This window comes from Lipophrys pholis, assembly GCF_963383615.2.
Source record: "Lipophrys pholis genome assembly, chromosome: 3".
In the NCBI taxonomy this organism is placed as follows: domain Eukaryota; kingdom Metazoa; phylum Chordata; class Actinopteri; order Blenniiformes; family Blenniidae; genus Lipophrys; species Lipophrys pholis.
In genome coordinates this window covers 6,588,929-6,733,107 of record NC_137627.1, presented here as the reverse complement: position 1 = coordinate 6,733,107, position 144,179 = coordinate 6,588,929, and the positions used below count along the sequence as shown (strand labels likewise).

The 144,179-nt window shown below is 42.2% G+C and overlaps 7 protein-coding genes across 8 annotated transcripts in view; 2 read left to right on the top strand and 5 right to left on the bottom strand.

Moving 5' to 3' along the window:
* itm2ca (integral membrane protein 2Ca) overlaps nt 1-5,879 on the bottom strand; it is a 7,448-nt gene extending 1,569 nt beyond the window's left edge. Inside the window, exons 1-4 of the mRNA XM_080460472.1 lie at nt 5,430-5,879; nt 3,703-3,846; nt 3,410-3,598; nt 686-796 (exon numbers count right to left, since the gene is read on the bottom strand). Of these exons, the coding sequence (XP_080316598.1) occupies nt 686-796; nt 3,410-3,598; nt 3,703-3,846; nt 5,430-5,522 (537 nt within the window). The 5' untranslated portion in view covers nt 5,523-5,879. The remainder of the gene's footprint in view (nt 1-685; nt 797-3,409; nt 3,599-3,702; nt 3,847-5,429) is intronic.
* A 2,990-nt stretch (nt 5,880-8,869) lies between these two features.
* cab39 (calcium binding protein 39) lies at nt 8,870-18,706 on the bottom strand. The gene is made up of 9 exons (XM_080459976.1): nt 18,497-18,706; nt 16,198-16,353; nt 14,271-14,435; nt 13,684-13,802; nt 12,194-12,362; nt 11,353-11,412; nt 10,725-10,790; nt 10,278-10,421; nt 8,870-9,713 (listed from the first exon to the last, which is right to left on the bottom strand). The coding sequence occupies exons 2-9, from the start codon at nt 16,309-16,311 to the stop codon at nt 9,525-9,527; spliced, it is 1,026 nt and encodes a 341-aa protein (XP_080316102.1). The 5' UTR covers nt 16,312-16,353; nt 18,497-18,706; the 3' UTR covers nt 8,870-9,524.
* A 2,857-nt stretch (nt 18,707-21,563) lies between these two features.
* Nucleotides 21,564-23,309, top strand: her8.2 (hairy-related 8.2). The gene is made up of 4 exons (XM_080459914.1): nt 21,564-21,768; nt 21,881-21,976; nt 22,063-22,141; nt 22,574-23,309. The coding sequence occupies exons 1-4, from the start codon at nt 21,706-21,708 to the stop codon at nt 22,921-22,923; spliced, it is 588 nt and encodes a 195-aa protein (XP_080316040.1). The 5' UTR covers nt 21,564-21,705; the 3' UTR covers nt 22,924-23,309.
* Nucleotides 23,310-27,594: 4,285 nt separating this feature from the next.
* LOC308107728 (transcription cofactor HES-6-like) lies at nt 27,595-30,841 on the top strand. Its single transcript, XM_080460216.1, has 4 exons — nt 27,595-28,018; nt 28,259-28,345; nt 28,436-28,517; nt 29,522-30,841. The coding sequence occupies exons 1-4, from the start codon at nt 27,932-27,934 to the stop codon at nt 29,974-29,976; spliced, it is 711 nt and encodes a 236-aa protein (XP_080316342.1). The 5' UTR covers nt 27,595-27,931; the 3' UTR covers nt 29,977-30,841.
* Nucleotides 30,842-35,718: 4,877 nt separating this feature from the next.
* On the bottom strand, nt 35,719-50,439 carry per2 (period circadian clock 2). The gene is made up of 22 exons (XM_080459113.1): nt 50,298-50,439; nt 46,307-46,874; nt 44,848-44,940; nt 44,479-44,633; nt 44,266-44,387; nt 43,861-44,062; nt 43,059-43,110; nt 42,156-42,298; nt 41,923-42,001; nt 41,729-41,835; nt 41,468-41,621; nt 41,251-41,359; nt 40,887-41,160; nt 40,408-40,564; nt 40,172-40,308; nt 39,861-40,067; nt 39,503-39,748; nt 38,344-39,407; nt 37,998-38,211; nt 37,621-37,852; nt 37,375-37,525; nt 35,719-36,934 (listed from the first exon to the last, which is right to left on the bottom strand). The coding sequence occupies exons 2-22, from the start codon at nt 46,759-46,761 to the stop codon at nt 36,776-36,778; spliced, it is 4,512 nt and encodes a 1,503-aa protein (XP_080315239.1). The 5' UTR covers nt 46,762-46,874; nt 50,298-50,439; the 3' UTR covers nt 35,719-36,775.
* Nucleotides 50,440-57,853: 7,414 nt separating this feature from the next.
* On the bottom strand, nt 57,854-120,557 carry pik3cb (phosphatidylinositol-4,5-bisphosphate 3-kinase, catalytic subunit beta). 2 transcript variants are annotated; one of them, XM_080459776.1, is made up of 24 exons: nt 120,376-120,557; nt 104,519-104,589; nt 84,858-85,053; nt 81,586-81,814; nt 79,752-79,975; nt 75,963-76,142; nt 74,455-74,622; nt 71,940-72,029; nt 71,469-71,723; nt 70,571-70,667; nt 70,315-70,445; nt 69,899-69,946; nt 68,999-69,187; nt 68,486-68,607; nt 68,119-68,262; nt 67,891-67,990; nt 66,924-67,120; nt 66,728-66,837; nt 66,553-66,631; nt 64,402-64,569; nt 64,190-64,313; nt 63,949-64,094; nt 60,657-60,789; nt 57,854-60,033 (listed from the first exon to the last, which is right to left on the bottom strand). In XM_080459776.1, exons 3-24 carry the CDS (start codon nt 85,014-85,016, stop codon nt 59,896-59,898), a joined length of 3,231 nt encoding a protein of 1,076 aa, XP_080315902.1. In that variant the 5' UTR covers nt 85,017-85,053; nt 104,519-104,589; nt 120,376-120,557; the 3' UTR covers nt 57,854-59,895. The 2 variants fall into 2 exon arrangements, with proteins under 2 accessions (XP_080315902.1, XP_080315903.1); XM_080459777.1 differs by having other exon boundaries at nt 59,902-60,008.
* A 12,161-nt stretch (nt 120,558-132,718) lies between these two features.
* On the bottom strand, nt 132,719-134,652 carry foxl2a (forkhead box L2a). The gene has a single exon (XM_080459235.1). The coding sequence runs from the start codon at nt 134,449-134,451 to the stop codon at nt 133,531-133,533; it is 921 nt and encodes a 306-aa protein (XP_080315361.1). The 5' UTR covers nt 134,452-134,652; the 3' UTR covers nt 132,719-133,530.
* Between the last annotated feature and the right edge of the window lie 9,527 nt (nt 134,653-144,179).

Below are 144,179 nucleotides of genomic sequence, written 5' to 3'. Positions count from 1 at the left end.
TGATTTAAATACTAGTAAAGACAGAAATGCAACGTTTGAAATGCACACAGCAAATTCTGTGCATAAAGGACATGAACTCCTCTTTTAGACATTTACAGAGAACTTTCGCCATTTGGTCGGCTGTTTAATCTATAAACCTCAGCATCGGCGGGTTTCTTATATTGTAGATCTGAAGAAAATAAATGGAGGCTGACGGAACTCAATACACAGACTAGTGGAGAAAAGTGTGATTACAAGTCCGGTCAGGTCGGGGCTCGATTACTTTAAAGGCCCTGTTTACACGACAACGTTTTCAAGTGAAAACGGCAAACTTTTGTTGCGTTCTGGGTGTCTGTTTACACGACAACGATGCTCAGAGCCATTGAAAACGCAACTTTTTTGACAACGGCTCCAACTCCGTCTCCGTGGAAATGGAGGGGAAAAGGCAACTGAAAGGCTGCTATATTTCCGTTTAATCGCGCATCATTTTCAAAACGTTGTCGTGTAAACGTGATTATTTTCTGAAAAAAAAAACAAAAAAAAAAAACAGGCATTTTCACTTTTTCTCTAAACAGAGTCTCAATGTCGGTTTTTCTACACAGCTGCCTTAGAGAATCACTTGTATCGTGTGTTTTTCTTGTTAACTTTTGAAGGACCCTTCGTAAAATGGTGCTCGTGAATGTGGCCGAGTCAAGAGTCTCGTTACCTTGACATTGATTAGAAGCTCCCAAAGGTTCCGCGGCGGCATCACAATGGTGGTGTTCAGCTCAATAACGTAGCACTTGTCCAAGGCGATGTCATGGTAGGCCGTCAGTCCCTGGAAAATAAGGCAATTTATCAATTTCCAGCTCTACTTGACGGCAACAATTCCTGGTAATTATATACAAATTAAGTTGCTGTTAAAATTGGTGTGCTGCCATCAAAAATTGCCCAAAATTTAGACAGACTTTCATGTTATAAGAGGCAGAAAAACACTAATCAGGCCTAAATCTTAATATCTCGGATATAAAATGAAATGTTTCACCAACACTGCTGTAATCACAAAAAAGTTATATTAACATACTGACACTATGAGTTTGAGTAGCCTTTACATTTGCTTACACCGAGTTATACCGAGTGTGGCAGCAAGCCGACCTCATTGTTCAAGCTGTGGGCAGGATATTTCCCCATCAGTGGGGGAAATCATACTTCTGTAGGGTGCAGCTCAAATTTTCAATGAGAACACTGAAATACTTCTGCACCACCTCTTGACATACATTTATTTTATTTTTTTTTTAAATCTGCCTGACTTTTGAGACCAATCATAACTCGTATCATATCAGTGGGATGGCATTTCAGCCGAGGAATCAAGAATGTTTCTTCACCTTCTCGATTCAGTGTCTGAACATCCCTGCAACAACAACAACAAAAAACCATCTCTCTCTTCTTGGATTGACAACGAGGAGACACTAAACAGCCTGAGGCTCGACCTCACGTCAAGTCCATTAACCTTCAACGGTGCGTCACTTGAGTGGCGTAGGAAGGTGACATGGATTCAATTGGTTGGGGAGACGTTTTTGACCATGATGCAAATCGCTCAGGAAGCCACAGGGCAAGTGATCCAGAAACAAAAGAGGAGCACAGATGCTTGCCCAGGAGCAGGCGGACAGGGTTGCATGCACATACAGAAGTCTGGTGGGAGGAACTTGGATACGGGACAAATGTTTCTTTTTGGCGAGTGTCGGCTTTGCTTCTTTAAAATAAGCACAGAATTCAGGAAATAAACAACTTTTACATCACATCAGAACGATTTCTTCAAGTGATTCATGAGGCTACTCATTATATTGGGGTTTCTCTTGCAGCATTCCTTGAAATCTATTGTCAGGCAAGCTCTAATAAATAATTTAACTCTGTAAATCCTCTACGTGCCAAAAGCTTTCTCTCCAAATGACATCTTTATACCGACACTGCTTGATGAACAAACACAATATTGAGAAGGTGATATGGAAGCTGCAGGAAAGAAAAAGACAAATTTCCACAATTGCAAATGTGTCCCCCAACACATAAGCTCTGCATTCAGTATAGTTTGCACATTTTAGGTATCAACTCCCACATTCCCTGTCCCAGCAGTGAAAACTACACATAATGTGTTTTCCAGAACATCCGTCTCGTCTCTTGCGATGGGAAAACAAGCAAATGTTGCACAACAGTGCATTCTGAGGATGTGTGGACATCAAGTTTCTGCTGATTAGGCGGAAGACTGAAGAATTTCGAAACCACAAGTTACGATTTCAGTAAACGAAGGAAGTTACGAAGGCTAGTGAAAATGCTTCGAGAAAAGAAAAATATAAACTCATCCCTCCCTTATGTGATCACTTCAGTGGGTTTGCACTTATCACGCCAGTCTGAACAAGTGATGTGTCCTCGTCCATTCTTGTTTCAGAGGTTTTTAACTGCTCCCAAACTGCTGATGGAAGTGAGCAGTTGGTTTCATAGCAGACGTATGATGACACATTTCAGACTCAGGTGTGTTAAGAGTAGAGAGAGACGTCTAAACTACGACGACTCCAGGATTAGAATTTGACACACTGCCCTCGAGAATATCCATGACCCCCACAGCGCTGCACCGACCTTCAAATAAACCAGACCAGGTCATGTGGCATTGCTCGGCATCGGTCCAAGGTTTGTTAGTCAGCGGGTTGTTGTTTTGTTTTTTTAATATTGACAACTGACCAGTAAACAAGTAGATCAATCCATTATTCACTCTGAGAATTACACCTCAGGCTGCAGGGTGTTATGGAGTTGTGACTGGCCCCATTTATCATCGCCGACACTGGGATGAGCCAATCACGGCCAAGATCCTCCTCTTCCTCCCTCTGAGGCCAGACAGGAACAAAAGATTTTTGTGTCTTAATATTCAAACCCTGTGAGACATTGAGATCACTTCACAAGCTTTACATGTTACATCAGTATGAGTCCTTTTTTTCGTGTATTAACCTCGACCTTCAGCTCAGCAGTCAAAGAGTGAACTGAGGGCAACTTGGAGGACTCAAGAGTTCAGTTCATGAAAAGCCGGCGCGCAGTGCGACACATTACTACAAACAGTCTTGTTGTCGTTTCCACAGCGAGTAGACATTTTTTCCCCCACTGTTTCAGAGAATGGACACACAGCCCTTCCATAGTATTGTCTGTGCGTATGAAGATACGCTGCCTTGTAAATGAAATGAGTCACAGTGGTTTTGTTTCATTCCCACAAAGAGCTCGGGTAAGAACAGCTTCAACTGAATCGCTGACACTGTTGTGATCTGCAAGAACATGACAACACCTTTTGTTTTTTTCCAGAAGAAGTGACCTTATAGTTTGTGAATTCCTAAACAGTGGTAACTAGTTGCCATCCGTGAAGAATAAACTGTGTGGCGTCTCCGCTCTTTAAGCACGAGCGCACACTCACTCTATGGAAGTCGTGGATGATGTCAGCGGGGTCGCTGCCGCCGAAGTGAGGCACGGGGACGGAGATCTTCTCGTAGTTGTCGGCCAAGTAGATGCCGACATTTTCCTCCAGCTCCTGACGCCCCCGCAGAGGCGCGTACACAGAGTCTTCGTAGAGCACCCTGCAGTGGAACAGGTTCTCCTCTGGGATCTGCACGCAAACATTATACTGACGTCAGGGGGCGAGTTTTTACAGGACTTGATCCAAACGGCAAACTTGGAAAATAACAACATTGCAGCATAGTGAGGTCTCACGTGAGGTATGAAGTAGTAGCGGTATACATAGATGGAAGCCAGGACCAGGCCGGCCATGAAGACCACCAGACCAAATGTCAGGCAGCACAGGCCATTAAGGGGAGACTTCTTTGGCCGCAAGGGCAGGACGAGCTCGTCCTCATCCTGGAACAAACGATACGAGAACAATTAAGGGAGACATTGACAAGCACTTATAGTAAATCTCATTACAGAATGTCCTCTGACAAGCTGAAAAGCATCTGAATTAACTGTTAAAATAGAAAAAAAAAAAAAAGAGAAGCATTTGGAGCAGGAATCAGACGTGCTGAGCCCGGCCAGAGGAAGGGATGAAGGCGAGCCTGGTAATAAAAACTCAGCTGAGATGGTGAGTAATCTTCCCAGACGCCTCCAGTCTCGCAGCCCATCTGTCGGTGCCAAACCTGCGTTGGCAGGGTGGCGCTACACACTGATAGTAGCCCCCTCATCCGGTGCTTCTATTTACAACAATAATGAGTAACGGTGAGAGAGCGGCTCAGCGCTCGCCGGAGGCATAACGAAAAGGTGAAATAATAATTTATCCTGCGCAACAAAACAAAAGCAGCTCCGGAGAGAAACAGACAACAAAAGGCTGCTATTCTCAGCCAGAGCTTTGACAGGAAGAAACAATGACTGCATGCATAGAGAAACAACTTCAAAGACATTATGATGAGAATCCATGTAGGAGCAAGTGTTTTTGGAAAAGAAAAAAAAAGAGTTTGGAAGCTTTGTTTCCACGCTGCTTGGCGGACACATTCAGACGGATACCAGGACAGTGCGTACGAGCAGAGTTTCATGTGTCACACACTGTTCTTTGAGGGGGCATCTTGGAGACGGAGGGTAGACGAGGACAAGGAGAGAACAGTGTATGTGCGAACAGACACATTTCTGTGACTTCTTTGTGTTCTCCGGTCCCACTAAGGCTCTTTCACGCCAGCTGAGAGCGTGCCACATCATGAGGCCCCTCTCCTAAATACATTTGCATAGGCAAATTTCAGCAGCTGCGGCTTTGCACTCCTGCAATCCTCACTTTGCATGCATGCTCCTCTCCCCTCCATCTATATTCCATGAGGGGATCACCGGGGCTGAAGCATGTATCTTTGATGAGGGGCGATCGGTTGCTGTCACAGCAAAGTTCAGGACTGCACCGCTCTGCTTCTTTCTGATAAATTATCTTGCATGCACTGCAAACCACAGCAACCCATCTGCCATTTTGTCAGCTGAAGCTCCGCATTTTGTGCTTTTTTTTTTTTTTTTTTTAAAGCTGGGAACGGTGTCTGATGCAGGGGAGGGAAGAGGGGTCAATTTGAACCAGCACAACAATGAAAAAAGAAAAACCCACTACCATCAATAGACACAAATACAAGAATCAGATTATAGATTAAATTGCATTATTTTTCTTAATCAAATGATCCACACTGTAGTCCTGAACAAAGACAGGTCATGCATTTACAGTGATAACCTGCACTGCGCGCACTGGCGCAGAGGAAACAGCGCAGCAGTGACATGTTTTGTTTCCGACCAAATGGCGATGGATCCTATCAAACCCCCCCCTCCCCTCCCTCCCTCCCCCCCGCTGAGGCTGCAGGTGCATGCAGGTGCAGCATGAATGCATGCATGCGTCACGTTACACATAAATGCATCTTTCTTTTTTCTCTTTCTTCTTTTTCTTAATCAACCATCTGAATGAGAATGACGCGCTTCCAACCCACCAGCGGATGCGGGATGAGGATCTCGGTCTTGTCGCCATCGCCCTCCTTCTCCACTTTCTGTCCCGCCACAGACTGGAAGCTGATCTTCACCATGGCCTCGCTGCAGAATCTTCCTCCTCCTCCGTGCTCTGAGTTTAAAGGTAGCTGCCCACCTCTCTCTCCAAACGAGTCCTCCTCGACTGGTCGACGGGCCGCCTTCTGATCTCTCTGCTGGGCTGCTTCTGTTTTCGTCCTTACCCACCGGAAGTGTGCCGCTGTCGCTGCTGCTGGCTTTTTCTTTTTTCTCTCTCTCTCTCTCTCTCTCTCTCTCTTCCAGATCAGCTTTTATAAAAGGGCCAGTCCGCTCAATTCTCTGCAGTGAAGTTCCAGATCTCTAATAAAGCATATACACTAATCAAAGACTGCAAAATTTCACTTTTGTGTGTCTGCCTCTTGTCACGAGTTGTCATTATTGCGTCACGTGATCTGATTAACCTGTCACCTGATCTAATCTCCTCCATGAGGTGCCTCTCCCATCCACTTTGTATCTATGGGAAATTTTGCGGCTATTTATTTTTTTTTCGGGTGAGCCGAATTTTTAACAAAAGTCAAAGCACACTATTAAAGAATTTCCTGCACGTTTTGATTTGCTTTTTATGTATGTGCTCCCAACAGTGCCTGGACTAGTCACATGCCCAAAACAAAAATAATAAAAATCTGAGGTTTGCATTTCCAGAAGAAAATGTAACTGTGAATGCTGAAGCTGAATAAAGCTGAACTGTAATGCTGATGGAAGTGATGAGGAATCTCCATGAGGTGCCTTTCCCATCCTCTTTTATGGGACATTTTTCTTCATATTTTTGTGTAATTTTTTTCAGTTTAAACGGTTAAAGATAAAGCACACAGCATAACATTCGTCTCATGAACAAGCTGCACGTTTTGATATTTGAACGGTTCAAATCAGTTAAAGATTACAGGAGAAATAGCACCAGATGGAAGAAGTCAGAATAATAATAAGAAAGATTCGCTTCACTAAAGTGTGACCATTCACACAATGACGCAACCCAAAAACAATTCAAACGTGCGTCTTCCAGAATGAAGAAGCTGGAGCAAAAGAAGAGATGTTGTGGATCTATCTGGGTGGAGCACATCACACCTAAGATCCAGTCTCCGCTCTGGCTGCCCGTGTGTCAAAAGATCCATTTCAAAATCTTTCTTCTTGTCAGATTTACTAGAATTTAAAACGCTCCTGAAGTCCATCAGAAAGGTTTCATAGAAGCTTTTAGTTCAAACACTCCTCACCTGTGGAACACCAGACACTCCCTAAATCAGGACTTAAAATATTTGCTCAGGCTTTCCATTGATAATACATTTAAAATATTTGATTACATCTATCTTAAACAGTCTAACTTTATATATTTAACTTTTTATGCCCTTAACGGTTTTCAAGTATTTTATATTCTTAATCCAAGATTCTTATCACGTTGTTTTCACATATTTCCTTGCAAAGCACTGAGAATTGCCTTTTGTCTGAATAGTGCTATGTAAAAAAAGTTCTTTACCTTTTCAAGCCAATAATCACTGATGATTAGAAATGATTTATTTGTATAACACAGGACATGCTGCAGATAACCACAGGTCCCCCGGTCTGTGTGGAGTTTGCATGTTTCCTAGGCCAGCAGGTGGTTGGGGTGGGGGGGTGGGGGGGGGTGTTATTGTCACACCTCTGTATATAAACCCGACCATTACTGTCAAGGACTATTAAACACATATTTCCAATCCAGTGCTTGTAAATTAAAATGTTTGTATTTTTCACGATTAAATGAAGATTGACAAATATTCCAGAGGGGCAGTAGTTTACCACTTTCTGTCTGATGTGGTGACCTCTCATGAACTTTTCCTTCACACAACATGAGCTGGGATCTCATCCCCGTTGTTCAAACGGGTAAGAAAGAAAAGAAGGAATTTCAACAGAGATAAGATAACGATGCACCTTTCAACTTTGTTTTCACAATAAGAGGTTATTTACCTGAGCAAATCTTACTTCTGTGTACCGAGATGATGTCCGATTGATAATCAAGCATCGACACATTTGACAAGTGAGTTTAGTGCAAAGGAAGAAAATCAAAACACCCTTTTTTTTTTTTATTCCAAATGTGTTTTTTTTTTTTTTCCTTATTTCCATTGTAGGGCCCAGGCCTTTGACACTTCTGAAAGCACCCACACGCTCTATGCTGAAGCTGGAGTCAACAAAAAAAAAAAAAGTCAGCCTACAGCCATATAGCCAAGAGCTCAGCTGGACATTTGCCATGTTGTTAAATACGACTGAAAACGGAAACAATTCCAGTACAACATCTTCAGTACAGCATCATGCACGGCCAGCAGAGCAACATGCTTGTTCAATGGAGGATCGGTGGGATTTAGTTCGGATCACATTTACCCGTTTTTGTGCATTGCGAGTGTGTCACGCAAGAAACTCTGCCGTTTCCAATTGGGAGGACAAACGCCCAATGTACTCTGCTACCCACAATGCTTTGCACTCCTCATTGTACTGGAATTATAAACCCTGTGAGAGGAATCAGAGGAGACGAGGGTAAGTAAGGTGGACAGAAGGATGTGATGTGACGAGTTCACCCCTGAAGCACACTCCCTGTGGGGGTTCGCACAGCACTCCGAGATCACTCCCCAAATACCCATGCGTGTGTGTGTCTGTGGGGGAGGGGGGGGGGGGCGACTCACAACCCTTGATTCCGTTAGGTAATGCTAATTGCCCGGCACCTTGCAAAAAGTGCCCAAACACGTGGACTTTAATGTTGCGCAACCAGAGCCAACAACACCATGACATTCCTCTGCTGTACAAATTGTTAATATCCTATAGGTTAGCTAAACTTGAGCTGGCTCTTTAAGTTATGTACAAAGAGAAAAACCCCACCAGCAAACCATTCCAGCAGGAAAATGAAATGGAAAACAAAAAAAAAAGTCATTTGAGTAGTTCGTCTTTTCCTTCCCAATGATTTAGAAAGTAATGTGATTAAAATTAACCTAAAATGTGAAGTTTAAGGTAATATATATATAATATATATTCATGTCGAGGTTAAACAAAAATCTACAAAGCAAAAAAAAAAAAAAAAGGTATATGTACACTTTCACCCTGTCGGAGAAAACAAAAATGACCCAATGACGATGTATTTCCAAATTTCCACCTTGTATCCCTCCTCCTAATCCTCCTCTTCCTCCTCCCTCCCCCACCCGGGAGGTAAACGAGAGCTCAGCTTCGGTAAAAAATAAAAACACTGCTGCTCGGCTGGATGAAGGCATGGAAGCTGTAATGCGGCAGGATTTTCTACCACTTTGAACTCGGGCGCTCGGTGGGATCGGGACTGGGAGGGGAGGGGCGGGGCTGGGGGACATCAGGGCGGCGGGGCTGGGGGACATCAGGGCGGCGGGGCCATTTTCCTTTTATAATATTTTAATTTTAGCGCTGCCACAGATCTGTCACATTTCAAGGCATGCAACGATCACACCAGTGTTCAACTTGCTCGTACCATTTTCATTGCAAGGATGTCGCGCACACTCCTGCAGCGCACGTGTGTGTGTGTGTGTGTGTGTGTGTGTGTGTGTGTGTGTGTGTGTGTGTGTGTGTGTGTGTGTGTGTGTGTGTGTGTATAAACTGATCCAGTATTGTTCGATGGGGCATGTATAATCTTGTCTACTCTAGTCGCTTGTTGTGTGTAAACGTGTGTGTGCGTGTGCCTTATTTTAAATTCAGACATCTCCTGTCACCATGTTGGGTTGGACTGTTGGGTCAATATATTAAACCTTAAATGTCTCAATGTGCAAGGAAGCAGCAGCAACTATTTTTTTCTCTCTCTCATTTTCTTCTGAAGGAAAGAAAAAAAAAAAAAAAAGACTGAAGAAAAGAAAATGAAACCCAAATGTTCTGAGGAGCAGAGGCGCTGGCGACTTCCCAAGGAGCTGTAAAGTGGGCGAGTTGTTTTGTTTGGTTTCCCGGAGTTTTTGTCCAGAAAGCAGAACAGCGGCTGCTGCCGGGTCCGTTTCCAGGAAGCGGTCCACACGTGGTCCTGGTGGCTCCTCCCTGCACCTCGCCGCTGGTCCTCAGGCCTCCTGGGGTGTGGGCCTCTTGAGGTCCCTGATCTGTTTGACCAGGTAAGTCTTTTCGTCGTTGAATTGTTCGTCCTCCGTTCTGTCGTTCTGGAACCTGCTGAGAAACTCGATGAGTTTGGTCTGGTTCTTCAGCAGGATGTCCAGGATGGGCTGCTTCTTGTTGGGGTTGGCCACAAACACCTGGGAGAAGGAGAGGATGGGTTTAACGTGATAAAAAAACCAGATACATCTGTAATGTGCCTCTCTCTCCTGTAGTTTGTGCTCTTTTAATTCTCCACTCAGTTCACTCGTTTAATTCAGGCATTGATTCATTCATTCATATAAAGCAGATATGTATTTGGAGAAAAACTAAAACAACAGAAACAATCCTAAATCATGATTCAGAACAGCCCTTTAACCTGATAATTAATGAATATGACAAGAACCCCGGGAATGTTCCGTCAATATGTTCAATAAAGACAAATAATATATCTAGTTGGTATTTGTTCAAGCACATTATTCGTTTTTGTGGATCACATCACACTTTATTACCGATTAATAAAGAACACTAAGGAATTCAAAATGTTTTGATACTTTCTCTTGCACGGCATAAAACTAAGACTACTTCACTGGTCAAAACGTGTGACAAACTTGATCCCAACATTAATCAATATCTAAAGCAGGATAATTATTCTGACATGAATTCTTTGCTACATCATATAAACATGGTCGCACCTCTACCAAGGACCGGCGCTTTGGTTTTACCTTAAAAACGTGGAAAGCCTCAAACTGGATGTTGCGGCTTTTGTCCCGTAGCAAGTTCATCATTAGCTTGAGATTCTCCGGCTTGCTGATGTAATTCGTCATTATCGTGAAGTTGTGCCGGTCCAGGAGCAACTCCCCCAACAACTACACAGAGAGACAGAACGGTTCATCTTCAATGACACAAAGACTTTCCTTTAACCCTAAAAACCTCTTGTCCGTACTACAGCTTTACCATTACAAACTGAACAGTCAAGCCCATAGCGCAGAGGAAAAAAAGCCTTGGATCTCAGTAATTCCTACTTCTACCACTAGATGGCAGTCACAGCACAGTTCTCGAGAGAAAGTGAGTCACAGAAACCCAACACTCATGACAAGACAGACCCCATCTTTAAATAGCTCTGTGAATAGGGTTGCACTACCACATGACCCCTGTTTACTCTTGCTTACCTTCAGCGACTGCCTTTTAGTCACGTAGTTTTCAGAGTGGAGTAACTTCTCATATTCACTAAAGAACTGAAGCAAACGGCAGAAAGAAAGAGAGATGGGTAGAGAGAGGATGGGGAAAACAGGAAAGGGATGGGGGGGCGTCAGGGCGAGAGAGAGAGAGAGAGAGAGACAGTCATCTAAATGAGCCATGTAGTGGTTTTTCACAGTTAAACGTCAATCGTGTGTGAAAACATGACGACAGGAAAATTAGGGATTTTCTGCTCGCTAATTGACGACTACTTTGTATCCTCCGCTTGCAAATTATGTCCCAAATGGTTTGTTTGATGTGTTCACAAAAGGACAGCCAAGGAGCTGAAAAGGCCAGATTGACAGAGAGAATCCTGTTGTAGCCCAAAAATATATAAATAAATACAGAATGTGTTCTAATAATCAAGGCTGGTCCAGTCACAGCTGCAGGCCCAATAACTATTATTTATTTCCATGTATTTATTCCACTGATGAGTATTCCCAAACAAGAAAATATATATATATATTCATAAGGGTGAAATAATCGAGCCACTCTATAGAGCTATCACTGCGTTGAACAAAACATCTTTGATGAAACCTTTTCCTTGTTAATCACACTTACTTTTTCGTAATGCTGCTCCAGAAACTCTGCGCTCAGTAGTTTGTGTCTCGTGAGGAGATCCTGCAAACACACAAAGTGCGTTCAGCTCAGTGGTCACTTTGAACCAGCACTGGCACAAATCATTTTTGCAGATGCATGAAATGAATGAAAGAAAAACCAAAAACCATAAACTTCATGAAAGAAAGAGATGCATCCTCAGCTGTAGTGTGAATGGCAGGGATAAAGCTTTTCAAATGGATTAGGAAAACCGCTGCAGTTACAAAAGCAAGACTGCATCATCATTAATGAAAATGCTGCCTTTAGCAGACGGTTTAATGTCTTTAACATCTGATATTACAGACATTGAACAGTCGCACTGGCCGAACTGTGGCTATTAGCACAGCCGTCACAGCCTGAATGCTAAAACTGAGAATTCTACTGCCGACTTGCGAGGAGACGGACATTTAATACTTTTCCCAGCCAGTCATGTGCATCCTTAGTCTATTATTGGGGGAAAAAAGCAGCTAAATCTGTTAAACTATCAGTTGGATAGCATAGCTTCTCATTCATCTTTCTTCTTTTGCAGATACAAAAAGCTCCACATCCATTGTCCCCGAGTATCTCTCTGTGTATGTGTTGATTAGACCTGCTTCCATCATATAAGCTCCTTCAGAGTGGGTACAATGTTTAAAAAAAAAAAAAAGGCTCTGATGTAAGGAAGCCAACATATCATTGATATCAGTTAGTTTTGGATTTCTCTTGGACACATGTCCAGCCTGTGTTGTGCCTTGGTTAGATGAGATGAGAGGTTCACTGCACAGACGCAGGCTGGATTCATGCAGGTAAACATTAGACGACTTACTTTGAAAGTGGCAAATGCATCTGAGGCAATGTCGAATGTGGACATCTCCACGTATCTGAAGAAGTCGTAAAACTGTTCGGACCCCAGCGTGATCTTGGCCAGCGGCTCGTGCCTGATGCACTCCCTCAGCATGATGCCGCAGTTCAGTGCAATCTCTGGAGACTCGTACCTGCGGGAAAAAAAAACGCGTGAAGAGAAACTGGCACTCATGCTGGACACTTAAAAACTATTTTATTGTTGTTTGAGAAGCACTGTCTCCTGAAACTGAGTGAGCTGCCAAGTGTCCTGCACGGCTTAAAGTATCACGAGCTGCTGGGAAGGTTTTCAAACTAAATGGAAAAAACTCTGTTTGGGTTGGATCACGGTTTTCATGAAAGGATCAACACTTGCCTTCATTGTGTATGTAATTAGATTTAAATCCAGAATCTTTTGAATGTTTACATTGGAAACAAAGGCAAGAAAGCCTTTTGATCCTTGTCTGTCTGCTTCACAAATATTAAAGGTTTTGAAGCTGCTTTCCCCAAACGTTTTCACTGCAACCCAGCGAGCCAATTTACTCTATATTAACTCTATAATGGAATAATTTCGAACCTTGTAGAACAGCTGAGACGCATGAGATGACGAATCAATAGCACGCCGTAGCAACAGTTGTAGTTAGGTCACTGATAAAAGTAAGCAATCAAATATGCAATAAAAAGGAAGCACGCCACAATGAAGATAATCTGAAGAGATCACAGGGGCTGTGGCAGGATACAGATGTCTTGATCGAGGATAAAAACTACTTAATTTGAAGTCTAACTTTTAATTAACCTCAGTGCCAACATAACAAAAACTGGAAATGCTTAAATCAAATATTAATAAGTGTAGTGAAAAGGTTGAGCAGGGTAATTGTGTTTACACCACAGATGACACAGGTCAAAATCCACAGCACACTGCACAAGACAAGTCCCATTAGTTCAATTACATTGGGCGTATTTGCATGACGTGTAGGTTTCCTTGGATAACAGTCATACAAGAGACAGTTAAACGCTGTCTATTAAGTTTTATTAGACTAACTGAAAAGTATCAGTTAATCTACTGCATGTTTATCCAAGCCTAGATGGACCCACACAAGGAGTGAATGTGACAACGTTACAGTGAATCTGGAGCAATGGAATTCTGGAAAAACCGGAGAATCACTAAGAAGTTTTTTTTTTTTTTTTAAATTGATCCTTCCCACCGTCCCCATCAACAATCCCAGACACCAGTGGCTACTGCGGTTCAACATGCCATTCTTCCAACTGCATCACTTTGCCATGTGTTTATAATCTGCATTGGACTGCCTACTTTGCTTTGCGTTTCATAAGCAACAAGTCGAGAAACAGCTACACGCAGTTCCTTCATGTTTCTTGGAACGTCGACGGATCATTTCGACACCGATGTAAACAACTGCTCTTCATACTTGTGATAACAATCATGAGGGTAATAGAGTCCCAGGTGTGTGCCCTTACCCTTTGAGCAACATGAAGAGGATATTCTGCTGGGTGCAAAGGTACTCTACAGTGGGTGTCCGTGTGCCAATCTGACGCCTCAGGATGTTGTTGAAGATCTGAGCAACATCTTTTTTGCCCTGGTGGGAAGAAAAATAACACATATTCAACCTATTTATTGTATGTCAATAAAACAGGATGTAATTTCATGTGGCTTCATCTGACGACGTGTATAAACACTAGTCTATGAGAATCTTTCGTATTTGCCAGCTCCATGAGACAGAAATCTTCAGTGTGATTATTTAACAATAAATACTTTTGGTGTACGAACTACCAAAGCACACATTCAACGAACAAAAAAAAACTGACAGGTGTATCTTGGTATTTATAATTCACTCTCAGCCTCTCCAGATGAATGTGGATGGAGGATGAGTGAGTGTAAAAAGAGGACAAGCTGGATCACACAGCATCATGAGTCACACTTTGAAGGGGTGAGTCAGGGACTCCTGCAGCAGCCGTTGCCACACAGCACAAGGCTGACGGAGGGCCTGGAAACATACGTTAGCCCACACGTCATCTCAACCATCGTCACAGACACGAGCTCCCACCTCGAAGTCGATGAGCTGCAGGTCTGCTATCAGGGTGCTGAGTAGACCGCTGTTGTAGAGCTCCTGGGCGAGCTGTGCCACCGCTTCCGTCTGAGGCTCTTTTTCATTTGTCCCGTACAGGATCTCCTTCATGGCCACCAGGCTCTTTGACACCTCTTCTGTGGCCTGGAAAACGAAAACCCAGATAGATTAGAGAACAGACATCACAGGAAGTTTCTTCTTCTTCTTCTTACACTTTTAAACGCTCCTGGACTTCAACACAGAGGTAAAGCATCAGGACGAAATGTTCATTTTAATAAATAACAAACAAGACTAACAGTATAAACACAATATGTAGGCATACTCTCTCATAAAGAACATATTCCATCCCAGAACCAATAGACAGCTGGTGCTGTTACACTTTAAATTACCACATTGTGGGACCAATATAGGCTTAACGTATCACAGTTTCCTCCACAAGGATGGCCGCTGGGTTTAAATAGACCCCCTGCTAGGCCTAAGCTTGGAAGATTTTTTATTTTAAGTCATTGTAATCAGAATGCATGGACAAGGCCTTACAATAGCAGTTAAATGTCGGCTCTACAGAAACTGGTACAACAAAGCCTTGGGGCACTGTATTTTCTAAAAAAAAAAAAGAAAAAAAGAAAAAGAAAAAAAAGCAGCAGCCTCTGGTCCAGGTCCTGTCAGACAAAGATAAAGTCGTTGAAGATGCCAAGAGTCTCTGCAATGCAGCAACTATAAACAGAACAAAAAAAAGTAGTAGGCTTGTAACAGGCAAGAATCAGTTGAATGTGGAATATTGCAAAATGTGCCAAAAAACAAGGTTTTTCAACATCAGTGCTGGTGTAATTCCAAAAGAGAACTTCTTTCCTCAGGGTCTCCATTTATTGTGGCAACGGTAGCATTTTTAGCAAAACAGCCATTGGCACCAGAATGTTAAAAGTATCCAGAGGCTGAGACTGAAGTTAACCATTTAAATGAACTATATTTGGTCACTTCAGTATTTCTAATGTTTTTTTCCCCCAAAAATCAAACAACTGTAAATTAATTACAAAAATATTGATATACCAAACTCTCTTTGCTTGTGCACCTCATGGATACAGTCCGGTTAAAAGCATGAAGCAGATATAAAGAATAGTGTTTGAACATTGCCATCGTGTGCAAGATTCAAATTTCAAACAAAAGCGCAATGTTTCTAGGAAGTCATATTTAGGGCAGTTTTATGCAACTAATACAGTCTATGGTGAAAGCTGTAATCCCTGTATTAAAAAAAAAAAAGAGCAGCCGAATAGACGACAAATCATACAGTAGGACACTGGTACTCAAACTGTTACAGAAATCCAGTGAGAACTGGATCCAATTTTTCAAGATTTCGAAGTTAGAATTGAGAAACCGTTGCAGACCACAAGGTGGCGTAGTGGTTAGCATAGTGCCTCATAGTGGGAATGTTGTGGGTTTGAATCCAAGACCAAAACCTTTCTGTGTGTGATTTACACGTTAAGAGTATACTTTATGTAGACTGGGATTAAAATCTGCAACATCCAAGTATTTTCATGAATGCTCTACAAATATTCAAGCTTGAAAAATAGATGAAACTTAAATCTGAGGTCCACAATAGAGTAAATAATCACAGCTCCATTTGAAGAAGAACATCACAACAACTTTGACTGAGGTGGGGAAAAAAGGACATTTTCTATATATATGCATAACATTTTCTCTGAAATGGACAAAACTTTAAATTGTTTATTATTTGAATAACAATGCCAGAAATTATAGTCTTGGACTAAAAGTCAAAATAAAGCTATAAATCTGAGGAATACATCAGTGCAGAAATATCCCTGGCCAACAAGCTAGACAACATTTCTGAAGCCAAACTCTGGTTTGGGCAATGGATCCCACAACTCAGAGGGACACGGGTGCTTCTCACCTTCTCTGCTTTTTTGTCGGAGATGTCATGCTTCTCGAGCACCGTCATGCTGTCCTTCAGGTTCTTGACGATGTCCGCCGGCGACTTGTGGGACTTGCCAAAAGGGAAAGGCATGGCGGAGAGTTACCACGAGTGACCAGGTAGCGGACTGTCCACCTGTGGAAAGGAATTTTTTATACCAAGGTTAATTTTTCATCTCGAGTGCCTTTCGTACGGACATCTGGAGGAAAGCTTGAAGACAGCTGCACTCTGTGTCCTAATACAAAGCACCATCGGCTCCACCTGCGTAACTTCCACAGCAGCAGGGCAGCTGGTACCGATGCCAAACTCTGAGTTAAGCCACTACAGACCTAAGTGCTGGTATTTGCTATGGCATTAGATTCGGAGAACGTTAAAAATGCTAACAAACCTGACGACCGTTTATAGGTTTCGATCATTTTCAAGCATCATATCTAGTTCTTACCTTTAAAGCTTCATTAAGCAGTGATTCAGAGAGGATCGACTGGTCATTTTAAGTAAATGATTGACTTGTTATAGTCACTATGACGTATGCCAGCTCAATATGTGACATTGCCCCAGACCTTTGTATAGTCCACTCCCAGTATAGTGACTAAGATAATGGAGATGACACACAGTCACGCTGATCAGTGCACTTCAGCAGGTACAGGTTAGAAAACACATACTTGCACTAACAAAACCCCGAATCCAGGACGAATTGGGCTTGAAGTGATGCAACTGATTGACGAGGGAAGCATATCTGACTGTTGCTTCAAGAAAAAGGTAACTTAACAAGAGCTCTTATCTACACAACAGCCTGACCCACCCAGCCGCCTCGCATACACCATGGAGCTAAAGCCAAAGTCTCCTCAACACAAATGAGCAAAACACAGCAGTTCACATCAAATCTCAGCTGTGTTTTTGGTTAAAATAGTGGTTCTCGCAATCATTACTAACATCTCAGGGGTCTCAAACCACCAACCTGTTGTCCTGAGAGATCCTCCACAATCTGGGCTCACACACTTCCTCTTATGTCTTGGCATGGAGTCCACGTGTTGAAAGGAACGCGGGAGCCAGTGAATAGTGTGGTGCAGTCTCCTTTTCATATATATGATGTGTGTGACGTGTGACAGCAGCAATAAAACTAAGCAACGAGTTTCACTGGTGACCGGAGCACGTCAAGTTCGCCTCTTCCCCATTAACCTGGACACGCCTCACCTCGGCCAGGTGGCCAAATCCGTCTTTCGCACAGGCGCTAATGCTCGTTAATGGAGCCAGCAGACGGCAGAACCGCCTGGGCACACCTGACCAGCTTCACCGGCCGTGACGCACGCAGGGCGGACACGCATATGGCGGGTTTAACAACCAAATGACCAGGTGTTGTGTACCGGAGGACACGTCACACCATCAGATCCGCCGCTGACCGGGCCTGAGTTTGGCCCAATCTAACACAACAAGGAAAGCAGTTAGTGCGGGCTTCTCATTTAAAATGAAGAAAGACACTCAAGGAGCAGAAAACAAGCTGACGTGACTCCATTAGACGTGACCTCCAGTCCGCACAGCAGATGTGCTGCTACCAGCTGACAAGCCAGCAGCTCGCGAGCACAGCTACAACAAACTCCCTCATGAAGCTAGTGACATCAAACTTACAGCCTGTAAATACGTGTTTAACTCTTCTTTAAGATTAAAAAAACCAAACAGCAGACCCCAAACCCATGGCCCAGTCAGTCTACCAACGTGAGCCTGACAGCGAGCACCGCCCATCTGTGTAGCCCATGCCTGGTTTGTGATTGTGTGTGAGCTTGCCAACTTTGTGCAAGGCTAACAAAATGGACACTTAATGGGTGATACAGATGCTAAAATAAAAAACCAACAATGCACCACAGAGCTGGGGCCATGTGGGATTCAGCTTAGTGAAGTATCCAGCTAACTTTATCCGTGAGGAAGCTCGCGTGGCCTATAATGTTTCAATCGCTGTCCAACCTAACAACACTGCTGCTTCCTTGTTCAACGTGTGAGTGTGTTTGTGTTGTCGACAAACATGAGGCCCAGGCCGGCCCTAACGCGGACAAAAATACCCCGGGCTGCTTCAGGAGCGACAACTACGTCTGAGAGAAGCGCTACATTGACCGAAATCAGTTTAAATACGTGATATGAGGCACGTTAGTTAGCCAACTTAGCTCGCAGTTAGCCGGGCCTCCTTCAGCCCATGCCCGTGTTTAGCAGCGGCAGCTAGGTCGAGCTAAACCCGTCCAGCTGCCCGCAAATATCAATCCGCGGCGTCTCGGTCGCATCACTGTACCTTGAGAACGGCGTTTTTCCTCCCGCTCCTCCCGACGTGTCAGACTCGAAGAGGCGAAGCCAGATGCTCCTCGGAACAAGCGCGGCTTTGTTTTCCTCGCCCGTCGCCTCCCCTTGTTACTGTTGTTAATTGTGCGGCCCCGTTTCCTCCCAGTGCTTTCTCTCCGAGCCCGACTGGTAACGCCAGCGGCGGAGCTCCAGTCACTGCGGCGGCGTCTGGCGCCCCGCGCGGCCACCTGCTGTCATAGCAAGAGCAAGCTGAGCTCCAGTCACTGCAGCGGCGTCTGGCGCCCCGCGCGGCTGCATGCTGTCATCGCAGCAGCGGCGGTGGCGTCTCAGCGAATACGTCATTGACCGCCAGAGGGCGCGCCCACCTCACGGACCCTAGAGATGAACGCACAGTTCATAGTTTATTGGATTTTTATTAGAAATAACGTTCAATAACATCAATAATTTCACTGTAATGTAGTATAGATAAATGAAACTCTGTCCTGTGCTATGGTAAGAGAACGTACACTCAAAACATCACTTTCAACTCATGGTAAATGAAAACACCTCTTTTGCATTTGTTTATTGCTGTGTGACACAAGTGACTCTGAAACCTTTCTCCTGTGTTCCATATTGTTCTGTTTCTGAACATGACCTTCCAAATGCCTTATGAGCTTTGTGATACTAAATACTAAGGTCAGTTAGTGATTCTAAACTGCCAATACGTGGGAAATTTTGACTGATAATCGTCCATTGCATATGTGGATTTTGTGTGAGCGTGAGTGTGTAATTGCATATTTTTTCCCCTCAAGATTCATCAGAGAACAGATACATCTGGGTGCGTGAAATGATGAACTGGACCAGTGCACAGCTGTACTCAGGAAAGCACCACACTGACCTTGCCAGTATAAGGAATGAGTCGCAAAACAATGATATTGCAAGCATAGTAGATGGAAACGCGAGGATCAGGTACCACAGGTTGTCATGGACGTGGTCGGATGGTCAGTCCAGGCACATTAATTCATTCAACAACTGGGGTACGGCCAAGCCGGCCAAAGTCTTTGGTCATTGCGCCACTACAACCAACGTCAAAATGGACTGAAAGGCCTTGCAACAACAAATATTATTTTATCTGCAGTGGTGAGTAATAAGATAATATTGGGAACTGAAATCTCATACAAAATGCTTTTGTGTCTATCACTCTAAGAAAATGTCTCTTACTTTAGAAACAATGAAGCATATGAGGATTAAAGTGGTCCTGACCAAATCGGACTCCTCTGAACCTGGAAGACCTACAGGATGCCCTCCTGCAGCAGGTACAATTGTTTTGTGTTGCAGAATTCCTTGAACATTAATAATTGAATGACTTTTTGTAACAAAAAGCAGGATTCTTTGTTCATTTCTGTCAGAATACAGACTTTTTAGTACCAGATAGCCTACTGCACAGTCTATCTTGAGCTCCTGAGTCTGCATGATCAGACTCACCCCAACTACCACAAAATCGGATGTTCATTCCCAAATGTAATGTAAACGCAGCCCATCTTCTGATTGGCTTGCTGTGCTTGCTAGGTTAAAGGAATGATGCAAACGCCAACCGTTTCACACTGAACTTTGTGCTATAATGTTCCTTTTTAGTTCAATGAGACAATGAAGGAGAACCAAATCAGTGAGCAAGTCAGACTGAAGTGGATCGAGCAGCCTGATGGTAAAATATTCCAAAAGGCAGAGGAACAAGAAAATAAGGAAAAACAAAGAGTCTTCGATTGTCATTGGTTCTCGATGACGTCACTTATTGTGTATAGTTGCATCTGTACTGTAAAACTTGAAATTATTACTCAAACCTAATATTAATTTGTACAGAACTGGACTTATCATGTCCTTATATTCACTTTAAGGATATTTAATTGTGTTGTTTTCATTGTTTTACATGATGTAGAATGTGGTGATGCTGGTGTGGTTGATACAAAACTAACAGCCCCTTTGGAAGCTTCTAGGCGTGAATGTGAATGTGAGTGTGGTTCTCTGTCTCTGTGTGTTTGGATGGATGGATGGATGGACGGACGGACGGACGGACGGACGGATGGATTAGAGAGAGACAGCAATTGTAACTTTTGGCTCCTAGACTTTATTGGTATCACCAAACACCTAGAAATGACCTGGATCCGCCCCCGAGACACCAGCCATCTACTGGTCACCTGCCACAGCCTCCCCCTCTTCCTCCTCCTCCTCCTCCTCCTCCTCAGCAGGACTGTCCACTCTCTCCGAGGGTTATTACTCTCTTCATGCTGATTAGGTCTGGATGAATGGCGGCCTTTGTTCGGCCCCGTTTCCCACGACCCGGCATTCGCCTGGCAGTCGCGTGGCTCAGAAACACGGGCCCCCACTTTTAAGGGACCCAAAGGTGGAGGATGGTGTGTGTGTGTGTGTGTGTGTGTGTGGGGGGGTGTTCTGGTCAATCTGACATCTGCTCACCAACAGTTAACAGCAGATGTCGGACATTGGAATACGCAGTGTGATCAAAGAAGACACAGCGTAATTTGGAGAGGGAAAGCTGTGATGGATCAGAAAGGACTTACAGATGTCACCATTTGAAAGAGCTTTGGCTCACACAAATATGAAGTGCAGAATAGCAGGTGATAATAATAATGATAATGAAATAAACATGAGCTGGTGTTATTCTCATGTGATTTGTCCAGTCATTGTGTCTCCCTGTGCGCTTTGAGGAAATAGATTTGGCCTTTTTGCAGGTAGTGTAGTGTTGCTCTTGTGAAGAATGGGCGAGGGGCTCCCCGGAGTAAAGCACGGTAATTGCACACTCTTGTTCATCCCTGGGAGAAGAGGAAACTGCAGGATTTTTTGTTTTGTTTTGTTTTGTTTTGTTTTTTTGTCGTTGGGTGGGTGGAGGGAGGGTAGTGCATGGTTTCATGCTGGACATCTGTCGCTTGTGAGCAACAAAAAAAAAAAAATTCCTCTTTCTAGGCCGGGTCTCTGTGTTATTGAATGGAGCCAGTGACCTGTCAGTCTTGACTGATGGGAGCCCCGTGTGTGGGAAAATCCCGCAGCCAAAGAGACGCAGCATTCACATGCTAATTGCGCCCTATAAATAAGAGGGTCGCGCCGCGCCGAGGACCCTAGAGACGCGCTGAGATTCACAAGAGAAGAGACTGGACAGCGCAAACCAAAGGAGGAAATTTAAAAAAAACAAAAACAAAAAAAACAACCATGACTGCTTCATCCATGGCGCACAACCTGGAAAAACACCACAGTGCCAAGGAGGAGAGAAAGGTATTTTCCCATTTGGAAACAGATAACTCACTGTGGAAAACACGTGTTATCTCCTGCGCCTCGTTTCGGTGTGTTTTATTCCAACCCGAGCGTTTCTTCCGTTAATCCACAGCTCAGAAAGCCGCTGATTGAGAGGAAGAGACGAGAGAGGATAAACAATTGTTTGGATCAGCTGAAAGAAACTGTGATCGGAGCATTCAGACTTGATGTGAGTATATCATTGCGCATATTTCACCTCATCTGCAATGGAAAAGAAAGACGGAGGTAACTCAAAGGCTGCTTGTTTCTCCACAGCAATCCAAGCTGGAGAAGGCAGATATCCTGGAGATGACGGTGAAACATCTGCAGAACATACAAAACAATAAACTCAACGGTAAGAGATGTGTGGACGTGTCTGTTTGTGTGTGGAGTTAATACCTTTCGTGGTTTTCTTTCATTGTGTTTACTCGATGGGACATTGTTCCAAATAAGCACACGTTGCATTAAGTTTGTTCGAAACCCACTGATTATGTTAGTAGTCGGCAGCAGAGGGCAGCAGCCTCTGCTTTATGAAGTTCATAAAGGTGTTAAATAATCATGTCTCACGGGAATGAAGGTGTATAATAGTTGTGTCAGTGTTCCATCTATATATTAAATGGAAAAGAAAGGATTTAGAGTGACATTTCGTGGGATCCTATCGAGTTTACTGGCAGAAGACAATCAATAATATTAACCAAAGATTAAATGCTGATTGTGTTTTCGCCACTGGGGGTCGCTGTGCCATAGGTGTAACTTTTTTTTTTTTTTTTTCCCTCGTCCTACTCAGATCCTACATTGAACTTGGAGGCCCAGCAGAGATACAGCACAGGATACATCCAGTGCATGCACGAGGTGCACAACATGCTCCTCACCTGTGACTGGATGGACAAAACTCTGGGCTCTCGTCTCCTCAACCACCTCCTGAAGTCCCTGCCCAGGTCCAAAGAGGAGCGCCCCGGCTCCCAACCCTCGACACCCAGGCGTGATGCCCCGGGAACACCCCTGAGAGGAGGACACCCCCTGGGGATGAGGCAGGTCCAGAGAGAAGGGCCCGCCTGCCATGCCCCCGAGCGTCAGGAAAGGCCCACCCTCCACAACTCCCACCTGGGGATGCTGGAGATGTGGAGGCCGTGGTGAACTAGAGGATTTGTTATCTCGATTTTGTTAGACCATCCTCTGTTATGTATCTTATAGATATGGTGTTCAGAAGACAAACATGTGGGACGGTTTTGTTCCAATCATTATTATTATTATTGTAGTTGTGCTATAATGATTCTATACAGACCTTTTCTCAGTACTTCCCTTCAGAAGTCGACTTCTCGTAGCCTGCATTATAGAAGGCTCCTATTAATCTTTCATGTATTTATTGTATTAACAACTTTATTTATTTGATATTATAAGGCATGACTTTGCTTCTTAGACCACTTGCTTGGCCTTGCATAGATTTCTATGTCTTTTCTTTTGCTGTATGATTAACCGAAGCATTAATAATAAAGAAAAACCCTATTAAACACTTGAACTTCATGTTTGATTGCAGCAGTGTACACTGCCTTTAACCATGTTGGCTGGGAACTGCTCCAACAACCCTGAGAAAGATTGAGTGTAGAACATAGATTAAAAGCGTTCATATGCAGTTCAGGGATGTGAAACATTCAAGAGCAAAAGGGCCATTTTAGATAATAATAAAAATAAATAATAAATTTCATCTGGAGCCAAAAAATAAAAAAAACATATACACAGTTGTACATAACATGTTGCTATGGATACAAAAACTGTTTCTTGGGTTTGCTTATATGAAGTTTAAAACTAGATATTTTAGGTCATTTAATTTGCAATGCATTTTAGGTTTTTGGTCTTTTCAAATAATTTCTAGCAATTTTAATTAATTTAATTCTTAATTTAACTCTCTTCTCTTTTTTGGATACTTTTTATGCGATATGAGTCATTTTGACAATGAGTCTAGTGTGAAAATAAACAGGAAATAAACCTACAACCACGTCATTCACTCTCACCTTATTTGCATTAATGTTTCCATTTCAATCATGAAAACATAAGGTCACGGGCCAATAAGTATTTAGTGCAGCTTGGTTTTAGTGGAATTTAATAATGACAGAGTCCAGATGGAAGTTGAAAATGCTTCAAAGACGCAAACAGCTTTGCTATAACAACTTAACCAATTAAACAATTACATAAGTATAATGTTAAACCTCTTAAAAAAAAGTTATCTTGATGTGGCTCAGGCGTTAGAGAGGGTTGTTCTCTTATCTTAGCTTCAGTTCAATTCCCGGCTTTGCTGTGTGTCAAAGTGTCTTTGGGGCAAAGGAAATGAACCCAAACTTGCTCCTAATGGTATGTGAACACTACAAACGTCAACCTTTGATTTAAGCTCAAATGGGGTCACAATGATTTACACTTTAAATTGCCTTAAGAGTGCAAAAACCAGAGGAGTGGCGAATTCTTAGCAATGTTATTGTCAAGAATTAATTGTCAATAACATTGACAATGTTATTCTCCCCAACTTTCAATATCAGGTCTCTATTTTCAGTCAAAAAACAAATAACAACTCAAAAGCATTTCGGAGAATGAGCCAGGTAAGTGAAACAGATGGAAAATTGAGACATCTCAGTTCTATTTTAGAAGAAACATAAGGTTCTTTCTACACCAAACACAATCTTCTTCTAAGGAAGCGCGCTGGAGTAATATATTAACACATTCTTTCTGTGTGTCTCTGTGGCGTTGAGCCAGGGTACACAATACATTACATTTTCCTCAACAGAAAGTACACTTGCCTTCTGGAACCTGTTCAGGTAAAAAGTTGTTTTTGTTAATACCTGAATTAAATTCCACAATACCAACGGTGAGCATAGTTTACACCCCAAAAAAAGTCCACACATATTATTAGCTTTGATTACCGTAACTTTTTTTCATGTTAAAGTTGTTTACTCAGAGTTATTTGTTATTTATCACTGTTCTCATCCATTATGTTTCAGCATCACTGCATGTGTTACATCATTATGAGAAACGGGATGAGTAGTAGTAAGGGATTAAGTTACAGCTTACAACTTGTTTATGTGCACTGCTGGGTTTGACATACAATCAAGGACTTAATTGGGTTTGATCAAGACAAACAATACACGAAAATAGAATAAATGCATTTGTCCAATAATACACTATTAAACTTTTTTTTTTTGTCCATACAGCCATCTTCAATAATGTTTAGTCCAACATCTGGAGCCCATCACAGCTCTACACTAGAGTGAAGTGAGGATATAATCATTAATCCATCTGAGTAAAAAAACACAAAGAAACTGATAACCACACACTCACATTCTACCTACAGACTGTTTGGAGTAACTAATTAACCAGGATAATAGGACAGCTTCATTATATACCTACAGTGTATCTAAAGTAGTTGCATCGGTGTACCAAAGTGACTGATAGACATACAATCATGAACTCAGTCATGAACTCGATTCATGAGCTAAATGTGACAGAGTGGGAGATCAAAACAATGTAATCCAGACTTTTCAGATCTACGATCAATTTAAACTACAGCTTATACTTGCAAAGGTAATTGGTTACCTGAAACTATCTTTGTTTTCAAGGGAAGAGACAAGAACAATTTCAAGGTTAACCTTTATGAGCTCTCTGCAAAAATGTCCCCCTTTTATTTTAAACTGACACTCTGATAGATCCATCCAAACATCCATACTTCTTCTGTAGTCACTGTAACCTGAACAGGGTGTGTGAAATATAGCTACAAGTGTGATAGCCACAAGTCATTCCAGTTGACATGACATTGGCTACTCTCCGGAGAGGTTACCAGTCCTCCAGCATAGACTTACACAAATAGACAGACCATGATCCAAAAATAACAAGTTCCCATTGTTAACACAAATTCAGTCATAATAAAAGGATCACTTGGATGTCAGGTATGGAGTTTTGGGAGAAGTGCTGGGGGCATTTTACGGCCTCAAGGTCACACTGGTCAAACGCACCAAACGGAAGGATGGCACAGAGCTGATCAAAGTGGCTGTTGTAGTGCCTTTATAAATATGTATCGCATCACTGGGTTTGGAGAAGCGGGACGTGCATATGGCCCATTCTTCGGCTATTTTTGCCGTTATGATCAGCCGCCACATGGAGCCAGGCGGCGGGTCTGGGGAGAGAGAGGACAGAGAGAGGGGGACGCCTGCCTGGTGCCTCCGCAGAGCTCACCAACAAAAGCCGAGCCGAGACAGCTGCTCCCTCCACAGTCCGCACCATTAAAGCCATGGAGCAGGGATTGGGGGGGGGGGGGGTACGCTAGTGGCGAGGTGCCAAAAACCCTCCACTTCAAAGGTCTGAGGCGCTTCCTTCATTTGGGGCACTAGACTTTAGTGGTGCTTTTTGTGGAAATGCTGCGCAATTGTGGAAATGGCGTGCGTAAAAAGAAGGAAACCTTAAAAGCGTTTACCTGCGAGGTTGCAGAGATGCATGCACGATCCTCTTCCCAACAAGCAGGGCTGCTGTATTGTATGGAGGTGATTTACATGATAATGCCATCTACAAAACACGTATACTAACCAGGGCAGAGGGTTGTGGGCTCTTAATAGGTTAAAACAAATAGACATTGTCTGCAAGGGACTGAACCAGCTCATACGAAAGTTCCAAATTTTACACCACGAGCACACACACGCGCACACGCACACGCACGCACGCACACACACACACACACACACACACACACACACACACACACACACACACACACACACACACACACACACACACACACTGGCGCACAGCCGCATAATGTACACTGCAGAACAGCCAACGTGAGAATGCACTTGCACACAAATCAGAAGTCACCAAACAACGGGGGAGAACAAACGAGGCGCAGGGCAACACCTGTCGCTTTCTTTGGAGAAGGGCCCTTAATTCCCCCGGCTGATTCAGTTTGGGCCGAGGGGCCGCCGGCAGCAGCTGCCAACTGAAGGCATCGCCTTACATCCGCCAAACACAGGGGTAAATCTGCAGAGGCTGGGGCAAGACGGCCGACAGGAAAAGCGGGCAGGTCGGGCAAAACAAAAACACTCCACTAAGTGTTGTTGTTTGTAGGGGTATGATTTAGAGATGCGCTAAAAACGCAAAACTGTGCCAAAACGTGCTTGAAGAGAGTCAATTGCTGTAAACTGAGTGAGACCTGAGTGAAATGCTTGTAAGGTAATACATAAATCCACTATTTGCTATTGGCAATTGTTTCATAAGAACCAAAAATTACGTTTCAGTTGAGTATAAGGCTGTCAAATATGTGGCACCAACCTTGATTTTTAAGGTTGTTACAGTAGCTGGAGAAGAGCAGTGCAGCTTACCATTCACAAAGTAGCATTAAGTCATACTTACTTACTTACTTACTTACTTACTTACTTAGGGTGTGATTTTCATGTTGACGACTGCAAAATGCAACAATCAGAAGCTTAAATGAAGACTGCTGTAAAATATCTAAACATGTTTGGGTTTTCTGAAATTTCGGATATTTTCAAATTGTGCAAATGCATTGAAATAAATGGAAAATTTGAAGCTTTCCAGAAATGTGTATGTTAATCATCCTGTCCATTCATATCATATTGGTCTGTATGTGGCCCGTGGTTTACGGTCTACATTCAGATGAATTAAAAAATAAATAAAAAATAAAAAATAAAAAATACATCCTGATGCATCATCAGAAAGTAGAGGGGAAGAAACGATGCGGTCGGGCCCCCAACACAAGAAATAGTGAGATTAAAGCCCATCCAGCTCCTCAGGGCGCAGACCTGGGCAGGCTGCAGACAAAGGGAGCCAGTTCTCATTGGCTGCGGCCGTGTGCGCTCTGTTGTCCCGCAGCAGGAGCAGCACAGCCCCCATTCACATGCTAATAAGCCCCTATAAATACTAACAACAGCCACTCAGCGCCTGCAGCACGTCTCAGTAGGATTGCACAATAAACAGAGGGCGTCTGGCCTCGCCTGGGAGTTCGTCGATTTTTTTTTCTGTGTGTGTGTGCGTGAGTGTGTGTGTCATCATCTGCCTGTAACCGGTTTCGATCGCCAGCTGCCCCTCACGGACGATTCGGAGGGCGAAAGCAGCAGCGGGAGAAGCCAAAGAAGCAGGCGATCCGACCACCATGTCCCCCTCGGCTCGGTCAAGCAACGCCGGACTCGGCGTGGAGGAAGACGAGTCCTGCTTCGGGATCCAGAAGGGAGACAGAAAGGTACCCGCCGTGGGGGTGATGGTGGTGGCGGTGGCACTTTGAGAGCACACTTGGCAGTGACGCACTTGTCATTGGGGCGCAGTTTAAGGCCTGGGATGCTTTAGGCTCGTCTTACTTTTATTTCAATCGGAATAAGCGGCACTGGTTGTCATTTACGCACGGAGCGCGCACTTCCACGTGGACAAGACGTCCTTTCTTGGTGTCACAGTTTTAAGTTTATAATTTTCTGTGTCTTCACAGATACGAAAACCTCTTGTGGAGAAGAAGAGGCGAGCTCGTATCAATGAGAGTTTGCAGGATCTGCGGTCTTTGCTGGCGGATACGGACGTGAGTACGCAGCGCAGCGCAGACTGCGGCTCAGCTGACACCGAGATGTTCAGGGGTCTCTGATCGAGCTCTCCTCCCCTGTCCCCACAGTTTCACTCCAAGATGGAGAACGCAGAAGTGTTGGAGATGACGGTGAAGAAGGTGGAGGACGTATTGAAGAACCGAAACCAAGGTCTGACGATATTTCTTTTTAACCCTTTCAGCTTTTAACACACTGGCACTGCATGCAAGTGAAGGTGACGTGAGAAATGGGCAGACTGCATCTAACTCCATTAAAATGAAGTGACCTCGAGTGTTTCTAGAGAAACATTCAGCATTAAAATACCAATTAGCTGCCAATCATTATTGAAATTTCAAGATCAAAGTCAGATTTCCACATTATAGTCACACACAAGTAAGAGCAGCACAAGGTGATGTTGTCAGAACAAACTGATCTCAAGGTGACATCCAGCTTCCTAATAGCCCAATGTACACTTCAGCTTTTGACTACCTCAGCTTCGACTTCTTAGAATCAGGTTTAAATGTACTCTGGACGAGAAACTTGGTTATCCGAGGAAGAAGAGTTTTCTTTATTAGTTGATTAGTCCAAGTAACCTTAAGCTTGTTGTTTGAATAAGTGGTTGTTTGCAACTGCAAACACCTGAAGTTCCAACAACTTATAATGTCTTGTTGCTATTTCTCCAACTTCCTAATCACACTTAAAAGCATAATCAGCTGTGTGTAGATTTTCCAGCTTTGCTAAAGTTTTGTGGAACTGAAACATTTTTGATTAACACAGGAAACTTAAATATGTATTAAGGGTGCAGTTATGTTATATCCACAAACAAGCACTTGAAGGTTAAGGACCAACCTAATATGATAACTTGCTTGAAAGTATAATCAGTAAAACACCCTCCTACAAAAGGAGAAAAGGTTTACTTATGTGGGTACTTTTGGGTTGTTATCATACAGTATGTCCTACTTAATATGGTGATTGTGTGACTAATGACGAGATGTATTAAAAAAAAATGGGTAAAACTTAATTTCTGTGGTTTGATTGTTTTAGAGACATGGATGTAACATATTGTGCAGATATTGGCTCAAAAGGGTTAAAGTTCCTCAGGTCTTATCATTATTTTGTACACCTTGCAGTGATGCAGTAGAACACGTTCACTGTGTTTGTTTCTCCTCCCACAGAGACGGACACACTCAACCGAGAAGCCAGCGAGAGGTTTGCAGCCGGCTACATCCAGTGCATGCACGAGGTCCACATGTTTGTCTCCAGCTGTCCTGGGATTGACGCCACGGTGGCAGCCGAGCTCCTTAACCACCTGCTGGAGAGCATGCCCCTCAACGAGGACCACCTCCAGGACGTGCTGATGGAGCTCATGACAGACTCTCCTGGCGGCAACGGTGGCGTGTGGCACGGGGACGGCGAGACGCTGTGCTCCTCTCTGGCTTCCCCCGGAGGGAGGAGCATGTCCTCGGCCCTCTCTCCGGCCCCCTCCACCACATCCAGTGAGGACCTATGCTCCGACCTGGACGAGACCGACAGCGAGCACAACCAGAGCTCCACAGAGGGCATGGAGGACAGGGAGGCCCTGGGCACGCCCACCATGACCTACTCTCGGTCCATGTGGAGACCGTGGTAGGGGTGTGACGGGGCTTGGATAGGATACAGCTGGAATACGTTGAAGGAGGGCCTGTGCAGGCTCTTTTCATGATGTTACATGGAGCCTCTTTACTGAAAGAAAAAATCAAATACACCATTTGTGGTTGTAGCATTTCTGCACTCATTTACCCCAGTTTCGACCTCATGCACGGATCTTCCTCTGGAACCATGAACTCATCTCATTGATCTCCAATTAGCAAACCTGTTGCACAAGAGACAGAGGAACCACTTTTAACACCAAGAGCAGTTGGATCTCCAATCCGCAAGTGGACTACGATCATGTGGAACTGAATCGCTCCTTGGCATTCTGGGAAATGCTGGGAAAACTATTACAAGACATTGCAAGTTAAAGAATCAATATCTGTTGAGAAAACACTCTTGATGTGTTTTGAATAGCACAAAAAATCTTCCTAAGTGTGTTACAGGGTTGAGTTCCCCCTTTGTCTCATTAGAGGACCCCCCCCCCCCCCCCCCCCCCCCTTCATGGGTCCCTCCAGAAAGTACTTTCCTGAAGTGAGGCTTGGTTCTTAGTCCCCTTGTCTGACCTTTGACATCCGGAGAAAAAAACAACCTTACCTCGAAACCCACTTATAATAACAGACACAAAAGAAAACCATTCTGTGTATATGGGATTTGTATGAGGACGAAAAAAGCTCTTTTTTTTAGAAACAGAGAAGTTTGGCGATACCCCTGATTAATATAAATATTTTTATTGTATTTCACAAATTCCTGTAGGTGATATGGACAAGTAGCCCTCTTATGAATGTCAACTTTATGCTGTAATAATGTTTAGCAATGTTTTCTTGGTAAATTGTATGATTTTGTTAATAAAATATGTTATTGACATAATTTGTCCAGTCTGACTATGTGTAGGTGGAAATCAGGTAAATTAGGTAAATAAGAACACGTCAATCATTACCACTGCGGGGACAAATTAGTTGAAGTAGGTCTTTTTGCATGTTTTTCAGTTTTTCCCCACTCACCCTTTCATCTTTGGATGTCATTTGATGTCAAAGCCTCCTGTTCGACTTTAAAATTGTGTATTCATAACAAGTTGACAGGATGTCCTCCTGGGACGTTGTTTTCAGCCGGTCAGCACCCTCCCTGGATCAGGTCCGCAGTCCTTTGGCGCAAAACGAGGACGCACATGAAAGAGTCGCACCTCCGCCAAAGTGTCTCCGCCGTCACCTCGCGCGCAATGAGCGCGTTAACACATGGCTGCGAGATCCTGTCTGGATCAGCCAAGCAGCCCAGTGAGACGTCTCTCTCCTCACATTGCGCTTTACCTGGACCCCTCCCCCCCACCCCACCCCCTCCTGTATCGGCGCAAACAAAGCTGAATATGTAATATGTGGTGTAATTCACGTGTTGATCGTGTCGCTCTTTGTCATTTGATCCTCATGCAAGAGGGGAGAAAGGGGGTGGGGGCTAGTGTGAAGCTGGAAGTAAAGCGCATTGTGATGCAGACAGACGAGAGAGAGGGGAAGAAAATGACAGGGAGGCGTGAACGTTAGAAGAAATGAAAGGGATACAGTGGGTTCGGATGTAAAAAGACCAACCATCACATGCACGCATAAACGCACATGAAGGCGGGACAGGCTGCTGTGCGTCATGGCGTCTGTCTCTCTGGATCGGACAGCAGTGGAACACGAGAAGTTGAAGTTGAGTCAGTATGCACTATTGAGTTGGTTATTATCCTGGTTGAAACTACTACTCGACATGCTCTTAACCATCATAACCAGGGCACATGTGGTGACCAGTCAGCTGTGGGGTTTTAAGGAGAGAACTTCTAGTTACAAGCTCACCTCCATAGTCTCCAGACCAGTACTTCCCAGGTGTATTAGTAAGAAAATATTGTCATTTGTTATAGTCTAAGCTTTTGTGACCACTGAAGAGGAACTCTGTCCTGATGTCACTGAACTGAATCATTTCTGAATCATTAATCCTGAAGGAAGACATCCTGTTATCCAGTTATCCCACTGTGTTTCAGTATCTGTGATCCAATGGAGGTTAAACCGACTGTCATAAAGCACAATCATCCCAATGATAGAGCATCTTCCTCTAACTGCCTGGTGCATCCTATTAGATGTATATACGTTAATGCTCTGTACACTAAGACAGGCAGGAATATATAAAAAATAATTTAAAGAATTGGAATAAGTTTTTCTTCTTCCTGATTAAGCAGTAACTATTTGCTGTAATCAGTTACTGTGGCAGGTGTTACTTTCTCAAGTTGTGTTTGTAAGCGAGTTACTTCATGAACGCAGTATTATAAATCATTTACTGGCGTTGACTTATCAACAAAAGCTGAAGTGGCAGATAATCCAATTAACTCCAGAGTCCTCCTGTAAGCAGAGGTGGCATACGTATTCAAGTAGAAGTCTACCTACAGATACTTTGTTTTTTAAAACTTACTATTGTAAAAATAGAAAGAGTGGGCAAAGATTTTACGTCATACGATTGCCCAGACTCTTATCCACATAAGACACGCATTAGTTACAGCTGACAGTTAAACTGTGGTTGGAACATCAATATGAGGGCATGAAGAGTGAGAAGAGTTACGCTCAGTGTAATAACTAAGGTCTCCTGGCAGCCGGAACCTACAGCAGCTTTTCTAGGAAATGGTTCAAGGTGACCTTAGACTCAGACAAGACTTTATTTGTCATTTAGATTTGCATTAAAAAGGACATTTCGGTGCAATGGCTCAGAGTGCAATGCACGAACACTGGCAGAAACAGTATGTGGGAAGAATAGAATAATGTACATACAAAAACCTTTGCGTGAAAGACGTATACAAAAATAAATATATTGTACAGTCAATTTCAGAAAATGTTTTGATGCGATAATATGGGACTGGCAGATGCTACCAGAGATATGTATGTGAAGATACATTTATATTTCAGAATTTACTGAAAGATAATTAAAATCAATCAATACTCAAGGCAAAATTATATTTTTTGTCTGAAGTTAGAATGTCTGAATAGTTTAAAAAAGGTGGCATTATGGTATTTATACTATCAAAACCAGTTTATTATGTGCTGCTCACTGAAATACTTATAATAATCACAATGTTATCTTCGTGATTGAGCTGCATCTACACAATTAAAAAGCGCTTTCACCTAATATTATGACAAATTAGATACTTTCATTTGGGAAAAAAGTACGTGATTTAGCCAGAATTGTATGCAAAGATCAGAGACTGTTTTGTGGGAAGAGTTTCCTCTATCGAACCCCCACATCTCACCAACATCGGTTAACTGATTAACGACAGACGAAGAGCCGCTGACGTCACCAGAGTGTGAATAAAAAAGAAAAGAAGAATCAGTCGGGAGAACTTCTGGCAGCAAACGCATCAGCTGTGCATTCGTAACCACGCGTATGAATTCTGAGGTCAGAGGTCGGAGGAGTGCAACAGTTGGTGCGAGATAGATTCAACGGCAGAGCACAGCATATGGTGCTGAAACAGATCCCCCCCGGGGGGGGGACTCTGACATCCTTGGACGCTTCTCAACTGTCTTTGACTGTGAGAGAACAATCAGCTCCTATTGAGCAGCAGCAGCACCGCTCCCTGCACAAACCCCAGGATCCCCAATCTGATTAACTCCTCACAAGAAAACATACTGTGGAAGGACAAATCTGATGGGATGTAATTGTTGATTTGTCCGAGCAGGTTTTACATCAGCTCACAAAAATATTCCTGTCATTTCTAGCTGCTTTTCAAAAGACAGCAGCTTTCTGGTAACGGTGTTCCCCTTGAAAGAAGTCATTGATTTCCTCCAAACGGGAAGGCTAAATTACACTGGATGGATCCCATTTGCTTATATGTGATAGTAAAGTACAGAAGTCTGCAACCCATGCAACCACAGTGGCTCCGACTGTGTTTTTCTCCGCCAGGATTGAACAAAATTGTAATATTCACCATTTCGAAGGACATTTTGCACATTAAGGTGCTGATGAGCCTGACGAGTGACATTAACTGCGTCCATGTGCATGTTTTAGCATTCAGCCAAGTTTAGTGAATTCATTAAAAAAAAAAAAAAATGCAGAGTCAGACCGGTTAAATTTTCTCAGTTTTATTACAACATAATTTTCATGTTTTCAAAAGTGCACAGTACTGTGCTGGTTGGACACGCCACAGATTCATACAGTGGCCATGAGACAAGTTTCCATAACCATACACAACATCATGTACCATTACCAAGTGTGTATGTGTGTGTGTGTGTATATATACATTTACAGATCAGCATTCACAGCGGTTTCAAATGATTAACCGACATTCTGGCTATGTCACTGGCTGGTACATAAGGTGAGTGTTGAAGGCTTGTTGGAGATAAAAGACCGAGATAAACTGTAGTTGTTGTGGGTGGTGACGGGCGCCTGTACTCTCTTTGCACTCGACCGCTCACAGAGAGGGAATGGCAGGCTGGAGGAGTCCATAAAGCTCCGCCGGTCCCATGCAGAGACTCTCCGCGCTCACAGGAATCCCTTAAGTGTGTGACCGCTCTGTCCATTGCATTTTGCCCACATACATACATACACAGACAAGCTCCGATCTGCTTACAGTAACATCACCTGGGACTGGGTTATTCAGAGGTAGGGTTCGTCCCCAATGACTCTCGAAAGCTTTAACCTTAGTCAAATGAATAAAATAAAACACACATACAAGAAAAATAAAATAAAAAAAGACAAGTTGACAATTAAAAAATAAAGAAAAAGAAAATAAACTAAGTCTGTGAGATGCTCTTGGTCCAGTCGATGTTACATTCACAAAGCCAGCCACAGCAGTTTCTCTGCTTTAGCACCGGAGTGGTTCCCAGGTCTCTTCTCGTTTGTCTCAACTACACGGAGTCAGTGTGAATCACAGTTTCCTTATTTAATACTTCATGAACGGGAGCTCGATAGGCTGCTGATGCCTCTCTGACCATCTTCTGAGAGCGTCCTCCATCTGTCACAGGGAGCTGCTCAGAACAGGAACATGAGATGCCCCCTATTGTTTGCTACACTTGTTTGTTTAGTTTTTTTTTTCCTATTGGCGCAGCAGACACAAGCAGCTGATGCTCAGTATTGACCTCAGTGTCACACACTGCTCTGACCAACAGCTTTCACAATACATGTTGCTTTACACGCACCTGCACAGATTGAGGGTTTGGAGTCCACTCACATCGGATATACATATATTTTCAATAGACAACAAAAGAATCTTCAGAAACAGTGCAAGTGTCGACACTGTAGCTTTGCATAATGTGGAAATCACTGAAAGAGCACATTTCTTTTTTAAGGAGCGATACATGTTGGAATACTGCATTTTAGAAAAAAGAAAAATAAGAGCTTCTGCATGTTTTGTGGGCTTATTCTTCCAAAAAAAATAAATCCTGTATCACTCAATGATACAAACTGTAGGTGAAAAACAAACTCTAAAAATGACGATTTTAAGTTTCAAGTTGACTTGTGGTTTGGAAAAGCCTCTCGACCTCGTTTCAAAAAACATCTAAATCTAATTTCTGATGCTATTAAGATTGTTTCAGGTTACAAAAATACATATATCTCAACAGCAGCCAGCTTCTTCATCTGCAAGGACTTGCAGTTCTTCAGCTCCACTTTCTTATTGACTTTAAAGGTGCACTATGAAAGATCGACGTAACACCACGGTTGTGTGTTTGGTGGCAGTGTTGAATCGCTGTAGAGTCACAGTCTGCCTTAGCTTTACCAAAACTTTCAGCTGTTGTTTTCGCTCGTTTCACTAGACTCTTTTTTTTTTTTTTTTTGTAACATTGTGTTTCTCATTGTGAAAGAAAGAAATATATATCATAGTGCACCTTAAAAAGTCCCACGGCATGATGTCATCGGTTATATATTAAATTCGAACTGAACAAATTTGGCTTTAGCTTTTTTCAGAAAATAAATCTACTTCAGATACGCTATACAGGAGGAAATAAATAAGACATACAAATGATCAACTTTCACCAGATTGTCGCTTTTGAAGAAAGTTAAGAGTCGTCCTTCGTGTCGCTCTTTTGGCTGGCGAGTCAACTACGACCACCGCAGCTGTGCGCCTGGCTGTATTCGATTAAAAAAAACACAAAACTAACTTAGAAAATGAGCTCCTTCCCCTTTTTGACCTGGCTTACATGATCCAATGAGCACCATAGCTTTTACTACATAACAAGAGGATATAGCCATGGTCGTGGGATTTGTAGGCATTGAATGGGACCGCGAAGTAATTCAAGAAAGCAAGAGTGTTGGACACGCTGGGCTGCTTCTCAATGACATGACATAATAGATCCATGATAGCTTTCTTGAAGGAAAATTACATTTTCATATAAATCAAGTATTCATAAGCATGGCTATGACTGTGTAAGTGCTCCACCTCTGGTAAAGGTGGAACATATTTAAATAAAATGATCTGAGCCAAGTTGTTCCAAAGACAGTGAATCACAGAGTGTGTTTTCATGTGTGTGGCCATTATGGACAGTATGTAGGTCATGCAAACACAACCCCCATAAAGAACTACTGCCCCCTGTAGGGGTGTAATATAAAATGCACTCCAGTGGCAGTCCCACATTCAACACGCGCACACACACAGTTACAAACACAGCAGCAGGAAATGTTCTCACGACGCAGAATACACCTGCGCTCAGCATGTGTGTGTGTGTTTGTTTTGTCAGAAGGGCCAGGCACGCAGCTTTTTGTCTCACATCCATAATGCATGTGAAGCCTCCTGATAGTCCTCAGCTGGTAAATGTCGTCCCCTGCTGGCCGCCTGTGAGTGTGCATTCAGTTCAGGAGCCATTAGAGTCTGGTTGAGGCTGTGGTTCCTCTGATTGGCTCTGAGCACCCTGTCTTTCCTGACTGGGCTCCTCCACCAGCTCGCCCATCTCCATGTCGGGATGGACATCCTCCATGGGCGCCACCGCTACATCCTCGCAGTACACACACTCCTGAAAACACACACACATGCTATTCATGAACAGTTCTCAGGCCTCATTTTAGTTCTGGCATCATAACATGACAAGAATGTGATAACAAGTCCCAACTTAACATGTTATCTTACATAGCAACAGATTAAATGGCTCCACAAGGGAATAATCCACAAGCGTGATTAATATTTTTCCGCCATCTTAGTTTTTTAAAATCTCAACTCGATATTAAAATCATTGCATTTAGTCTAAAAATCATTTCTGGTATTATCATTCCAATAACTTTGTACCTCATAATTTTGCTCCTACTGACTGATAAACACATATAAACTGTCATTGTAAATACTTATAAGCAAGTTTTATAACTTGTTTGTGCTTCTGCAGATAGATTTTTTTTCAGTACATTACTTTCTCATTGTCTATCGTGAGAGACACAGTATGAATATATGCTGGCTCCTCACCTTGACATTGATAGCTGTAGGTAGACCTCCTCTCCTCATCCAGGGGTGTTCCTCTATAAGCTCTCTTCGCTGGTCTGAAGTGAAGTGAGGTTGGCCTTTCTGCATCTGCCTAAGCCTCTCCTTGTCTTCTCGCAGCACCCGCTGAATGTCCCTATTGGTGAGCAAACAAGACAATTACAGGTTAACGACAAAGCACCGTAGGAAAAGTATTACAATCCCTGTAAAATTATGTAGCAGGAGACTCACCTGGACGGCATTTGATATGTCATCATGACCTTGTCGTCAGCGTTGGCCATCAGCAGCCAGAGGGGCTCTTGTAGGACATACTTGATGACGTGCTCTCCCTCCCCTTGAGTGGACACCTTGTCTTTCGACTTGCCACTTTCAGACTCTCCTTTGCTTCTCATCTTGGCTTTGGTCTTGGGGTCATGTTCCAGAGAGTCAACGCTGCCAAAATATTTGCTGGTGTTGCTGCTCCCTGTACACAGATTGAGGGACAAAAAAAGAGTCAAACTCAGCTATAAAACTTTCGAATATCAAGGGAAATGATCTTTTCTTTTAATCTAGCAGCTGTTAGAGGGGTGTATATGTTTTAGGACATGACTTCTGTGTTTTTTACTGACCTGTTCTGCTGCCGGAGGCTCCACTGGCTGAGGTGCCGCAGCCGTTACATCCTGACCCAGACCCTAGGCCTGATCCTGATCCGGACCCCATAGAGCCTGAAGTAGCCGATCCAGTGCCAGAGTGGGAGTCTTCCTGCTCCTGCAGGAGTATATCCAGCAGATCGCAGGATGAGGAGTTAGCGTCACTGAGAGCCCCATCTTCTGGAGAGTCCACCTGTAACATAAGACAGAACACTATTTAAAGACAGAACCACACATTTCATGCATGTACTGCAATAATGTTGGACAGCTGGGGTATGTACGACCAAAATCCTGAGGCTACATTACAGGTTGAATCTTCTCTCACCTCTTGATGATCAGTTATGGCAGTCTTCTCCCCTACACATCCCAACATTGCAGCCGAGAAGCTTCCCTGACCTCCAGCGGAGTGCGCCATGCTGTCCTGACGTTCCAACGACCGCTGCGCCTCCTCCATGCTCAACAGGTTGAGCTGCAGTGGCGAGCTGCAGCGTGACTCGAACAGCGGCGGCGACGTAGCGGGATCCCGTGCCCCTGACGCCGGGGTGGTGGATCGTGACGCAGCGCCCTCTCGGGGCTCCACGCCTGTGGCTTTAGGGACATCAGTGGCCAGGCTGTAGGGGAAGGGCTGAGGTGGGAATGGGGACTGCGCCACAAACTGAGTCTGCACCGGAAAAGAAGGCTGGGCAGTGAAGGGCTGCTGAGTCGTGTAGGCAGTCTGTGGTGCCTGGAAAGGCTGCTGGGTGGTGAACGGGGGCGGAGCCGTTTGAAATGGCTGCTGAGGGGTAAAGGCAGTCTGCACAGGGAATGGCTGCTGGCTGGTGAAGGGAGCTTGCGCTTGAATTGCGTAGGTTGCCTGAGTGGGCTGAAACTGCTGCTGGGCCGTGTATGCGGCTTGAGCCGGGGCCTGCTCTGGGAAAAACGTTGGTCTCTGTGCAGGTGCAAGCTGCCCTATCTGGCCTAACTGTCCTATTTGAGGGAAGAGGTAATTAGGCAGCACCAGAGCCACGACAGGTGTAACAATAGGTGGAGGAAATGGAGTAGCAGTGGGCGGTGCTTGGCTGCTCTGCCCCTCTCCAAAGCCTGTGGAGAGAGAGGGGTCGGGACGTGAGGCCTGAGCTGGAGCTGCCGTCGTGGGGGGGTAAAGCGGGTATCCAGGCACCATGGGGTAGGAAACGTTGAATGCTGACTGGGATGCTTCAGACGGGGACCAGGAGGTCTGGTTGAGACCCTGGAGGGGAGGTCGTGGTTTGCGGTTGGACACAGCGCTGTCCGATGAGTCCGGATGCTTCATCCGTGGCTTCTTGGATTTCCGGTTGCGGTTGCCCTTCCTCCCCGTTGTCTCTGGCCGTGCGGTGCAGTGCTTGAGAGCACCTCGATGTTCAGACGTTTCTGAAAGAATACATGGAAAATCATATTGTTGGTTTACTGGAGTTTATCTAAATGAACAGGCCAGAGCGGTTTCAAAAATTGTAAACCTTGTGTACCTTCAGAAATGATCAGACCCCGCTGCCTGTGCAGATATGTGGAGCAGTCCTTCTGGAAGGATCTGGCATTGTGCTGCTCTCTGCAGCGGTTCAGGAATGCCTGCTCTTCTTTCTGGGTGTGAGCTGCCAGCACCTGCTTGGTCAATCCCAGCCTCTTGTAGGCCTCCTTCTCTTGACTCGGGGGAGAAACCATGCTAACAGGCAGGGCAGGCGGTGCAGGGCTCTCTGCAACATCCTCGATTATCTCTGTAGAATAGAGTATGCCAAACATCAGTCACACAGAACTCGGTATGCACCAGTTTGGTAATAATATATACAATATTGTCATCTTTGCATTGTGTGGGAAATGTAAACTCACCAGATTCTGGTTGAGGCTTCTTGTCTCCTACATGGACGATGGTGCTGCTGTAGCTGCACTGGGAGGTGATGGACACGACGCTCTCGGCCTTGCTGGGCAGAGTGAGGGGGGCCAGGGGGCCACCCACCACAGCAGCAGCTCCAGATGAGGGCTTCTTTGGCGCCTTCATGTTTGAAAGGCCTGGCTGAGAGTCAAGCATCAAAGCATCTGAAGGAAGAGAGAGGGTTTCTCCTGTTAGCTTTAAAGTTAGTTAAATTATCAACTGAGTTCTCATTTCTCTTAATTACGTCTGATGTATGAAGTCTACATGCCTGGATTTGTATCCTGAGGCACTTGCATTCCATCTTCTGAGCACTTCTTGTCATCATCTGAGTTGGAGGAGGTGGTATTTGAGGAGAATTTGTACTTCCTTTTTGCTTTGATGGGGATATTACAACTCTCCAGATACCTGAGAAACAAAAATTTGTTAAATCGTTGAATGTACATGATACATATCATTTGAATACCGGTTAGGAGAACTACAAACCATCTAAAGATGAGCTCTTACCTGATGACACTGTCCAGGCAGCTGATCTGCTGGTAGGAGCAAAGAGTGTGGTCTTTGCAGGGGAACTCGTCCATGCTGGCTGCAGTACTCTCTCTGGCCTGCAGGGCGGGTACATAGTCCCTTGCTCTCGTCGCTGAACACCTTTGAGAAACCGATGCTGGAGGGGTGGGAGAGGAAAGAGTAATTGTCAGAAATATAGCGTTAGATGTGAAAACACAAATATGAAAGACACATGGCTACCACAACAAAAAGAGTCTTGAATGTAGGAATTATCCTGTTTTCTGGGCTGAGTTCAACATGAGAGAAAGAAGCAATAACACCTGATGCTGTTAAACACAACAATAAGTCGAAGCTCTAACTAAAAATCAATCTGACTGAGCTCTAATAGCTGGTTTAAAGGAAGACCGGAAGCCATAGTGACCCTTTAAGGCCACGGTTCTCACATATGATCAACTTTGCTAGTATTAATCCACACTCACTGTCAGTGGCCTTCTTCTGCTCAGGTTTGGATAGCAACGGTAAGGGGGACGGGGACTGCAGGCAGGCCTGGGAGTCCTGGTTCTTCAGCATGTGCACTCCTTTACAGATCTCCTGGAACGTCCTTGTAGGCTTGCTCTTGCCCATCTCCTCTGTCGCGTTCCCTGCCGCATTGTTCCCGTTGCTCTCACTGGATGAACTGATGCTAACCTGCTGCTCGTGGGAACCGTTGCTGCCATGGCTGCCATAGCCGCTGGAGCCCATGTTGTGAACCGGCTGGGTAAAGAGAACGAGGGAGACTGTTTTAGAAACTGATGAATTCCTCAAGTCTGTGTGTTGACATGCCATATGTGTGCAGAGACATACTTGCAGCAGCATCCTGTGGATCTGTTCGCTAATTTCCTGGATGTCTGAATCCATGATCTTCCCTCCATGGAAAGCAGGTGCTGCAAAAACATCTTCGTTCACAGGACCCCTGAAACACATGATTATATCAGTCATCCAGCATGCTCACAGTAAAACATATATACATCTGGGATCTCAAAAAAATTATTCACCAAAACACAACTTGTGGAGTACTCACATGCGAACTTTGTGCCTGCCAATGACGAAGGACACCTTGCGGCTCCAAGGGTTGACGAAGCTCGACCAGCTGGTGTCGATCATAACGTACTCGCCATTTCTCGTGCAGAAGCGGATCGAGGAATGGTCAAACGGCTGGCCAGCGAACTGCAAGACTGTAGGAAAGACAAGGAAGAGTGTGTGAGTGGCAGGAAGACAGAGAGCAAAGCAACACAAAGGATTAAATGCCAATCATCTGGAATATACAGTTAATGGTTCTTACTCTTTCGATGCACAGCCAACATTAAAGGTCGGTCGCTTGGGTGCAAGTTGAGCAGCACCGGGGTCCCGATCAGGTCTTGAGGGAGGTACCCCAGCAGAGGAACAGCCCTGATGGTGAAACAAAAATGTGTCCTTTAGGAAAGAGCACAGTGGATTTGTTGAACTCTATCGATGAATAACTGGAAACTCGCTCACCTCTCATCCACATCCTGGAACACACAGTTGGGTGTGTGTGTAGTGGTGAAGATACGCTTGTCTGTGGGGATTCGGGGAGCTGTGAAAAGAAAGTCGGCCAGTCAATATAGATCACTTACATTTTGCATGGAAAAGAAATGGACCATTGATAGTTTATTCTCGTTATAACAAATCTATTCTAATTATACTCCTTGATATTGTTTTAGCCACATGTACGGTTCCCTGGCTCTCACCTTCATATCCAGAGTGCACCCTCTCAGCCAGCAGGAGGCAGCAGAACTGTTCTTCGGCCAGTTCTGTGTCCTGGACTTTCATCAAGTAAGGAGTCATACGGAAAGGATAATATTGGAGGTCTCCCTCATGCTCCTTCCCACCACTGCAATGCAAACACACGTCATCTTAGTGGCGCTCCATTACTGTAGAAAACTTTAAAACAGATTCACAGTTTGCCTGAACTCATACGATGCTGCAGCGAGTGGCCACCAGGCTCTCATTGTAGGTTAAATGCAGAAGATTTTGCAAAAGAAGTGCAGTTTTTTTTTTATGATTTTAATTGTCTGGGCTTCTTGTCTCACTGGACTTAGGTTGTATGCTCATTTTTTACTATTACATAGTAGGCATGCACCAATACCACGTTTTTAAAGTCTGCTTAGGGCAGTGCGTAGAATCTATCTTTGTATTGTACAATGTAGACTGAGGGACAAAGCTTGCTGTTAATGAGTGTATCAGTCGTACAGTCTGCCTGACGTTTGTCATTCTCATTAATATTAAAGAGTCTTCAAGCCGTGAACATCGCACATTCTATTATGCGTATCTGCAGGTGACGCGACTGATGTATGATGTCACATAGTACTCCCTAAGTTGTACCGGGGATCTTGTTTCACAGTACAAGTACGCCGTATAGTATCAGACCCAATATTAGTATTGAAATCAGTGCATCCCTGTGTTTTAAACAACCATGCCATTTGTTTTAATTTTTCAAGAGAAGTGGTACTACCCAGTCTGACCACCAGATGGACGCAAGCTGTTGACTTCCTTCCCTCTCCTCATCCTATTCCTCAACAAACCCTCTCTCAACGCCCCCCTACTGTAATGACTCAGAACAGGAAACTGGATCAGCGGCCACTGACACTCACCTGATGCGGCAGAAGAAGGACTTCTCCTGCATGCACTCCGTGGGAGACGACTCTGAAGAAAAAGACAAGGGAGGAAGGTGGGATGAGTTTATCGCCCGGTTTAATGAGCTGGACCACTTCAAGGCTGGCCATCTGTTAGTCATCAGCCTTCAACACTGTTTACAGGACATGAAAAGTTTGTATCTGTCTCCAGTGAGGAAGAGACACCAAGGCCACAAAGGCATGTTGACTTCTTTAAGAACTGTGCGGCCGAGACTTGAAAATAATGTTCAAAATAGTGTTGTTAACTTTTGAGCTGATATTACCACCGTTATCACTAGATAGGCACCAGCAGGCAAACCTACAAATGATACAACTGGCAATGTGTGTGTGCAAGATAGATAAACTGCAATACATAAATGGTCTAACAATGGATGCAACATGCAGAGTGGGAGTATCGTCAAAATCTGGAATATAACTGTACAATAGCCTTTGGTCACGTTTTTTTGGTTTAAACAAGCTTTCACATAACATCAATTTTCCCAAAACTATACATCACAAAATATGTGTCTCTTACCAATCAGTTACCTTATTATGTATGTATGAGCAGATTCTGCAATTGGTCATGGTAATGAAATGGGTGCTAAGTGTGTCTGAGCATGTGTGTGTGGGGGTGGATCATGTGAAGGAAGTCGACGATTGGGACTGCCACGTGTTTACAGAGAGGGAAATCTGCCATCGATGTCACTAATAACGTGTTTCGACATGTTTGTCTGAATATAGATTCAAGTGAGTCATAGTGGAAGTGGAGTCTGCCATGTACCTGCTCCTGTGCACATGCTCCATGAGGGCAGGCGGTACGGCGTGGTGAAGCTGTAGAAGACGCTGACGTCCTGAGGACTTAGGAACTCAACAAACTTAGCGTTGTTGAACACTTCCTGCTTGCAGTTCAGGATGGTCGCCGCCTGATCCGAAATGTAAACAATCTTGCCCGTGATGAGCGACACCGCTACAGCAAATATATCCTGCACAAAGGAAGATGAAGATTGATTGATTTATTGCCATATTAACTTGAGTGTTGTTCAATTATGCATCTAAATATATGCCATCTGAAGCTAATACACATTATCTGACGATATATAAAGTATATCAGTATCAATGGTAAAACTACTTGTAGTTTTTCTCTGTATTGTTAGTTTTAGAGGAGGAAATTACTGAAGGATCTTACAGTGTTTTTGAGGGTGTACTCCGACGTGATGCTGTTGATTTCTTCAATGGTGTAAGAAGACACATCAAATCCTGGTGGCTGACTGTCATTAATCATCAGCATCTGGTAGTATTCCTCATTGGCTGAAGAAAAAAAAGACAATACGGATCAATGCACACACCAGATTGATGATTATTTTACCAACAGCCAAAGTTAAAGGGACGTGAGTCTTACCTTTCACCTGTTTGACACAGCGCAGGGCGTACTTGAGCGTGTTGACAGTGCTGCTCTTGCCCTTGTTCCTCTTCTCTGATGGCAGGTGCATCTTCAGCTCTTTGAGGGCCTTGTAGAGCTCTTTCTGGGTCTTCGCTTTGGCTGACTGCTCGCTGCTGCAGGACGCAAATGAGACATGTACACGTGTGTCAATGTGACAAGATCTCACCACTGATGTGACAACCCGTTTCCCAGCATGAGGAACAAATCGGGAGGGGAGGGGAAGGTACCAGGAGGGACTGATTGAAACTGAGACAAATCTTTCTGGTTGGTGCCGGATGAAAGAAACGTTTTCCTCAGTGGTTATGGGTGACTTTTAGGATGACTAACCTGCAACCGCTGGTGGATGGGTTGTCCTGCTCCGAGCTCACCAGGCTGAAGGCGTTGGAGCTGCTTGGTGGGGAGGGGCTGTGGGAGTTGGAGCTGCAACCATGAAACACACGTGTTAATAAAGGCAGTGCAGCGAAGACAAAAGTGGACAAAGAGCATCACAACACGGTCAGAATGCAACAACTAAAGATAAGACTCAGCACAACACATGTGTCAAGGACATCAGGTTAGAAGGTACATTCACTATTCTACAGATGCATCTTAAGTCTGCTTTTGCATCCCCACGACCCTTACATTTCTGGCCTTGCTATGCACTCTAGCGCCCCCCAGGAGAGGCCCGCTGCTCATTTTGAGAGCTATAAACTACAATTAATCATGTCCTGTAAAGGTTAGGCTAATAAATAAGTTGTGGTATATTGTGTCCTTTAAAAAAAACAACATAATAAATCTGAATTTAAAAATTTGAAAAAAGGTACAGAACATCTTTTTCTCATGTCTCATAGTTGCTTTACTGAATTCAACTTTCAGGTTTTGTTTTGTTTTATAACCCGGGGGCCATTTTAAGCCAATTTTTGGACAGTGAGTCCTTTTTTTCTCTCTCTCAAGTTCGTCCACATAACTGTAGTCATTGGGTGATGGGTTTAGAACATTTAACTCTGTACCTGAACGCCCCCTGTGAGGAAACACAGATGAAGCGCACGCTGTTGCTCGCGCTTTAACGTCATTTAAGTCTTCGCAGAGATTCTCAGCAGAGGATTTCTCTTTGTTTGGTTTAGCTAAAAGTAGGTCCAAACACAAATTATGTCATATTGTGAGCAGAAACCTGTTGTGTCTGACTGTTTCAATAACTCATTAAATATAATTGCTGCCTATTTCACAGTTTTTTTTATAAATTGTTTGCGCACAATAGAAATTACAGCTGCATTATAGCGAATTACAAAATATGACAGACACCGAACACTATGTTTAGTGAATGACTTCCCAACATAATCCCATCTTAAAGTCAATTTTGATCTAAAATTAAGGCCATTGTTGCATCAGAGAGCAGACTGAAAAAAAAAAAAAAGAAAGAAAAATTTTCAGGATCTGCTCCACCTCATGGAGGTAAATGGAGTTAGAGTAAACATCAGCACTGGTTATGTAACATCCAGCTTTCAGTAGGTGTGCTGCTTTCATCAGACATGAGAAAAAAGTGACAGCTGGATGAATGTGAGGAGAAATATGTTTCAATGGTTTGCATCACTGTCAAGAGTAATAACAGATTAGCAAACAATACCTGGAAACTGAAGTTAAGCCATAATTAATCACCTGTTCATATAATCTCCAGGGATTTAACAGATTACTATCTGGAAATATGCTGAAGGTTCAATTCATTCTGCAAGAAAATTACTCTAACGTAGATAGATTTGATGGACACAACTTAATTTCCCATGATTCAGTGCGTACGCCATGCCCTCACCTCTTGTTGCTTCCCGAAGACTCCATAATAGCCGAATCTTTGCCGTTTCCATTGGAGCTGCCCACAGACTCGTTGCCGTGGGAATCGTTGCCATGGGACTCGTTGCCGTGGGACTCTGTTCCGCTCCCACTTGAGCCGCTGCCGCCCATCTCTACATCCTCGTGTAGAGTCGGGCGCGGGCGTTTCCTGTCGTCGTGCGGGGAGCCCGGAGAGGCCCGGTGCTCGTGGCTGCTGTCACTTCCCTCGGACGCCAGACCGAGCTCCGGCTCCAGGTCCACGCCGTCCCGCCTACCACAGTCCTCGTTATAACTGCTGGCCATGCGGTGATGCTGACTGATGGAGCTGCAGAGACTTCCTTGGTCTTCCTCCGCCTGGAAGCTGACCCTTTCCCGGTTTCGATCGCGCCCGTCCATGGTTGAGTACCGGTAGTGCTTTTGATCACGATCCTCAGACATCGGATGGCACAAAAGGTATTCGACTGAAGATTAAGTTATCTTCCATATGATGCCATGAGTTGCATGGCACTGGGATGAGAATGGAGTTGATGCCTCAAAGGTGGGAGTGTATTCTGAAAGATAAAATGTTTGAAATCACTCACAGAAACCTATCACAGCACAGCTCTATTGATAGCTACACAAAAGAAAAACAGTTCTAAAACTGGAAACAATCAATAGAGATTAAGACAACCCATCCATTATGTATACAATGGCCTTAACTTTGATCTAATCCACCATTGTAGCCCGCCATGTTAGCATTTCTAAAAGTCAACCATGAGAAAAGGGGCAGTGATCTCCACATACAGACACATATCACACTGAGGCCGTACATCCAGCTTTCAAAAGGTCCGCACAGTAAAATAGTCAGGCGTTTGCCCTTTAATGAACAACTGAAGCCCCAGACCAGTGAGAACCGTTTGAATGTTCAAAAGAGCTCCTTCACATAAAAGGTGAGGCTATCGAGATAAAAACACAGCTCTGAAGCCAAGAAGTAAACAGTAACCTTCACACTCGCCTTTGTACAGCAGTATACCCATTTGCAGAAAACCTTCACATCTTTACAACCAAGTGTTCCCTTCTAACAGCATTTTTTTTCTCCTGCTGCTGTGTTATTTCAGGTAGTTTGTATCAATAATTTCAGATTGAATATATTACACATTGTACCTTTAATGTCAATATCCAACACAGACAAAGATAAACTGCCGATGTTCTGTTCTTTTTCGATCAGACAAAGACATCCGGATGAATTTCAAAAAATAAAATGTCCCTTTCCATAAAGCATATGCCCATACATGACCTAAGCCAAGTTAGGGTTATCCACAACTTAAAGGTTCATTTGCTTGTTTAAAACCACAAGTATATAAGACTATCCCAAAAATGTAAAAGATGTATTTGTTAAAAAAAAACAACCAAAAAAACCAGCCTGATAAAAATACGAAAGCAGCATCTCAACAGCCTCCTCCACCTCCTCCACAGTGAACAGATGGAGTGGGAGCTATTTCAGTCTGCCATCATCCAACAGGAAACGGGCTCTGACGCAAATATCCAAAACTATTTCTCTGCTCTCCTCTCATCATATTGCAACTATTTATGTAAGTGTGCACATTCGTCAGCTCGACTCAGTCTTCACATTTCCCAAAAGCAGTTTTATGTAACGCCTCGAAAAATGTGTGTGTTTTGTTATTTAAAAAATTTCAATATCTGCGAAACAGATCTCAGTTTGTGGGATTTGTGATGAGGAGTATAAACTTGTATCCATGTGAGCCTTTCATACGGAGATGATGTGGTAAACAGTAGGGGATACAATGTAAAAGCATCTGTGCCCATTCAAATGGTCAGAGACGTCAAAGGGTAAACACATGTTAACAGCAGGTCTGAATGGCCCATGGAGGCACAAACATCTTAATTTTCCATAAAACTTATCAATGACCCACACATTATTCTAACACTGTCTCCTTGGAAGATGACCCACTCATAAGCTCAGCAGCCAAGCCCTCTAATGACACTTCCTATTGGCCACTGTAAACAGCCAATCAGGAGTGAGCGGGCAGCAGCAACAGGTAGGAATAATGTTTTCCATGAAGGGGACTTTTAAAAGAGACCGTAGGTTAAACCCACTTACACAGACAGCTTTGGTTATTTAATTAAAGAACAACCACCACAAATAAAAAATCTAAGTAGCCCTTTACACCCACTGACACGTTACATAAATGGCAATGCTGCATTTTTACCAGTGAGGGAGCCAAAGCTTATAGCATTATTTCTACTCTTTCAACAAGCAATATACCTAAACAGCAAACAATAGATGCTTCAAAATATTTTAAACTGGGTTAAATAACATTTTTTGGATAATTTTTCATTTGTAAGTTGATCTGATTTTGCCCATACTGTGTTGTCAGAAAGAGCAGAGTCAAGTACCTACGCAGACCTCTGAATAAAACGAACAGAAACGTCACTTAAAAGCAGATCTATTGACTATAGTACAATATATAGTATCAACCCTACAGCCCAGTATATCTTGTCACACGTGATCGGCTATAATACAAACTACTGAATTCAATCTGTACAACATCAAGCGTTTTGAAGCTTCCGACTCACTGACAGAACGTAATACTTGTGCAGCTTACCAGATCACTCTTGCTCCACGAAAATGACAAGAAACCCCAGCAAGATCAAATGGTCCCAAGAGTCAGAGAGAATAAAAATGAGTCTTCTTATATCTGAGACCATGTGGAGGACAGTCAGAGCAGAGGAATGACATAATGAAAGTGAGCCTCCTCTCCGCTTGCAGCTCTGCCCTGCATCAAGTGAAGTGCTGATACACCCAACACACTAGCACAGATCTCAGGCATTATACAACGCTGCTCCAGTCACATGGATTTGGCTATAATGCAGCACAAAGCTGTGGTAGCCCTGTTTCATAAAACCACATGCTTTTCACTTGGACCTAACTACCCTGAAGTGCATCCCTCATACAATTTATTTAACGTGGATATTTCTATACATATATATTTACAATAAAGCTACTTTCTACACAGGAATAACAATTTATTAAGGAGTGATGTCTACTATAGTTTAAATATTTTGTAAGAGACAACGTTTACAGGGGTTAAGCACACTTACTTCTTCACAGGAGAAGTACCTGTAACTTTCTGTGGAAGCCATTACCATGGTTAAAATCAAATAAAGGTCCACCACATGGCTTTACAATAAAATCCACGTATCTTTTCCTTATATTTGAATACATGTTATGTCAATAATGTTGTGCCCAGATACTGTGAGGCAGGGGGGCAGTTTTCTGTTCTGTGAACCTTGATTGACAATACCGTGGTTTGTGCCTGGTTATTGCTGCCATTTCGATGTGTTATGTTGTCAGTCCAGGCGTATTCGATATAAATATAAAGAATATTGTGGAAACAACGCCTTTCAGGGATGTATTTTCAAGTCATATTCCTAAAAATTTCGTTTCTTTTTTTTAGTTTTTTCCTGAGTTTCACCACTTGACATGGAAAATTGCCATTTCCCTCCAATAATAAAAAAAGGAACAAATATGCATATTTAATTTCCCACATGGACAGACAATAATTATATGAAGGTTAACTCGAATGAAATCTTTCTATAAAGGGAAGTAAGAACCCTTCCCCCCCCATAACTCCCATTGACCTGCTATCCACAATCCACACACACGTTGACCTGCAATCCACCGCACGGTACACTGACACAGTTATGTAAAAGTAACCATATCGTTCAAAAGCGGCTCCCAAACAGCCGCTGCTCACCCGCAAACGACACATCCCAGTGAAACTGGTGTTTTCCCACAATGTGAACGACCAGAAAGGCTCAAACCGGCTTTTTTTCGTTATAAAAGTACAAAAAGTAGAGCAACCTGGATTCTCGCGCATGCGCAGATCGGTTTCAGTTATGCAATTTATTTTTTTTGCGCTCAGTTATTGAATATTTCAACAACCAAAGGGTGAAAATAAACAAACACCAACCTGTGCTGTGGAGTTAAAAATCCACTGCTCGGTGGTCTCCGGTGACACGCAGAAAAGAATCCCGAAAGAGTGAAAAATTCAGTGGAAACATCCAGCTTTCCTCAATGGGAGCTGAGGTTCAGACGGGTTGACACAGTAGTGTACGGGTCCTCCCCGGCTCTCTCCGGCGCTCCGCCGCCAAGCCAATCACAGAGCTCGACGCTCGACCTCAATTCAGGCTCCTCCCTTGGCCACATCCCATTGGATGCAAATGACCGGTTTCCATGGAAAACGTGACGGAATTGCTGCAGCGGGTAATGATTGGCCGAGGGCGCTGTCCATCGTTTTACATAAACACGTTATCTACCGCACGTGGAATCCCATGTTGGCTGAGGTGGTTACGGCTACGGCGACTCGTGGAGTACGGAGCGACGCATCCGTCGTTGAAATTACATAAATGAAAAGAGTGAGCGAGGGAAAAACTAACAGAAAACAAAGAAAGAGACGCCATGTGACAACCTTTTTAGCGTGACATCGAGGAAACCACGCTTGGTGTGAGAAATGTCATGCAAACGACAAGAAGTGTGCACTTAAAATAACATCTTTCAACTTAAGAATTACATGCATACATCTGTTATTTTGACACCGCCGAGTCATTGGCTAAAACAAATGGTTTTAAAGCAAGCGGTCTTTTTTCTGATGCGGAAGTTTTACATAAGTATCTGCACGTTAGGTGCTTCACAGCTGCGCTCCAGTGCCGTTGTCTCTGCACAGCGCACGGACACGACACGCTCATATCATAGGGGGATATTTGTTATGAAACAGTACATTAAGTAATAGTTTTCTCTACATGTTCACCAACACCACTCATTAAATCGTGAAATATAATGTGCAGCCACCCTTTAGCAGTGTACAGGTTGTCACCTGAGGAAAACAGTCGTCGTTATCAGGAATTAACAAAAGTTGAGAGCTTTGGAGCTTTAGATATTTATATAGTTAGTTAGTTTTTAATAAATGCGCTCTTGCATAAGCAAAGTGAGTTTACAGCATTGACAGGTCACCAGTCAAAAGCATGTTTGGGATTATTATAGGAATATACTTGCAACCATAGAGAACATGAAAACTCCTTACAGGAAGATCTACAAGCCTGGACACGAACCAGGGAGATCTGTGATAGCCACTTGCACCACTGGTCCCTTAGACATTGTTATCTAATCACAATTATTTTTGGAAATGCTGCTCTGTGGCCATTTCTTTTAGTGAAAGTCGAGGCTCTGCAGCCCATTCTTCTTTTAGAATTGTATTGAATAGCCTGCTACGATGAATGGAACTCTGCTTTGTGCCAAAGCTTACTCATCACACTTTGTCATGGGCGGCAGAGCCTGGGAAGAGAGAATGTGGGTGTCCATGCTGGTAATAGTAGCCACAACACCAGGTTTTCTCTCTGCCAGCCAAGACAGAGCAGCAATCTGGACTCCTGAGCTTGCCTCCTTGCCAGCTTAGAAGTGGCAGCCATACACTCCCATGGAGGTGGCGCTCAACTCAGCCACACTCCCTGTCTTGAGTGAGAATTGAGTGTCACATCCGCCCACTTTGTTTGCCTGATTTCAGCCAGAAGTTTGTGAAATGACTTGCATGTTATCACACTCAAAGCTTAATTACCCACACTCTCTGACTCTGGTTTAGTGTGCCCTCCCAACCTGGAGAGTTTTCACACAGCTTCCCAATGAACAGGTGCAGCTTCCTTTATAGTCATGAGGGCTTGTTGGAGCATCATGGATCACACCCATCACCAATCCTTTTTTTCCCCCCAAAAGCACCTGCATTATTCACAGGTGGCAACAGCTGACGTGAAAAAATACAATGTGGGCGGAATTTCCTAAACAGAAGTGAGTCATGCTGTGGGTGGTTTTATATTTGAAATCCAGGAGCACAGACCAGTTCTAATCATCATGACGATTATCTCACCGGAAATCCTCCACATTTCACGTGTCCACATGCATAATTAATTGGGCCCATTTTATTTTTTGGACTGATGTTGGACTGTCGTCACACCAGCTCAAAACAGCATAGGTGTCTCATCACATCCATCAAATTATGCAAGTCGTGGTAATTTCCTGTTGAATCCCAATGTGAAAGCATAAACAACAAGAGCAATCAGAGATTTTTTTGACATGCGACAAAGGTTACATCTACCAGAGGTGAAAATTTGGTGAAAATCTGTCATTTTGACATAATCTTTAAAAGCCTATAAAATTTAATCTGGATCAGCTCCAAAACTTTATGAAATCTACCATGGCCCAACATCTATCAGTGGTGAAAATTTAGACAAACTCTGTGAAGTAGTTTTAACATAATCTTGCTCACAGACATACAGAATATACATAGAAGATTTTGTTCTGTCCTTGGCGAGCCACATTCTAACCTACACCACAAATACAGGACTTGAAGAGAAGAAGGAGAAAGGTTAATGACACCATGACATGAGGCCATGATCCAATTGAGCTGTGGAAAATGTAGGGTCAACTATTTCTGGAACTGGCCACACACAAGCGACTATAATTAGGCGATTTAGCCACTCACTAGTGTTTGAACATGCAGGGCTAACCCCGTGGGTTGTGAGACAATATTAAATCAACATGCATACCCTACTCGTAGATATCAAACACATTTTTTCAAATCAAATGTAATGCTTTTTTTTTTTTTTTTTAATGTATTGAAATATATATATCATATCTGATTTCAAATTTCGACTTAAAAGTACAGTATTTAGTCTTTTCCCCTGCATCATTCTTTTTATTTAAAGACGTTAAGAAATAAGTTGAAGGTAACACAATTATCTACTGTATTTAAATACATATTCTGAGACAAATTAAAACTATAAAATAAGCTTTAATACAAAGCCAGTCACAACAGTTGGAACCTTTATACACAGACTCACTAGATATTTGAAATTAAATCATCTAAATAATTTAGGCTGTTATTGTCTATTTGGACCTCAGGAGCCATTACTATATCTTATAATGTAAAAAATTATAATATGAAACACGTTAGGAAGTCCGGTGCTCAGCCATAATGTGGTTCAAACTCTGTAGTCATCCTTCCACACTTCTGAAAACCCAGCTCCAGAGCAGGGATTCTCAAAATTTGGCCCACGGCTTGTTTGTAAGTCGTTTGAAAAAGCCAAGATCAAAAACAGATATTGAAGGTGTTGCTGAACTGAAGCAGTACATCAACTTACGTTTTCAAACGACATCTCAGGAAAGATTCATTTAATTTTATATTTGTGATTAAAAACACAGCTGAATATGTTTAGAAAAGTATGTTATTACTATGTAAAGAGTTTTATTTTTGATTAAAGTGCAGCATATTGACCATAAAAGTGACTACTTCCCACTCTGTAGCCCCATTTGCTGCTTATTTTGTTGTTTATCATCAAACTTTGTGTATTTCTTGTGTTGGCATACACTTGATTTGGGTCAGTTTTACTAGACTTGGTGTCCTGATTCTACATAGTTACGTCTTTCTATCTCATAATTTGGTTAATTTCAGGGGTAAATATTAGCGTGACTTTATGAATAAACATTTCAGGGGCATAATATTGAAGACTGTTCACGTGCAGTATGTAAATGAGAGGGTCCAAAGAAGTCAGCGTCAATATCCTGTAAACCGACGGCCTTCAAAGAAACATTTCATGATTTCTCTGCGACAACGGTTTGAGTGATTTGTAATCTGCTGGCAGTCGAGTAAGGCCAAAGTCATGAACATCCATGCGCAGCCCAGAGTTGGCTTCTGCAAACAAGCATGATGATTGTGCATGCTCCAGAAAAAAAACTAAGACATGAAATGATATTTACTGTTGAAGCAGGAAAAATTACTTTGAAAATATTACATCATATTTCCCGCCATAATGTTGGTATCAAGTTGAAAGTGCCCACAGTATAAAAACCCCCCCCCGATACCTACTTTTAGAGGGTCAGGACATATCAAGCTTGTTGTGAATACAACATGTATAATAATTAAAATTAAATTAAAATATTACTATCGGTAAGAAACCGAGATGACTCACATCCCTTTTCTGTGTTTAGTGTTGCTGACCGACATTATTTATGTTACATGAATGGACCTGAGCAGGAAAGAAGAAGGGTATAACAAACGCTATCCTTTTACCTCTTGTTTGGTGAGTTATTGTTTTGTTTGCATTATTCATGTTGGCAATGGAGGAAAGCAAAAGAGAAAAATCACAGGATGCAAGCAGAATTACAGCAAAAGAGTAGGATTTAAGTTGATGCTTCTCCCTACTTCTTTTATAACCTGTTTTTACTGTATGAAGTTTTTGCTTGTTTTTAGCAAATAAAACCACCATTCATTCATTCAATCCCAATACATGGTCAATAATAATTCCAGCTGCTGAGGAGCTTCTCAGCTCCAGTAGCATGAATTCATGCCAGAACTGAAATGAGCCAAACAAAGATAAATGTCCTTGAAGAAAACCTGCTGCAGCTCACTCCGAAACCCCCGAGAACTTCTGTGAAGATACCTGAAGATAGCTCGGAATAAAATCTGAGAGGATCTGCAGGTAAAAATAGAACAGCTGCAGTCCAAAGGTTGAAGAGACTTATTCAAGAGGATCCAGGAGTGTGACTGTACTAAATCAGTTCTGACCTCCTGATGCACTGCGCGGTTTTCCACCTGATAAATCACATCCCAGCATCATATAAATACCACATAATCATTTTGCACATTCTGAATGTAATGACAGTGACATAACTTGTCAAGACTGCGTTATTGTAGGAAAATATTTACTTTTACGGAGTGTTTGTTTCCTTAATGAGCGAATTTACATGCGTATATATTCAGTTTTGCTGTCTTTCTCACGGGCCTCGTATTCGCAGTTCCCCCTTCGAGTAGTTATTTCATAACTTATGTTGACAGCCTAGATGTGGGCATACTGCCATTGTCTGCACCCCCAACAAACGACCTGTCTTCCAGGTTAGCGTCTTATGTAACTCCAGAGAAGACGAACACACACAGAGGGGATGATTCACACCGAGCGCCAATTGCAGCTTCGAGACACACAGGATCAATAAATGATGATCTCTAATCCCACAGACCTGGTGAACACTCCCTACAGAGTAAGGAGAAATTCATTACCTGAGTCACACAAAACAGTAATAAAAGGTATTCCAGGGCTGTTCGGATGATGACGAGCTCCCACACAGAGGAGCCTGATGATGTAGAGGGGGTACTTATGAAGATCCTGTCAATACCCTTTAATTGTAGTGTAGACGGAGCCAGGGACCGGTGACAAGCAGTGCGGCTGAGATACATGAAAGCGTGGGGAGCAGCTTGCAGTGTGCACTTACACTGAACCTATATATTCAGTGCAGTGTGTGGAGAAGTTATCGTGTATCATGGTCCAGGGGTGCTTTTGTTATTCTGAAAAACTGAACACAAACTGTATACTTGAGCTACATCATGATGTTGACATTTGTGGGTGACTTTTCATATCTTGAAATGGATACAGTACATACATGTGTGGACAGGACTGCATGTACATAAATAGAAACGTCAATGTGTATGCATTATAGAACTGTATATGCATTCATGCACCCAATATAATCTAAATGTTTGCAGTCTCACATACAGTATTTAGAAATGTTGTACCACAGCCCCTTCATTTCATGTTTACAGATTCTCCTGCACATTTGCAAATCTGAATATCCTGCTCACTGACTGAAATGCACTTTGACAACTCTTTAGTTGCAAAACGTTCCTCTTGCAATAAGTGCAATAGAGCCCCACCACGCCTCTGAAAATATCCCATTATCCTGAGTAGCAACACTCCTGCTCCATATCTCTCTATTGTAACCACAAAGTACTCTCTTAATGACTTACTTTGCAAAACTGTGCCTTGTGGTTCTGGTCATGTTTTGGAGACAATAGTGCAGGATTTTGTTTACTCCGTCTGAACTGGGCAGTGTGAGAATCATTGTCCTTGCTTGGCACAGATACAAACTTATGTTATAGGCAACTTAGAAGTTTCTCGTTTGAGGTAAACAATGTTATGAGGATCAACTTTGTGGCTTCACTTGCTGTTTTTTTCCTACCTGGGAAACAATGCATGTAATGTAGAGTAGTAATATCTTGCCTGTGATGGAGGTGGTGCACTTTAATAAACAAGTACAAATTCTCAGCTGTAATGCCAAATATGCCTCTTGAAGTTTTTTCAAAACTTCCCACTTCTAGTTATTCATAAATGTAGCACTACCGGCCAACGTTTGGATCAAAACTGATACCAATGGAACACTTGACGATAACAACCTCGTCTGTGTGACATAAGCAGGGACAGGAAGTTCGTTCAGAGGCTCGCTGCACGACAACCTGCAGACGCATTTGCATGATTATGTTAACCTGTGGCTGTTTTAGTTCTTTTGCCAGAATACTTTTAATTTTAATTGATCACAATATTTGATGAAGGAAAATCCACTAATGTTACATTTTCTTGATTTAAATTTTTTTTGCCAGTGTTTATATTACTGATGCCTGAAAAGGGCAACAAGAAAATCAAACTATCAAAGATTCCTATGAATTTAAGTATTACATTTCATAAGCCTATTGTGAAGATATTATACAGTTTCCAAGTTGCATTTTCTACTTGTCTTCTTTAAAGGGCTTTCTGCAAAAAACAAAACAAATCTATTATAATCCCTGATTAGAATTTTACTTCCGTCGAGAACAATTGTTCATCCCCAAAATATTTAATTGAGGGTAAACTTAGTTGACTTACTCATGTTAAAAAAAAAAAAAAATAAATAAAAATATATATATATATATATTTAGCCCTTTTTAACCCAATGCAACCATCTTCAGAATCTCATTATGCATTTCATTATCGAAACATTTCTGTGTCTGATCTTGTTTGGACCGTAAAAGAAATTCAACAGGATCTTTTATTTCACAGACATATACCGACCCAATGTTGACGCTTGAATCTGACAGAAGGTAAAGAGCTGACCTAACCCGACTCCTGCTGGTTGGGCGGAGGCGCAGACAAAAGCTGTTCCAGCGCCCCCGTAAGAGTCTGCATTCATCTCTTGGTAAGTATGTCACGGTGAGTAACTATGTAATTTGTCGACTCAGACACAGCATCTTCTGAATGAACTGTCTGATCTGCTGAGGGTGACTGGGGCTGAGCGGATCGATATGACCCGAAAATGACGAGGGGTCCCGCAACACAAAAATCAAATGTACCCGAAGCTTTTGAGTATTAATTATTTGTGGAAAGGTCGTTATGCTTTAGCCTGGCCATGAGGAAATAGAATAGGTGACGTTCACCACTTTAAATTTATGTTTCCACCTGTTGCTGAAGGATTATATAACTTTTTTCTGTTTTGGAAGACATGTTCTCTCTTCGTGCTCCCTCTTCACAAAAACAGGCATCAGTATATTTCTGGTCCAGAATCCATAAATGCTAAAACAAGAGGCCAAAATCCACACCGTTGCCCCAAGTGGGCGAGCACACTCACACAGCCCGAGCAGAATAAATAGAGCAGAGCATGGGCAGATATGCAGCGCCGTGGAAAATAACTTTAATAGAATTCCTATGACAACAACAAAAACCAGCAAAACAATACAAGCCTGTACATTTGACAATATCCAGTGTCTGAGACTTCCGAAAGGCAAGCGGTGCGACATACAGCTGCATCACGCATTAACCAGCAGAGGAAAAACCATTAGAAGCCAAGGCTTTTGACGTGTTTTCTGAATCACAAGAAATGGGTCATATAGTCAGATATTGCACCAAAAAAAAACAAAAGAACAACAAACAAACCCCCAAAACAAACAGAAACACAGATGCATGTGGAGCACTGAGAGTAAAAAAAAACAAACAAAAAAAACCCCTGAAGGGAATAGGTTTGCATCGCAGTGTCCCTACTGATAAATCCCACCCACACCTGCTTGCCGTATAAAAACAAACACTTAAAAAAGAGAGCCGCATCTTTGCACATTCAATTTGGAGACAGATCGATAAAAACACAGTAGAAATTAAATAATTAAACATGGTCTCTCTCTCTCTCTCGCTCTCTGTTTTTGGTCCTAATGTGTTAAAAGCAAAAAGTTACCTCTTTGCTTGAACAGGTCAATGGCAGTTTAAAAGGTACAGTATGCAAGACTTAAGAAATGCTACTGTGGTGAATCACTGTAGCATCCAGTCTGCTCCGATTCCAGCGCTACAAGCATCTGCAGTTATCGCGCCAAGAGCTTTAATCCTTGTGCTCACTGCTGCATCGACCGCTATTTGCACCTTCAGCTTCTTCCTTTCTTGTTTGGGGGACAGACTGAAAGTTACAGGGACTCACCGCACCCTCTGGTGGTACCAAGTGGTATTTCTAGACAAGATGGGCTCCATCTGTGCCGCTTGAAGCGTGGCCATTATTGAGATGAACGTATAGAGACACAATTACAAGTTTTTACACCGATTGCGGATCCAGCTGCAAATAGAATTCAAAACCTGTGTCCACTTCGCAGTTTAGGTCAAGATTTTTCCCCCCCGGTGCGCCACCAGGAAGGACTCAAACATACATACTGCACCTTTAAAAGTGTGACAGGTCGGGGTAGTGACGCCTCGGAGGTGGTAACACTTTTGTCCAGTAATGGTTTGATTTGATGACATCCCAAATGAAACAATGCACTTTGCCATTTCAAAATATAAAGAAACTAAAATAAAGTGTTTAGGTCATTAAAAAGTGAAAATCGTCAGATTTCTCTCTAAAAACATTCCAGTGATCCAACATGAGATTCAAATGGTGGACCAAAAGGCTCAGCGTGTTTCTTTCCATCTTCGCTTCCCTCACGTGTTTTTCTTGGTACATTTGTAAAGTAGTCTGGCACATCGATGTATCACGATATAATCTTTAGTGGGAATAAAATAAACTGGGGGGGGGGGGGGGGGGGGGGGGGGAATTAAAGAAACCTCAGACAATACAATCTTCCTGCAGTTTTGAGGCACAGCTGGAGCGAGTGTTAAGTCTTGTTGCAATCGTACACGGCGTTTCCAGACTTTCTCAGTCCTGTCCACACCCACCAGTTATCTACGCCCTACTTAAGCAGTTCAGAGGCGCAGTCTGGGTCCGAGCCCCTCCACAGGCCAGTCACGCCCAGTTTCAAGTCTGTCTGATGACTTGTTCTTGTGAGGAGGAGTCTGCTCTGTGTGGACAATACAGCTCTGGAACGCTCTGTGGGGAGACGTGGGGTTCCCTTCCTTTGGCTGTGAGCTCCGTCAGCTGTTGGTGCCTGTGCAAAACTTGCAATGACGTCCCGTGTCATGAATCCTCACACCTCAGAGACGAACTGTGCCACAGTGGTGCAAGGTGAGAAGGGACACGGTAAATTGAAGGTGCAAGGTAACTGAACCATTTCAGAGAGTACACTGTATATGCAGTATGAGGAGGCGTGTCAATCTGCTCATGTTCGGGGTGTTCCGCTAGATTCCCTTCTTTAAATAGGGTGTGCATTCACCCCGTCTCTTCTTTGGACATCTTGCCCCTCCCACACAGTCCCCTCACTGTGTGCTCTTGGCCCCTTGCAGCCCAGTCCTTGAGGGCTTCCAGCTGCTCTAGGAGCGGTTGTCTTTGGCCACGTTGTGGGCCATCCAGTTGACTTTGGTCGTCCAGCTCTCTCTGAGGGCTTCGTCGAACTTCTGGCGGAACTGCTTCAGGGCCTCCTCGTCTGTTTTACCCAGAGCCAGAGAGTCCTGAGGGGGCAGGATCACAGGAGAGGAGGCAGGTTAGGCTTCAGGCCAGAAGGACAGAGAGCCGACACCAAATGTTGAACGAAATGAAGTGCATTCATCAAAACTGGCTGTGGTACAAAAATCAGATAAATGCCAGAAAATCCAGGCACATTCTCTCCGCCTAGGGTTTTAAATATTTAATCTACTGCATACCAAGATCAAATTTTTGTTCCAGGCCTTAAATGGACCAAGTGACTGGTTGAAAAATGGTGAGACACAAAGTGCAAGCTTTTGTTTGGACACATACAGATGATTACTGGATTATTCTATTCGAGAGTATTCGTAAGGTGGTGTTTGAAAGCTGGATTTAGTGATATTACTATAAAGGTGAGGATTTTAAAAGGGAAAAAAAGACACACACCTATGAGGTAAACTTGACGTTAAACAGTGGAGAAAGGTTTGTCCACATCACGTATGTCACAGCATGAGAATTCAATCGCCGGCAGCGAAGCAGTGCAGCAGCGACTTATGTCCTCCAGTGTTTAAGCCCTTGTATGAGCACTTTTCTTACGCATGTCAATCTTCTTGTGTGTGTGTGTGTGTGTGTGTGTGTGTGTGTGTGTGTGTGTGTGTGCGTACGTCACCTTTAGGTACTGGATGTCTTTGACTGAAGTGAGCTCGGGCAGTCCAGCGGTGAGCATGAGGGCGAACAGCGTGATGAAGAGGTTTCCGTTCTTCCTCAGAACCAGATAGGCCTCCTCGCAGTATTGACGGAAACTATGGAGAACAACACGCACACACACACAAACGCTGCATGTTATTCACGCTACACACAGCTGCCGATAGCCACGTTTGTAAAATAATGATAGCATTGTCAGAAGCCTTTTGAGACTAAAGTAGATCAGGCTGGTTAAGGATGAGTTTCTGTGTTTACACTTCATTTGTCTCTCGTTTGCCGGCTGCCCACACACTGTTCATAATGGGTGACAAAACACTTCCTTTATGCCTCAGAGGATGCACCCAGTGACTCAGTGCACCCTGATTTCAAAGCCATGAAGTAGGTTGATTCACAAACTTCATCTGCTTTCCTCGCTTTGTTTTACATTATTCTGATGATAAATGGATCTTTATTGCGCCTGATTCATACAGAGATTTTACGAGTTAAAAAAAAAGTGTATTTGGTCTCTGATCTGGTTCGTGGTATGCTGCCTGGAGCCCACAAATAGCACATTTGCTGACACAGCAATGCTCCTCTGCTCTACTTCTGTGTTTACACTAAAACCATTTAGACGAAACAGTAGGTTTCATTCACTCGCTCAAACACGTCAGGTATGATGTTTTTTTTGTGTGGCGAGGGAAATAAAAAGCAGTTTCACAAGCAGCTTGTTAGGTTTCAACACTGCAAATATAGAAACAACTGGCATGAATGTGTGCAAATACAGACTTCAACAGTAATCACCTACAGAAAAAAGCACAAGTTTTAGCCAACATCATAAAATCATATTTTTCACGTCAAAACAGCAAGATAAAAGTTTAAAAGATGCTGCACAATCTGCTCATTCGTTCATCTTCTATTGTACTTACTGCGCACCACAAGGTAAACACAGAGGGAAAACTTACACACTCACAGCTCCAGGCGTTTAAGCGTCACATATGAATATCAAATGAATGTTTTAACAGCGTTGGAGAACACCTGGATTACTGACGAAAACTGGCACAAGCACAGGGTCAACATGCAAACGCCACGAGGAAAGACCCCTGGAGCCAGGTCTTGGAGCATGTACAGTGTGTGCTGCACAATTAATAATAAAAACAACTGCAGATCTACTTGTGATTTTGTGAAAGCCGCAGGGGACCACTACAGAGACGTTAAAGAGCCACAGGTTGCAGACTTCTCAGTTAGGTTGCGCAACACTGGTTGAGAGGAGATGTTCTCATTAGAAATCAGAAATAAACGGAGATTTCCACAGTATATTTGGGACAAATTTAACCACACAATATGTGTTTTACTTGGAGGTCTGGTCACTTCGGTGGATGACGTGCTTATTTCGATTATTTCTGGCTGAGGCTAACTTTAGTTACAAAAGCCCCTTGATGATTTACAAGGCCTGTCTCGAGACCGGCAAAGAATGGAGATAAGAATGTGGGTCACAACAACACAGATTATCGTAGCTCATGGGTATTTCCATATTCACAAAATGAATCAGGCGGCGTTTGACTGACAGACTTGAACTTGATAAGAGACGGTGCAGATCAGATGTGTGTGCGCGCCACTCTCACGCATGCTCTGCTTCGCCAACGTGCACGTATCTCGTTTGTTTTTGAGGTTTGTACCCACGCAAATCGAGAAAATACATTTGAACTGGGTTAGCTTTTTCAGAAACAAACAAAACAAAAATTAGGTACTTATGCAGATTATCAGCAGTCTTTGGGTAATTTTAAAGATCTACCATCTTACGAGAGTCATTTCGCAGGAAAGACGGCACTAAAACTCCAGAAGTAACAAATTTAATAATCGTGGTCTTTATTCTTATTTTACAGGCTAAATAATCCACACCAAACTTTAAATATTCAAACCAGTGCAGATGATAGTGAAACAATCCTAGACAAACCCTGTTAGAATGTTCAGTGTCCTGAGCTGTACTGCCATCTGTTGGCCACAGATGGCACTGCATGGACCCGTACTGTCATTCTCCAAACGAACACTATAAATTCATATTCATGCTGTGCTTCTCTACTATGCGTCCAACAAAAAAGCATGAAGAAGACTTAATTTGCTGTCTGTCGCAGTTTATCATAGGTTAAACGTGGGGTACAAAATCAGCCCATAAGAAGGTTGAAACAGCCGACTTGATGAAATTACAAGAGACTTCAACTACTTTTACTGGAGTAAATCCATAAAAAGGGCCACAGTGAGCTGCACTGATCTGTGAGTTTAGAAGATGTGAACATGACAGCCAATCACGGTATGATGCTGCAAAAGTGAACGAAATTCCATTGACATCAAATCTACACTCAGAAGGTGAATTTATGAGAATAAATGCACTGAATCAATTTTCTAAATTTTCTAAATTTGAGCACCAATACAAAGAGGACAAAAAAAAAAAAGGAATTGTCCTTATTTAAGGGGTATCATGGAGCAACTTTACCAGTATGCCCCTAATGAGAACAAACAGGGCTGTAATTAGCCTCTGAACTGAAATAGGTAAGCTGAGGTGACCATTACAACTTTAGAAGCTGATCGATCGTCTCGACGATACAGCAATGATGAAACAAGCACTGAGGGCACGATAAACTTCTATAACAAGCTTTACCTTTCTAATGTTTAATTGATGATTCATGACATTTTCTCATTCTTTAAGAATCTAAATTTATTAGCCGAAGGGAACACGTTACAATATTTGAGTGGATTGCAATAAATATAGGACATGGTTAAGTTGTTAATTCAATTGTAAGAAAGAATCATATTCCCATCACAGTTTTTTATTTTAAGATGCTGAAGTATTTTCTCAGACAAATATAATTCTAATCAGATTTATTCAGACCATAAATGTGTATCCAGGCATGTGAAATCAATTCGACTTCACAAATGTGCAGATTTTCTGGGTGTTTTGATGGTAAACAGCCGGCCAAAACAAAATTCATGCTGCATCTTAGGCTTCAAGAAATTCTGCTGAACATTTTCAAACATTCAGTGGTAGTTGCGGCTTTAAATCTGTGATAAACAGAATTTTAATATCCATTTAAGGGGGCTTATAATGGAAATATAATATCTGCATAATATAATTTAAAACTATAAATTTTTTAATTAGAATATAATCAGATAAAGGAAGCAAAAACAACAGATTAACAAACAAAAAAATATTACTGTGTAAAACAGATTTAACAGGATAAAGCCACAAAGTTAATATCAAAGAACCAGAGAGTGGAACCGACCTGCCAAACTTCTCGGTGTACCCAGTCTTGCCCTGCTGTATGACGTGAATGAAGTCGTGCGTGAGGATGAATGGCACGCGCTCCCTCTTGATGCCGAACTTGGACTTAAAGTTTCCCAGGATGTGGCCAAAGTCTATGTGGAAGAGCTAAAACATAAACAAGGCAGATGACGTGAGCACCATGAGTATCGGAGGGAAAAAGGCCATGTGCTGCCTGGACGTTGTCAACACATCTGTCCGACCTGTCCGGTGCTGCGGACCATGATGTTGTCACTGTGGCGGTCCCCGATGCCCAGCACGTAGGTGGCTACACAGTAGCCTGCACATGACAGCGTGAACTCCTCGATGGCCCGGTCGAGAGCGTCACTGTAAGCAGACAGATGAATCGTTCACACCGCGTACATCTCTCAGGCTGCAGCTATGCCCAGGTTCACCGAGCGGAGCACGGTCGTACCCAGAGTTCCTCTCTTTCAGCCAGTTGAGCAGAGCGTCCTTGTTGAACGCCGCGGCGGCTGCCACGTTGCTGCTGGTCAGCTGGATGTTTGCGATCGTGTCCGCCGACGACACCACCTCGATCAGCCCCGCACGGTCCCCAGTTGCTAGGCAACCATATGGCACAATTCTACACACACACACAAAAATAAAAAAGGCAATGAAAGGGAAATCGAACAATCCTGAAGTGTTGTGATGGTCTTTAGTTTCATTGTTAGACGATTAAATGGTGCGAAGCTCACTAACGCCACAGATTGACCCGCTTTTCAACTAAACCTTTTCAAATGTTGCTCGTTGTTCACCCAGATCACAGCTTATGGTAACTTGTAATATAAATCTACAAGTTCAACTATTGAATTTTCTTTTTTTTTTATTGTGAAAAACCCATACACTATAATGTTTCACAATGCCTTGAGTAGTGGTCGAGGCAAGCTACTGAAGTTCTTGTATGGATTGCAATGGAGAAAATAGAAAAAATAAAAGTGACTTTGAACATGGGATGGTTGTTAATCCCAGTATTTTATAAATTTCTGGTTGGCTGGGATTGGCCAAGTACAGAAAATACCCATAGAGGAGCAGTTTTCTGGGGGAAGATGCTGGGTTTATACCAGGAGTCAACTGCAAGACAGCCAAGATCTGCAAAACAGCGTTGCTGAATGCACAGAGCGTAGGCTTCAGCTCAAAGGAGCACAAAGAGAGTCACTTCTGTTGGCAAAGAACAATAAAAGTAGTTTCACACGGCCACAGCTAAATGCATGTTGAATCTGGATCCATTCTACTCTGTATTCATTCAGCAGAAACAGTGACGGTAACATTTTCCTTTGGCTCCTTTAGTATCAATTCAGTATCTCCATCTTCTGAAGGCTCACTCTCTCAAAAGTTGAATGGTATCAAATACAGTGGTTTTTTTTTTTAACATAATGATGACTTCTATCCACTGAAATTGCCTCCAGTCATCTGATCTCGGTCAACCGGAGTAAATTTGCAAATCCATTGTGTCACACCTTCATGTCACATTAAAAAGGAAGTTAAATGTCGAAAGCTTTTTTTTTTGTTAAATATAGGATTCCAAGATTGAAGGCGGCTGTAAAGAAAGAAGAGGGTCCAGCCCATTATCAGTTTGGCGAGTATATTTTGCCCTCAGACGGATAAAGATGGGAACAGCTCGGCTGGATGATTAGCAGAGAAAGGCTACTTAAGCCTAAACTCCTTGGCATGTTTCTATCTCTTCTTCTATAATCAATTGTTCTTACATTGTTAGGGAGTATTTGTCTAAAGCGCCACAGTAGAAAGACGAGAGAACTCCAGAATGAACAACTTGTGGTGACAAGGATGCACTCATGCAGCACAGCCAGATGATGATACAGTTTCCTCTTTGTTGAGTTTAAAACTCTCATTCTTGTCACAAGACGGCAGCAAGTGTTTATCCCGCTGGATCCAGAATCAGGTGATCTGGACTCTCGGTTACAGACCTTGAGCCCCTGGGTTTATATTCCTGACAACCATGACCCAACAATCAAAGCACGCTCACTTTCAAGGTTTCATTTGCAGTTGGACCAATCCTTAATGAAGACCAAATGCTTTAAAGGCAACTTTGACATAACCGACCACGGGTGTTGAGTTTAAGTAAATTGTGAAAACCGACAGCTGAAAGAAAAAGAAGCAGCAACGTGCCACTTCGGTCATTTTACGACATCGTCTCTGCTTTTATTCCCAAATTCCCCGCTTACTGAACTCTGACCCCGTGCCCCTGTAATCTGAAGCATTGTCTGCAAGCTCAACTGTCAACCCCCCCACCCCCCCCACCACCCAGCTCCAGATGTGTCGGCGCACCGTGAGGGGAGGAGGCGTGTTTGTAAAAGTGAGAAAAGTATGGATCTGATTAAGGTGTGAGGCTGATATTGTGTCCGTGTGTATGTGAGCGAGGGTATAAGGATGTTTGGAGTGTAAAAGGGTCGGAGGTCAAACTAGCATGGGGTAATCAAGTGTCTCCCCCCCAACCACCATCTCTTGCTGCTCTCTGCCAGAGCTTCCTCTTCCCCACAGAGAGCAGGAACAAACAAGCCTGACAAAGTCCGAGTGTGCACATGAGCGTGTCAGGAAATTTACTCACCTGAGGTCCAGATTGGCCTCCTTCCACAAAAGATCCATTAACCTTAAAATCTGGAGGGTCAACATGTCTTGTCTGAGGTCTAAAGAACAAAATAGTGGAGACGAGCACATAAAATATTATTATTTTTTTTCCTTTTCACCTTCATGTCTGCCCTTCCTCCATCTCTGACTCCTACCGTCTCCGTTTTTGAAGATGATTCCCAGGGTGTCTCCGTTCAGCAGCTTGTTGTTGTAAACAATCCAGAGTGGCTTCATCTTTGAGTCCATGTACCGACACCTCTCCACACTGGGGGGGGGGGATTGTAGATGGCAATGTTAAACCCAAACTCGATTGGACCTGAAAGTTTTGTAAGAGTAGCAGTGACTTCTTACTTGATACCAGACAGCTGGACATTGGGGTTTAGAGGGGAGTGCAGGTCTGACAGCGTTTCTGTGTAGCCGCTCTGCCTCAGGCACGTCATCATGGCCTCCTTGGTCAGCATGGCCTCCTTGGTTTTGCTCCGAGCGTTCTTGATGGTCCCCAGTTTGATGAGTTCGTTGACAGATTTTAACTTACTCAGGGCTTCCACCTGGTCCGGTAACACAAAAACATTTTCAGTGGCTGAAACCAGTCACACACGGTTACTGACAACTGGGCTCATTGTGGCCAAACCGTCCATGTCAGCACTATGATACCATGAGAGTGTGTGTGTGTGTGTGTGTGTGTGTGTGTGTGTGTGTGTGTGTGTGTGTGTGTGTGTGTGTGTGTGTGTGTGTGTGTGTGTGTGTGTGTGTGTGTGTGCGCGTGTATTCTTCAAAACAGGAAAGTGGGTGATAAAGGAAGAGGAAATAGCGTGAAGTGTCTTGAGGAGCGACTGTCAAAATCAACACACTAGAGAGCAAAGGTCAGAGGGCAGGATGGTAGACATTGTTGTAGCAGTTGACAGTCCAAAAATACCATCAATTTAGAATAGAATAGAAATACTTCTTTATTAATCCCAAGGGGATATTCTTGAAATAGCTCCACAGAGAAAAAAACAACCCAGAAGAAATTGAAGTTATGATTAATTTTCACCCTACTGGAGTTAACAATACGCCAGAGTTTCATTGCATTAGCTCTAATAAAGAAGATACAAATTTTTCTCCATCATCTGATAAAATACATATTTTTAATCATTTTGTTTGTACTGGGCCATTCTGCAGTCTTTCATCCCATCCTGAAACATGTCATCACTTTATCTCTATTGATCTTCCTAGAAGCATCCATGTTGAATTAAAAAAAAAAAAAAAGGCTTCAATTTATGTGACTGAACGATTAAATCCCCCAAAAATCCCACTATGGAGGCTGTGTGTGACTTGCCTGCTTCTTTAGAACCTCAATATGAGGGATGCTGCCCCGACAATAAGCCTCCAGGATGAGGGCAAACTGGACTGAGACAGCCGGCATGTGGATCTCTGACCTGTAGAGGGCACCAGAGAGGAGGTGTCAACAGATGAGAAACCCCTGCTTTCTAGCAAGTCTTCAATTCAGCACACTGTGTTCTTTCACTTTCAACATGTATACACAGACTTGAGTGTCCTAACACACCGTAAGTGCCAGAAGAGGAAGTGTCCGATCTTGCGGTTCCCCTGAGCTCGCTCCAACAGGAAGTGGGTGAGGGCACAGTCGTAGTAGGGCTCGTAACGCAACACTTGCACAAGCTGAAGCAGGTACTGCGACAGCTCCTCATCACTGGTCGAGAGGGAGGAGGCAAAAGCACAAATAAAAGGAAAAGTGTAACATTTCTGACTCATTTATGGACATATCACGTCATACGGCCTGAGATTCCTTATCTCCAAGAACTATCGGCTGATCTGTAGACTGAGCAGAAGGAAGCAGGAAATCTTTGATAGAGCATTGGGAATTGCAGAGGATACGTCTACTGCACTCCTGTAGGTGGACACATGCTGCTCACCTCATATCACGCAGACAGCGCACAGCATACTCTCTGACGTACTGATCGGGGTAGTTAAAGTCCAGGAGCTCCAGAGCATCTCTGGGACTCAGTTTGGGCCAAATCTGAAGCTGAGCCTGGAGCTGAGACACAAATAAATCCAAAACAAATCCTAAGAACCTCCAGTATTTCATCAGCTTTGCATACAAACACAGAAATGGATCATTTGTGAAAGGTTGATTCCACAAGCAGTAATAAAAGATGCAAATTAAGCTTATAGTAATATGAACCATTTTTCATCTCTGGAAATAAATAATTTACGGAATGATCGCGTAGAATTTGTAAGTGAGGATATTATTTTCACCGGATGTAAACAGATTGTTTGCAAAATAAAAACTAAAGTGCTCACAAACACGAAGAGCAACAGTGTGGACTCTAACACAGGTCCTGCTGTGGCGCCAATCTCCCCCGAAATCAGGAAAGAAGTGATGTGTGCTGGAGAAGGTCACTGGACTGCAGCTAACGGTGGCTAACCTGGGCCATGTCCTCGTGTTTACTCCACTTGACAGAGAGCAGCAGCTTGGGCAGAGACTGCGGGAAGTTTTCCCGGCAGTCATGGCGTAGTGTCCAGATCAGATCCTTCTCGTTCTCACACAGCTGAGAGAGCGGGTCACGCTCCATGATTTCCTTCAGCTCGATGTAGAACTTTTTCACACCTCGGCCCTGAAGGGAGAATGAATGATCAGTTTGGTAGCTTCAGAGAGAGAAAGGGTGAGAATGATATAGAGGAGCCAAGACGAGTAGCAGAAGTGGCTGTATCGAGCCACAAGAGGGCAGTAGTGTATCAAAATACACTTTCACTTCTCACCAGTTCCTTGAGAAATAACTATGAATGAATCGCCTCTGTGAAGAACATGTTTGTCGGTCACTTAAAGAGTTCAAAATGTGCATGTGACGATAGTCTGACCCGTGTGCAGCGAGATGACTGTTAATCTTTAGCCAGTTACAATTTGTAGTTTCAGTTGAAGTCACCTTGTATCAAAGGAGTGTGTTCAGGCATGCCCTCCACATAACACAGGATTACGTAACCGACTGTAACACACCCAGGAGTGGGTTTTCAGTTGAGGGGCGGTGAGACAGGAAAACATCAGTAATCTGATGTAGTTTGAGAGTTTTTCACTGGGTTTTAGTATTTCTGGAGCTACACCCATAGTGACAATGTGTTTCCAAGGAAACTAGCAAGAGGTTGTTTGTCGAAGAGGATATATTTGTCTATGTAGTGTGTATGGGGGTGGGGGGTGGGGTGGGGTGATGAGAAATTGAGTTTCAGGCCAACGTGCAACAATTCTACACCGTGTAGTTTCTGTCCTTGTGTGAATCCTGAGTTCTGAGTAAACACAATCACTTAATCCCTCCTATTGTACGACAACTCACTATGGACTGGTCACTTGCACTGGCGATCTCAGCAGCTTTTTCTAGGATCTGCAAAAAACAAAAACAACAAAAGTGAGCACCATATTAGCGAACGCCTGCTTATACCTCATTGCCACAGTGCATTAAGTGGGCAGAGCACGTCCTGATCCTCCCATGCTAACAGCCACCACTTCAGCATAATCACTAGGTACACCACTCTCAAGAGCACTAAGCCGCCGTAATGACAAATTTAACTGCAGTCGTGTCTTGAAAGACGGCGCAGACTAGAGCATGGCTGACAGCTTTGTTGCATTATTGTGCATACATCCAGAGGAAGTTTGTTCAAATGTTTACATCAAGAATCTAAGCTTGGTGGCAGACGCACAAAAATGACATCAGAGCGAGTATCTTGAAGGATGGATGTCTGGCTGTCTGACCTTGTCAAAAGGAGGGAAGACGATCGAGTGTGACAAGTACTCTGGGAAGAGGATGTGCAGTGCTGTAGCGTTTTCAGTGTACGGGTTGGTCTGAATGGTTCCTATTGGGTTCAGCATCTCTTCAAGTTCATCTATGCAAGACACACAAACACAGATACACACTCAGAGGGATTTACTGTGGTGGAAACAACCGAAGGAGTACTTAACTGTACTTTAATAATTTAAGACAGCGCGAATGCGTGTGCTTTGAGTGTACCAGGAAAGGACGACCAGCAGTGCAGGGTGATGTCGCCAGTCTTCAGCTGCCCCTTGAAGTCAAACACCATGGTGTTGACCCAAGCGATGGGGTAATGCTGGGAGAACAGAGAGATTATTCATTAGTCAGCGGTTGTGGTTTCAAGGTGAGATTACAACCTCAAGGTTTACATAGAGGTCGTCTGAATGGCTAAAGCTTCACATTGACGTCAACAACTTGATAAATAAGGAACACACACGCAAATTACAATTGACTTTGTACTAATAGACCATTAGATGTAGCCAAATAGGCCTGCACGTGATTTGCACAAAATAGTAATGCTTTGCCTGACAAGCAAACCTGTTATGCAACATCACCTCACTGTCCCTCCATGTTTTGTTCGCCAACCCTGGTTTCTTTCCTCATTCCAAAGACAAACTTAATCAAGGTTGATGTTAAGTAACTAAACTAAACTGGGACAGTGTGCATGTGTGATAGTCCTTCTAACTTTAAGTGGCTGGATGGTTCAAAATATACAACAAAAGATGAAGGCAGCCAAGAACCCGCACATTTTCATCCAATGATGTCACCTGGGTATATTGAGACACATGGCATGTCAGCAGGAACTTAATTCTGTGTTTTTATTTTCACAACCGGGATTAAATGGATTCGACTGTGTATTTAGAAGCTCTGGAGATAAACACAAACACACTTTTATGTTTTAAAAGTAAAAGTACATCTAGAATTTTATTATTTCCTTAATTTTTTTTCAAAGATTTCATTCATGTATGAATCTATAAGAGGAACCTGAACAGCACATGGTCAACGATCAGAGCTTCATGTTATACAGACTGATGCATTCGCTGGGGCTTTTAAATGTTGATGATGATGCACATGTTCCACAGCATCTCGGACTCACCACTTTCCCTGCCTTGCGGATGGTCTGGTACTTGTTGATGTGGGCGTTTTTGGTGGATTTTTGCTTCTTGACCTTGTCCATGACGGCATAAATGGCGAAGCAGAGGCGGGTCATGCGCGGCAGGTCGCAGACGGCGATGTCAAACTCCAGCGTGTTGTCCCGCCACGTGTGCTCGGAGCGCCCGCTGCTCTCGCTGCTCACCGCCGGCTTGCAGAGCAGCTCCGTGCCGTGAAACAGGCCCGCCCTCACCTGGACCTGAGTGTGGAAGAACATGGCTTTATTCATTGAGATGCATCCTGTAACTCCTTTAAAGTGATCCACAAATCAGTCTGATGAAACACATTAACCTGGGCGACATATTTCAAGTGATGACTGAAAACTGTGGAGAACACCCAGAATTACTACCAGGACAATAATTGACAGATTTATTTTATTTTTTTTTATAGATGTGTGGGCGAAACATGGGTTTACCTTGGCAGTCTCCTCTGCGTTCACCTTGCTGCCTTTCACCAGGACTATCTTAAACGGGCTTGACACGTCCCACACACACGTCTGTACTTGCTGCAGAGAGAAAAGTGAGAGTGGAGGCTTGCGTGAGTAATATTACCATAATGCACTGTGGAAATATTTACTCCGACGCACTGCCTTTCTTCGCGCCAGCCAGTTCCCTGTGCGCACAAACAATACGGGAGGTCAGGCGGGTCACAGTGATGTCAAGCTGGGTGGATTTGCAAGGGTCAGCAAGTCGCCAGAACAAACAGCATCACATGACGCCCACAAACTATGAAGATGACTAACAGGCTCACTTCCTGCTGTTGGCTGCCTCTCTCTCTCTCTCTCTCTCTCTCTGTGTGTGGACATTTGCTCCAATCTGCCCCAATGCTCATGTGAGTGTGATGGTGAATGTAGTTTATAGATAAAAATATATATCATAGCTATACTGAGGAGCGTTGCCACAAATATACACACCCCACGCTTCGGTTTCATTGTGGTTGGTACTGCAGGAGCACGTTGATTACATGGAAATAAATTTAGTTCTAAACACACACAGACCAATCATACTTTCAGTCCATTAGTGTCTTATCAGTGAATGCCTACTTCCTCCACTACACTCATTATTAGATTATTAACAATAAAAGCTATTGACCATATACCTACTTCTTAAGAAAAGCAGTTCAAAGTTCTTAACAGTGCAGAAGATCAATATGGCACACAGTCACAGAAAAAAGGCTCTTGAAAATGGGGAATTACAAACCATATTTATAGCTCAGGTCTCCACTGGTTATTCATAATCACGTCTTTGAATGCAAACAGCTGAGGCCCATTCATCTCTGAGTCTAAACTTAGATGCTGAAACAATACTGAGGATCTCAGGGGACAATAGGAAGTCGAAGATGCAACACAAAGCCGAGCCGAGCTCGACTTTGAAAGGTCTCCAAGAAGGTCTCATCAGTTCCACCATAAACAGGAGGAGACAGTAGAACTATTGAGGGATCAGATTGTACATCAGCTAAAGTTTGAACTGGAATAAAGAAAAGAGAAAAAAAAACAGAAGAGTAATTCAACAAATAAGAAGAAGCCACAACCAAATGTCAATCAAAGCCACGCTGCACGAGTTAAAGTTGACTAATGAATGAACTTCTTAACTGGCTAACCCTAACCTCTTTAATGCAAAACATTTGGTTGACATTTCCCTTTGCATTTTTCAAAAATCCCTGCTGGAATTACACAACGATTGGTTGAAGACGGGGTAAAAGATCAGTCCAAAGGAGCAGAAGAGAATTTGGAGTGTGAATGATTCACAGCCTCTGCTGCGTAGGACAATTTACACTATATATATATCTGGAGTCAATAGAAAAGATTCACCGGTAAATTTGCATTGCGCTCACCCGTGGGTGTGAAAACCAAACCACTCTGCCTGCCACCTTGTCACTTTGACTGTGGCAACGTTTATGAGCCGAGTCGACACGACGTCGCCTCGCACCTCGTCATGCACGCAAACAAATCACTCCATCAAAAGTATTGTGACAAGTACAGCTCTCAATTCCAAACAGGCTTGTATTAATGGGGCCCCCCATTGGTGTGTCTGTTGGTGGTAGGGTCGCCTGTATCGCCCTGTCCATATGTTTGAAATGTCTGCAAGCAGGCCAATGCTGAATTCTGATTGGGCGTGTGAATATGACTGCTAAAGCGGGAGAATATTTTATCATGAAAAATTATGCACAACTACTGTGACGCTTGATACTCCTTGGCGGTGTGAAGCTCAATGAGTTTACGAGTAATTATTCAAGAAATGTGGTAATTAGGAAGCATCAGTGGCGTTTTTTATGCCACAAGAAACCCAGTTTATGTGATGAATGTGATAACATAACGATTTGACTATTAACCAACACCTGCAATATTTATCCACCTTCCAAAGCGCAAATCACCGGGGCGGGGATGGGCAGCTTTCTGTCAGGCATTTGAAACCCTGGGAGACTCTTACTGAAGCCAATTAGAGCCAACGTGACATTTAATGTGTGGACGTGCACACTGAGCAGTGATGTGCACCTGGAAGCAGCGGAGCGGCAAGGAATTGGGGGGGGGGGGGGTGGTGGTGGTGGGGGTGGTGGTGGTGGTGGTGGGGCTTTCTGACAACGTGGCAAATGCTGGCGGGGACGCAGCAGGCCTGATCCGACACACTGAGCTGCCCTATAAAAGACAGGTGGCAGCTGCCTGGTAAGTGTTTACCCAGTAAACCCTCCCAACTGCCTCACCCCGTGCAGGTGAATCAATTAAACCAGGGAGCTTTGGCTTTTTTTTTTTTTTTTTGGTGCCATAAGAAGAGTAGTGAGGCGGATGTTAGATAACTTATCTTGTGTACACTTTATGAGCATCAGTTAAGTAAATCACATTTCGAATTAAAGTCAATAGCTGTGGTTTTCAAAAACACAGAACCACCGAAGCAAAGAAGTGAGATCGGTCCACAGAGAGTTTCTAGACTCACCGTGGGAACCCTTCTCTTCGGAGGTAGTGGTAGAGGTGGGTTGGAGGACTTGCGGCTCACTACAGCCCCAATGGCCGACATTTCCTTGTCAAACATGGTCTTTACGGTGTTGGTGTGGACCAGAGTGAGGTGAGGAGGCTCCTTTGTCTGCAGGCACGTGCGAATGTACTGTGAACAAGATATGACAGCAACAGTTTAGAATTGTGTGCATATTCACACTTAAAAATCACTTTCATACATTTTTAAATGATTTCAGAATATCTTTTTGCTTGTAAAGAAAAAATACACAAATAAAAATCATACTTTCACCAACCAGAATGTAGTTAATCTCACTGAAATGTAGGTGTTTTATATTGACATCTGCTTATAGGCTATTCAGGTTTATATATACATATTATACATTGGAGAATCACATTCAGGGACCACAAGCTGCCCAATTCCATCTTGAATGGGCCAGACCGGTAAAATAGTGGCATAATAACCTTTAAATATCACTTTGAAAGTCTTTTATTGTTGTGGTCTAAGTATCCATGAGAAAAATATCTATATTTTCCCCAAAAAACAAACAATTACTTGTGAAAATCATTTCAATTTCAATATAAAGCCAATTTTAATATTACCTTCTGGTAATATTCATGGATATCTGGATATCTCGGCTCAAGTCTCAGTGTTGTGCCACAGATTGTTTTGTTATTGTCTGCAACACAGTGCTTGTTGGTGAGTTCAAGGTCAAAGCCATTCTGGCTTTTAAATTTCTTAGGCATGAGGGGATGAAAAATTGGATAGATTTAGTGGAGAGCTGAGGATTAGCAGCTACACCTGCCTCTGCAGTCATCACTTTACACCGGGATAGTTTAACTTTAAATCAGAGAGAACAAGAACTCAGATTTTTAGCAAATACTTTATTTGTGATACTTAATGGTAAATCAGTCCTTGATTGGGACAATCTACTTTGACATTTGATTGTAGTCTCAACTGTATTTGTCTCTACATAGAGAACAAAGTGGCTTTAAATCATAGCCACTCGAGATTAAATACTTATTTCTGTTGAGTGACAAAGTCAAAAACCGGATTTGTTTTCGAGTGGCGACGCTTTCTCATCAGAAGCAAAGCATGTTTGGAAATGATTTAGGCTGTTTGCACAGAACAGATTCAGCCCGTTGAAACAGGTTTTGAATAAACAATGGTATAGTGAAGAGAAAATCCCCTGCTTGCACTTTTACTAAAATATAATATCAGTGACACGGTCAAAACCTGTAATTATCAATTTATACTGAAACTCTCCCATGTTGAATGTGCCAATATTTTCTCTTGGCAGCAGGTAAAAGCCTTCAGTTGACAACTATATGACCTTCTCACACCCAAAACATGTTTGCCACCTTGTATTAAGAATTACCCAACAATGGAAAACATTTGCTGCATTTGTGAAAAAACAAAACAAACATGTCTTCTATATCCGTTTGTGGACATGGTTAACCCCTGACCAGGCCCGATGCACATCCACTGACCTGGTACTGAATGAGGGGGTGGTCGCCACACAGGAACTCCAGGCAGTGGCTGACCCTCAGCACATACTGACCCCCCCACGCCTCTTCCTCAGGCCCGTGGGTGGTCACCCACTTCCGTAACGCCTGCTCCATTAGCTCGGCGGGGGTGTAAGAAGATGGTACCTTGAGGCTGGCCGAGTCCTGCAAAACCGGAGAGGAAGACTTGTTGTGAGGTCTGATTGATTGATGAAATTACCGCGATGGTTCTGACACAAAAGCGCCGTAATCTCTGATTAAAGGTCATATTGTGTGAAATTCTGTTGAATCGGGACCAAAAAACAAAATAAAAAAAAAGCAGAGGAACAAAACGAGAGTGCACACATTAGTGACCCACGAGTTGGTGCGGTGGTTAGCACGCTTACAAAGACAGGACAACCCCCAAGCCAGGACAACCCCCAAGCCAGGACTTAAACTGTTTATTTGGTGATTTTAAAATGAATGTGGATCCATGTGTTCAATGTATATATTTCCATTTTCCCATAGACTAGCCAGACGGGTTCAGCTTTAGCTTCAGACCATAAGCTGGAAGATGGATGAATGGACATTATTAACTTGCTGGAAACTCTGCTCCACGATCAGGTGACCTGTCTAATGTCAACATTGATATTCTCCAGTTTTCTGCAACTTTACAGATTTGATTTATTTGATGTATACAGAACTGGTTCATTTCCATAGATATTTTAGGTTCTTTCCCTCTAATCTGTGGTGCCAGTAACTGAACAGCATTGTAAGCTAATTTAATGAGAATGCCTGTGTGACGGATTTCATTTTTAACTTAAATGTATATTTTATTTTTCTTATTCAGCCACAAGATGCTTATCAGCCCATTTTGGAAATATTTAGTGGAGTTTCCAATGATACATAGCAATTGACGATGGGCTACACTATTTCTCAGAGATAAAGGTAGATTTCCTGAAAAGAAAGTAGCTGCTGGATGTTTGAGGGAGGCCGATATAAAAAAATGTAGATCTTGCTGTTCTTATGAAAAGGACCCCTTGAACTGATTGAATTATGTGAAATATTCAATTGCAGCTTCTGTGATCCGCAGCCTTGACAATCTACACGTTCCACGTGAATGTTCAGTCCATCTACCAAAACAATAAACAATTATATCATCGTTAATCACGGTTTTGAAGAGGACATAATGTTTCATGATTTGAATGGAATGTGAGATCATGTGTGCGCTCACGGCTGAACAAACAGGCTGTGCAACAAAGTGCATGTAAATCCATTCGGGTCTTATTAGAGCCAGTCCGATACGCTCCCCGCGCCACTGTGAGCCTCACTGCTTCATGCTATTTAAAGCACGGCGCTGACCTGATACCTGAGATGGAATTTTAATTTCCTGCTGGGTTCAATAAAAAAAAAAAAAAAAAAAAAAAAAAAAAAAAGTCATCCATTAATCATTAACTACAAAAAACTACCAAGGCTCCATGTGACGGTGCTTCACACAGACCTCGTCCTGGCGAGACGGTTCAGGATGCTAATGACATCCTCTGATGAGATCACTGAAAGGAAGGATCACGCCTGAAGCTCGGCCGTGTTCACTTTTTGAACAATAAAGTAGGCCGGCACACTTCCTGGCTATAATGCAACTTATTGTGTCTGACCTCCCAAATATGACTTCCTGCCAATGTCCACCTGAGCGCGGTGGCACAGATGGTCCGTCTCTGTGGACACGGACGTGTGTGTGTGTGTGTGTGTGTGTGATGTTGATCAGAGCTGATATACAAGAGTCTGGAGGGACCTGACCATCTGTTTTATTATTAGATAATATTATGAACTGAAGCAAAGACGCAGAGAAACACAGACAGATGGAAGCATGCAGTCAAGTGAGTTCAGAGCAGGAGAGGCAGAGAGAGGTTCTTTTTAATCAGCAGTTTGGTCCCCTGAGCTGCCAGCAAATGTGTGTGTGTGTGTGTGTGTGTGTGTGTGTGTGTGTGTGTCTGAGAAAGTGTCATAATTTCACTGATGGCTTTGACCCACTTAGTGTTCGTGTCATGTGTCTTTTTGCGAGGTGGGCTCAGTCACGTGACTTGTGTGAAGCGGCCGAGCTGCAGCAGCATGTGCCTGCGTCGGAGGAGTCACACGGTTCGCTTTGCTACACAACAAGGTGGTTTTGTCTTCAGTGGCACCTTGGTATTTGGAGTTATTCATGAATGCAAGGAATTCATACATGAAATATGACGGAGTTGGCCGAGAGTTTTTTCCCCCCCCGTCTCTTTTGGTGACATGAACAAACTAAATACAGCCAAGAACAGACATATATGCCCTCATTTAGAATAACTGCAAAACAGCTGCCATGAAACAAAAGTGTCATATAATCCAAGCGCCCATCACTTAATACCGAATACAACTCAAGAACCAAGTAGATTTAATGGAAATGGAAGTGTAATGAGTCACAGATGATCTTGATGACTCCATTCAAGGTCATGGATCTTTTTTATTTTGCAGTTCTGTTTATTCACAAGTCATTACAATACTCACAACTGCAACAGTCTTCACATCGTTTTTATGAATCTCTCTTTTTAACAGTTTTGGGAACCCATGCCCTCGCTTAGGTTTGAGAGAATCTGTCCTCTCCGAGATGCACTTTTTATAGTCACTCATGTCTCCGACATGCTGTCGGCATTTCAGATGGATTTGAATTAGAATCACTTCCAGTGTTGCAGCCATCAAATTCCAAATCACTGACATTTCTTTTTTTTAATGAATTTGCAAAAAGTTTTACTTCTCATATCTGTTATGCTCTTTGCACCACAGGGTCTTTCCTTTGTGGAAATTGCATGTTATTCCTCTGCTTTGTTTCTGAGTCCTAAAGTTTGATACCCACTACTAAAGAAATGTGTGTTTGTGCCAATGTGAGTTACACTGCTGTAGCCCATGTGGTGAATTGATAACTTTCCAGGATGTAATGGGTTAAATTAGCATTTTACCACATAGATCTCTATATTAATGATCCAATGCACAGTCTGAAGCTGCTACCCAAAAGATTATTCGTGTTTCCACTATTTTCTGCTATTTTGTTAACAGATAATCCGCACGCAAACTACGCCCGCAAACTACGCCATTTACTTGAAAGGAGCTGCTCTCGGCTCCGTCGTAAATCAAAGATATGTTTTTGATGTAATGTGGAAAAATAAAACCCTTTAAAAGTAAAATGTTCCCGCTCCTTGCTTTTATTTGGTGAGGTTTTGCCAAGCTGTTAAAAAAAGAAGGATTTTCAGGAGAGAAAAGGCTCCGCTGTGATTCGAGTTAAACAAGGAGAATGACTCCTGTGCAACAATCGTGTACAAATGTGTGTAAATCAAAGAAAAATGTATAACAGAAAACGGATCAATCGGGGTCTGACAGCTAATTATGTGTTGGGGATGGATTATGGTAAGTCATGAAGTGGTTGTGCAATGTGTACAGGGACACTTCTTTGGAGATGCTCATGAAGTTGTTGCTGCAGTTGTCTGATACTTTAAGTACATAGTCACAATGTGGTTGCACAGAATTGGACATAGAAGGAAAACAAGTTGCGATTAATAGAAAAATGATATGATATTCTTCCACCAATGCAACTGAAAACATGAAATCTTTTAAAGCAGGTGCCCAAAAGTGCACTGACGTATAAAAATAGTTCCACTCCCAACTGTTCAGCGAGTGTTACCGTTTGCGTAAGCGGCAGTGCTTCCACTTTCTCCCTTCACTCGCTCTCTGCAGACTAAAACCCTCCTAAAACTTGTCAGGATTTCCAGCACTGACCTGGGACTGGTCGAAGTGAATGATGACTTTGAGATCAGCCGCCCGGTCGTTGACTCCGTCCGTGATGGCGGCGGCGAGCTCGAGCTGCGGGGAGAAGCAGGCCTGCAGCCACTCCGTGCACGTCATCATCTGAACTTGCTGCATCCTCTCCTCACTGAGGCGGAACATCTTCATGCGAAAGTCCTTCACCTCCTGGTCATTAATGGCATCGAGTTCATGGAGACCTGAGGAACATAAGCGGATGAGATTGAAAGTGTAACGCGAGGAAAATGTGTCACCAGTACAATTATATCAATACGTTTGTAGGTTTCAGTCGTCTCACTTTCTAGTCACCTGAAAAAAAGACATTAATGGAAAATTCTCAACCACCTGCTTGACGCCCAACAGCAGTAATGAATGTGTAACCAGGATGAGAAATAATAGTGTGTCGTGTGATTTAAGCCGACCCTCCTTATATTCACATGGATACCAAATACCGGAGCCATGATCTGCTGTCTGGCTGATCACAATTAACTCTCTGCCCTTGGTTGAACCTTTGTCGCACTATTTTGTTTTTCAGCCAGTGCTGCGGTGCAATCCTCCTCCGGTAATGAAAGCAGTGTGTTGGCATTTTGTTTGAGAAGCAGTTAACTTTCAGACGAGGGGCTCTGGACCACGTTCGCCAAGTAACTATTGTTGGAGATGAAAACATTAAAGGAATAGATCGTAGTCACCAATGGTGAATGGGGCTAAACGGTTATGTGAATCATTGACTTACCTACATGTTTTCTAATCGGTTCTAACAAAAAGACCAAGAGGCTACACTGCGTAGTACACTCCAAATTTCAGGTGTTTTTACCTTTTTTTTTTTTTTAGGTCTTTTGATGACAAATTTATCCTAATTTCTAGAAAATCATGTAAAAACAGGCTGCTTAATTATGTGTATGTACATTAGAGCCCTCCCATAGATGGAAAACATACATCTGAGGCTAAGTGGCCACTATAAATTTCTGAGAATGCGAGTTTGTGTATTGTATTTAATTCAGAATAACTTAAACATTTTTTTTTCTTTTCTTTTTTAGAAAAAAAACCCCAACTTTTAAACTGGATTAAACCTGTTAAATGAATTATTTTTCCCTCCATTTCATTCCGTAGAAAAGTTTCATTCTGCAGAAAGTTAATAAGCGACCTTATTTAGTGAATTTCTTGAGCAGTGAGAACCCACAAAGGAAGCAATAAAGTTGACTTTATCAAGCCAACCAAGAAAGCAACCTGTATATTTGGCTTTAAGCAATTAAGGAGCAGTAGAGTAGTTTAATCAATTTCTAAAGAATGGCTGAGGTATAACTGGGGTATGTGAGAACTTAGGAAAGTCAACCTCTCTGTGTCGGATTAGAACGTCTCTTCACCTCTTATGTATAAATAAACATCCAGAAGATCTGGCTTTCTTCTAAAGTTTGATCACTTCAGTGGACTGTGCTCCTATGTAGCATTTATTGATCCCCTCCTCCCCTCTAATCTCAAGCAGAGATAACAAAGAGTGACGGGTGATGGAGGACACATCCAGGCAATCATCACGCTTCTCTATCAGCCACCTGGGTCACTGATATGAGCCGGCTGCATGCCAGCTCAGCTCTAATAGTCGGGGCCCACTTCAGGAGGTGCTCAAGGCTCGCTGTGTGTCGGAGAAAGATTTACTGTCCTACTTACCAACTCCTAAGTGCTTTCCTGCACTGGGAATGTCAAAAAACGGACAGTGATTCAATTCATCGTGGAGGGAGTGATGCACATGGAACCTCGACTGATGGTCTTGAGGTTTAAATGGGGGGCGTGTCCTCGGAGTGGTCAGTCTTACCCTTGCCGATGAGCACGCCGATTTTGGAGTCCAGTAGTCGCTCCGCTCGGCCACAGTTGCGCGTCACCAGCTTGAGCACGGGCAGGAAAGGACGGACATCGCACAGGCGGCGGGTTTCGTCCTCCAGCTCCTCATGCACGGCCGCCTGGTTGACACATTCGAACATGTGGCTCTCCATCTCGCCAAGGGCGGGAAACAGAGGGAAGGTCTGAGCCTGCTTCCATAAGAGCTGGAATGGAGGAAAGGGAGGAAATTACATTCACCAATGTGCTTTTGCATCACCAAAAACCACAGGGAGTGTTTTTATTGCCTCAATTAGACAAACTTAAATAAAACTTACTTGGAATATCTACAAATGTTTGATTTAAGCTTAGTGGAGATGCTTACTGAAGAATGTCAGTATGCTCGGATAAAATGATGCTGAATCATGTTTAATCTTAAAACAAATCAAATAATTTTTTTTAAGTGCTGAGAACCTTTTAGAGATCATGACCCAGTTAGCGGTAAAGCAAAATGCTGCAATACCATTTTCTACCACTACAGAGTGTCACAGGAAGAGCCAATCCAGTTACATCTCCTTTTCTTGCACTGAGAAAAATGTAGATACAAGAAAAGGGCCAACACGTAATTTCAAAATTGCTTAAGTATTGTGCCGTGGAGACAGACTAAATTAGCAAAAAACAACAACAATGTACTGTAATACCATTCCTACCACTAGATGGTGTCAAAAGACAGATCACTCCAGAAGCAGCTGGCTAAAAAGCATGAAAACGACAAACGTAGATACAGGAGGAAGGATAATTACATCTGGCAGACATAGTGACCCAGTTCGCCATAAAACAAAATGTGGCAATACAATTTTCTATCACTAAATGGTGTCACAAGACGAGTCACACCAGCAGCATTTCCTTCCCACTCAGAAAAAAACTACATTGTCACTCAGGTGGCTTCAAGTGACGTTTTCTTACAGAACGTGATCGTTAATTTACAGCACAACACGTACATCGTGGAGAGTACATGACGACTCCTCGGTGCTCCTGTTTTGTAAGGGCCTGGTTTATCTTGGAGTGTTCCACACAAAACATTTGGCATATGGTATAATGGAAGAAGTGGAAGTGGCAAAAACAAACATATGGCTTCAATGTGTTCTAACATATTACTAAAATGTATGTTTTTATGCTCACAAACACACGTGACTCATGGCAACATGACACAGCTCCTGAGTGAGGGAATGAGGATGTGGATACTGGGTCCTGCATGCAGCGTGGCATGATTCATGTCCCTGTGTCCCCGACAGCATGATCACAGGATCGAGTGTCAAGTCCTGTGTTTGTGCGTGAATGCACAGAGCTGCACTGTGTACTCCTGGGATGAGACACATTAGCCCTCCAAACTTATACTTTCTGTACCAAGAAGCCTTGTGATGTTGCATTTCTCCTAAAAGCCCATGAAGAACAATAAGGAGATTTAATTATTGGGTTTCACAATGTTCCACAAATTACTTAATGAATTCCAGTCATGCTATTGTCATTTGTCACACACGTTTTATCAGAAGACCTGTTTTTTTCCCCCACTTCTTTTTTCTCTTATGTGTTTTTATCTGTTTTTTTCTGTGAAGCACTTTGCTACTCGTACATGTCTGTGAAAAGCGCTATACAAATAAATTTTACTTACTTACTGTTCACAGGCAAGTGAAAAGAAGAAAAATAAGCATTGTTTTGGTAGATTATTATTTTTTTTTTTAGGAAGATATGTTCCTCAAAGCATTTAAAAACAGTCCCTCTTCAAGGAAATCAGATGTGAACATCATGAGCACAGGCTGATGACTGAAGGAGACGCACGCTTTCAGAAGGCTGTTTGATCGCTGATAAAAGGTCTGTATGAAGCACCCTGGAAGTTTCTGAAAGGTCAAAGAAGCCTCGTATATCTTTTTCTCAATTTCCAAGAAGAGCACAGAAGCAGATGTATACACAACACGTAACTAAAAGTCGCTGTAAGCAAATATCTGTGAATGTCACAGTGAAATCTGTCTGTATCTCTGGTCATGTTACAGAGTGGATAAAAGCCACCAGTGTGTTTCTTTTGTTTTTTTTTTTCTTTTCTGAAAATGGCAGACATTATGTTCTTATAAACAGACCGGCTTGTTGTTTTCTATTCAGATGAACGTCCTCAGGCTTGAACAGTGTCTGAAAAACCATAATGGAATGTAGCTGTGTCCATGCAGGACAGGTTTGATGTGGACTGAGTAAAAGATAACTAAACACTAACTATGAAAAACATGGTCATTAATTATCCTGTTATGAATGAGTGACACAGGCAGACGTCTCCTGCTTCAAATGTCAATGTAGGCCCAAAACGCAGCCGACGTCCATTTCCAGAATCAGTTATTCCGTAGACTATTTTATTTCACGTTACATTAAAAATACAGCTACTTCTGTTACAGTGGCACTGCTTTCAAGTTGATGTCAGGAGAACTGAGTTAATTTAAGAATAACCAGTTTCTCTTCCTACTGTAATAAATACTTTAAATTAATAGTAACTGTTATGGTTGGCTCAGATTGGTCAGTCCGGCAAAGGACTTGCGATCAAAACTGCAATAAATACTTTATGGTAGTCAGCAGCTGCTTATGATATATTACTAAGGCCCTGGTTACACTGCGATGTTTCAACAATATACTACAAACACATTAAACATTAACAATAGTGAGTGGAATTTGAAAGTTGTTGCTGATAAGTTTGTTTTCCGTCAATCAGGCAATTGATCAATCGTTGTAGCCGTGAAAAACTTTTCCCAAACATGCTTATCCACACTTAACAGAAGTAAAAAATATCATTACAGCCTTGAAGTCTACAAATGCTCTGTAACACGTTGCTAAAAAGGACAGGTCATTTTCTTCAGTCCCTAAAGCCTCACGGAGTCTGTGGCTTTTCACCCCACAGCAACAGAGACTCAGAAACAGCACCAGGAGCACTGCAACAATTACTTCAGTCAAAAGAATTGGATAATGTCTGTATGACTGACCAGCTCCTGTGTGTGTGTGTGTGTGTGTGTGTGTGTGTGTGTGTGTGTGTGTGTGTGTGTGTGTGTGTGTGTGTGTGTGTGTGTGTGTGTGTGTGTGTGTGTGTGTGTGTGTGTGTGTGTGTGTGTGTGTGTGTGTGCACAACAAGAAGCATAAAGGGCATTTAAGGACAAACTAACAAGTCATTCCAAGAAACTATGCAAAGCATGTTCAAAGCCGATTATATTACATTTCCTTAAAAACAAGGCTTACCAGTTTGATGTGTTGAATCGTGGCCTCGCGTGGAACGTCCAGCTGGATGTAGATGCCGGTGGGCAGCAGAAAGTCCACGGTGATCTGGTCCGGAGCGTGTCCGGCCAGGGGCGAGTGGGCCGCCCATATGTCCAGGAGGTCTGTCATGGCAGGAGGCATGGCAAGGATCACCCGATACCAGCTCAAACATAAGGACCTGGAAAAGAGACAAATAAAGAAATCACATCATGGACCCTCAAATTAATGGGAGCAGCCATTAAAGCTTTAGGAATGAGAGGTCAGTTTTCGGTGAGTGATTGAAGGGTGCAGTGGTGGGATAAGCAGTAATAGCTCCATCCCAAACATTTGAAAAATACTGTATAAGTAATTTTTTGGGACAAATGTCAGATACCATCAAGCGATAAATCAACACGTAACCGGTAACCTTTGCAGAGTCTCCAGGGACACGGTATTAAGGGACCTTGTGAGTAAAAAAACTAAACTACTAAGAAAGTTGGAAACAAGGAGCCCTTCATGTAACTCGGTGTTCATTCAACTTGTTAATTTCAGACAAGTTTATAACCCCTGCCATAGTCTCCAGACTCCTTCATTACATGGCAGTTCACCTGGGTTCATTTTTCTATTGTAAATAGTTATAAATGTTTACTTCAACAAGTTTTGTTGACACCACAAGGTCGTTTGCAGGACGGATAGTGATTTTTAATTTCTTACATTTTGTCGTGTTCTGACTTTTGACTAATCTTTTTCACACTAGTGGAGAAACGCTTACAAAGGTAAGGGTCTCATAATACTGAAGAACAGCTTAAAAAAAAAAAAAAAAAAAAAAAAGATCCATAAATTGTTTTCTCCGCCATGTCAGCCATAAGAAGAACTACGGTGCGGTTGTTTTTCCCCCCTCATATATTCATTAACGAGGCGTTGACAGGCACAAATGATACAGAGTCACTGTGTCCCTGCGAGGGCAGCACTGTGTCGGGTCCGGTGGGAGGCTGCTGGTTTTAATTTGGATGAGGGCCAGTGCTCAGAGGAATGCCCACTAAGCAAACAGAACAAAAGTTCAGCTTGCCTTCCCTTCATCTGACAGTCCAGTCCCCTCAGAGCAGAACACACACACACACACACACACACACACACACACACACACACACAATGAAAACACTCACACTCAGAAATGGGTAAAAGTGCACCAAAAACATACGCACCGAGCAGGGACTCTCTGAACGTACGCGCTTACACAACATAAAACTGCTATGTAAACGACCAAGACGGAGCCAGGAGGAGGTTATGTTACCGTCATTCCTCCGGAGGGCTCGCCAGGAGGCGGCGAGTGTGCAAAGCTGACTGCTCGATATTCACAGTGATCCGGGGAATCTTGCTCAAGTGCACTTGAAGGACACCCAGCACACGCTGGCATGTGGAGGGATGAACACACACATGCTGCATGTTAACTGTGCAGAGTTCCTTGGAGATGCATTAAGTGGCTTCCCAGCTGCCGGCGTAAAAAAAACAAAACAAAACAAAAAAACAGCCTACAGCCTGGTTTCCATTTGGGCCCCTGCCTCAACCGCAGCTGCACCGTCACACCACTTCCACCTGCATTTTTCTCATTACTGTGTCCTCGAGTGGCCCCGGGTGCATCAACTCTTCCCCTACGCCACAAGTCCATCTCCATGTCTGCTCAATCCTCCCATTACAAAAAAGAAAAAAAGAAAAAGTGTACAGCACTGATTGCCTCTAATGGTCTTCTCCTCCAAGTTAAGTGCTTGGGCAACCAGAAGATGAGCTGCTGTTTAGCCGCGTGCCTGAGCACAGTGCAATATCCCCGCTGCATTTAGAGCCACAATCTCTGCCCCTTATCATTATGAGCCATTGAGATGGAAACCATCTTTTGCACTTCTTTAACTTGACTGATGTTTGAACGCCCCTCCAAAAGAGGCTTTGCTTTGTCAAGACAGTCTGAATACAATCACATTCACACGAATTTCAATCTCGCAATTTCACACATTTTTTGTGCAATTACGACTGTGAGGTCAGTCTATTTGTGTCCGTTTAACCTTAAAAAAACTAGCAGCCTTCAAAGAGACATGCATACCCCCTCTGTATTCCGCGAGGCGGTCTTAAATTAATCTAGTTGCTGAACATGCGACTTTAATTTCTGAGTAATCTCAGATTCAAGGCTTCTCTTCACAATGAATGACATTCTTACATGGAAATATGAGTCACAATTAAAGCTATTTGCACATCTTACACCTACAAGTCAGAACCGGATACATAGCTGTATAGAAGTCAACTCTAAGTTTGGAACAACATGAAACCCTGAAATGACAATGTGCAAATAACTCCAAATAACTAAGGACTAAAGTGGTTGGCGTCCTTGAAGTTGTGCTGTGACAAGACAAAGACCAACCTACAGGAGCCAGCATTTGCCTTTCTGTCCAGTAATTTTGTGAATAAAACTTTTAAACATGGACAAATGGAGTACCACCATCTTATGAGACTTTTTTTTTTTATTGCGATTGAATTCAGTTCCAAAAATATCTTTGAATACAATATATATCTGATGTTCTCCCATTTCGCCTTCTTTATCCTGCTTAAATTAAATATTTAACATATATAATGTGCAAGTTCCTGTAATGTTGATTCATTTTTGAATGCCGACATTAATCTGTTATCTCATGTGTACCTCTGTATGTCATATTTCTTGTAAGTTTTTTTTTTTTTTTTTTACAAAGAAATGAAAATGGAAGAAATGGAGGTTACAACCAATTAATTTAAGTAAATGCTATGTAAACTTAAAAGACAGAACAAAATATAGTGAAAAAAAAAAAGTAAGCGGTATTGCAGGTTTACATACAAGGACCCTCATGTTTACCTTTCCATACAAGGAAACTCGAAGTGAAACCCAATCTACATCAACCCAGACAATAATTACAATTCCAGACAGCTTTTAACATAAAAGTATGTCTCTTTTTAAAAACTTGTTCCAGGAAGCAGCAGCATGCATAACCTCAGTTTGACTGCTCATCTGCCCCCACAAAACAACGTTTTACTCACTATATAAGAAGCACGTACACTTTGAGGAACAACAAGAACACAACGCAACACAAGCAGTCATTCACAATCAGTCTCTGCGCAGACAATGGCCGAGCCGTTACGTCACAAAGGTGCACAGTTACGACCGGGAGAAGTAACCCGACGCCGTATAAAACCGACGGCACAGCGTTACCGCGGACAGACGACTGATTGCATGTGCAATCGCACGTAGGAAGACCTCGCCAAATAATTACGGCCTACAGAGTACACAGCTTGAATGCTGCGTCATCCTGCTGTGGCGTTCACACACTCAGCCTTGCTCTCTCACACACCGGCTTACTGTACATATAGGTTACAGGTGAGGGGGGGGCGGGGTTATTGAGGATGCAGTGGCAGACGGCCAAAGGTCCGCTGCCAGGTCAGGTTTCAGGTGGGGATCAAGCGGGTTTGCAGGATCAGGGAGAAACGAGAGTTTCATGTGGCAACAAACGGTTGCCTGAAGGGAGACGTCCAGCACGTCAGCGTCAGGCGAGGTAAACAAAGTGGCCTCCATTTGAAAGTTCTTTGATGGATGTCTGCATTTCAAGAAATATGATCCCCCCCCCCCCCCCCCCCCCCACCACCCTCCCCCTTACACGTTCTTTGTGTTCATCTGATTTGTGAAAAAATGTTCCCAGAGATGAAGACAAAGAGTATTACTCAAAACACATACTTTGGCTTTCTTGTGCGAGGAATAAAGAAAGAAACCAATCAGCTATTCACATCTGTGACTCGTCCATCCCATGATCAAATATCTGCAGATGCACTGAACGGGGGGGGGTCTGTAAATCAAAGGCTTGATGGAAGATCAGAGAGAAACTTGCGTCTCACACTATCAAGAGTCAAATGCGAACACAGACGAATGTGACCTCTGACATACAGTACATCACAACCGAGGGATTCGAAAAAGAAATCTTAGCACAGCTATGAAAGGCGAAGTCGATCTTTGCTTCCTCTGAGCCAGTGACATGTTGCCATGGCTTTCATGCCCAGATGCATTTAACAGTAACACTGGTGTTACTCAGCGGTCTCTTTCTAAAGCGCTCTGTCCGACAGTAAGGCGCCTGTGAAGCTGTCTACAATAGAGTGAGTGTGTCCGTGTGTGTGTGTGAGTGATTGAAAACAACAACAACAAAAAAAAGGAGATGGGTTTAAATCAATGATGTATGTGTGTAAGAGGTTACGCCTGGTGATTAAAGGTCCTGTGACACATTTTCTTCTACACTGTGCTAAAAATAAAGTTTGCAAAGGAGATCTAGGACTTCTTCACCTCAACGCTACAACCAGTGTACTCAAGTACACGAAGGCAATACCAAGACTGACTGAGTCAGCTTTTCCACTTCTAGGCAGGCAGGGTGTGTGTGTGTGTTTGTACCGAGTTCAAGATAAGTTGGTCATCTTAATTATATCTATGTACATTGAAGACATGTCGCTGGTTCTAGTCCAGGATGGAATGCAGACAACTTTTTTCTTTTTTAAATAAAAAATATATATATATTTTTTTTCTTCACTCAAGATGCTTAATGTTTGGGTAATTACTGATTCATACTGAGCAATCTGTGACTGAGGCTCTGCTGATCATAGCCACCATACATGACTAAAGGTTATAAAACATCTTTTTTTCTGTCTGTCAAGTCATAGAGGCTTTTTGGATCATGAGATTTTGAACCTTCATGTTGGCGAGTGTTCACGCTCCATTTGTAGCCCCAGGAATTTTGTGAGATTTTAAGCACCTACTTGGGACAGGCACTTCCTGCTCACCTTCATGAAAGGTAAACGAAGATACAAGGATCTTGTGGTTAAACGTGTGAAAGGAGCTTGACGAACTCATATACAAGTAGAAGATAGAATTATTTTCAAAAATTCCCATAAACATCACATATTGTATGGCACTGGAGTGAGGAGGCGAAATTGACTAGATTGCCTGTAAAAGAACATTTCTCTCAGATTTTAGTTTAATTTGCACACCGGACTCATTTTTGAATGGGTCATCTTGTCAACTTCAGCAGATGTCGTTGAAACAATCTCATGAGTGATATCTTGCATCGCTGTACTCATTCCAGTGAAATCGTAATGATTGCACATTTAGCTGGTTGAGAAGAAGCCTGTTGGAACAGAAATTTCTTTCATTTTATTTAAATTCACATTTTATGTAATGTTGGGACACAGTTTGACAATTTCATAAAGATAACCGAGAACATTCCCAAAAAAAGGAAAACATTTTCAAAACCTTTCCTAAAGACTTCCAGGACTGCAATCACGTTTTTTTAAAGTTTTTTTTTATTCCCGTTACTCTTTCAGGAATGTTACTGTCGCACAATCCTTGTAAGCTTCAGTTCCGTTTTGTACAAATGCAAAAATGTGCTTCTTTCCTCTGCAACATGTAAAACATTAAATAGTTGTGTTTTGAAAAAAGTTGGCCGTAAAATCAAAAAGGGGATTTAAGGAAACATTAAGGCTCTGGAAACATTTGATGACAAAAATAGATCAGCTCAATATTAAATAGAGGAAAACATAATTAGTTGCAGCCTTAACAAGATTAATGTGTTATATTTAGAGTCGGAACAAATCCAGTTCATTTGACATGTTGGCGCCACCTGAATCAAGGAGCAGTTTCAGCCACGAACCACAGCGGTACAGAGAGAAACTCTCTGCCAATTATGCCATAATATCCCCACACACTGTACGATACTTTACCCACACAACCGCCACACGTAACCCATTTATCAGAGTACACAGGGCCTGGCCTTGAAACATGACCTGGCTGCTGCAGACAGTGTAGTTATGAAAATGAATGCTTTCTATGTTGATCCACAACACAGGTAATGCACGCAGAGAAACGCACCTGTCATGGTGGTCAACATGAATGAACAGTACTCCAACGCACAATACGCCTACTGTGTTACAACCCGACTAGTGTGTGAGGGTTAATGTTAAAGCTTTTAAGCTCTGTAGTGCGTCTGGATGGTGTGTGGATCTGCGGTCAGTCAGTGTGTGTGTGTGTGTGTGTCTTATGGGTGGGGGCTGAAGTGAGTGCATGTTTGAGTCACCTACTACGCAGCACTCTTGCTGACTGTGTTTAGAGGTGGATGCAGGTGGTGGACGGAGATCGTAAACATATATTAAAGTATGTTGCTCATTTCAATTCAGGCTCAGTGACTACCCGTATGCATGTGTGATGGTGTGTAGTACACAGCTGCAGCGGTTGTGACCAGCAGTCAGTTTTACCTGCCATCATGGAGGTGAAATTAACCTTGTTTACTTTACTTTGTGCTATAAATTCTACTACTTTTTGAATTGTTTTTATTTATAATTGCATTTTTTTTTTAAATTGACTTATTTTAATTTTTAGTTAAATGTTGTAATTTAATCAAATGTATGTTTTTCTTATACTATTTATTGGATTGTTAATTTTACAATTATACTTTTTATTAATTATTTTCTATATTACATATATTTTGCAATATATTTTAAAATGCTTTGAGGTTTGGTTAGATATATAAAAGGCAAACATCTATGGCCGACTTACCAAAGTTGCATTACTATTCAAGTACATCTTTGACTCATCGGCCCATTAAAAAACAAAAAGCAAAAACAAAAGACATGTCAGCTCATCGCAAGGCCAAGGTCCAAATTTCAAAATATAATTGCAGGAGATAATATTTTACATATTTGTTGAACATTAAAGGACACAGCACGGTGATATGGTGGTGCTTATGAGGACCAAACGTATGAAAACTTAAATGGTAAAAACCAATTGGCCAAAATGTCGAGACAGACAAGTATTTCTATATTATATGTTGCATGGCTCTCAAAAGGAAACAAAGCTGTTTTTTTTTCCATGGAACAATACGAAAGAGGAAGAAACCATGCAAACAAGCCACCTTTTTTTTTTTTCCCTTCCCTGGTTGATCATTCACAGCTGCGACTGAATCAGGTCAAAGCCATATTGTTAATGTCACCATAAAATACACCCAAAAAGTGGTGTTGATCTGAATCATAGTCATGAAGTATCTTCAAGTTGGTTGGCAGGAAACACTGGAGGAGTTATTAAAAAAAACTAAAACATTGATGGTCCATACTTCCAACTGTTCTGGCCCCAAAAAATACATTGCTGTAATCTTCATTTACAGAGTTTCAGTACAGCTGTACGACGGTGGCACATTGATCTGAATCAGGCGTGTGCGAGCAGAAAAGTCTAAACTAGTGTACAGAGGGTAGACGGCTGGAATTTATTGAGATCCGTTAGGAGATAGTGGAACTGGTGAATGTATTGCTTGTAAAATGAATCAAAAAGGAGCCTACCTGAATCATTTATTATGATATTTCAATACACTAACAAAAGAAAACAAAGAGCGCTGACATCTAGATGAACCACGGTTTTATTATAGTCTGGTCACATCTTTTCCTCCTCTCTCCACAAGCTTTTTATTCCATTCATGATGGGATTCCTAAAGAGAAGGGGTTCATATGACATTTTAAAGCAAAATCGCTATCTGCTGTGTGCCGCGCATGACAAAGACGCATCGTTCTCGGAAATACCAAAAGGGGAACTTTTAGGAAACCAAATCCCTGTGAAAACATCAGCACAGTGAATGAATAACTCGCTGCACGTGAGAGGAAATGTGAGTGAGGTGATGGTATTCGGTGGTTCTTGTTTGTTAGTTCCGAGAGCGTGACCCAACCACTAAACATCGCTCTATCACAACCACCTCCACAGACACGGGGGCACACGCCCACTGCTCAGACAGGATGTAGTGACACGGCACAGGAAACGAGTGACAAACAGCCAGCAGAGAGCGAGGAGAGAGGAGAGAGGACAGAGAGAGAGAGAGAGAGAGAGAGAAAAAGTTCCAACCAGTCATTCATAAAAAAAAAAGCTGATGCAGGGCTGAATCACAGGCTGGACTGTTATTCCTGTTCCTCAAGAGCTATTTTTAGCTGCATCTGCTTTAGTGTCATCAGATGTACTAGAAACACATAAACAGTTGTTTTTAAAACGCCACTGAGACCCAGAAGGAAAATGACTAAACTGCGACTTCATAACCTCAACTTAATCATGAGCGGATCGTCGGGAATTACCAAGTCGGCATCGAGGCAGTCTGCGCAGCGGCAGGCCAAACTTTTGACCGCATTACAATTACCGATAAAAATGACAGTAACTGCGCTGATCATGTCAAAACTTGAGTCTGGAAGCGTACGTCTTCTTCAGTGGCCTCGTATGAAAATCTCCCGAGACAACCACGAGACGATACCTCCTTCCGAGAGAGCCGGCCGGTCCCTGATGCGCTGTGACCGAATTGACTTTGAATGGCAGCAGAGGGAACTAATATGCACTCCTCGCCTTCTATTAGTGGATCAGGATGACAAAGTCATCATCAGTCGAGTGCAGGAAGGACGGAGAAAGACCGAAACGAGACGCAGCATTAACAGCCCGGCCCGTTTTCATACATCAGACTGCTTGAAGAGCAAAACAGGATCTTATAATCAATTCCAAATGAATTTGAGACATTGGTTCTCGAAATGAAGCCTGCATCATGCTTTCATACCAGCATTTCATCAGCAGTTTTTATTCAATTCCTTTTTGTCTTTTCATCAACCTCCCAGATAAAAATAACTTTTTATTGGTAAATCTATTCAAAAGATTTCAAATAAACCTCGTGTTAAGATAGCAGAGAAGGGTAACAATCATAATTAAACCGGAATGAAAATCTAAAAAAAAAAAAAAAGAAAAAAGTCAAGTATGCATAGTGGATAATATCAGTTTCTGAATACTCATACAATACTTCAACATTTAAAAACCGAAAATGGTGCATGAAACACTGACGTTAAGGCTCTCCGATTGCCTCGCACGTATCACACAACAGTGAGACCTGGTAAGGGTCTCTCTCAAACATCCATCATTTCTATGTGCTGTGCATCTAAAACAAAGAAAACTGCCTTTTAAAAGAAAAATAAATAAACAACCGCCTCCCCATTTGGCAAACTCATCTTCCATAAGAGACAAAGTCAAACCAGGCCAGTGTCCTAATAGTAGCTCACTAACAGGTCAGGTAAGCAATGGCCGACTCAAAAAGCATGAAATTGTGGAGATAAATCCAGGTATTAAACATCCATAGAGTGTGATGGGGAATATACACCCGTCTCAATTTGTCTGGCACTTCTCCGTTCTACGTAAAGGTATGAAAATGTCTTTTTATTGTGACACAGCAGGAGTAAACATTGTCCATGAATCAACTGCGATGGTACTACTAAAAACATGCACATATAAATATCAAACCACAAGAAACCAGCTTCAATTAGTGTTGCACAATTGTTTTCACAACGAATTTGATTTATTGAAACAGCGTGATCCAACTTATTCAGCTTCAGTTGGGACCACTGTGGAATTTATAATTTGTTTAACAATAAGAATAGCTGAGGCAGGTGTATCGTGAAATGTTGTTATGCCCGTTTTAGGTATGTGTGTTACGGCATGTCCCTGTATGTATTTGTTTTAGATCCACAAAGCAAAAACAAAAAACCCTCTGTAGGACCAGATGACTGTTACAAGTGGTGGAAAACACCTGGACTGATGTCAGCATGTGACGGCGCACTGAAATCTACAAGAGAACAAGGCAACGCTCAGTCTTTTTAAAATCAGTTACCTAGCAGCCGTGTTCACCTGAATTAAAAAAAAAAAAAAAAACAACCACCACATTTGAATACCGAGGTTACTGCACACTGAACGTTCAGTGCTGGAAACAAGTTCAGCTCATGAAGTGTATCAGTTTGAGAACACGCCGTCCAAACTCAGCTTCAATAATGAAAGCAACTGTGTTAAACTGGTAGTCAAAGCAGTGCTGTGTCACGGAGGGTCAAGGAGGGATGGAAAACTAATTAATCATATATATATTTAAATAAAACATCTAGTTGGTTAAGAAAGCAAGAAATAATGCTGCGTTTGGAGATACATAGGAAAAGCTGGGATAAGGTTGAAATCAGGGATACTGAACAGTAATGTGATGTTTATTATGAGAGCTTAGCGTTCCTGGTGACTTCCTCTGAAAGTTTTAATTGGAACAAGCCGACAAATCGATTTCAGTATCTGATTTGTCACAATAAAGTGGTTACAACTCAATATATCTTGATCTATTACACACAAGGTAATATACATTTTTTTTATTCAATATGAGGATACCTACAAGAAAAATAACCCCACATATGTTTTTTTCACAACCAGAACAGTATAATCTGCAATTTTAGTATTAGCACATCTTAGAAATAAGCCGCTAAATCCTACTGAGATAAATCCAGGTATCAAGTGAGTATTATACCGTGTGTTTTGCCATCAGTGTGCTGCATCAAGCGTAATAATACAACATTTCAGTCTATCAGTTCACGTACACCGGCATATTGATATCAACAACACATGTTGCACCTGGAAAGCTAATTAGAAAAAAACAAAAAAAATAAAAAAAATACATTAATTAAACTTTTTCTTAGCGTCTATGTGTGCCATGTCTGATTTGGACAAAATCTGCCCTGCTGTCAGGGATAATTTCTAAGTATAGTTCTTCAACCACATAAATGCACACTGCCTGCTCTTAGATGGATACATATAGATCCTGTTGTCTGGTGCTGCAGGTTTTTCCAGAACTCTTCAAGGAAAATAACGTTCCTCAGAGAGCTGGAAACAACAGATTACGCGTAATCCACAAGTCCTTAAGGAAAAAGTGCCCATGTTGAGAGCTACACGTCACCCTGCATCAAGATGATAGAGAGTCATTAACCCAAGACGTGGTTTAAGTTGGTCAATAGTGGAGTTGCATTCAGTGATTCAGCAGGATACAGTTGAGCCACAAACCACACCTCCATTTAAGACAGATACATCCATGAGTGCACCGAAGGGCTTCAAGAACATCTGCTATTTAAACCGAGTGGCTGCTTGATGGGAATTTACCCAATAAGCCCATGTCAAATACACAAAACAACAACAACAACAACTGAACGTTGCAGCAGAGCCTCACATTTCCAGTCCACATTTTGTCTTAAAATTTGACCTTTTGGACAAACAAAGGACCCGCTGTTCAAGAAACTTGTTTATTATATAGAGGCACAAAGTATTGCAACTCATTGGCACTTTCAAGATACAGGCATAATCTGTGCACAGTATGGCTGGACGGTATATTACAAATTTTATTTTAATCGTGATATTAACTTAGACCGACAGAACTGCAATACACCATTTCCTTGCTCTAGGTCATGGGTGTCAAACACATTTTAGTTCAGGGGCCAAATACAACCAAATTTCACTTTAACTGGGCTGGACCAGTAAAATAGTCCTAGAACTTTTAAATTTAAAACTTTAAAGGTTGTTTTTTTTTTTTTTTTTTGTTGGAAAGTGGAAAGGAGAAGAACTGTTAATTGGTACATATGGGAAACGATAATCAAGATCATATATTTATTTATTGCAACTCATTTCATGATGGTGATACTTAACATTTATGCAGATTGAATGTTTACCTATAACTGTACATCTTTAATGCACAAGGCAACCATAGCCTATTTTCAGGGCGTTTTCACTTTCATATTAAGGAGAAAATACATCTATAGCCATGTTCACAATACTTCAAGTGTTGGAAGAAGTTATATTCAGACAGTGATGTATCAGTGACACAGCAGTGTGCATTTTATTTTCACTTGGTGATTACGATGTGGAATTGAGGCAGACAAGACATTAAAGGCGGCTAATGAGAAGTGAGTGGCTATATGAGATAATAGCATTGCCTATGCATTAGTGACCATGGTAACGCAGTTTATTTGACATAAAAGGACATCAATTAGCGTGAATCTCGAAGGAGCGTTGTGGTAAAACATCGCAAAAAGAATTGCATGGGAAGGCTGCGATCACACGGCTGATTATTCAACACTAACCTAACATTTAATATGTATGCAGACAGATGCAGATGAATTGTTCTGCAGACAGTCGGCCTAATGAGGGCGGATTATAAGTTCATCCTTTCAGCTTCCGTCTGAGACGGGTGGGTGTCAGCGAGAGGTGGGGAGCGCATCAGATGTGCGAGTGTGATGTTCCACAGAGACTGATTCACTTCACAGACACAGGCCGAGTGAGGAGACACACACAGGCTCCGCACAGATGTAAACAAGTCGCGCTAACATAGATCTCTCCCAGACTCAACTGCCGAGGCATTTTGCACCTCCCTCAGAGATGTGGGCAAAAGCAAGGGGGTCATGGGGGACAAGAAAGGAGACAGGGAAGGGAAAACTGAACATTGGAGAGCGATTGCACAAAGATGGGACAAAAAGATAAAGAAGGATGGAAATGCTAAATACCATACAATGTGTGACTGTAGTGGGTGGACCCAACTGCGCTGGGTATCCACAATAAGCCTCTGTTTTTGGCAAGAGTGTGCGCATGGTTGTATGTGTGCGTGCCACCGAGGACAGTCCCGTGCCCTACACAAACACTGCCCTTGTGTTGTCCTTGCCCTGCCAGCTTCAGCCTCATAGAGCAACACACACATACTGGAGTGAAAACAGTGGCTGGGAGGGGCAACAGGGGCAACGGGGTCAACATGGTGAAGCTCAAATTCTGCCACAGCTTTGGCGCCTTCAGAGTGGCTTTCTACACACCTGAGTCAACACCTCAGCATTCATACTCGTTTTTTTTTTTTGTATATATAAGCACTAGTTGTGCAAGCTTAACACAGTGCACAGTTTTCAGCCTTCCAGTACAGGTGATGCGTATGTCCAAACTCTTATCACAACCTTATGACTATTTAATATGAGCTCTGATACATGGACACGCGCCACAGACAAAAGGACGCTCTGTCGAGGCAAAAAAACACAAACCCACTCATGCAAAGTCGAGCTTGCCAATCGGATTCTGTAAAATAGGAAATGAATAAATGAAATGCCAGGAAAATCCACACGCAGTTTGACTGAGATCAATATTTGTGAAAGCTTTTTCTAAAAACGCATCACAGCCTAAGTAAGTAAGAGATCACCGTCTGTTCCTGTTTCGCTGATCTTGAGAACACAAACTGTCTATTTTAAATGCCAAATTATGGGTTACTTCCTTATTTGTACAGTTTAAAATAGGACTGGGGTTACATAGCAGTGAATAAGTAGAGCGAGAAGCTCTGACCTTTGTCGTGAGGTCCAGCAATCACAGATGACAGTGACTGGAGGTGACCAGGATGGCTCTTCCTGTTTTGATGTGGAGTTGGTTTGTGTACCAACAGCAGCTCTATGAGGGTTTGGCTATGAAGATTGGCCTTTGTTCCATTTTCACACAACAGCGTCTTTTTGTGCAATCCACAGAGAAAGCATTCCGCGAAATCCCGAACAAAGATGAAACAACGGCGTCAATTTCTGGTACATCAATCTGATCAACGTTAGTCTTAAAAATGAAGTGCATCAGTCAGTATCACGTTCACTGGGCTTGAGATCAGGAGGTTCTACGATGGCAAATATTGTGAGTTGTCGTTAAATGAGTGAAACTAAGACGAGTCGGTGGCATCAATCCACTGCAAGGCTTAATGATTCTGACATGACGCAGTAAGTTTGGAGGAAACAATTATTAATCATTTAATTTAACACCAAGTGAAAAGAACCAACAAAGCACTTTCAACACTTCGGCCATTGGCTAGAACAGGAAAACGCTGACTGCAGCAATTTACACATTTTTTTAATAATTCCCACAAAAGAATGTAAGTTGTCTTTCTCCTAGTATCACAGTATATCAGGATATTTCAAATCACAACTCCTGCACAGCATAGCGTGTGATATGACCGGGTTTGACTCTATGCAGCACCCTCACCAAACAAACAGAAAATCTCCTGGCGCCTCAGAGAGCGGCTTGTGTAGTTTCGTTGGGTATCAGCCCAAAAGAAACACACTGTGCATCTTCATGGGGCATTCAGGGACAAGGCTGAGCGTAGGTCATCCATGTTCCAGTAGTAATCAGAGCCCGTGCAAAATGATTAGTTATATCCTTGGAATGGAATGAAATCGTTTTGATGCCGTGACGATGCTCCGGTTGAAACCAAACAATTGAGGAATGCGGACTAATAAACTTAAAACAAAGGAAACGTCTAAATGGCAAGGCAAGTTTATTTGTACAGGACAAAGTGTGCCGGAGGCAACTCAAAGTGCTTCACAGCCACACAAAGAAAAGACGGCAGATAAAATCAATCCATAAAAACATAAATATCATAAATTAATTGCAGTTAAAAGACAAAAAGTGAAAATAAAATACTTTCAGCTGTGATATGTAGAAGTAAATAAGAGCCATTTTCTGCCTGGATTGAACATCCAATTACAAGCATTAACCTGTAGGCCACTACTGACCCATAAGTTAAAAAGTAAACATCACAAACAATGTCTTTTTTGTCATTTTTCCTGTGTGGATGTTGGTAGAACAACTTTAATGTTGAGGACAGATCATAATTCAACTTTGAAAGTTTAGAGTCAAAGATGAAAAAGACAAAAAAAAACAAAAAAACCACGATGGAACTTTATATGATTTTGAATTGAATCTTAACTTTGGAATGAAATTCATTTTAATTAAACGGAAACAGGAAGTGTTGGCTTTCAACTGTTGATGTAACTTGATCACTGTCAAATTCATCACCTTCTGCAGATTCCGTGTACATAACCGTGAACTGCCTCAGCCATTCGCATGAACATTTAAGAATTTAAGGAGCAGAAAGTACAGATACTTATTTTCATATGTAGACTATAGAGAATTCTCCACCTAAAACAGTTTAAAGCTGCCACTATGAGATCATTCACTGCATTTATAAATGAATACAATGAGTTTATAATTTCATTACATTGATTAAAAAAAACAATATTACCAGACCTATAATAAACTTGAGAAAAATAACGAATGTAACCAAATCCCCCGGATCTAATAGTTGTGTTTCATAGCTTACAAGTAGATGTTCTTCCTTTACTTGATGTTCTTGGTGGATATCATTAAATGTTGTTGCACTGAATCAAACAACACACAACAAGTCTGTATATTCAGATTTTCCTCAGAAGAGAGTGAGACACTGGCGACAAATTGCAGCAATCAGGCACAAAAGGGTGTTCAAGTAGGGAAATTGCTGCTCAAATGGCCGTCTGTGTCAATAAACGGAGAATATCAACAACTCAAACTACACTACCCAACCTCCTGCTGATTTCATAATACCTTCATGTGGCTTTCTCGTTTATCTGACACACAACTTGAGTCTCCTATGGGCACCCCCCTCCACAGCTCTCCCACGGCTCCCCCGGGGAGGTCGATTGTTTCAGCTCTATTTAAGTCAGGTGGAACACTCAATTGTGAATGCACGGTTCGTTTTAACCACAATGTGTGTTTTGAACAAGAGCGACACTTCTTTGCAGAGGCATTAGCACAATTTACAAGTTCGTCTCATCGCAAATGGAGAGGTCATTTCAGGTCATTGAGGAAAACTCAATGGGAGGGGGGGGGTGTTGAAGTGTGGAAATAGATGTATAGAAAATCCCATCCTGTCACACAGTGCCACACGACTCCAGCGCCTCGTTACGTGATGAAACGGTGGAAAGAAACTGTCAAAAATAACAGCGGGCTGCAGCGAATTCTAAACTGGGATGCTCCCACACACACACTCTCAGTGCTGGTCTCCCACTTACCAAACCACCATTTATCTCCCTCATAAACAAAGAGCCACACATTGGCACCCTACGACACGAGACTGGAAATGGGAGACATTTCTTGGCTCAGGCTATCCTCTCACTACAGGGGTGACTGGGTTGCTGGGAGCATGTCGCAGTGGCAAATGACAGGCTGCTGTCCGCCTCTTCAGTTTGATTATACACACACACACACACACACACACACACTGTTCAGTTGCCATGTTGGTACCCTTCCTTTCCTCTCCATCTATAATTTGTCAGGTTCAGTCGAGCATGTTGCATTGTCCGAGTCAAAACACAGACTGGTCTCATTACATGTAACCTCCGCGATACCTCTGATAGGAAGGTCAGTGCCAGATGGAGAATACCAACCAAACACACTGGGAGAACGAGCTCCAGGGCAGGGCTTCCTTGGATTGTCTCAGAGAAAAGGTTGCGGCAGATTGCGTGGTGTTAACATTAAAAAGGAAAAAAGACATTTCAATGGATTTTCTTTTTTGGAGGAATAAAACCAGTTTTGGGTTCTTTTAGCAGGGAATATAGTAGTCCTGCACTTACGTTTGTGGTGCAGAATATCTCCAGTGGTATATAAAGTATATATTCCAATTCAAATCTTATAAATATAAAATATCAATAGAGATCTTATAAACCAGAAAACTTGTATTTCTGTAAAATGGGTCCAATCTAGGCAAAGAATAAAAAGAATCAAATCAACACGCAAGACTTGAAAAAGTAATCAAAACGAGCACGTTATTCAAATACAAAGAAACTGAGAAGTAGTATTAGAGTGTTGTCATAATAGAAAGATTTGGATAAGTGTCAGAGTGGCTGTGCAGGCCTCTCACACTGTCAATTTGTTTGTTGTATATTTTTATTCCTATAGTAATTTCATCACAAAGGGGCAGATTTCATGTCATTTTTCCATCTGCTCCCTTCCATTCCTAACTTGAAAGCTTTTGTTTTGAAATGTATTGAATAATTTTGTTCATTTCTTAGTCAATGAATGAAGTAAAAGTAAATTAAACAAATCAGGCAATCGGATCAATATGGTAAATGTGAGCTATTCTGTGCTCCACCCTTGACTGAAATGTGCTTTTTACTCTTGACAGAGGCACCTTTTCATGAAGAACTGCGTAAGACATAGATCCGACATTATCAGTGGCGTTCAACCTTTCACTTCCTCCCACAAGAGCAAAGCGAAAAGGAAATAAAGGTGCAATGAAAGTTCAATCTCTTCAAAAACGTGGTACAATATAGTACGTGCTATAGGGCAGGAAATAGTCATTTACTGTCCGTTTTGATGATCAGGGTTTTCCAAACAGTTAAAATGCAAAATTTTCCCCACCATATTATCAAAATAAGGCAAACAAATGACTTAAATCATCTTATGATCCTCAGAAACGGTGTTGTTCACAGTGTTCCTCTCTGTACATCTTCTCATTCACTGTGTACATGCGATGAGCCTGCAGCCACACACAGCTGCAGACCCATCCTTGACAATACAGAGAGAAAAATAGTTACAAATAACCTGCAAGTCTGCACCATTCACTCTCCACTTCACTCTCCAATAACCACCGCTACTCCCTTGTCGGTCTTGGACAGGAAACTGACTTACTCATGTTGACAATTATTGATAATCAGGCTCATTCAGTTCGGCGGCATTGATGATGTCACATTAATAACAACCCACCGACATGAATGTCCGCCCCTGCAAATAGTGCCCCGGACGGCCAAATCTCCAGATATTCAGTTTGGTTGTGGAAAAGTTGACATCAGTGCAAATGACACAGCTGAGGCATATTTTCCTCCGTCATATTGTGAGGTTATGATCCAATAACACGCATCATGAAACGTAACAATCTGGAAAAAACAACACATCTAAAAACACGACATGTTTTTTCTTCCCTTCATCTTTTACGAGGGAGGCCAACTGTATTATCATCAAACATGCACTTTATGCTAAATATTTACTCAGAATTACAACAGGAAGTCAAACACTGTAGATCCAGTCAACAATACTTCACTGACGGTTTACACTTTACAAAACATCTACTAACAATTAATGTTACAACGAAAGAAGGTAAAAATGTGAAAATGACACAAGAACCATTTAAATACTCTCGTAGTTTAGTAGATAATAGATATTATCCCCCATTTGTGTTTTAATAGGTAGCTTTAATTTTGTAGTTGTTGAGTTACGTGTGCTTATCTCATTATTTTTCTTTTGAGAACGTAAAAACTTCTGGGTGGGAGGAGGCATCATGATTCACTAACAAATAATAAATAATCCCGCAAAGTTCATTATTCTCAACAACCTGCCTCGAGGATCAGCTGGTATAAAAGGGGCAAACGTTGATCAAACATCTCTACCACAACATCATATGGAAAGTTTCTATGTAAATTTTAACTCCAGTCTCCGTTTCAATATCTGAAATGTTGTTTTTGTACAATTGAGACTAAAATATGCGAGAGGGTGACGTGCAAATGACTCCATCCCGTTTCAATTCAAACTGTTGCAGCTTCTTTGGAGTTTGAGTTGTTGAAAGAAACCTTTCAAACAATGCAGTTTGTTTTCCTCATTTGTTCGACATATTCTACATTCCGTCACTGAATCCAAAGTTTTAAATGTCAAGATTTATGTTACAAGGCTGAAGAAACTGTGAATATCATTACAGATTTACTAAGTTAAAGAAAATGTAATGATTCGAGTCAAGAAAAGCTTTAAGTTGTTTAAGTTGGAATATAAAAATGTACTTTAAAAATCCAGAATAAGAAAACATTTTAGGAATGCATCACGTAAGTCACCATGAAACATGGTGCTTTTTATGACGATGTCAAATCATCACGAGGCCGAATCGATCAGCACTCACGACCCAGATCCTCCAAAAGTAGTCATAAGCTTCTTCTGTGGACCTCTTGGGGGGGGGGGGAAATATAAATAAATCAATCGCCCACATCACAAGGCAAAATACAAAAACAAACACCATTGTGGCACCGTCATTTTCAAAAAATGACGACAGTTATTTTAATGATGGGAAAATTGGCTGAATATGTTAAGTGGAGTCACAATTACTCACAATCCACAATGACGACATGTAAACCAAACCTCAACATTTAATGATGCCACTCCTGTTTAGGAAGACTCTGCTCCAAAATGACTGAATAATCAAACTGTGTCATTTGTGTTTGAATCGATTGATTCAGTGAACTGATCACCTATATGACGATAACGACAGAGAAAAGAAACCAAACATGTCTGCAAAGACTCCAATAGCCGTTTTGCTGTTAACCAGTGTTGAATTGGCTAATTAGGTCAGTATTACTGAAGCTCCCACATGTCAGTAGTTTAATTGTTAATCTCATCACTGCATATGTTCTAAAAAAAAGAAATAAATAAAAAAAGTAATAGGGGCCAGCAAATCAGCTCACTGGGCCACCATGTCCTCGATATCTAAACAGTCTCAAGTCTGAATGAAAATAGCACTCGGCTCAATGTGTGCTCTGACGGTTGCACACGTTGGCGAGAGATGGAACAACATAATCCGGATCACTTCCCAAACACCTCACTGCACCGACCCGACAACAACACAGGGCACAATATGCGACGCTGTCCAGACAAGTCTCGGGATAATTACTGCAGCGAGGAGGATGCAACGCTTCAGACGGTTTTGCTGGGAGAGTGGATGTCGTAACGCCGACCTCTGACAGTGAAGTTACGTGTGCTGGCCGCCTTCCACAACTCCTCCTCCGCCCGCCAGGAAGAAGTCTACTCTCACAGATTCCAGCTCAGTCAGCGCTTCATCCCCCTCTCCTGCCACTTTAACCCAGTAACTCGCAGCGATGTCACAGGTAAAAAGTAGGTCAGGATAATTGCAAGATACAGCATGCTCACACACACACAGAGATGGGCGTCGTACCTGCAGTTTCCTGAAGTTTCTTATTTCCTGTGCCTGTGCTCTCGGCTGGGGGCCTCTGGGTGACACCGCATCTGGTGGAGACAAGGGTAGAAAAGTGTGAATGGATAAGAGTCAGGAAACTGATTTAATCCAGAGGATTGGAAACTTAAAAACATCCGTCGAGCACATGTCAGCAGCACCTGATGTCAGCTCCGTGGCCCAAGCTGACCCGCAAACACAAAGAACACAGTGCTCAAAAGCAACCCCCCCCCCCCCCACACGACCCCGATTCAGTCCTCCTTTCACTCAATCTATTCACATTTTCTCCCATTTCTATGCCACATGGTCATTCCTTCCAGAGAAGGTCAGAGTGGAGATATAACTTCAGAGAACACAGAAGGTTCATCTCACCGGCTTTCTGGAAAACTCAAAACTCAAAACAGTCGAGTCCGAAACAACAAGCAGATGTGTCAGAGGAAAATATTTTGACAAAACATCCAGTCGGTGACTCACTTTTTCCATTTTTACTCGTGTTTATCAAGACCAAAAAAAAAAAAAAAAAAGATTGCAGCAAAAGATTCCTGATTTTGGGTTATTCATCTGTAAAAGAACGACATGTTACTTGGCAGCGATTGGACAGAGGTTTCATGGTGAGGAACATTTTCCTGCAAACTTAACTGTTGGTAAACAATATCATCCTGAACAGCAAAGTAATTCTGATTATATCCTGTGATATTTTTAACAGGATTTAAAAAAGGACCATTCAATGGCTTTCTAGGAAGAAGGATCCCAGGTCAGGTGCATTTGGAGTTTGTTTCTTTGTCGAGTTCTCTGTGTCAGTTTTGCTCGATGTATTGAGACAACACCCCAAAAGGGTGCGTTTAAGATTATTTTATAAGTCCAGACTGACCCATGGCGTGTGTCTATCTCTCTATGTTTGTCCTGAGGTGGACTTGTGATCCATCCCGGATGAAATCTGCCTTCACCCAGTCGGCTGGGATCGGATCCAGCACGCCCACAACCCTAAGTTAGATGGATGGATGCTTTCATCGCATTAAAGTCTATTAAAACATTCATCAATAACTGTGATAGGCTGATCAAGTGACCCACATGCAAAAGAGTATTTTTAAAACGCCACCATCTGAACTACCTGCAGAGTCCAATTTATTTTACGCAGCAGATACCTAGTGGGCCTTTAAAGACAGTTTGAAGAAGCTTGACTGTTCACATCCATGTGTTATTAAATGAAAAACAAACAAAACACAGCATCAACTAGTGACCTGACTGTGTCGTGTTCGCTATTCTTCAGAAATTTGTATAAAAAATATATAAACAAATCGAAGTTTTCCTTGAATTTTTTACCATTTGCTTGGTGGTTTGGCGGACCGGACTGGAGCCTCTTGTGGGCCAGTTTGAAAGTGTGAAAAGGCAAAACCTTCTAAAGAGACAATGTTAAAAACTATCCCGTTTCTACTAAATCTTACTTTAATCTGAGGCCTTTGAATTTAACTGCATTACAATACAAGTGTACCAATAAGTTATGACTTCATATTTAAATACTAGTCAGCACAGAACATCAGCAGCTTCACCTCGTATTCATAAAAGAAAAATTTCCATAAGAATAACCAAGCACTTGATGAAAACACCGAAATGTAGTGGGAGGCGGAGGACATGACCTCTATATGTACTGCAGAGACAGAGGAGGGCCCGGGGCAGTCGACAGGCCTATCCATCATTACCATCTGCCAGCGGTTCAAAGAGCTGCAGCTATGGAAACCAAGATGTGAATTGAATGATATGGCAAACAAGTATACAGTGGACAAACACACTGATGACGCGCAACTCTGATTGAGGCCAGCAAACTTCCTGTTCTCTCCCCCCCCCCAGTTGTTGAGACGCTCTATCTTGTTTACCAGGGTGTAACTCAGAGAAGCCAGCAAGCGCAACTATCAGGAGTTTCCCTGCGAGTCCGACGTGATTTAGGTGCAACCACAAGGATGTTTCATATAAAAAGGCTTAATTCTTAGAAAGAGGTAGGTCTTCAGCTCCACACACACACACACACACACAAAAAAAAAAGAACCAGGCAAAGTGTTTGTGTATTCTTGCATACAGCTACAGTAAAACTGCACACGTGGTGATCAGTTCCAGGAAGTGTACGGTTTAACATGGTGATAAAATCTCAGGCTAGAGACAGTAAATGTTTAACCCCTCGACTGGATTCTACTCAAACTAACACATGACCAGTGTTTGTGCATGAGTTTCACTTTTTTTTTTTGGTGAGAATACACAGTGTTCACTATGGAGCCCAACGACGACAATTTTGCTGGAGGGCCAACCCCAAATTTAGCCCTGCCACAGGCTCTCTGGAAACAGCTCGGCCGTAACGTCAATGGGGTTTTGAGTTTGTTCTTAGGCAAGGGCCGAAAATAATGTGTTTAATCACAGACTGTAAAGAAAAAAATAAATAAATCTATGACATCAGACAACAGATGTCTGGAAAGCTTTCTTTGAAGCCTGAGGTCTGGGTTTATTACTCGCCACTACTTTGTGGTTTTCAGGAGCAAGATTGTCTCCCTTTTTTTTTTTTTTTTTTTTTTTTTTAAAGTCTGTATGAATCTTTTCTGACCATGTTACACCTCAGAAAAACATGGTAATACACAAACAACTTTTAATGGTCAAAAACTCTGAGATTTTCTGCTCTGTTCCCAAATAGTCCGTAGCTTTTTGAGCTTCCTCATTCTCTCTGACTATTATTTTCACAGTTTCACCACATACAGTGACAAAGCCACACACAGTACCTTGCAACACTTTGTTGGATTGTCCTACTGTTAATGGTGCAAGAAGTTGACATGACTGCCGATCGTCAATCTTTGAATGATCCTATTTGGTTAAAGTTAGTAAAGCGTTAACTGTAGACGCAGGTGTAAGTGTTAATCCTCACCTCTCTCATAAGGCTATGCTAAACCTTAATTTCATGTAAGCACGTTAACAAAAGGAATTAGTGAAAGGAAAAAAAACCAACAAAAAAAACAGACAAGTTGGCTTTTAGGATTGTAGGGATTAGTCGCTGAATGATTAAAGATCATTGTCAGAGACAGAAATAGGAGTAAGGTAAACAATCAAGTCATCTTCTAAACACCACATTATCCAATTCGTGAGGACCTGGAGTACATCAGAGCTGACGATGGGTGAAGGCAGGATACAGCTTTGACAGGTCACCAGTCCATCATAGGGCAAACACAGAAACAGTCTCACGTACACCGACAGGGAATTCAGGGTCACCAGTCAATCATTCTCTCAATCGCATGTTTGTTTGAGGAAGAAAGTAAACCCACAGGACGGCCTACCTCGAAGGATTGATGTTCATGCTGCGAGACAAACGTGCGAATGACTACACCACAGTGCAACCCAAACGTAAAACCAATGTGCTTTTTATTCTCGAGTCCATAATTGTCACACAGCAGCTCATCACTAGTTGACGCTACACGGCCATCAGACAGAAGACGTCAGTTTTAAAGCACGGTGGGAAGTTACAGCGATCCCCTCTTGGAAAACCAGCAGTTTATCAGTACTTTCATGGAGAACATGTAAACAAGGAAGCACGTGAGGCTTTGAGGGAAAACAAAAACAACAACTTGCACGCAAGTGCCAAGCTGGAGCAATGGTGTCTTGGACAAGGATTTTATTTACCTTTGTTGAAGTTACATACGTTGAACAATTATACGTTGCACCTGAACAACAACAAACATTTTTAGCGCGTTTACTTTCTTAGGTGAGCCGACGGGTCATAATGAATATTTCTCCAAAGTTGACAGGAAACATGAGGCCTTATGTCTAGACCACAGTCCTTTGGTGTAAATCAAGCAAAACCAATCCAGAATTAAAAGGGAAATATAAATAAGTCAAATGTATTTGTTTTCCATATTTTCTGTTAATGAAAAAGATATTAGAATTATAGAATAATAAATTATTTAAGATGAATACTATCAACAGATATTTCTGTCTTGTACTTGGCCTATTTACTCGGTCTACTGTTACTGCTGAATGAATCATTGACCTTTTACAGCAACGTTAACATGTGACAACATTCTCAGCATGATGTGCTGAGTAGTTATAATAGCATAGTGTGTGTGTGTGTGTTAATAACCTTCAGAAAGGCTTGAATTTACAGGAATAATTGTTGACATTTGAGCCACTGCTTCCTTACTTTCAGTCTTGAGTTTTGTTTTTCAAACTTGCAGATGTATTCGTTTCAAAAAAACTAAACTGAAAAAGGATATCATTGAAAGTAATTTTTTTAATCACCTATTCCAACACTTATAGCAACTAAAGATTCAAGCATTTTTTAAATTTAGATTTTGATTAAAAACATCGATAAACAGACGATAAGATGTTTTGATAGAAATAGCATTTTTTTTTTTATTTCCTGACTTAAGAACTAAGATTATTTTTGTTGTTTTTTTAAAGGCTTGGAATATTTCACTTCATGTGTAACAAATCTCTGATATACGATAGTTTTACTATTTCAGTTCGATTTGAAGTGATGAAAAACATGCCAATTTGTGACTTGTTTATTTGACAAATTTCAATGTTTGTCTCAAAAAAACTTTAGAGTAAATAGCAAAACAGTGGGATCATCATCCCCCCCACCCCACATGTAATGTCTAATACACAAGTTGTCAAGATTTCCCCAGTGACGTCCCAGCAGGCAGTGGCCCTAACTGCACTCGGTGGTCGAAGTGACTAAGGTCACCCACAAAGCTGAAGGTACTTCTGTGGAATAACAGAAAAGGGAAAACAGTTTCCAGCACAATGCACAGAGTAGTGGTTTGTGACGTCTGCCTCCAGTGTAATGCGCATCTGGTGTGGTTTTCTTAGGCAAAAGGAATCCAGCACAAACACTCCACTCAGTCCTGAAGGAGTAACTGACCTAACACACACACACACACACACACACACACTCCTCATCTTCCCTGCAAATTGTCGTTACCGTTCTTACGCAAAAGGGCACCGTGATAGCCTCACTGTCTGATACGACTTTCTCTCCCCCGATGAATCCCCCCACACACACACACCCTTCCTCTTCCCCACCCATCCTCTGGTATGGGAATGTGAGGAATGCAGGAATCCTAAAATGACTGGGGGCTTCATCAGCAGCCGAGTTTTTAGCTGCTCCACACCTCCAGTGCACACAAACATGCGCTCTGTATCCACCAACAAAGCCACAAGCGCTTACTCACGGGCCGGTCAGTCAGGGAGGATGCTTTCACCTCCCGGTAGCCTCTTTTCTATCCTTAATTCCTGAGCACTATTCAGGGTACAAAGGCCTCAGAGGGCTCCCATTGTAAGCAGGTGGTTTTCTTTGGCCCTGAGGGTTGCGTAACAAACAAACTCAGAGAGGGCACTCCCCGTCTGACACTACACATCTGCCTTCCTGCTGCATCTGGTGGCATGCTGCCCCGAGATCTGATAAAGGAATATGGTGCATGCTTTCTGTACTAAAAACTAGTGATCCAGAGACAGAGTACTTATAATGCAACTACACTACGTACGGTGTGTTGTAAGCGGTGGGGCATTTTTATAGAATGATGGAGGATTAAACAGTGCAGCTCACGGAAATGAGGAATTAACTACAATTTCTCTCAAATCTTGCCGCAAACTGGCCACCGAGCACCCACTTTGTATAGTTTTCCCTCAAATAATCATTAATAGATGATCAGATCACCAATGGCACAATCCATGTGAAAAGTTTTGTATGTTTATATCTGGAGCTCTTCAGAGAAGCACAAATCTACCCATAAGCTGACAATGCTCCACCTTAGAAGGGATTATCTGCTCTGCAAAATAACTGGTGTTAATTGTAATTCTACTAAACTCTGTGAACCGAAAATAAAAACAAAGACCGAGTGGGGAAAATCTAAGTCAAAACCATGATGACGTATCATTTGAAGAAAATCCCCACATTTTTCACAAAGATGGGAAACCAATGAGGGACCATCCACTATCGACAGAGGAATGCAGGAGTACGCACATTTTAAGCGCTTCCCAAACCAAGCGTTGCCTGAAAGACCATCACATCAGCCATGCGTCATCACTGGCTCAGGGTAAACAAAAGGCCACTGTGTGTCCACTTCTAAAAACAATACGCACCCGCTCATTAGCACAGTGGGATGTTTACAACACTCACTCGCAGCCACAAAAAAAGAGACCTGCACACTGATGAGGTTTTACAGTTATACGAGTAAACTTTACAAAAGGTATTGTATGTGAAGTTCTACAATGACTATACGTCTTTGGGGGGTGTCTGCATGTAGCCATGACCTTTACCCGGCGTCTTCCTTTCTTTAACGACGAGCTTCAATCTCTATTTATAGTGGCTATTGTGAGTCTGCCCTCAGGTGGGTGGAGCACGAATGAGTCTCCATGTGTATTTGCAGAAGTTTCTCTCAGACGCTGTAAATCAGTTACCTCCTGCGTCCCCGACTGAGCAAAGGTCCATCTCAGTCTGGGGTCAGCCAGGGTGAAGAGGAGCAAACACACACTGGCACAGCCCGAAATTGAAATCTCCCAGCGAGTAACACACACACAGACCCACAATGATGGAGCATGTCTCTGGTGAGTCAGAGGTCACAGAGTTTTACAAGAGAAACAAGTGAGGAGATTGACGGGGATAAACTCATTGCACTGACCAGACCTGTAGAGCTAATGACATAATCAGAACACGAGTGCAGCTAGAGGACTTCCCTTTGCAATTACATCGAGCATGAAAAGGGATTTTTTTTTTTTTTGCACTGAAGCATCCCATCCAGGAAGACCACACAGCTTAACAAAATCATTGTGGCGCTTCATGAACACGCCACACCGGAAACTAAAGCGAACTATACATCTTTGGAAACAACCAAAATAAACACTAAAGGAGAAGGGACAACAAAGTCACTCCAGCAGACTCTTCCCATATTCAAAGAAACAATCAATGCTTTTTTTGATGATTGGCTAAAATGGTTAACGAATGTCAATTTTCTGTTTGTTTATGTTGATTTACATATTCCAAAAATACAGGATTATATACACAGGGCCACAGAGTGAAGTAGTGGTTAGCACTCTCACCTCTCTGTGGACTTTTCTGTGTGGAGTTTGCATGTTCTTCCTATGTGTAGGTCAGATTTCTTGGCGTTCTTCTGTTCTCAGACAGTCCAAAGACATACCTTGGATTTATTTGGAGACTTTCAATCGGCTATAGATGCCAGCTTGACTTTGTGTGTCCATGTTGGCTTGGGAATGGGCTGGAGTTCTTTCTAAGATACACCCTGGCTTCAGTTCAATAAGAGTTGGGCAGACAAGAAATGGATGAGCAAACAAATTTCATGTCTGCATTAATGCACCTCCCACTGGGTCATTAAAACTAACAGACAAAAAGCTAAATGAATAACAGAAGAGAAATATAAGGAATTAAAGCTCTGCCAAGAATAATTTTTTTTAAGTCATCACACTGTCAAACTAAAATCTAATATTGCAAGTCTTTGGCCAATAATCAGAAAGGTGGATCAAAACAAAAGGTCATAATCCAGACGATATAAAGGAAGAATCAGTCCAGAGTCCAGTGCCAAGTAGTCCTCCAGAGTCCCACATAGGACTAGTTAGATCAGTCAGTGGAATGGACACTATGAGCATCCTGAGGGACAGCTTTTCACTCTGTAGTCCAGCTTAGGTATTTAGATTTTTGCAGAACCTTCAGTCTCTTTTGCATTAGTTGGAGCCGTTTCTCAGAGCAGCCATGGAGGCAGCTGGAGATAAAGTCTCTAGGTGAGCTGGATGAGCTCGGCACATGTATCCATGCACATTCAGACTGTAGGTTCAAACTTACATGAGCACATTCATGACCACAATGTACATAATCGATATTCCTCTGAGGACCCCGATAACACTGTAATGTATGTAACATTCAAATCATCCAAGTCATGTGTTCGGGTCATTAAACTGACAATCACACAATATTTTCTAGTAGTAATGGAAACGTGGGTGAAGGAATGTCTGTAACGTGTACGCACCTCAGTCTCTCTTCATGCTCAGCCATATGTACTCTACATATGGACAGATCACAAGGCTCAAGCTGTGCTCACCACCAGAGATTGCATGTGTCATCAGCACTTGCAGATGAGGACCGGTGCTGTGAGAACATGTTGCCATAGAGACGTGAAGCTGAGGTTTGAGCCTCTCAGATTGCAAAGTGCATTAGACCCAAGGGTGACCATCTGTACATCAAGCACTGGCTCAGAGAAAGCAAACAACCACAGTTTCTGCACATCATTCTTGGTTTTGTCCTTGGTTTAATAAAGAACCTTGAGGGCCTGGAGAAGGATGAGAGCCTGGACTAGGATAATGCCTTTCACTAACTCCTACATAAGTTGGCACAGGTATAAAATACTGCAGTTGTGACAGGGGAGAAAAAAAAAAAAGGTAGTTAAAGCAATTGAGCTCAGTCATGAAATAGTGACCATTGGCAAGCGTCACACGGGTTTTTAAAACCAGATCACAAAATAAAAGAAAGCAGCTTGTGATGAAGTGTTCAAATAAATGTTAAGAAAAATGATTAGACCTGATAGGTAGGTATTTTGCAATTTGAGACTCTAATCTTGAGTATTTGTAATTAGAGTGTCTTTATCAAAGAAGTGCATCCACCTCGGGCCTTGGTGTTGTGTTGCTATTTCAGAGAAAATTGTGGGCCTTATGTTCGACACCGCTGGCTTAATAGGAAAAATGAAGCCCAACTATCAAAATGTGATACACTTAACATAACAGTTGAATATTTGTCCTGCAGAGTGAACTACCTCTTCACGCCTTATGAAAAGCAGCAAGGCTTTCACCTATTTTTCTTCTAACACAGATCCAGTCCCTTCGACTAGTAATGGAGAAAAGCGAAAAAACAAATAATAAAGCTTACAATAGAGATAATTCTCAGTTGTTCAATGCCAAGAGCTTAAAACATGAGCGGTCATTCTGCATACTTTAAGTAAGCAAATACAAAAACATGAATTCTCACATCTCAACTTTCTAGTTGACACACGCTGAACAGGAAGTTCCGGCCTGGGTTTCCAATATTGATCACCCAGATATCCACTGGCATCACCGGATCCCATGGAATATTGAGCGTGCCCCTCAGACTGTCAGACTCAGCCAGTAAGTTCAAAGACGGTCTGACTTAGCACATCACTGCAACTCGAGAATCTGATAGACAATCTAATGGTCCAGATCTCATACAGCAGGCAGTATCATATCCCCACAATGAACAGGAACATGAAATCTGAGAACAGATTCCAGTGGCTGACCATACTGACAGTCCTCTCATCACATGTGCAATGAAGACCATGACAGCATGCCGCTTTTCAAACTTACGCTTGGTTCAACAGTTCCTGAGCTCACAAGCACTAAACAACAAAAGAGTTGGGAGGAGTGAAGACGTGTATTTATGTTATGAAACAAAGATCTTTTTGTTACAGATGCATGTGTGTGCAGTGATCTCGAGCGCATGTAATCAAATAGCATGTGTACACTACTGCCTGCATGAGAGTCATTTTCACTGGATGTTTTACAACGTCCAACATGCTCGCCTGAAATCTGACCGGCTGAATATCATCGCTGTTAAAAGTGGCCAATCGGCAGACTTTCAATGGGCAACGACGCCAAACTCAAAATTGCGACTCATTCATAATTCACGTTTGGTCTTGTGACTGCAGAATAAAATGCCATTCAGCCTAATTCAGAGCCGAGGAGGCCACAAAAAAATCACAACATCAGTTTCAGACAAATCAACCTGAAGCGAGTTGTGAGTTAGATTGAAACTAGATTTCCTGATGATTGAGGAAATAAATACAACATTGGTTTACTGGCAGCCAAGTGTTTTACTTGCAGAACGAGAACTTGAAGAATGAATAGCTCGTGTCAACACTGGATTTTTGCAGATGGCAGCTAAAGTAAATATGAATAAATACAAGGTTTCATGTCAACAGAGTAAAAATGTCAAACTTCTAAATTCCACATTTGTCTTGCACTCAGAATAAAAACTACATAGGCTAGAGAGTAGTAATTAGTTAGATTCTCAAAACTGTAAATACTTTTGAATGTGTTTGAGATCCAGTTTACATGACATTTCAAGTGAAATCGCATCGTCTTTGCATTTTAGTTTCAGAAAAGCTTCACATTTACACATTTTGAAAATGATGTCCGTTTTTCATGGAAATGGCAGAAACGTTGAAAACTGTGTAGTTTACGTTTGGCCCAGAGTATGGCCTGGGAATCATGTCACTCTGGAGGCCGCCATTGTTGTTGCTGTCCATCTCCTCGGCATGTGCAGAAGAACTATCTACTAAGCTGTGGAGCGTATTCGCCCAAAGCACCAAAAACCCTACGGACGTTTCCCGTTGTCACGTAAAGAGAACGAAAAAGTGAGAGAACCAAATGATCAATAATAAAGCAGCAGTGAGTCGGAAAAACCGACACTGATGATGTCAGACTGAAACAAATTTGGCTTTTTCCAAAATGTTCTATTGTACCAGCACTGTGGCACGGTTAAAAAACAAAAAAAACAACTAACAGAACCTCATATGCCAACATCATGACCATGTTTTAATAGAGGTATTGTAATGTGTTTAGAATACTCCCAAGGTTCACAATGCACACCTGTGCCATCCTGACTACTGAAACTACACAAAGAACAAGAACAACAAAAAAAAGAGGGGTGTTTATTGACTTCAGGGAAATCTGAGGGCAATTCTTTTTTCCCCCCGTAAAGATTGTGTGTAGAATGTGTTAGTGGCACTTTCACTTCGCTAACCACACTGCAAGTGGCAGTTTTAATGAATGGACTTGTGACTCAGCTCAAACTGTGTGAAAGCCCGAAGGCGGCTGAACAAAAACTCCTGACGTCAAACATTTTGGTGGGCTGCTGTGACTGATCCAGTGGCCTTTTGCACACGGCGCCGCAAATGGCACCCGGTGAAGGTGAAATCACATCAAGGGTCCAAAATTAATTGGCCGGTCATGACCTTGAATGAGTGCATTCCCAGCTGAAACGTATCCGTACGTGACCCCATCTGGTCTGGCTGCCGGCCGGGCTAATCTCACCAGACCGGACCTCCTCTGGTCTTTCCCTCTCCGTTCAATACGTCTCTTTCTCTCTCGCTCTCTCTCCTGCCATATTCCTGACATTCCTTGGCAGGTCCCAGCCTGCCGTGCAGCAAAGTGAAGAATTCCAGCGGGCCGCTCTCACTTCACAGTCAGTCACATTCCTCGCCGTGGCAATTTCCATTTCAATGTACAGTTTTACAATAAGCAGCGAGGAACAGTCTGCAGAACCGCACAGTCGGTCTCCCTGAGAAAACGCCACCGCTGACAGTGCATTGTGCAGAAAGCGTGCTACAAAGAGCCATATTGCCCACACCTACACGCCGCCTTCCTTATGTTCTTTCAGAGGATGTTATGCAAGCCTTGCACTGTTGCAAGGAATGGTTACTTTAAAAGCAGAGCAGCAGGAAGTGTGAACGAGTGTGTGAGTCGAGGAGGGGAGGACAGGGAAAAGACACCCATAACAAGTGAAGCTTGCAAACCTGCACAGGTGCTTCACTCCACTCAAAAGATGCTGACATCATGACACAAATGTAAGTTTATTGCGTTTTTTTTTTTTTTTTCCCCCCCTTCTTCAGAACTAATAGCAATCGATGGCTTAGTCAATGAGGTGTTAATCGAGGCTGCTTTTCAGCACTTTGGATTGAGCAGTATTCCAAGACAGCAGGCAATCCATGACAAAGAAACACCACAAGTTGAGAACTCACAAAAGCAACAAAGGAAAAACGAGCCAGTCGAGGTCCATGAATTCAAAACATGAGCCTGTTCAATACAAATGTTCCACAAACAGCTTTTCAACCCGAATCCACTTTCAAAAACCAACATATTCCCTGCTCATTTTACATTAGATGGCAAATATGAAAACCTGGATAAAAAGCAGCACTGCTATTTTTTATATTATAAACAAACGGTTTGAACTGATAAAGGTTTGTGATCATTTCCACCACCGGTTAAAAGTTTAACTGCTTTCAAATTATGAGTAACTGTTGGGATGTGGAAAAACGTACAATAAATAGTGTCCAGCATCACAGGATGACAAACTGTTTCTCCAGATAAAGCACAGCGGGGTTTTTTTTTTTGGTTTGTTTTTATGTCCATCTTATAAGAAAACTGAACTACTTTTTTTTTTTTTTTTTATAAACAGTGCTGATGGAAACTTGTTAGTGGATAGCTCTCTTCTTTCAGAAAGAATAAGAACTCTCCCCACAAAGAGAAATACCTCTGTACTGATTCAAGGAACTATTTTATTAGGATACAAAAATAGATTTTATAATGAAGGGAAAAGTGCCAAAATGAGTGACATCTAACCCTAATCCTGAAATCTATATACTTTTTTCTTTTTAAGACTCTATACACACAATTATGCATGGAAATTCACAAGATCCCATTGATTCCTAAAAGCAACAAAATTACTATTTTATGAGGTGGACTTTCTGTGCCGAGGCTTCATGTTTTCCCTCTCTGGGTGTGAATGTGCAAGTGTCTTTCAGACTGTGTTGGCTCCATGATGGACCAGTGACATGTTCCAGATGTACCCTTCACCCAGAGTCAAGTGTCAAGACAACGTGCCGCAGCACACCGGGCTGGAGATAGGACAAAGCTCGAGAGGTCCAAGTGTTGACTTAGAGCGTTCCCACACTGCTCACCCAGCATGTACTGTATGTGGACACCCTGAAAGCTGAAAGTCGGCACTCGCACTACACCGTTTCACTTGAAATCAACCTTGGCGGAGAACAGCCAAGACAAAGAAATCGACAGATTAATGTCTCCGACCTGATGGACGGTTCCCGTATCTTCAGTTAAAATATGAACGTGCGCTAATCTGCACACCTGCTGGCAGGACCTTGAGCACGCAGAACATGTAGAGACAAAATCTGTTACTGCACTGAAGTCTGAGGTCACTTTCCTGGTGTGGACACCAAATCTGGCTGCGATCGCTTCATACATTAATGATGGGAACTTTTCCTTATAACTTGCCCTCGAGAAGCAGCTTGTCACAGAGACCAGAAACACATTTTCTTCAAGTTGCAGCGCCTGCTCTACTTCGAAACGCTTCCCCAATATTCACCATCGGGGAGCTTTCCTTCCACAGAAAAAAAATGACCTCACTTTACTGTTGGGAGTTCAAGACCTGCAATCAATGACGCATTTAAAAACCTGTTTTGTTTTTTTTCCCCCTCTTCTTTTTTTCACGCTTATTTAAGGATTCTGCTTTCATGTGTGCCCACTTTCCCAGAGAGGCCTGCTCCGGGACTGAATCTGGCTTGGAGTAAATAGCTGCATTGTTGGCTCAAGTCTGAAGAGTGACGTCAGTTCGTGTTATCAGCGTTCTCCAACTTTACCTCAGAGGGGACCTGACAGCAGACCCTGCGGCCCAAACGCAGGGCGGTCAGGAGCGCTGCCTGGTCGAAATAGCAACCGAGTGGAAACCTCTGCCAAAGTGGTGTTAAACAAAGTAGCATTAAACCTAAAATAAAAAGGGAAATTATTCATTTCTTTTGTGATATACCTGTAACGTTCAAAGGTTTTCTGTCATTATTAGTTATGTATTGCCTAGTTGACCACCTGGAACAAGATCCTAATAAAATCCCCTGCCCAGTCACTGTGTGTAATATTACATCATGACAGTTTGCATTGTGAGGAAAAAAAAAAAGAAACATGGGTGGAATTTCTATTCTTGGTTAATCTGTCCTATAAATCCGATAAGCATTCGATATTACCGCAAAGCAGTAAAGCCGAGTGATTTAGCCCGAGGAGAAGTGGTGGTGCAAGAGGGCACCTGTGAGCAAAGTTGCTTTCTCGTGTTGCCATGTGACATCATCATCATCATCATCACCACTGACCTGCTGATCCCCCTCCACGCTCACACCGACTGAGCTCAAACTCAACTCAGATTCATCTCGACTGTATTATTCATGAAAAGCAGTTTGTGTAGGATGCGCTAAAGGGATAAAGGCAATAAGCCCTGAGGGTGTGTGTGTTGAGTCTTACGTGGTGAACACGAGCGCACACACACACACACACACACACACACACACACACACACACACACACACACACACACACACACACACACACACACACACACACACACACACACACACACACACACACACACACACACACACACACACACACACACACACACACACACACACACACACACACACACACACACACACACACACACACACACACACACACACACACACACACACACACACACACACACACACACACACACACACACACACACACACACACACACACACACACACACACAAACATTCAGCAACTTCCCTGGAAAGACGTTTCAAGTTTAGCAAGTAAGGAGATGGGTTCGGGAGAAATTGGGAAAAAAAATCTAAAGCCACATTGCAACCGTTTGGCTGCCAAGTCATGCACGGCTTTTCAAACAAGGTCCAATTCACCTGCAACAAGATCAACATCAAGAGAACTTAGACGAAGAGCAGAGGAAAAGTTACAATCCTCCATTATCTTTTAGAGAAGGGGTGTCAAACATGAGGCCCGTGTGTCAATCCCGCCATCAGTGATGCTGCCGTGAAAGACCGCAAACTCATTAGCCTCAAAGCCAATGCAACAGTTGTAGGAGAAGTAGGTGTTTATTTAGTCCCCCCCCCCCCCAATTTTACTCACATTGGCTTCATGCCAAGATTCATTTTCTGTACTAATTGTTTGGTCGTGTGAAAATATAGACATTTCCATTACATATACTCTACACAACAACAAGCAAAAACTTGAAAGTATAGATTGGCATGTGGCCCCTGAACTAAAATGTGTTTTGCCACCCTGTTTGAGAGCGACTGTATGTTTTCTACTCATTACAATACCTCCTTTCTGGATTATGATTGTTTTGTGTGAACCTGCTTCAGTCCACGTGGCCCCTCTGGCAACCCCTAACATCAGTGGAATGCAACTCTGGTCTTGGAGGGACCCTGTCCTGCATGTTACGGACGTCTCCCTGCTTTAACACACCTGAATATATTGATTATGCCATCACTAATCTCCTAACAAGCCCGATAGCCTATGACCTATTGCCTACCCTTGACATGGCCTGACCAAGTGTCTGCATAGTTTACAATAAGAACACAAACTTAATGCGTGTATGCCTGAAAAGCTGACTGCGTGAATCACTCTGCGAAGTTTCACATCCTCTTTATCCGACTCGTTCACTTCTTAACAATTTATAATTCCAAAAAAAAAAACAAAAAAAACTTGCTGAGGAGTTAAGAATTGTCTCCACTGTGTCTGGTTTAACAGATCGAGGCAGTGCAGGAGTTAAACTGAAAGATCAATGGCAACATGAGAGTCAAAAGAAAAAGTCACATTTCATTAAAAAAAAATAAAAATAAAACGTGTCTCGTGTTTAGTGGAAATAGACACGAGACAAAACAAAACGGCCCCGGTGTAATCTCTGCACATTCCTGCTCAGCTCGGCTCGGAGTTGACGTCTTGTTTAGAGGGTCGAAAAAAAAAAAGAATTAATCAGCATGTGAACGTCCCCGAAATAACGTGTAACACCGCGATCACGTTCAAAGCAATCAACCTCAATCTTTCAATTAACGTCAATACTGATAGAGAATGTTGCTGGAACGACCGACAGGATAATACAAGCTGGAGGTAAAGTTGTCACGTTGAGAGAGTGGAGATAATCAAGTGATCACTGTGGCGTGACTCCACAGGCGAGCAATTCAAGAAAGAACAACATTTTTTTTAAAAAAGTGTGGATTTACCTTCTGATCACCGAGTCCGAAAGCAGACAAGCCGGCTGGAAGTTTAAAAAAAAAAAAAAAAACAGGACACGCAGTCTGGAGGAGACGCGTCCCGGCGCACGACAGCGTCTCTCCGGGAAGAAGAGCGGCGCGGATCCCGCAGGTGGACAGGAGCGGAGCGCGATCCGCTTCCTGTTTGTTTCAGAAGGTGAAGCACTGCCGCCGCCTCCTCCACCTCCTCCTCCTCCTCCTCAGCTGCATTTCTCACCGCCGGCTCTGCCTCTGCTCGCCTCCCCCTTCAGGTCAGTCCGAGTACTGCACCCACGCAGGTCTCTTATTCAACCCGTCCATTATCGATCACACGTTAGAGTCCAGATTTGGAGTTTGCAAGTTTTTCCTGTGCACGTGTTGGTTTTCTCCCTGTTACTACCTCCAGCACTCAAAATTATGAATTCATGGTGAATTGTGTGGAGTTCGCATGTTCCCTAAAAAAATAAAACCAAAAAACCCCCACATGCATGTGAGGTTAATTGGGGACCATAAATTGACCCTCAGGGTGTGAGTGTGTTTGGTTGTTTTTCTAAAATGAATTGATAATCAATCATGAATGATTTCTGCGATATAGTCGAAGCACGGTAAAAACATTCTGCATTACTTTGTCGGTGAAAAAGAAACTATAACATAAATAGCTTTTCTCATCAGTTTGACTAATGACCTTTGCTGTTTATTTAATACACAATCAGAATTAAAGTACATATTGCTGTTTTTTGGAATCAATTCAACACAATAACATCCATCCATCGATCCATCTTCTATATATTATAGTCATAAATGGGCTTCAAATGTATTTTTGTTGACCGTGGGAGGAAACCGCAGTAATGAAAAAGCTATGCATGTTTGCAGGACATGCAACACCGCACAACAAGGCTCAAATGCCCACCCCAGATTAAATAAGGATATTCTGGCCATATTTTGCAATATTATCTCCAAGTGGAGAAGTCTGGTCCGTCGTCAGTATAATATGTCTTGACCAAATCATCTTATTGAATGTCGTCTAAAATGAATTGTTGCTATCACAGTGGCAGTTCTGGGGGAGTTTGCTGATAAATACCTCCTGCAGCTGATCAGGGTGTTAAACCGTCTGTTTTCATAATATATATTTACTTGTCAGTGATATACACGATCAAAGTCTTTCCCTAAAGGCAAATATCTTACAATTGCTAGGTCACTTGATGGGTTAGGTGTGTGTGTGTTTTTTCATTTTTTTTTTTATTGTGAATGAGTTCTCAGTCATGTACTCTTGGTGGTTTCGACATATTTATCTGACTGAAACGTGTCAGCCTCATTTCCTCACTCAGCCCCAGCAGGCCACTGTCCAAAACGTCTGACAAACCATGGAGATATGATGTTAATCACTTACTTAAAAAAAAAAAATTATAATAATAAGAATTAGAAAATTCCCTGAAGATGATCTTTTTGTAGATCTGCATTTTAAACAAAGTTGTTTTGACTTTGAGATACTTTAATAATTAGTCCAGTAAACACCCCTTTGTGTCGATCCTATTGATTCCTAAATGATAACTTTATGTAAAGAAAAACCTTTTGAACACTTTGCACAGCTTCAGTTTAGTATTACAATGTGGAGTTTGCTGCCACCTGGTGATCACATTGATTATTGCTCATCAGACCGGGTAGTTCTTTCCGTCACGTTTGGTTACTTTTTCAAAGTAAAATTGATACAATAATAAAAGTAGAATCGACATTTCAGTATTTTTTTTCATGGCCATCGCAGCTGATTGCAAAAAAAAAAAACTTTCTCATTCGACAACGTCTTCCATAAATTATTACATAAATGAAAACTAGAAACTGTGTGAAGATTGTAATATGCGGTGCAATGACTGGTGCAGCGAACTGAACTATAAGAGTCGCACAAATTGATTAAAGTTTTCAATAGTTTTGCAGTGTTATAGTCAAGAAGGCCACCCCATACCCAGTCAACACCCAGTCAATACCAAGACCTTGATCACGTGGTCTCGAGACCGGTCTCTTGAGTACTACAACACTACCGGTTTGTTAAATCGTTGTCAAAGTTTGGGGTGGGCCTCCCCTGTGGAGAAATACAGTAAGTGGGACACCTTTTCCCACCATCATTTCGTCTTCTTTGATTTTTGACAAGTTAAAAAGATAAGTGGAGGGTCGCATTAGCTTTCGTTCAAAACCACCAATGGAACAGATTCCAACTATTTATAAAGACTTTGCAGATCTTTCGAATTAAGAATCTATAACACATAAAGAGGAACACTGTGTATTCAACAACAAACGCTGAGGCGAAGGTTTTGTTTTTGTCCACCTGTATTTATTGGTTTGGTTTGCTACCAAAGGCAGCGAAAGTTGGGCAACCAACAAAGTTGCCCGAGAAGGTTATGTTTTCATCTGCGCGTATGTATGTATGTATGTATGTATGTATGTATGTATGTATGTATGTATGTATGTATGTATGTATGTATGTATGTATGTATGTATGTATGTATGTATGTATGTATGTATGTATGTATGTATGTATCAAAAACTGCTCAGCCGAATTGCATGAAACTTTCAGGGAAGATTTGTCGTCATCCAATCGATTCGATTTTGGGACATTAACAACAAACCGTATCCGAAAAAATCCCAACAAACTGCGAAACTGTGAAAAAAAAAAAAAAGAAAAGCTCCATTCATCTCCTTTCATCCCATCAATCTAAATTCAATTTGAAATTTTCTAGTAATAATAGCACTAATAAATCTCCCAGAAAGCCTTGCAGCCTCTCTGTAACCTGATAGCTGAGCCTTTTCCATAGGGACAAGTCACGGGCCACACGGTGCCGCAGTGGTTTGCGCTCTCACCTCACAGCAAGAAGGTTGTGGGTTTGAATCCAGCCTCCGGGTACTCCGGTTTCCCCCACAGAAAAAAAAAAAAAAAAAAACATGCATCGGGTGTCCCTGAGCGAGACATTCGGCCCCACAGCTCCCCCTGAGCGCGATGCTATGTGGCTGTCTCCCCATGGGTCACTTGGGTGAAGAAATTTCCCCAAGAAAATTTTGGGAAAATCTTCGTCTTCACGTTTCACACAGAGACGTACCGACCTAGTAAGCGTCGATATGAGCTAACACTGGCAAAGGTTAAAGGTCGTGTTTTTGTCCACGTGTATTTATTAGTCTCTCTGTATGTAGTTTAATTAACTTTTCACAAAAAAACTACATACCTGAATTGCATGAAATCTTTTTGGATGATTTGTCATCATCCGAGGACCAATTGAATAGAGTTTGTGATCGAATGGCTCCTGGAGAGGCAAGATATTTACTCTGTCGTGGACACCTTTCAGCTCTGCTGTGTTTCCTCAGTCAGGGCTGCAGCACAGAAGCTGCCAGAGCACCGACTGCAGCTAATATCTCAACCCCAGTCTCACAGCAGTTCCTCAATTGGTCACGAAATGTATTCTACTGATTCATGTTCAGCTTATGCTCTATCTAATGGGGGGGGGGGAGCGTGCATTAGTTTGAAAGTCGTTATGTGTAACACGAAAAAAACCAAAAACGTGTTACTGACCACGACTTAATAGATTTCGTGACCATTTCACAAACTGCTGTGAGATTGGGTTGAATATCTCGGTTCGGCAAGGATCCAGAAACACCGGTGTGAGCGCATTGACTCTGGTAGTGGTTTATATTGGCCTAATTCTCCAACACCCTGAAAGCTTCCAGTCCAAACAGACTTCAGAAGTCATATTTGGCTGGTAAATAGAAATTCAGTTGTCCTCTTGACACAGGAAACTGTATTTCTATTTTCACAATGTGGCGTAATCTAATTTCTTTTGTGACTGTTTCATCCATTCAATGATCTATAACACCTAATGACAATTCTAAAGTCTCCATTTAACCTCAAATAAATGTTTTTGTCTCCAAATTCTGCAATATTTTCCAGCATCAACAATTGATTTGCTGTATTTGCACTAAATTATACACACAAACGTGACCAACATGCAAATATTGCATTGTGTTTTGTCTGGACTTTATACAATGTACTAACTTTTCTTTTAAAAGTTTGGTCTGTTTCTGCTTCTTTACGGTTTGTTGAATGTTGACTGTGGCTGCTGCTGGAACGCTCAGAAAACAGGGAGACGCGAGCCAAATTGCAATAACACAGGATGCAACACAAGAGGGCAGCAAATACATAAAAAGTGCACACTTTACTAACACGTTTCAAGGGTTTATTTTATAGAGCTGACACAAGTTTGGAGTGTGACTGCTCTGTAGTAAAAGTTGGATGATTATTAATGGTCGTTACATCTACTGTGCAATCATATCTCAAATCGATCTGAGCTATCCAGTCGATTATGATTGCATATGTCAGGATTTGTGCAGTTCACCGGTTCCTTGGGACCTTTTTCTGAGATGTGAGAGCAAATCATGGTTCCATGTGCTTGACCTGTGGTGTGCATGGGGTGAAAGGCTCTCCCTCAGAGTTCCCCTCATAATGTTCTCATTGTCTGAAATTTGCTAAACATAGGCTGGGCTCAAAGGGAGCAGCCTGCACAGCCTCGTTCTGGGTCCAGAATGCTTCCATTACTGCTCCTTTTATTCGATTAAATGTACTCTAACTCGGTCCAAACCCACACTGTGCGTAATCTCATCACGGATGATAACCATGTAATAAAAAACACATTGAACTTGAAAGGGTACCTTATGCGAATGCGTATAATTATGGATATCAAAACATAATCATTTGTTTAATTGTGAGGCCTTGCCAAGAGGTATGTAATTGCTTGAAAGAGGTCTGGCTGGATTGCAGCGTCTAAGATGTGACCTGGGACTCTGCTTGGCGTGTGCGTAAAGGCGGGACCGGGACGGGGGACCAGCACCGGGCCCGGGGCCAGCTTCCTGTTGTGCATGTGCAGATTTCAGCCAATAGTGGGAGTCCTACATCCCAAGTCCTATTATTTAAATGCAATTCAGCATGCGAATATGACTGCATAATCAATTCGACTGAATATAAAAAGATTAAGATTGTACATTACAATTTGTTTGGCAGTAGAGAAACACAAGACTGTGATGACATTCGAGGAAACGCCTCTAATGTGAATAGCGGGCATCTTTCACTTTGCTTTGCTTTCTATGAGCTGGGTGTTTGGTATTCATTTCCGAACGAGGTTATATTTCTATTACTGATAGCGGGCTGATGTTTAAGTCATTGCGTGTCTCACAGTGTCTCCAGAGGTCAGCCAAAGTCTGACCATGAAGCCGCCTTGCTTTATTATCCAGCCTACAGTAAGAGGAGAACAGGTGCCGGGCCTTAATGATCCCAGTGGGAATTCGGTTTCATCTTTGATTAATTGGAATGTTAACAGGAGAAGACTTATCCTAATAGCTTCTTGTTGCCAACCCTGCGGAAGTTTTTAGTTGGAGGAGGGGGTGCGAGAAAGAGGAAAGGGCTTTTTTTTTTTTTTTTTTTTTTTAAATAGACTCCATCAAGAGCGCGATGGGAAAAGACCTGCCATTTAAATCCCCGACAAAGCAATTTGCAGCTCATAATCAAGAGAGCGGAAGCATTTTTATCGCATTTCCCTTTACAGTATAAGCCGAGCCAGTTCCGCCAAATCCACAGAAACAACAGCACAGAGCTGCTAAAAAAAATCCACTCAACCAAAACCACGTGTGGCTTCAAGCTGATACCCCAGCAGAAAAAAAACTGTTGAGAAACCTGAATGAAGAGTTTATTTTTTAGATGGATTTATAATAAATCTGTCTGCAGACCAGCGCAAGACAGTGTATTTTACGCATATAAGTAATCATTTCACATTTATGATTAAGTTTAACGGCATTGCTAAATATAGATCAGCTACTCGAGTGTGACCTGCTTCCCTCCGTTAAGAATATTTTTTCCCCCGAAGCCAGAGACTTTGCCATCACTGCGCAATTAACTAATATTCCCATTTTACGCAGCAAGAAAAAAAGTCTTTATGTCTTTATTTATCGAACGAATTTTCTATTTTAAACAGTCAAATAATGTCATTTTAATAAATGAACTATTTCCAAAACTTCACTGAACTCATGAGCTCAGTCAATAATGTATATATTCTGAGTGACGTGGCTGTGTAGTTTTAGCTGTTAAGCTGTTGCAACTTTGAAGTTGATTATTTGTTTAACTCCAACTGTTTGTTTGTCACTTCTATATATTTCCTGTTGTAATTTTAAATGTGAGTCTGGTACATAAATGAAACAACGTCTCAATCTTAGGAACGCAATTTTCAATTGCCTATAGACTCTCAGTATAGACCACCTAACTGATTCTACTAAATGCAATCAGTTTTTATGTTTCTTACATTATGAGATATCAATACCAGCTACTTGATTTGAGTTGTAATTTTCTTTCATGGCAACAAGGAAGGACGTTTCAATGCACATATAGTGTCCCTGGATCCCTGGATTATTTTTGTTTATTCTGATGTAGAGATTATAGTTATAAGTGTGATTGCAGCGTGGTGAAATTCAATTTCACGTTGTAAAAAGAGATGTCACCTATCTCAGATAATCATCACTTCAACTAGAAAATCAGCCTAAGATATAACTAAATTGTACGTGATGGTCTTGACCATTCAACTAAATGCAGGCAGTTTTTAGAGTCACGTTTCACCAACTTTTGACTATATTTGTACTTTTCTGCCGCAATAAATAAATAAATAATAAATAAATAAGCAAACATATATTCAGTTAGATTTACTAAACTAATCCTCACTAAAAATAGGACCTGGCTGATTCAATAGGATGCAGGTGACTGTTTTTTTCTTCTATTTTTAAAATAACAAATACATCCATAACATTTTCAAGGTAATACACAGTAGATTTAAGTATGTATATTTTAAAATGTTGCACTTACTGTAGTCATTTGATGAAACTTACTTCCAACTGATTTCATCAGTGTGTATAAGTGTAACATATTGCAAAGGAACAAGTTAACATCAGCTTTTTCAACAATAAAGAATATTAGATTTTTTTTTCTCCTTAACTCATCAAACGAAGTAAATTTCAATTATTAATAAAAAGAAAATCGTAATAACACTGAGAAAAGTAACAGTGATTGCGCAAAATAGAAACGGTTTTATTAGTGTTTCCCAAAAACCCCAGACAACATTCCAGCATGTCTTGGTTTTCAAATAGGAATGAAATGAATACAAATTGAAATGTGACACGTTGTTTGAGTTAATTTAACCATCCAGAGAATGCAGCATATGTGAGGGGATGATAGTTTAACAGACAATTATTACGACATTTTCTAAGCAGTTGAAGTTTTAGAGGCTTCTGCATATTTTTCTCATTCAGTTCCACTGTTGAGGTGTTTACGTGAATTATTGAGAATAATTGTGCCAAAAATAGATTTATAACGTTACTTGATGAATAAAATGAAAACTTAAATGAGTAAAATCCTTATTTCAATGAACGTGTATTATCGTGCTTGTGCCGCTATTTTACATACAACAGAAGTATTTGCTTCTTTTTACGTTGCAACAGTGTAATAACGTTTATATAAGCGCCTATAAAACAATTATAATCTAAAATTGATGCAACATTTGTCTCTTTCGATTTTTTTTTAATCTCTCGTAACTTCAAGTAACGAAAGTGTGCAAATATTAGTTTTTAGCATCCATGTACTGTTTATATTATGACAGAATGTGTGAAGTGCTCGAATGTCCCCTCACTGATCCTGGTGCAGCTGCATGTGCAGACCTTCATCTGCCTGCCCCAGTGTGCGTGGGACATTTCAGTGGCCCATTAATGTTTGGAGGCTAAACAGAGGTCAGTGCGTGATGATTTTCTTTTTCCCTCCGTGAATTCATGACAGTCACTTCTCTCCTTGAATAGATGACACGTGGTGTATTTATAGACCTGGTATTTATAGACGTTTGGTGGACCTTTGTTGACCGGTTTAACAAACGCTCACTTCCTATTTATAAACCATGGCGGTGTATCAACACGCGTTACTGCAATCATTTGGGCTTATTAAAGAATTATGACATGTAATCCATTGTTTCGCAGGATTGTCATTGCGATAGAGATCAGCAGTCAGTGAAAACATCACGTAGATCACCGTAGCGGGTTGCAGATTCACCAGAGAGGACGCGTTAGGAAAATAAACAGCTCCAAATTAGGGAATGCCATAGAAATAGCACAGATGCGCAGCAGCCAGGCTGAAACGTCTTGTCCTTCTGATCCAAGAAGAGAAAACGGGGGGGGGGGGGGGGGGGGGGGGAATTGCATGCTGATATGAACAATAGCCGGATTTTGTGCGAATCAAATCTGCGCATATTTTCCTGTTTGGAGCAGATGTATACCAAACAGTGGTGACCCCCTCTCTCCTTTTCAATGGGTTTGTGGTGATGTGCGCCGCTTCTAAGTGGAAACTGTTGCTCCTCAATCTCAAACATTAGCGGGAATGCCAGGAATTCAATTGTGTACAGGCATTGGGAAACCCGCAACCTGCGTGTGACTTGACCGGCCGGGTCGCATCGCCGATGCCCCGTGGAGCATGCAGACTGTCACACCCGGAACGAGTCCAGGTAGGCGTGTGTGTGTGTGCGCGCGCGCGTGTGCGTGTGTGTGTGTGCGTGTGTGCGTGTGTGAGTGTGCTACACAGAGAGAAGGCATCGAGGGTCAAATGCGTTGCTTCTACAATGAGTTGACCTCATTCGTCTTGTTGATTATAATCTGTCATCTCTGAGAGCACAACAAAGGATACAATCACAGTTATTCAGAGAGCGCTCTGCGGAAAAGACACGTGAAAACAAACCACACGTTGCGCCAAAACCTTTTCACCTCGCGGAGAAATAATTGCGGAGAGATAGAAACTATTCATCAGCTATGGAGGAGTGTTTATTAAACATCAGCTCCAGGAGACTTATATGTGACCTGTGATACAGGACCTATACGTTATTATTATCATGCAGGAAAAATCTGTTCGCCAATTGTTACATTATTGAATATAACTCATACTAATATCATCTGTAGATACTTAACACAATTTGTGAAGTTATATGTATTTAAGTATCTCATAAACGTACCAAACTGTGAAATTTATTTAATCAGCGTTTTTAAATTTATAATATTCTACAAATATAAAGTAAGAAAAAAATATATATGATTACTTAAGTGCCTGCAAATGCAGTTCATCTGACATAATAAAGCTGTGCATAAGTCGATGTGAACCCCGGCTGATCTCATCTGTGCCAGGCCCCCCGAGACATCCTGCATGCGGGCCCATTGTTCCCCCGTAGCCGAGCCAAACTGACAACCTCTGTGCGCGAAGGCACACCTGCCGCTCCACGGTCCTCAGAAGTGCATTTCTCCTTTCACAAATATCTATATGTCTGTATGTTTTACCTTTAACAGATTAGGGTTTGGGGTTTAAGGAGCTACAATACAAACCAAAAATCGTACAGGCATGTGTTGCTGCGTAAAAGTACGCAATTTGTGTATATTATATATATGATATACGATATTGTGCATAAATTGTAAACTTTGCTCAATGGAAGATGAAGTGAAGTGCAAAATCTACAATAAGTTTAGTCTATTGTAATATAGACCGAACACTTGCAATAACACCCATATATACATAATATCTAGGAATTATATATTTAAAAAACTTTAGTCTTTATTCTTTTCTGTGACACATAAAATTTATTAAACCTGTTAATTTTAATATTTAACTTTTAATCAAAGGGAGGCAGAAAAGCGTATGTAAGGGTTTAATTACATTATTTTTCTACTTAAAGACTGGGTCTTTATTATTTTTGGAAGCGTTTTTGGAATCCACTTGCCTTTCAAACGTGCCCTTATCTCGTTATTGTTGACAAAACATTAATGTGAGGAAGCTGAGAGAGTACACAGCTACAATTCAGGCTCCCCGGCTGATGGTCAGCGTCGCAGCCGGCCGGATTGCCCCTCTGTGGCTCTAAATATGAGCCACTCCGCTGCTCTGAGCTCACTGAGCCCCACAGCTGCTCACTGTACATCATTTTGGAAGGAGAAGAAGAAACTTTGTTTACAGTACGGCCAACGAATTAACCCACACGATCGGACTTTCTTCCCCCCCAAAAAAGAATTCATCCGCGTAAAATGGACTTCATGCGGATTTGTGATAGGATTAAGATGTTTTGTTAGTGGGATATTTCCTTATCTTCTCACTTTTATATTTTTAAATGGCAAATAAAGTCACGAACAAACTTCCACACGTGCGATCGTGCGTCACAGCCGTGCGTAAAAGACGAGTCTGTCCACATAGACACACCACATGGACTTAGTTAACTACTGTTAACCGACTGGTAAATTATTTTATTTTACAGGAACATTGTAACTTTATCCTATCAGCAAATTAGATAGATTAATGTTGTATTTAAATTATTGGGCGACTCGATTGATTTAATTCTGTCATGTGTTGAGTGTTGATAAATATGTTATTCTTTATTGTGACGACATTTCACACACACACACACACACACACACACACACACACACACACACACACACACACACACACACACACACACACACACACACACACACACACACACACACTTTAAAACCTTCTTTAATCTTGAAGGTGGTAAAACATGTGTAATTTTGGGAAATATGTTGCGATTGAATAGTTATACCCTGCTATCTCCCAAAGTTCCAGATCGTTCCTAAAACAGCCCAAGAAATTATTATTATTTATTATATATGTTTCCAAACAATACATACCAAGCGAAGAAATATCACAACCCCAAATAGTGTTAAAGGAATTTCACTCCATCATAAATAATCACTCATGACAACATATACTAATGTTACGTCATCATAACGAAGCGTCAGGAGCTCACGCACATATAATTGTGTGCGCGTGTGTGTGTGTGTGTGTGTGTGTGTGTGTGTGTGTGTGTGTGTGTGTGTGTGTGTGTGTGTGTGTGTGTGTGTGTGTGTGGTAGGTAGTGATGAGGTTGTATTTGACAGAGAATAGTGGGTGGATAGAGGTGAGCGCATGGCGCCACCTCCACATTGGGAGGCCAGGCTCATCCTATAATTCAATTTACAATTTTGTTTACGCGTTAAAAACCCTGTCAGTGGTCAGCTTCTTTAAACCATTACTTAAGTAGTGTGGTGTGTTGTCAAAACAGTCATTGTTTGGAAGTGATTTGCACGCGTTAGATAATGGAAATCCTACATGAGGCACTGATGCCATAAGTAAGACGTTGTTTGACTCATCTGTATTTGTTTTATGTGCTGAACCTCAGAGGGACGGGAAGGACTCACAGGAAAGTGCTTCAGTTCAAATAAAAAATGGAGGAAAGAAAACGAAGAGCTGTCTGTCTGAATATGAAGTCTTCACCCAGGAAAGTCCTCTCAGTTGCCACACAAGCTGACAACTCTTTGGGGTGAATATAATCCCGTTCAGAATAAGAAGATATTCTAATATTACATGAAGGCGAATTTTTCATTATACTTACAATTTGTTGACCATAACACATTAATCACTATACTTGATAAATGCTACGCTAACTACTTCAAGATTGAAGTACTGAAGCAGAATTGAGTGTTTTCATAACTATCCCACACAAAGAAATGATCATTCACTCTAAAACAAACTAACATTATACCATTAGTTATAATTAGACTTATAATATTTGTGTTTGTTTGTTATTTCACTTGTAGTAATAGTAGTAATCCTAGCAGCAGTAGTGGTAGTGGTACTAGTAGAATTAGTGGTGGTAGAGTCTTTGTTTTACTGCTATAAAATTACATTTAGGGGGAGAATTGAGTCCAACCTTTTTTAAATAAAGTTGCTCTAAAGCTTAATATTTTCTTTCTATTTTTTAGCTCACCAACGGGCTAGTGTGTAATCAGGGAGTCATAGCATGTATATGCAAAATCATTTTACATGCAAAAATATGTATGTAAAGAAAAATAAATGGATTGACTGTGTAGTGGAAACAAGAAGCTGATTACTTATTCAGAAATAAATAAACGCATATCTTACAAAGTGAAGGCTTAAGGTCAATAAACCAAAAATTCCCATCATATATAAATGTAATTCTTGATTATTATTATTATTATTAAAAATGTTTTATTATTATTTTACTACAACCATGAGTAAAAACCCATTCTTGACTGATTGTTTCAATATGGTGACATCTTTTGAAGAAATAGCTTCATATACAAGTTGAGTAGATGCAGAAAAGTAACTTCTTTACGCACACAGTTGGGCGCAAGTGTTTAACCTCTTTCATGGCAACAGTAAGTACCGCGTCTTAAAGCGCAAAAACAGATTGCTTCACGATCACTGTATTATTTTAAGAAATACAAGTTTATTAAGAAATTCACAAACCTAGAAAAGAGGGCAAAGTGCTAATTAAAATGAAACATGGCCCCAACATGAATGAGACATAACTAATCACATTTATAAAAAACTATAATAATAATAATTAGAGAGATTAACAAAACCTGGCACTGTCTGGCATGGTATTGGAATTTACATCATACATACAAATGTAATCAAGAAATATGAGAAACCCTGAACTGTATTTTTTTTTAGCAGTCTGATGGATCTCTACCCATATATATTTATTTTTAACACCTAAAAATCCAAACCATGACGGGAGGTAAAGTTTCACCGCGCAGCGGCCCAAATGAGCCCTGATTCAATTACAAATTAAAGCTCCCACTTTATTAGTGCATCTGATGTCATCTTGTCATTCGGCGGTACTCTGAATAAGTCGTGCGTTAAGTTTGTGAGAAATCATTACGCACGGCAAAAAGATACACCTGGAGCAAAATCAGCACTGTCTATCCTCTTGAAAAAAAGGATTTTAATTATGACTACAAAACCGAGTTATGGCCATCAGTCCAAGTTAAACATAGGCGCACGAAATGGCTCCCAGAAGTTGTGCTACCTGATGTGACGACTTCGTTGAATCCCCGTTTCCATTTTGTAAAACAGTTATCTCTCCATCTGCACTTGTGAATGTCAGCTGAACCCAAACAGCCCGTCACAGAGGTCTCTTCAAAAATACTGTTGGCTTTTTTGTTTTGAAATCACAGGCATCAACTCGCACTCTTTAGAGTCTTAATTTTTTTCTCTCTGTTGTTTCACACAGACCATTTTGGTAAACTTTAAATATCAATCCTCGTGTGTAACGCCGAGTGTTTGGTCTCGTGTTCCCAGTAAGAGCAGTGCATCATGGAGAGCTCCGCGGGCTGACGGGAGCATGCGAACTGGAGGCCCGCTCCGTTACTGGAGGAGACCGGCGGCGGCGCGGCGGTGGCCGGGCTCAGCTGCTGGGCATGGTGCGGGTGCGCTGGGTGGTGGTGGTGACTCATGCCGTTGTAAGAGTTCACCATGCTGGGCAGCGCCATGCTCTGCACTCGGGAGTAGGGGTTGTAGGATGAGGGCGCCGACAGCCCCTTCACGTTCACTGGGCTCACGTTGCCGCTCGCCATCTGACAGGACGTGTAGGACATGGGGGCGGGAGGCTGGCCCAGCGACCATGAGTTGTTCATGAAGCTGGACTGCAGGTATTTGGGCGGCGACAGGTAGCCGTAGCTGTCTCCTCCGAACAACGACTTCCCCGGCTGAAAGTGCGTCGGTGGAGGTCTGAAAGGCCGCTTCATCCTGCGCCGTCTCCGGTAGTTCCCCTTTTCGAACATGTCCTCACAGGCCGGGTCCAGTGTCCAGTAATTCCCCTTCCTCTCACCGCCGCCCTCCCGGGGAACCTTGATGAAGCATTCATTGAGACTCAGGTTATGTCTGATGCTGTTCTGCCAGCCTTTTTTATTCTTCTCGTAGAAGGGAAACTTGCTGATTATATACTGGTAAATGCCAGAGAGCGTGAGACGCTTCTCCGAGCTCTCCCGGATAGCCATGGCAATGAGCGCGACGTAGGAATACGGAGGTTTCTGGGACGGGTCCGGCTTCTCCGAGATTTTCTCCTGCACCGGCTCCTCTTTCGGACGCTCTTTCTCCTTGGTCGTGTTGGTGTCGTGAATCATTAAGGCCATTGCGTCATCCTCCGGGTTTTGGTAAGTGGCCATCATTGCGCGCACCAAAACAAAACCAGTCCAGTCCAAACTTGAAAAGAGCAAACTTCGTGCGCACTTGTGTCCCGACCAACACGACGCAGCGCTGCAGAAGCTGGAGCTGGAGCTGCACAAAAAATCAAAAAGCGAACCTCCCAACAGCGCGCACAGAAATCTCAATTCTCCCGATCTTCTTCTCTCTTCTGCTGGGATATTTCTAAACTCAATCCTGATGGAGGCACAACCCAAGTTGTGGTTAGCGAGTGCGTAAGCCCAGCCCTTCTTTTTTAGGGCCACTGACAGGCTGCTCTTGCTCCAATGTTGTCCGCGGTGCGACGTAGTGCTTTGTGATTTGTGCGCGTTTCAGTTCCGCCTCCGGTGATTACAGTGAATGAAAAAACAATCCGCTCCCAGAAAACCATGTTTATTAGACCAACATTGTACAATATATATTTTAGACATCCATCGTATCCAGATTTGAAGATCAATGCATTCAGAATTTAAATTGATAGCAACAATAAAATAGAATCTCACCGAATTTTCCTGTGCAGCAATATTACACACCCAGGCTGCAGACATTACCTATATATATATATATATATATATATATATATGACTTCCACTTCCATATTTGACATAACATCAAATATATATATATATATATATATATATATATATATATATATATATATATATATATATATATATATATTTGATGTTATGTTCGTTTATCAGGAAGTATCTTGTGATAATTTCATAGACACATTTTTAACTGTATCTAAGCTGTATTTTATTTTTTTAATCTATTTACATATTTTACATCCACACTACATGAAATGGGAGATACTCCCAATCCAATCAACATATTTCCCTCCAAACAACAAGCATTTCCAAATATAGCCAGCCAGCTCTGCCAACTCGAGTCTCTCACATTTGCTACGTGTCCACAGCTCTGAGGGAAAAGTCTGGATGACCATTGCTGCTTAATGAGCTCACATATAGGAGTGCGTGAAGAGAGAGGTATACGTTCCCCCCTCCTCAGGCCACCCATGAGGGTCCCCTCGGCTTTTCCCCGGGAGTGTATTTCCGTGCTGTGGGAGTCGGTGCAGGTGGAACAGCATTGGCATGTGTGTCATCACCCTGCAGCCATGTCTGCAGCCGCGGCTGCAGCAGCTGAACCGCCGTGAGAGCCAAGCATCTCTCAACGTGCAATTACCAGCAGAGCCGCGGATACAGGCGCTGCAGCGCGATGTTGTTTCTTGTCCTTGTGTCTTTTCCACATGTTTAAGACGCAGAGCATTTCCCGATAATCTCAACACCACCACTGTAATGCCTGCGCCCTGACAGCGCTTTGCTTGGTTAAAACACGGCATCATTCAGTATGTTAATTAATACACATATCAAATATCACCAGATATTCACTTATCAATCTGCAGGCTAATAATTGCACTTGCAACCAAAAACATATATGAACCGTGCGCTGAAGAGTTGGACAATGCACAAGACTTTAAATTCCTATTTGCGTCAAAATTATATTAAAGGCCCCACAGTGCCATACATAAAACAATCAAGTCGGCTCAAGTGGTTTGTATGTCTTGTGAAAATAAGAGAGAAACCACAAAACAAACCTCTTTGTCACAGCCTGTTATGTGTTGAGGTTTACCTCCCGATTTCAGTTGTTTAGTCTTCTTTCAATGTGCCAGTGAAAGTTGTGCGGCCCCCTCGTTCTCCTTGGTTTTTGTAGCCTCTTCAAACAAACAGAAACGTTTCACCCAACAGAGTCTTCAAGAGAGATCTTTCAGAGTGATGTGTTTATATAGGTTAGTATATTTGAGTTTGCATGGGAAATATTTTTCTGCTATTTCTTAATTGCCTGTTCATAAAATAATTGGAAATTTGTTGTTAGGAAATACGTGGCAACATTATCTTTATACCTGTTACATTATTTGAAGTTAATACCCATACACGTGTGTAAATGATTGACATTTTACTGTTTATAATTGAAGAAGGTGTCTAAATAATTTCCAACAGATTCTTTAAAAGAATATACAATCGTGTTCAGCTACAGGTGATACAAACCTAAATGCTTTGTTCGTCACACATTATGAAAAGTCATTATTCGCTCATTCTCAGTTGAAACGCATGGTTCCAGAGCAATGCCAGGGGGTAAGAGATACTCCAGAGAAGACAAAACAAAAGTGTTCCCGATGATAAGTTTAAAGTAGAAGTGCCACCATTTTTACAAAGTCTAGAACTCCGGCACATGCGGCACTGATCTGAACTATTTCATAATGTAGCCCACTTGGAGATTATTATTATCAACACCTCAGGAGAAGAACAGTGGAAGTCAGAACAGAACAAGCCATTTATTTGTGATGCGACAAAAAAAAAGTTAAAATGACATAAAGATGCATGTTGAAAAATAAAACTGCTTCTTGAATAGAAAGATAGAATGTTTATCTTTCTTTTTTTTTTTTTTTTTTTTTTAATATTAGTCCTTACAACTATAGGCCTACATTATTTTAATTGACCTCCTGGTGGTCCAATGCAACATTTTGTGAAAAACTTAAAACCAAATGGCTAAAATAGCTTAAGTTGTCACTGTGAGTAGCGATGCATATCAACGTTTTAGGTATTTACTTTAACCTTTATTGGATATTATCAAAAACGTGTTAATGTTGTTGAAAAATTGGTACATGACTCCACTTTCCCTCTATTGGCCTATTTTTTTTTTGTAATGATCATAAATATGTATTTCCTCTCGCATATAATCTAAACTATTTACCTTCTGAAGTCCACTCTCCATGCTCTCTGTTAGTCCTAAAGAGGTTTAATGTCTATTCCCCGCCCCCCTCCATTAACCTGTGTGAAACCTTCTCAAGGTTCGAGCTTTACGCACGCGCTTCACGTCACAACAATGCTGTATACGCGTGTCAACAAGCCGTAAACAAAACAAGGCTCGTGTAACCTGAACTGGACGTGCACGAGGCTGCAGCAAGGGATGTTCATATGAACACAAGGGCAGTCTGAACCTGTTCAAATATTGTTAAAAAAAAAATCAGATCGGCCAAAGAGAAACTGTTGTTGCTTTGATTGTATAGCAGTGATTATTTTTAGAAGTAGAATGTACACTGTGTTTAATGATGTGCTAATCGTATTGGCTGCAGAGAGGCTTTCCTGGCCTGCGTGAGACAGCAACACACTCTGCAGCGCGCCGAGAAGGCCATCAGACAGCAGACAGAGACGAGTCCGTGTTTTCTCCTTAGATAAATACACATCCTCTAAAAGTCTTCTCAAGTTCTCGCTCGATTCCAAACACCCCGTTAAATAAACGTCTTAATAAAAATGATCCACCGCCTCCCACACACAGTCAGAGACGACTACTGTAACCGGTCAGGGTATCCTCTTAAAATCTGTATAAATCAGACAGGAACATAAGGAAAGTCTGTATTCAATTTCTTTTTGTGAGATCAAAGCAAAAATAAATAAATACATCTTTCGAACTCGGAAGAAAAAAAACTAATCACTCCTTTAGAATAAATTCCACTTCTGGTGAGTTTATTGCCGCAGATCTGCGCTCCCTGAACATTGTGCCCATCCAGGCAGGCGCACTGGTGCGTGTTGGAGCCTGAGACGAGCCGTCATTGTAACGGGTCCTGATTTAATTTGAAAGAGTGGAATTCCTGTTCTCGCGCACTTCCTGCCCTCGCGGGTCCGGGTCTGGGATGTTTATGATTGCGCGTGCGGGTGGAATGCGCTGAACGGAACCGTCAGGTCAGGACCGGGGCCCCCGGGACCCCGGACCCGGGGTGCGGGGACCGGGCACCGGGAAGGGACAGGCTGCTGTCAGCCTCTGCAAACCGATATTATTATCATTATCATTATCATTATCATTATCATTATCATTATTATTATTATTATTATTATTATTATTATTATTATTATTATTATTATTGGCAATAATAGTATAGTAGTATAGACAGCCACTAATAGTTATATAATATAATATATGACGTATTATTTGATTATCAATGTATTGTCATTGCTTCTTCTTTTAAAGAGATATCTGATACCTCAACCTAATTTCTTCATACCTTAAGCACACATTTATAACTGAATTATTACATTACTGTATATTCTAATAGCTGTATAACACTGAATCACATCATGACCGACCTAAAGCTGGACCACGCTCAACCATATTCCATTAAAGTTGAATCATGCTCTGATATAACTAAATGTTTTAAATATAGGAAGGAGAAGAAACATTAGCAATTTTATCCAACAAAGTCATAAACATGAATCTTTTTCTGTCTTTTCAGTATAGCAGAATAAAAATGTTGCTAAAAGCGAATTAAACGGCAAAAAGTTTAATATTAGCAAACCTATTTGCAAAGTTGAGCAACCCACACTTGAAGATGCCTTTTCTCTCTCTTTTTTAACTTTTTTTTTGTGTGTGCAGGCATATATGTAATTCACATGATGCCCACTCATGTAACACGGTAAAATAAGATTGATTATAATAGAGGAGGCGCATGTTACACAACTATTCCAAAACATAATTCACAGTTTCATGTGAAGCGCCAGCAGTCGTCTCTCCCTGCACGTCCTGGATTGATCTCATCGGGTTGGTTTGTGGTTCATTTGCATCTGGCTTGCCTCCATCATTAAACACCAGGCTCTTCTATGGGAACATGATGTGCAGGGAAGTAATGGAGGCGGGATGTGTTGGATGGGAGGGAGGGAGGGAGGGAGGGAAGGAGGTGGAGAGGAAGGACAGGGATGTGCCGTCAGCCCTCATGCAGCGTCTCCAGCACGGCTCTTGTTCCTCTCAGAAAGAAGAGAGTGAGACAGAGCAAATAAACACTGACTGCCAGATCAGCTTCACATCCCGGCCTGCAGGGATCGAGGTTTGAGAGGGGATGTGAGGGGCATGTGTGCACCACTCACACACACACACACACACACACACACACACACACACACACACACACCTATGTGTGCGTAATATACATAGATACAAAATATGCATATTTATATATATATATAAATATGCAGGTGAAATCTTATTAAGGAGGATGCTCAGTGGGTGGCGTGTGCGGGACACTTCCTCACTTTGTACGGTCCATCCCATTTCCTCCAAACGTTAATATCATTGTGTGAGAGTGTCTCCATCCTATTCCTCCACCTATCGCTCGAATACAGTTTCTCGTTACAAACCCATTTTCATGTCGCTCTCTTTATGTTTTCAGGAATCTTATAGACCGCTTCACAGCCAATCATAGTTCGTCTGCGCATGCATTTTTTTCAGTCCTTCACACCCCAAAAACACAGATATTTCAATTTTATTGTAAATTTGAACTCATCTAAATAACACACAACATAGATTTTAATGTTATATTTGCCATTGTTCACAAGCCAAGAACATGTTATTTTGTCATTTAAAAATGCAGTCTTTATCTTTAATAAACATAATCTGAATGAAATTATGTGTTATGAAGCATATATTTGCCGGAATTAAGGTTGTGACTATGTTCAGTGAAATCAACACAAACAGGTTTGTATGTAGTATTCCTGTTAAAAAGTACTCAGAGAGTTACTTACCTTTTAACCTCATTTAATTGCAAACATTTTATTCAATTGAACATATTTTCCAGACAAACAATAAAGAATATAAAAATGCACCAAATTCAAAGAAAGATTTTAATCTGTTAAACTATCAAAAGGGTTGAAAATTGTTTTAGATTTAAGGTTCACGCGCAACTTATGATTTTAAAGTAGATTACATGGAGTAAACTGTATTTACGGTAAGCATGAGGGAAATGACACTAAAAAGTACAAGTTGTCCAAAGTACTACTTAGAGCAGGAGTGTAAAAACGAGGCTCCAAACTGGCTCACCAAGCCAGAGGCCTCTCACAGTAATGTCAGCATTTTGATTTTTAACTTTTAATTTATCCTGTCCATCTGGCAATCGGCTTTAATTTGGTGAAGTTGAATGAATCTAGATGTGTAAATGATGCTGGACTTCATCTAAGAATTAAAAAAAATTTCTGATAAGACAAACAATATATAAGTGAAGAAAGAAACTTTGTAGTTCCTCCACCTAAACGTAAACGTTACTAACATCTGGGTTTGCTATGGAGCGATGTTGGAAAGCGGAAGAAATCAATGATATGCAATCGGCTCTCTGCAGAGCAAACTGAAAGCAGTTTGAACATCAGTGTGGAAGAGGTGAGGAGAGCGGAGCACAGAGCAAAGGAGAGCCTCATTGTGTTCCTGCTAACCTTCACCGAGAGGTGAAGTGCTGCAGCCTCCTGCCAACAGGACTCTCTTTGAGGTTTTCTTGAACCGCTGCCAGGGTTTAAATGATTCACAGGAGCACAAGTATGTACTCTGTGTGTTTTTGAACCGGGCGAGAACCTTTGAGTCAACGTGGAGGTATGTTAAAACCCTCCAATTTGTGCTTGTACAGCTTTATATTTGTCTGAGAGTAAGGAGGAGTTAGAAGAGGAATATCAGTCTCTCTGGGCAGGCGATGATAACTACAGCTGGGCGTGACTATAAAGACAGAAACAAAAATTCTTTTTTTCCTCCTATCTGCTGGGTAGACTTCCTTTTAACTTTTTAACCTCGAAGTGCCACTCCAAAATCCCCAAGTAACCTCAGACCCGTTTCCTCGTCTTCATCCACAGGCTGGAGAGTCGGATTTCAGGCCGAATCAAAACAAGTCACTTCGTTAGAGGTAATTACACAGGTAGCCTACCTCGCTGGGCAAACAAACATGGCTGCCAGCTGACACCCCGAAGAAAGATCAAAGCCCGCTCCTGACAAGGAACGGGAAGAGAACATTCAAACACGGGGGCTTGCAAGCCGCTCGCATACGCTCGCTTTCTCCTGCGTGAGCGCCGATAGCTGCAGGAACATGTTTTTTTTTTTGCGTGGATCTTCCTTCTCACAGACAGCAAGGAATCAGTGGTAATGGTGCAGAACATATACCGGGGGTCTGGGTGGTACTCTGCTTTGGTGGTCTCAAGGGGGGGGGGGGGGGCGACGCTGGACATGGTGGATGTGTTTCCTGTGGACGGAGCTGTTTTGTAATGACGAGTCCGTCACGGAAGCTACTTGTTCCACTTGCAATTTTTTATCATGTCTTTCCTCAGAGTAGTGCTTTATATCTTCAGCTATTATGCCCTAAATTCTCTGTGACACCGCAAGAATGAAAGATGCAAATGCTTTTAAAACACACGTTTCCTTTTGAGCAAAAGTATCTGAAAGCTGTCAATTCTCATAACTACTGATTTTTTCAGGGCTGTCACCGAAATCCCAGAACAGGAGCTGAGTTTTATTGAAAACAAAGCCTTTTAAAAGGCGAACATTTTAATTGCCGTCATTGCGTGCCGCTTTTTAAAACTGCTGGTACACACAATTAAAAAGAGATTGCGCCAATGTGACCTCAACATGAAGTGTGCCAGGAATTAATTACAAGAGAAACACATGAAACTGACAAACTTCTAGTAGCTGGTGTAGTTTGAAGCATTTTCACCAAAACCCGAGACTTTTAATTTGAAAGTCGACGATGTTTCATTCATCAAGCGGCACTTTTTCAGCGAGATCAAACCTTTCTAAAACACTGTCCCAGGCGTAAACACACCTTTGACTCCATCCTGTACTGGTTTATTCTTTTCTTCACCTCGGCGCGCTCTCTCTTGTTTAAGACTCTGCGTTGTCATGGCAACCAGACAGAGGTAGGCTCCCTCTCCTCAATATACCAACCTGAGCCTACCCTTCAGACAATAGAGCTCGATCTATGTGGGCTGCCGTGAATAAGGTACGAGATATAATCTAATCTCCACATGGAAAGAGAGCAAGGGGAAGCCAGGCGGTCTCTGTTGAACACCAGCTGTCCATTTTGGCCTCGATATTTCCTTTCTCTCTCTCTCTCTCTCTCTCTCTCTCTCTCTCTCTCTCATCACCATTGGTTATCTCTTCATCTCTTGATTATTCATTAAGGTATAGGTTGGTTTCCGTGCTATGCTACTTTGCTAATGACAGCTTCACAGCATGACAGGGATTGTAGTTTCAACGTACACATGGTGGTGAGATGTAAAGGAAAAAAAAGAGGACGTGGACTGAAGTATAATCATGACACAATATCAAATAAATGTGAGATGGGTGTAGGAAGGAATCATTTCCTTTCAGGTCACGATTTACCTCAAAGTAAATCGTGACCTGAAAGGAACGCCACTGAAGAACACATCGAGAATTTGAGGAGATGTGGAAGCCACACGCACGACTGAAACACACCAAGAGTGTCACTCTCCGCACGCTCTGCTTGCAAACAGCTCACCACACAGACCTCTCCGATTCCAGCTCTCCTGCCTCTGTTCTGACCACAATAACAAACAGGAAAACCAGAGAGTGAAGACACACACACACACACACACACACACACACACACACACACACACACACACACACACACACACACACACACACACACACACACACACACACACACACACACACACGTACAGACCACATTAGTCGCATATTTATTTAAAAAAAACAAAAGAAACGCACAGAACCAGAAGATAGCGAGGTTGCTGTGACCTTGGGTTTGCTTGATGGGAGCAGAGAACGAGATGAGAGTTGAAGATTACTGTTTCCATAAGGAGCATTGTGGAATCTCCTCCAGGGCCCATTAAACTATAATCAGCTAATTACACCAGTTAAATACACTTAAAGGAGCATTGATAAACGATATGTTTACATCTCAACAACAAAAACAATGAAACTTGATATTTGAAAGGTTTTGCTGGTAGTATGAGTGTTCTTCCGACTTTTAAAATAATAGTGACAACTGAAAGATTAGGACGTTTTCTTCAGAGGAAGTGAAATCGGAAGTCTTTGTGAGAAAATTTATATAACCTGTGGATAATGCAATAATTGTCGGGGAAAAAAGGAAGTGAAATTAGAAATTATTAAACTTTAATAGTGTGTGTATATGTACATAAAGTGCATTTATGAAGAGGTTTTTCTTTACTACAATCGAGCAGTATTAAAAAAAAACCAGGAAGAAGGGCAAACAGTTCAATTGTAAATGCTTCAAAAATAGGAAGATGCAAAAATATACATATATTGAATACAAAGAAATCGGACAGCACTGACAGCTGGTGAAGTGATGGACGGTTCTAACGGTTGTTTAAAGCAGTAAAAAATAAATGGCTGTTAGCCTACAAGTATTTAGTATTCCTCAATGGAAAACTTCCATTTGGGAAACAGGTGGCTGTCACAGTGTAAGATCGTGCAAGGTGACATCCATCACAGTTTAATTCAAAGTGGCGGAGGAAAAGAGGAGTATCAGAGCAGGAGAACGCGTCCCGGAGAGAGCAGAGCAGGGCGAGGGCAGAACAGGGGGGATAAAAGAGCTTCCTTTGGCGCGTTTTCCCCCGAGGGCAGAGAGGAGAAAGACGAGGCGAAGGAGGCGGAGGAGGAGAAGGAGGAGAGGGGCTGCTCCCCTGATAGATCTGAAGATGTCCTGTTTTGCTTTTCCTCTGCTCTCCCTCTTCCTGCAGGAAGCAACATCATGCTGGGCACCAAAGCCTTGGCAAACTCTGGCCACTAAGATCTGGTACTGATGTGCACCGTCCGTCAGACGCAATGAGAAAATATTGGGATGACGTACAGATGTGCAGAAAATCCAAATGCATACGTCATGAAATACTGAGGCTACAGTACGAATGGT

Coding starts and splice junctions, on each gene's coding strand:
- cab39 (XM_080459976.1), bottom strand. CDS start 16,311: ATGCCTTTCCCTTTTGGCAAGTCCCACAAGTCGCCGGCGGACATCGTC. Junction 12,363..13,683: donor CTCTTCATGTTGCTCAAAGG/GTAAGGGCACAC, acceptor TTTTTCCCGCAG/GTACGAGTCTCCAGAGATTG. Junction 9,714..10,277: donor AGGCTTTCCACGTTTTTAAG/GTAAAACCAAAG, acceptor TCCTTCTCCCAG/GTGTTTGTGGCCAACCCCAA.
- her8.2 (XM_080459914.1), top strand. CDS start 21,706: ATGACTGCTTCATCCATGGCGCACAACCTGGAAAAACACCACAGTGCC. Junction 21,977..22,062: donor TCGGAGCATTCAGACTTGAT/GTGAGTATATCA, acceptor GTTTCTCCACAG/CAATCCAAGCTGGAGAAGGC. Junction 22,142..22,573: donor ACAAAACAATAAACTCAACG/GTAAGAGATGTG, acceptor CGTCCTACTCAG/ATCCTACATTGAACTTGGAG.
- LOC308107728 (XM_080460216.1), top strand. CDS start 27,932: ATGTCCCCCTCGGCTCGGTCAAGCAACGCCGGACTCGGCGTGGAGGAA. Junction 28,019..28,258: donor TCCAGAAGGGAGACAGAAAG/GTACCCGCCGTG, acceptor GTGTCTTCACAG/ATACGAAAACCTCTTGTGGA. Junction 28,346..28,435: donor CTTTGCTGGCGGATACGGAC/GTGAGTACGCAG, acceptor CTGTCCCCACAG/TTTCACTCCAAGATGGAGAA.
- per2 (XM_080459113.1), bottom strand. CDS start 46,761: ATGTCTGAGGATCGTGATCAAAAGCACTACCGGTACTCAACCATGGAC. Junction 44,388..44,478: donor CTGTGTCAAACAGGTGAAAG/GTAAGACTCACG, acceptor TTTTTTCTTCAG/CCAATGAGGAATACTACCAG. Junction 40,068..40,171: donor GCCTCAGGATACAAATCCAG/GCATGTAGACTT, acceptor CTCTTCCTTCAG/ATGCTTTGATGCTTGACTCT.
- pik3cb (XM_080459776.1), bottom strand. CDS start 85,016: ATGCCTCCTGCCATGACAGACCTCCTGGACATATGGGCGGCCCACTCG. Junction 79,976..81,585: donor CGGCGTGCTCATCGGCAAGG/GTAAGACTGACC, acceptor TATGTTCCTCAG/GTCTCCATGAACTCGATGCC. Junction 70,446..70,570: donor CTGCTGGTCGTCCTTTCCTG/GTACACTCAAAG, acceptor TGTCTTGCATAG/ATGAACTTGAAGAGATGCTG.
- foxl2a (XM_080459235.1), bottom strand. CDS start 134,451: ATGATGGCCACTTACCAAAACCCGGAGGATGACGCAATGGCCTTAATG.